General features: G+C 46.3%; 1 long non-coding RNA gene across 1 annotated transcript; it reads left to right on the top strand.

The window, feature by feature from the left end:
• The first annotated feature begins 24804 nt into the window (after window positions 1–24804).
• Window positions 24805–90762, top strand: LOC147117569 (uncharacterized). Its single transcript, XR_015078482.1, has 3 exons — window positions 24805–24886; window positions 82043–82193; window positions 89941–90762. It is a non-coding gene; the product is annotated as an uncharacterized LOC147117569 (long non-coding RNA).
• The last annotated feature ends 53417 nt before the right edge of the window (window positions 90763–144179 follow it).

Below are 144179 nucleotides of genomic sequence, written 5' to 3'. Positions count from 1 at the left end.
CAGCAGGATTGTGCATTACATGGTACAACAATCCTGTTATTATAAAACAGGACATTAGCAAAATTACCAGAGGAAATCCTATCAGGTATTGATTGTGCTGTACTGAAACGGCCCTTTCATTTCATAAAGTGTTCACAGCTCGACCTGTTTTCGTTTTGTATTGTATCATTTGTTTTACATTAATATGTATTTTAAATGATGATAGGAAACGTCGCATGGTTGAACTTCCTCCTTTCAAATTCAACCAGTTGTCTGTTTTGTGCTAATTTAACTGCGGTTTTATATGGGTTAATTGAAAGAAATAATTAATTGGAGCCGTAAATAATCACGGTTTGGAAACGTCCATGAATAGTGCGGGACAAAATAGGGAAGACTTCAGCAAGAAGAGAGGAGGGGACGCCTTTAAATGTTTATTTTATAAAACAAAGGCTCGTAAGTAAGCAACCTGCGACATGAGCCAAGTTTAAAACAACTTGCAGAATGTAGGCAGAGAAGAATTTCTGAGATTAGAGCGCGGATACGCCTTTCAAACGCATGTCATTTCATGCTATCCGTACCACTTTCCTTGTTTATGTAACTTCTGTTTTCGTTGTGCTCCTTTCCACCAAAATTCTTGCCAATTTCTGGGGCCAGGCATGTTTATCGAGGCGTGTATTTTTTAAAAGCCTGACATCAAATCTGGGGCTTTTCTTCTACCTTAAGAACATTCTGTCGACACCCTTTAAGATCAGATTCTTACCGCTGATCGAGGCGCTGTCAGGGCTGTTGTAAATGTGTACAGTGCAATGGGGAGAAATTGATCCCGGGCCAAAACCTACAGGCTCGGGGAAAGTCGAAAGCTGGCCTGAGGTACCTCTTCCATCTTTGACGTCTTAAAATCTTAATCACAAATCAGACACTGTCAAAAAAATCATCTTTTATGGAATGAGACCTTTTTTTTAATCTCTTCTGCTAAAATACTTGTCCTGTCACCGAGAATGTATCAGTGGTAATCGTGTGTCCCACAATGAGAACAACGAGGTCCGAAAGCAAACAATAAATTAATGAATTGTGGGTCTTAGAAAAATGAAGTGCCTTCACAAACCCCGCGCAAGTGTACAACTTGAAATGTAAGGTGCGCGTCGAAAAGTGAACGACCAAAACATCACATCAAAAGCGTGTGTCTTGGATGTATTGTTTATTTGATCAGTACAACATAGATCAAACTGCAGACTGCTCGCTTATTAACAAGTGCAGAGACAGGCAGCAATAGGCGATTTTATATACACTGCGCTCAATCCCAGAGTCTGCCATTACTTCGTGATCGGCAATTAATCTCATCCAGCAGCACCTCATTTTCATTCTTCAGTGAATATATTTCAGTCATTGCTTCCTGGTATCCAGCAATGCTGTAGACCAGTTTATAATGTGCTGAGATGTTCTTCCCCCACCCCACTTGTAGCCTTATTTATATATGCTCTGGGTTATTTATTTATTCAGCCTTTTTGTTTTAAGTATAATTAGTGCTCCAGTTAACCAGCGGGACATCTGCTACAGTTCTGCACGGAAAGAAACACGTGTCAGCGACCACAGAGCTCAAACGCTAATGTGAAATTGTCAATGCCACTTCGAGGACATCTTGTTCGATATTAAAAGTTCTCACAAGTGCTCCAAGATATCAACCATAAACTACAGCCGATTGCTATTTTGTTTTGGAATATTACACTGGCATCGTTTCAGGTTGGAACAGAAACCAAACTAGCGTGACGGGTCCCACCAAACTGCTGCCCTTCCAAATGCTGCAAGATTGCATCTTTTATGCTACGTGCACAGCAACAATTCTATTAGATTATATCGTTCCAACGTGCAGTATCAATTGTGGGTCGAGGTTTCATAGTTAATCGCCTCATGTTTCACATGGTAGAGATTAAATCAAATCGGATCTTTATAAGGACTGTGTGGGCTGCCACATGTTGTATACAGTATTTGGTACTGTTCCGTCCAAATGCCAACACTTTTTCGGGGGAAATAGAAGTATAGAGGTTAAAAAAGTTACTAAAGCAATCTTATTTTTCTCATTATTATTAGGGGTGGTACATTAACTTTCAAGAGACGTGGCGTACTAAACTAATTTCTCAAGTATTCAAAAGGAACTAAAACCGGTTCAGACAGAATCAACAAGTAAACAGACAGCGCTAACAAATAAATTTTCAGTTGTGCCCCTCTCCCCTCCCGCGAATGTATCTACTGTTATTTTAAACAGAATACTACAGGACACGCTATTCTTTATTCTTGCTGATAATTTTACACAGGACATTTTATTTCGACAGCCAACATAAAGTTCTTGACCCAAAGCTCCTTTAACTGACAGCACAGCTAAGAAATCTGTCACTTTCTCGCTACAAAGAGTTTTGAAGAGTTCAGATCCCAAACTAAGGACAGGGTTGGAGCGGCCCCTGGTGTCTGGCGCCCCCTGGTGGAAGTGACTGTGAATGCAAACGCCTCACTTTGCTAATCGACAATATTTATCTGAAAGTCATGCTTTATTATTTAACATTTATATTTGGTAAGCTTGTCTATTCAGGCGTTTGTTTAACGCATTTTGTTGCTGGAAGATACAATTTCTAAAATGCGTGCGTGCGAGTTGAGGGAAGCGATTATTGCATTTCCAATTGGAAATGTGTCAACATGAAACTTGTTCTGCCGAATTGAATGCTATGCTTTCTGTTTTTGTGAACCAGATCACTGTTGAAAAAGCAACTTACGCGACACGGGGTTTCGGCGTCTCTCGTATGATTCAGAAGTTACTGCGTATTTGGAGAATTGTAATTTAGCATTTTTAATCAAAAACTTTCATAAGGCCTAGTTAAAAACTCAAAGTTAAAATTGCAGATTTATTTTCTTAAAGTAACACGGCTTCGACTAAAATAGTGATTTGAAAGTTTTTAAATGTCATAAAATAGATAAATGTCACTGTAGGACTGCACCTCAACTTTTTTTAGAACTTTGAAAGATACTTCAGCGATCACTGAATCTTTGCAGTTGATGGATGGTTTGTTTATTTAATTCTTTTCATTCACAATTTCTGAACAGCTACTTGACAAAAGCTGGCATCGAAATACAATAGATTTCGCCAATATTTGCTGCCACTGGATAATTCAACTCAAATGAAGTACCATGTCATTAATAGGGTTCAAATCTGCATTTAAGGCACTTTCCAAATACAGTTGTGGACTGTGTCTTTTTTAATTATTATTGGAAGTTTGCTAAGCTCGGTGCTGTAGGTAAGGAGGGCACTTCCCCGCATTGTGTGTGTGTCAATCAGCAGTCACCGAGAGACCTGGTCTCCATCTCTCGGCAGCTACTGAACAAAACGCACTCAACCTAATGCTGCTGCAACACCAAGTGCAGTCTGGCAAAACTTCAAAGATCCTTCTGAGCGCATTTGCACTAAGACTTACATGTGGGGTCTGTGGCTTTTCTTTGCTGCTAATGACTGCAACATCTAAAGCAAAACAGGCGAAGAAATCTTTGTCTGCATTTTGTCACTCAGACACTCAAATGGGAAGCAAATAAAATGCAACACATACGTAAACGCTTAAAATCAACTATTAAATAGGAGCTTAATCCGAATATCACTCGATTCACAAATGTAAGTAGATTGTCACAGGACAAACTAGTTTCAAAACACAGAAATGTGTCAATAATGACTAGTGCAAATTACAATGCGCTGTTTGATGTGTTGGCAATAAATGTTATCAATGCAGCATATATAGCACCATTTCAATAAGATTTGTTTGTTATTTATTTAAAATCTTTACACAGCATACCTCATTTTAGACAATTCCCACTAGTTAAAAATCAAGTGCTCATATCAGTATGACCGTGATTAATGCAAAATGTAAATCCTGTATAGCAAAATATCATCGAAGTGTCACAATGTTATAGACACCACACATGAGGGAAGGGTAATAAAATGTACTGAATAGTTTGAAAATCAAAATGAATGGCAATAATCTGGGCTATACGGCCTACCAATCTGAACATGTGTTTGTAAATTTAGGACACTTTCTATCACATACAACAACTTACATTTAAATAGCGCTTTTAAAGTAGTAAAACGTCCCAATGCGCTTCACGGGAGCGTTATCAGACAACAATGGTCACAAACAACATTTTAAAAAAACACGGTTTAGAAAGCCAATACAAGAAAGAGAAACTGTCAGCTAGCTGCTAGTGTCTTCTGTCTAAAATTAACAGGTCAATGAAAGATACATTTTTTTTAATGGGCTAACAGGTATCTAAAAATCTCTGGCAGTTGAACCCAGCATTTATTTGGAGGGAAAGCCTGACCGATATAGTATTAAGGGAATAAAACAAAAGAAAAAGCAAAATAGATGAGTAATTTAATTCTGTTACAAACGTTTATTTCAATAAATATTCTAACAAGTGTAACCGCGTGGAGTCTTGTAGGATCAACTAGTTGCTGCTGCAGCAGTTAGAGTCACTTGAAAATGTACATTAAAATATCTGAGAGGCAAACAGAAAATGCTGGAAATACATAGCAAGTCGGTCAGCAACAGTAAACAGAAATGTCAGACTGCTGCTTCGGGTGTGTACCCTCCTTCAAAAAAATAACATTGGTATTTAGCGGGTCCCGTGCTAAACTGTTTTTCATATTAAGTAGAATAATAAAAGCAATTTTTTACAACAATTTATTTTACCAGACTCCAAGAATGTACTTTTTCTGCATTTCCTAGCACGCATTTTTTAATTCTCCAGGGATGTTTTATTTGTGGAGCAATCTATTTCACCAAAAAATATAAAAAGAGAACAATTTTTAAAACGCAGTAATACTCTGCAGCCTATATATTATGGGTTGCAAAAACAGTGTAGCAATTTTATTCTTTGTCAGTCTCACCTAAGTTTTATGAAGCTTATTATTTTCTATGTTGTAATGTTGGTCAGGGAGCACTATATTGTTCACTGCGATTCATGAGAGCAAGAAACGACTGTAAAACATATTCAAACGCAGGTCTTTCATTTTCTCATTTAACTGGTGCACAGTATTTCGCAAAGCAGCTTTTGGGTCTGACTTTAGAAAGGCAGTTTGATACACTTCAAGCTCGTTAGCTTTCATTTCAGTAAAACTTCAAAATTATCTGAATAATTATCTTTTCAGATTTAAATATACTTTGCAAATTAGTTATAGATTATTTTACACAGTAAGCGATGGCGGGTGTTGTGCGTCATCGACCAAGTTTCTAATTTTCCCTACGGTTGGACATTTTAACTGCGGCTTGCTCCTTCTCTCAAGCGCCACTCGTGGCTCGGCAAAACTCGATGTGACTTTCTGCGCAACCTGCTGTGGACGCTGTGGGGCGCTCGCGTTCATTTGGGTGACGGGAGAGGGGGTGGTGCTTCAAGCGGGGTAGCCGCGCCTTCGATTGCATGACGACACAAAGGCTACAACCAATCTGGCTCAAGGGGTGACGCAGCGATTCGCGATTGGTTAGCTGTCCTGAATAATGATTAATAAGTAGGCGGGTCTCAAATCCCACGTGATCTGGGGATTCCCGGCTCACTTCCGCCGAGAGAACGTCCAGTGACGTTTATAAAAATGCAACGTCAGGGGCGGGCGAGGCGGAGAAAATCCCTGATGATTAGAAATTGCAACAACCCCGCTGCTCCTTATACCGGGGAATCCGTTACAGACTCCAAAAGCAAAATACATTAACTATTTCATGCTAAATGTTGTAATGGAGAGTTATCTTAATTTTGTTACATTTATCTAGCTAACTGGTGGCAGATATTTAAACCTGTGAGTGTGTCTTATGGAATTGACCTATTTTAAAAATGCACAAAGGATGGATGCAACGTTCATTCATTGACACCACATCGCGCAGTGATGTATTGAAAGCAAAAATTGATTTACCTGATAAATGTATCTTTATATTCTCGTCATTACCATTTGATTTGTAAATATACTAATTTCATGTAAATCAAATACAAAGTTGCATTGGCTTGTGGGTGGAATATGTTCTGCTTTTATGGGATGGGAATAAGGCCAAAGCAGAACACTGCGTGTGGTGTTAATATAGAAAACACAAGTATATCAACCATGTTCACATGTTCACAGGGACAGTCCGACGATCCAGTTATCTTTACCCCACTTGTCAATGTTTGAGTCCCACATGATTTAAATAATGCAGTTTCTCAATCGTAAAACAAATCCTCATTCCCTCCCACCGTGCACATCCTTTAGATCACCGTAAGCGCCCTAGTTGATACACTGGTTTTAATGTTTCCTCTACTGAAACATCTCTAGCAACTGTCTAGAGATGCTCCGCATATTCACTAAATTAAAGTGCCGTTCTTGCCATTGTTTGCCAACTATTAAAGCGCAAATCCAGTGTATTGTAAACAAGACGGCCTGGTAAAGAGCTCTTGGACTGTCGGTTAGAGCCTCATCTAACCAAATCGGTCAGAAAACGCAACGCTATTGCCACCTGTACCCTTCAAAAATAGGAATGTCCTGGCAATCCTCGGGTGGATTCTAGCCAGCGATCCTCTGTGAAAGAAACTAGTCGATACAAATACTGCCTGTCGGGTCAGAAACCGGAAGCCGCGCGCGGTGCTTAAATAACTGGACTATTACGAATCTGATGGAGGGGTGGAGGTATCCGGCTGGTACATCACCTGTGATTACAACTCCAACCCTGAGCTCCCAGGAACGTTTCCCAATGTACCCGTCACTGACTGATGAGATCATAGAAAATTCACCATTCATTCCCATGTCTTCCTTAAACGTGCGGACCCCATTGGACTGTATTCTAACTGTACAACACTTGCAAATAATTCTTGCTGATATTCCTAAGAACCACCATTACTCTGTATTTTACTACGTATTTGTTTTATCCTTTTGTACCACTTGTCAGTGGACGGTTTATTTATATCTGAATTATTTTCTGTTTACACAAATGGGAACAGCGTGTTGTGGGTTTTTTTCAGTAGATTTTTAGAACATAACTGGAAAACTGAGAGGGGTAAGGTCAGGATGCTCAAAAAGCAAAGGTGTCCAAGATGACCAGTTCACCTCCGAACCCTATCTCCGTCTACACCACTTAACAGGACTAAAGCAGAGTGGCGAACAGCGGGGAAAGCCCGCCCTTTGCCACGGTATCAAACTGTAATTAATTTAGAATTGCCCCTCCCCCCAAAAAACAAATCAAAATCAAGGTGGTAATCTAGAACTTTCTCACTAGGATGACACCCCGATGAGCAATACCAATCACCTTGATAAGCAGACACTAGCATACACGTACCTTCCATTGGTGAGTGGGCGAGATGGGCTCCCCAGCGTGTTCCGCAGAATCCTTCGTTTCTCTGTCTCAGGTTGTCTTTTCACATAAAAGGACCAGAAGTCTTTTATAATTATCCCATTGAGGGACAGAATACTTTAGTAATCGAAGGGGACATTGTGGAAATACTACATTTAACACCATTCACTTTGTGATTAATTTAACGTATTTAAGAAATTGCTCAACAATTAAATATTCCTAATTACATATCTTGGTATTAAATTGTAAACCAAATAACCGGTGGCTATTCCAAGCATATAGCAAGCATTAAGTCATCGTTTAAGAAACGACTGCGGAGATGAATCGTGTGAAATGCCTCATGACATATGGGGATCGGCCCAGAGATACTGCTTAAGATTTATAATATTTGTTTGCATTCAATAATAGTGCTTTATAAAAATATTGAAATGAAAAATGTGCGTAGTCCGATCTTAAAATAACCGGTCAATGCAGGGACTGAGTAATGCAATGCTCCATTCGTGAAGCGCCATTGTCTGCTCTTTATCGGCGTTTTGACATTATCCGTTCATGTGTACGTTATATATGGGAACACAGGTCTCTTGCCAGCACAGGTAGAGTGCTTTAACGTGCACAGGCCTAAAGAGATACTTTGTGAGAAAGAAGTAATAAACCTTACGAGTAGGATGTGGATGGGAATGTGCCTTCAGACTGGGCGGGTTCAATTGCTTTCAGTTATGGCTATTTTTAGATGATCGGTTTGTATTTTTAATCAAATGTGGCATGCATTTTGAAAGCAGTGTAGAGAACTCTATTGCTCGCCCGAGGGCTGTGTGACCTGCAGTGAGCGAGCACACAGTCCTTTCCTAAACCACACAAATCACCGGATTTAAGACAGGTGCGAGCTGGAAAACTCACTGTTATTGTTAAAAAAGTGAGTGCAGCAAATGCAGCCAAATTGACGATCAAAAGGAAATGGAGTTGTGTTTGAATGCGGACCTTAAATTAGCTACATTAAAAAAAAATTGACATAACTTTCACCTTAAATGTCATTTTGCCACATGGACATTTGTTGTTACCGTTTAAGCATAACAATGCAGTTATGCATCGAATTTCCACCATCTCACAAGTTTTAGTAGATCTCAGTAAAATGTTCTTGTGTTAAAGAATCACGGCAGTTCAATTTATCAAACCTATCACTCAATTGTGCTTGTGGAGCGTTTAACTTCTCAATTGTTACTTCATTCGGACTTATGAAGTACTTTATTTATAGATAGATATAGAGACAGACTAAACCCCCATCGTTTCTTCTGAGGACCGTGGATAATCACTTCCTAACAATTATTTTACAGCGTGCTAACCTTTTTTTGATGTTGGTGCAGAGAAAGATTGACTCCGATTTGTTGCAAATGATCTCTCTGAAGGAAGTGCACCTTCACACTTTCGTTAATAAAAGCAACTAATATAAACCGATAGGTACTGAGCCTTCTCCTTTCAATTACACGTGAAGTTTGAAAACACCCTCGTGAAAGTTAAGACCACTACACTTATCGGCGTCATTTCCAGAGGTTAATCATGTAGTAGTCACTGAGCCGTGGAATGATATATTAATTTCGGACAAGGGTACGTCGATAGGAAAAGAAAGGGGCATACTTTTTTATTAAGTTTTATTATCTGGAACAATGCCAATGCTGATAAATCAACGAGAGACCCCATCGCCGAACCTGCTGTGTAAAAGGCATAACATTTACCTTGGGCGGCGGCATGAGTCAAGTCGCTCCAATCAAAGTAACTATACTTTACAACTATCAAACAAGCCTAAAGCACAAGACGCCCCTTCGACATAAATCAACCAAGTGCCTTACCATGTTTACACAATTAATCTCTGAAGAAGACGGCAGCACGAGGTGATATTTCACCCCCATCGTTTCTTCTGAGGACCGTAGATAATCACTTCCTAACAGTATCATTTTTTTTTTTTTAAACACGACACCAAAACTTGCAAGATGAGATTTCCAAAACTGCGAATAAGGTTATCAGGTATTTGATGTGAAGTCTAGAGGGCGAGCCAATGCGACAAGCTGCCGCTTCACTCCTATTTCCAACCTTTGAATTCCATTAGTTGTGATATGGTGTGGAGTGGTTCGATCGATCTCGTGTAATGTCACACACTTTTAAATCAATAGGATTATTTTTCGCTTTCATGTTCGAATTTCAGCCCCATTAATAAGTGTTATACAAAACTCCTTTAATGATCCGAGCATTTTATGGACATTGCAACTGTAAATGACACCACAGCCGAAGAAAGCGGAAATTCCCCGCGGTTGTGCATTATTCATTTGATTTTTTTCGTGTTTTTTTCCAAGGTAACATGTAAAACCAACAAAGACAATTAAACTTCAGCTTGTGGGTCGAGATCTTGATTCACCCTGTGTATGTGACCTCGTTCTGCTTCCCAAAATTGAATTTGTCCCATTTTAACATTATATTTACTTTTTAATCAATATTAATACAGAATGCACACTCGATTGGACACAATGTATTTATACAGAATGCAATTCAGAAGAAACATTCTAGTTCGACAATCACAATGAGATAAGAAGGACCCTAACCCGATAAAGGCTGTTTGTATTCCCTTTCAGTGTGGACGGGAGATCTCCAAACAGAAATAACAACGGCTGCCGACTTCGGTGTGTGTCAAAGCATATGGAATAAACTTGAATTTGTTCCACAAAATGTTAACATTTGGGACAATTGAAAATGTTTAAATTGTCTGCCTGAGACAGTGACACCTATACAGTTATTCCTGTATAACCGGACCTCTATGTCAGCTTATATTCAATATATTGTCTCTATACACGAACGTTGTTAATATTAATTGGAATGTACAGTATATAGTATGTGCAAACTGAATCTTGTATAATGATTAGACAAATACAGATTTCCAGGGGTCTCTATCGAATAGTATGAGGATCAGGGTGAGGAGAAAGTGCATTTTGACTGCAGGTTAAAATTAGCAAAAACGGTAGCTTTGCTTCAGAGTCAGGGCTATTGTTACCAGAACTGTATCCTTGTTTCAGAGTTACGGTTCAGAGTCTTTTCTCCGTGTAAATGACCTTTCCTGAATATATCGGATTCCGTTCAGTAGTTTGGCGCTTTTGCTTATTCAGTGTATTTGGTTCCACTGTGATATATGTTTGGGTGAAACATTGTATAAGATATGACGGTGCACCAGCATCATGAAGACTGTCCCATGTACATAGCCACAAATAGAAGTAAAGGAACTATTCATATTCAGTAAATGTAATTCTATTCTATTTCCACTAATAAATTAATTATCCTTTTAAAAATAAACAAAGCGACAATCAGAATTTGGAATGTGAACTAACAATGAATGCTGCAAGTAAAAATAAAAATGAGTGGCACTGTTTCTTGTATGTTTAGAGAATTCGGTGCAAACTCGTTTGTGCTACTTTCCTATTCAACAAGTAAGCGGCGAATATGTGCTTTACAATAAATGTTCATTTAGTTCTTGAAGTCGACATCAATTCACATCTGAATTTGTGAAATATCCTTACAGAGTATTTTTCCGAGGAAATATGTTTCTGCTAGAATCGAAATACCCTTGAAGCCAATTTGGCTGGTAAATTTACATTTAGTTCACAATCAGTTGAATCACATTCTAATGTACTTGTGAAATAAGTTACACAGTAAATGTTTGGCGGCCACAGATGTGTACGCAGAATAATTGAGAAATGATACATATCCTCCTTGTTATCGATATAGGGCATACGAACTGTTTCAATATCAGCATTAAACCTTTCGTGCATCATTTTAAACGAATAAGATCATTCGTTGCTGATTGCTGGGCTGTAATTTTTACGATAATATTTCTCACATAATGCCTATTGACCGTTCAAAAAGTTTATTTATCCAAAATTTCACAACTTTGTCATGGAAATTCTGCAATACACATTTTAAAACATACTGTATTTGACTAATCAATGATTCTGTTAAATAAGATAAATCTAAGTCGGAAATCGTTTCGGATGTGTTATTAATAAATATGCCCTAGCTGTCCTGCCTCAGTGTCCTTATTTACAAAATCGAGAATACTCCCATTTACTGAGTTGCGACAGGTAAATTATCTGTAATGATTAGAAGCATTTTAAGTGTACAAAACTGAGGCTCGGTAAAATGGTTAAAATAGATTTTCATATGTAATAGTGGCAAATCGAAATTAAAAATCTATTATTCTCTGTAACATTCCTGGAACTACTTTTTTTCTGTGACAACTTGGTTCATATTAAAACCATGTTTACTTGAAAATATTAGGAATAGTTTAAAATATTAAAGGGAATGAAATCGAAACCTGATGTCACTGCCAGTCTCAGGAGCCGGAAATATAAAATTGCAAAGGGGAGAATTCTCTTCCCCGAATAAATAGTTAGAAATCCAAAGAAGCAGTGAAGGTCCTGACCTCACTTTATTGTGGTGGTATTGGAGGGGCGTATCCAATGTATCAGTTTCCACTTCATCAAAAGCCCGGCGGCCGCTCCAGCTCATGAATATGTAAGTACCAGGGATGTCCGCGTTTTCATTGGTTACACTAACGCACCTCCCTCTGTCTTCTATTGGATGCGATTTGCCATACAGCTCCTAGCTAGTAGCAGCTGGACCGGGCTGGGTGGAGCAGAAGGCGGCGCTTGTACAGTGACGCGTCTTATTATAATAATCTCAATTCTGATTGTGACGCTTTTACAGCCTTAGCCAACCCGGGACCGCGGTCTGCGCCGAACGTGTGGGTTGTTCGGGCGACGTAAGCCATTGCGTCACCATCTCCTCCCCCCCCCGGAAGACATCAAATGAGCGAGCGCTGGCCAATCAGAAGGCGGTATGCAAATCACAGACCAATCAGAAGGCGGTATGCAAATCACAGGCGACACAAGGACTTGCAAAGCTGCTCCGCCTGCTCCCGCCCCTTCTGCTGCTCCTCCTCTTTCTCCGTCCCGCAGCTGCTCCAATATATTACACATGCAATTGATTTATGGTTATTTCTACTACTTCTTGCAATTTACCCGTGGAATACACACGCCGCACCGCCACGATAGGTTACACAGAAGTGTTCGTTGGGGATTGCATGGGCTTTTTAAATTTACATTATTCAAATTTCGTAAATAAAATTCATCGAATTACTTCTGCAATTGCTCAACTCAAATCATTCTGCAATAAATCAGAGATAATATTTTGTCCTACTATGCATTATTCCATATAGGGTTTGAAACGATACGGTGCCTAGTGCATAGATATATTTCTTAAGGCTAAAGGGATCAAGGGATATGGGGAAAAGGCAGGGACAGGGTACTGAATTTGGATGATCAGCCATGATCTCATTAAATGGAGGAGCAGGCTCGAGGGGCCGAATGTTTCTATGTTTCTATATCAATTATGCTGTACGAACAAGGTGAACTTAAATATTCCAATTGGCATTTAATAAGGAAATAGCAAGTAAATAAACTGAATAACATAACAAGTAATCGAGGGACTTTTACACTTCTGAACATTAGAGAACTCAAACCTGCGTGAACATGATGGGTGTAGAAGAAATGTCATTGGGGTTTCCTAATTTTCGCTGGTTAAATGTATGAAATATTGCAATTGTGAAAAATTCTGCATCAGCACAAATAACAGAGCTAACGTAAGAATTTACTTTACCACATGTGGTTTCAGGATTGGTGCGAGGATCATGCCCACTCTGTCCGATATGCATTTGAGCAGCCAATGCACCACCTTCTCCCCCCCCCCCCCCCCCGCAGTTTGTTCTGACAGGAACGCCGTTACAACACTTTGCCAGAATAAAGATATAAAAGAACAAATAGAAATTGGAATTGGTAAAATAATAGAAAAAAATCATCTGATAGGAAAGCCGGAGAAAAAGAAAAAAGACATGTTGAAGGAATGGCACAAAATTTATGAATTTAAGAGATGCTTAGAGTTCTTTTACGAGTCTTGGAATCGTACATTGGTCGCTAGGGGCCATAAATTCGTTTGGGCGGTTGCCAAAACAGGTGATTTTCTTTTTCAACCAGTCTGTGCAAGAAAAAAAAGTCAGGTACAAAAAGTGTAACTTGGTTAAATACTTTTAAAATTTGGAATTGACAATTCAGCACTGCCTTGTGATGTAATCCCCGGTTTTAATTCGAGGTTTCAATTGGGGGCTGAAGTGGACACCGTTTTGTCCGGCCCCTGCCCCCAGCTTAAGGCTTGTTGGATTTTGGGGGTGAAATTGGTCTACGCCAGTAGCATAAAAAGGATACGGAGTGAATCTGCAGCCCACTTTACACCGCGCCCAACTTTCTTTTCCGTTGTCTCCGGGACTGATTTAAAACGGGCTGCAGATTCACTTTGAGCCCGTTTTGTACTACTGGCGTAGACCAATTTCACCCCCTCCTCCCTCAACTTTCCCCAACCACGCCTCATTTGCTCCTGTCCTGGAAAATGACTCCTGCCCAAAGCCATCAGGAATGACATCAACGGCAGCGGGTATGAATGGAAATTCATGGGGGTGGGGGGTCAGGCCACCACCGGGGACCAACAGAAATAGTCCCCGACAAGAGAAGTGAAGAAGGTAAAACATTTGCGATCGGAGGGGAGGGGGAGGCCTGGAGCACGGGAGGTCTAATGTATCCTTGTGGGCCCAGGAGGAGCATTCCCTTGTGGGCCAAGAGGAGCAGGAATGCTCCTCCTGGCCCCACAAGGAACCTGTAAAAAGTTTTTTAAAAATAACCTTAGCCAGGCCTCCTGTGGCCAGGAGGCTGCCTGCTGTTTCGTTGGCAGCTCAGAGACAGTGTGGCCCTCAGTTAGCCTACAGTTAAAATTGTATGCCTGTCCCAATGATTAAATCACCATTTAAATTGTGCTCTGCTCCTTTGGGGAAGGCAGCCTTCTTGTGACTGATTTCAGCTAAGTTAAGGTGGCAGGGGCAGGAACATGGTGCAAATCTCCATGCCATCTTAGCCCCCTGCCTGCACCGTTGCCGCTGGGAGGGGGGGTGTTAAATACCCTCTATAGGGTCAAATTGCCACAGGGATTCTCCCAATCATCTGCCGTCTCTCCATGGTTTCCACGGATCTCTGCCAAAATGGTGGCAGACAATTTGGAGAACTTAAACCCCACCACACCTTGCGGAAATTCACCGCCATTGTAATTAAGACCATTTGGTGAATTTATGCCTGCATTTAAAACATTCAAATATTTAATACTTTAACCACACAAAAGAAACTCAATTGATAGTGAAAGGATTCTAAAATAATTCAGGTAACTGTAGTTAATAGTGTGCAAGTCAGTCTTGTGCTTAACGGTGCTCTGGGTTTGTTGCCTTCAACCTATTGCTTCCACGAAGGACTAATCCGAAAGTATTGCTTTCATACCAGTTGACAGCCATGCCTGGAAGCAACTGCTATTTATTCCAGAGACATTAATTATTTTCAAATCTATCTCCTTGCCATGATATTTCACACTAGAGAAATAATATATCGAATTAGGGATCTTTGGGAGTTGCTGCAATTTAATTAAGGCTGTCAAAATTTAATTGAAGGGTTCACAGGTAATAAACCACTAAGGTGATTTGTGGCTCTCATCTGAACCCTGAGATTAAATTACAGCTATTGCTTACTCTCCACTATTATTTTTATGATTTGCAGTCAGTTCCTGTTCACTTTCCCACCCCCTCCTCCCGAACACCCCGCCCCCCAGAAAATTGTCCCATTCTCTCCTGACTCTACCTCCCCATTAAGTAACTGTATTTGACATGTGGGCCTAGACAATGAGTGTTAGTTAGCAGGCTATTTGACTATTGAGTGGATTATCTTACCCATGTGTGGATTTTCTAGAAATGGTCACTGAATAACAATCAGGAACAGGAAACTTGGCTGATTTTCTCTTGTGAGCTTGGGAAACACTGAACACAATTGTATAACGCCAATACCATTCCAACCAAATGCAAATAACTCAGCAGAGAACAGAATGCTAGAACCTTCCTGCTCAGTCTTTCTGCCAAATAATTTATTCACTTACCAAGCATTGGCAGTAAAATATAAACATATCCATTGCAAAATGTTATGAATGATTTTAATTAGAATGGAATGGTTTTGTAGCTTTTAAAGTTTTAATGTTCTGTAAATTGGTACAAAGAAGAAATAATAAGCCATATAATGTTTTATAGAAGATGATGTGGTTAATTCAGTTCTAAACATCGCACAACACATAATCTAAATATGGTCACGTAACAAGAGTTAGCTAATATTTCTCAGTTAATAGGAAATAGATATGACAGAAGATAATTTAGGGTTTTCAATTTCTACAGCAGTATTCGCTTACCAGATATTCACCAGGTATTATGGTTTCAATACAATGAACATAAATCTTTAAAGTAAAAACTAAATAGAATTTGCATCTTGAAGACTAGGGGAGCGATTTTAAACCTACCCACCCAGCAGAAACTAGGCAGGAATGGTTAAAAATCGCCCAGGTTACTTACCTTCCCTGGAGAGGCCAGGAGCTGTTGCTTCCTGATTTAAACCTGCTTAACTGGGCAGGCGGCAAGGGCACCTGGCCAAAGCCAGTGGGGTCCTTTTCTGCATATGGACATCAGATCCCAATGACATCGGGCCCCGACTGCAATTCCAACTCTGCAGCCTGAGCGGGAAGCCATATTAAGTTTCCCCCCGCGGGATGTGGGCATCATTGACTAGGCCAGCATTTATTGCCCATCTCTAGTTGCCCTTGAGAAAGTAACGGTGAGCCACCTTCTTAAACCGCTGTAGTCCATGTGGTGAAGGTACTCCCACAGTGTTCTTAGGTAGGGAGTTCCAGGATTTTGACCTAGTAACGATGAAAGAATGGCAATACATGTCCAAGTCAGGATGGTGTGTGACTTGATGGGGAACTTGGAGGTGATGGTGTTCCCATGCACCTGCTGCCCTTGTCCTTCTAGGTGGTAGATGTCGCGGGTTTGGGAGGCGCTGTCAAAGAAGCCTTGGCAAGTTGCTGCAGTGCAGCTTGTAGATGGTACACACTGCAGCCATGGTGTGCCAGTGGTGGAGGGAGGGAATGTTTAAGGGGTGCCGATCAAATGGACTGCTTTGTCCTAGATGGTGTCAAGCTCCTTGCGTGTTGTTGGAGCTGCATCCATCCAGGCAAGTGGAGAGTACTCCATCACACTCCTGACTTGTGCCTTGTAGATGGTGGAAGAGTTTTGGGGAGTCAGGAGGTGAGTCACTCGCCGCAGAATGCCCAGTCTCTGACCTGCTGTTGTTGCCACGGTATTTATGTGGCTGTTCCAGTTAAGGTTCTGGTTAACAGTGAAGTGGACATGGCACTGCATGACATGGCTGTGAGGTATGTTTGATCTGTTTGGAAATTCAAGGCATCATCAGCAGGAGATGGCAGTGCCTCATGTCTAGCAGAAGGTGGCAGTCAGGCTCAACACTGTCTATAGTATCTTCAGAACATTGGAATGGAAAAGGGCAAGACAGCACACATTAAGGAATCTGACAAGGTCAGACCAGCCAACAGTGCCATGTACCAGGTAGATAACCCAGGTGTTCATGCCACAAGGTATTGCCCATTAACCTATTCCACTGCTTGCCCATATCAAGCCCTTTCACAAACTTACAGCTCTGTCATCTCATGCATACTACACTGTCAAGATGCAATGCATAATTGAAAGCCTCAGCATACTCACAACTTCCAAGGGCGTCACACATCAATTCATTGTAGCATAGCCTAGCTACATGATCACTTACTGACAGACAGCTTAGCATGCAGGTTATGCACAGGTCTACCACTGTGCTGTGTTCCTTCAACTTGGAGCATTTCAAGGCTACTTTTCTGCTTGCATCACAAAATGGCACAGAGCACAAGGGAGAGGATCCCAACTGGATAAATACTCACAAATCATAGGCCCTTGTTGATTTCTCCTTTCAAGGAGAAAACGATGAATGTATTTCCCTGGAAAACAAGATTCTGTCACTTGTTTGATGCATCGGTTCAGTCGACTGAGAAATTTTGCAACTGTCCCCAGTGGCTGCTTGGAAAAGTCCAATGGCATTGAAATTCAATGCTGTGGTCACCTTCATTGCCATAGGCAGAGCAGGTCCTGTGGTGCAGGATATCTCAGGTCAGGCACGAGCAGGTGATATAACATGGTGACTGCTCCCCTGCTGAACCACTGATAGTAATGGCAGGTTTCCTCTGACATACCCAGGTAATTGTGGCTAGGTCTGTAGACACAGCTCCTGGGGTAAAAGTAGATGGGTACAGAACAGCTCAGGTATAAGCTATTATGCCTTTAATGCCTCATCAAGACCTTCTGTTCCCCATCCAGTCTAGAAATACCATTGCAATCTTCAAAGGAATTTCTATGTTAAGCTATTCAGTTGCAGCAAGAAGTAGCTGACAGCAAGATTGTTGTCTGAAAAAGAGGAAGAAACAAAGTCTTACAATGCAAAAAGTCAGCCTTCAACGGCAACAGGAAGTATTGTAACATTAGAAGTGCAGAGGAAGGTATCCAATGAGCAAAAAAACAGAAGAAACAGTACTAAAAGTCCAACACTCCTTTAAGAAGCTACTCTCAAAGCTGGGAAAGAAGTAACCTTTCCAATGCCATGAAAATTTGTGTGGGAGAAGTTACCGTGCATTTGTGAGGAAGTAGAAGGTACAAAGCTCACACTGGAAGTGTGCCTTCAGAAAACATTTTTAAAAATTTGCCACAAAATCTGGAGTGCAGCTCTACATTGGAAGAGAAGCCTTGTGAAGTTTTACTGTGATATCTTCTTTTGTCAAATAGCTGGACAATACTATCTAGGCTCAGAGATGAGGGGGATTGGGGGGGGGTGAGGAATGGGGGGGGGTGAGGAATGGGGGGGTGAAGTCAAAGCAATACAGAGAATTTTGACTAACTTGAATCCCTATTTTACGCTTATTTTCCCTGTCAATTTTGTATATTATTGTTTGAACAGTGAGTTCTAGTGAAAAAATAGATTTTTTGCCAATTTTCTTCCCAACCCCTCCTGAAGTATTGACTCCTTGCTGGGATACAATTCCACAGGTGCCCAGCCAATTCAATAGTGATTGTCAATGAACTACTCAACTGTAGGAGGCATCACCACTGAGCCAATCCTCCCCTCACCCAAAAATCCATAAACTTGCACTTCAGCTCATCCAAAAATGCGGTGCCTGCTCACCCATCACCCGTGTACTCGCTGACCTACATTGGCTCCCAGTCCCCCAACGCCTCCAATTTAAAATTGTCACCCTTGTGTTTAAATCCCTTCATGGTTTTGCCCCAACCTACCTTTGTAACCTCCTTCAGCCATACAATACCCCCCCCCAAATTCTCAATCCAATTCTGGCATCTTGTGAATCCCCCCACTCCTTTTGCCCCACCATTAGCGGCCATGCCTTCAGCTGTCTAGTACCACGCTCTGGAATTCCTTCCCTATATCCCTCTGCCTCTCCACCTCCCTGACCTGCTTTAGGACCCTCCTTCATCATAATTTTTGTCACCCTCCCCCCTAATATCTCCTTCTTTGGCTTGGCATCCCCATTTTTGTCAGATTACACCTCTCGGACATTTTTCAATGTTAAAGGCACTACATAAATGCAAGTAGCACTCTTTAGGTTGAATGACCATTTGAACAAGGTATCAAAAGGCCCCTCCTTTTCTCAGAATTATACCTTAATTTGGTTCGCTGCCTTCAGGAAGAGGGATAAGAGGAAAACCTTGAGGGAAGGTAAGCAAGGACTTAATTGAACTATGTCAAAGTTAAAAGTTTATATATTTGATTGATTTTGGAATAAAAATGCACTCATTCTCCAAAACGACCCTCCGCAGCTGCAGTTAACGCTACTCTATAATTTGTTTTTTAAAAAGGTGTGCTTGAAATCCAACTCTACCTGTTTTTAATTTGCCCCCGAGCTGGATCTCCTGCTACGGTACAATAGCCTCTCTAATTACCTTGAGAAAATACGGCCCCGTTAACCCCAACAGCAGTATGCCGACAAGCTCGAATAACAGACTGCCCCAGGACTCAAACACATGACCATCTGTTTGGAGAGTCACCATTTTACCTACTGCGCTGCAAACCACGCCTTGTATGGAGCACTTATTGTCACTGAACAACTAGAAGGTAATCACAGTTAAAATCTGATGTCATATTTAATAATCTCCACATAAAACTTCCAACCATATGTAATATTTACACATTCGTCATGAGCAGATTTTTAGTTCGATCTTTGAAAAAAATGCAACAAAGATACTAAAAAGCTGTTTACATAAACTTTCCTCACTGATTTCCCATTTTCCTTCCAATGTAAGGAATTGCACTTGTGAAATAAAATAATCAATAAGTATTCAAGTAACAGTAATTAAACAAAAGAAAATCGAAAACTAGACCATGTTAGGGATTTGGATGGTTGTGTGGCCACAAAGCTATGCACACAGAACGAGCACTAGGGGTCTCTCTAACACCACGTTTCATGTGGTTCCAAAAAAGAAAACTGTTGTAACCCTTACACTGCTGGTGCTTTCTAACATCTCAATGACAGTCTAGTGATGTCCTTTGCAGAAACTTGGTGTTACAGTTATTGCTGTCCAAAATGTATCCTGAATATCTAATTCAGTAAAAGTAATCTACAAATCACTTTTTGATGCAGTAGGGTGTATTACTTATATTTGACAAAAAAGGTGCTATCAACCAAAAGCGCTCACAATCTGAGGCCTCTGAGAGGGAAATGCCTCTGCAAGGTTGAAACCTAAAGACAACTTTCTCTCACATACACACATTTTTAAATTTAAAATGAAAGCCACCTCTTTCACCTTGCATTAGAAGTTATCAATTTGTCCACAGGTCATAAGAGTGCTACTTGGGTATGGTAGTGTAGTGGTTATGTTACTAGACCAATAATCCAACAAGGCCAGAGAATGTGAGTACAAATTCCACCATGGCAGTTTGAGAATTTGAATTCAGTTTTCTAAAAAAATATGGAAATAAAAAGTTGTCAGATTGTCATTTAGAACCCCCATCTGGTGAAAAGATCGGCTAAAGGAATAGTAGGTAAGGACTGCAGGAGGTGATGGAAATGAGCAGTACATTCACCAATGTTCCATTAAAATTTCAATATGCCATGTGACTCAAGCTGAAGTAATGACATTTCATGTGACTGATACCAGGAAGTAACAAATCTTGCACTCATTTAACATAAAAGTTGCTCAGCACAGTTTACAGATCAAGCATGGGTCCTTCCTGGGCCACCTGGCCCAATTGAAGCACCATGCAGAGCATTTACCTGCTGAGCTATTGGGGAAGGTGACATCAGTTTGTTTTCAATATAATTAAACAAAATGGGCACAATGATAAAGGTGTTCTTGAAATTTTCTGGAATTTTTTTGCTATATTACATATTGACTAGTTATTCAGTTCTCATTTCCTTTTGGCTATTCCGTTGCACAAACTCAATTCAACTGTGCTCCTGCACATTTTTTCATAACTAAAACTGGCATCTAGCTCATTTTACAAATGATACAGAACCCCATTAAAAAAAAAATTGATTCCAGCCCTACTTTGTCCCCAGAGGAAGTCTCACCCGAGCTCCACCCACAAAGATCACAGAGAGATCTATATATTGCCTGCCCTGCACTCAAACACTAGTGAGTAAAGCCTGTATAATGGTTCTGGAGTATGCGTAACAACCGCAATCCAGATTTGGCAACATTTCTATTTTATCAAAACATAAGTGAGTTGAAATAAAACATTTCATTGGGTCTGCATTATTTGCTAAGCTCCATAGATTCTGACAAAAGCAACGTGTGGAGTAACACAGTTGTCATGTGACTTGAGTCCCAGCGTATCATTGGCAAAGTTGAAACTGCATTAGATCAATTCTTTTCAACACGTGAAACCCCAAGCCCACTCGAATATCTGTTGCTTCAACAATTCAGAAGCATTTACAAAATAAAGTTGCCATTGTCAGAACTTGCACAAACTGACTTCTGTTTTACTTACTGTACCGCTATAAATTTACTTTAAAATGCTCTGTGTATTAGTTCATGTGTAGGAGTCACACCTTGTTTTATGATTGTTTTATTAAAAATGTCCATTATATATTTTTGTCTCATACAACTTTCATATTTTTTCACCAGAATGGAAACCTTTCTTGATTATCTGCTCTCCCTCCTGAATATGTTTTTAAACTGAAAGGTGATCCTCATTTCTGATTGTATTTGTGTGTCTTTGGAGCATTGATCTCTCAGTACACGGCCAATCTTTTCACTTTGTGTATAATTACAGAAATATAACAATGTATCTAGAAGTGTGTTTCAAGCTAATGACACTTTTCTGGGTTCAACCTTCTCTCTCATGATTTATTGTGTTATCTGTGTCCCTCTATTTTACCGACTTGCAACTTATTTGTTAGGTATCTTATCATATATTCAGTGTCAGGCCACTTAGTAATTTATTTGATATGCTTCAATCACTTATTTTTGTATGTGTTTTTATTCATAAATTAAAAATATTATATGCTAGAATCTGAAGGAACCCCCACCCCGCCCCCGCCACCACCACCACCACAACCACCCCCACCCCCACCCACTCACAAAGTATAGAAACAGATTTCCCATATAATTGCCTGTGGACCAGAGGAGGAAATTGAACTGTGTGTCTGGGTCACCAGGTGTGGGTAAAAAGTTTCATGGTGGATAGGCAGGGGCTGGAAAAAAAGAGGCAGTGGGACACAGCATAAGTGAGTCTGTCAGTGAGGCCTGAGCTGGGAGAGCACCGGTTCCTCAGTGGAACGCTAGCAGGAGTGGATGAGGCATTCCAAATTGTCAGATTGGCAAGGCACGAGACAACACCAGACCAATGAGAGGAACATGGGGCCAGGTAAGGGAGGATTAACAGAGAGGACAACTATCATAGTGTAAAAAAAACTTGAAAATTGGTTGATCTGAATAGTCAATAATTGGATCAATATTAGGATTTGATTGGTCTGTGGTGTCATATGCACAAATGAGCAATAGCACAGCCATATTGGCATGTATTACAGAAAAGATTCTTAGATAGCTAGATAGCTAGATACTAACATCAAGTGATGTTGGCATCATTTGTTAAGAAGTGTTTATTAAAGACTACTAGATTTTTATCACTACCTAGAGTGGTCCCCAGTTTCAATCTTCATTAGGAAAAACAGTCTAGTCCAATTAAGTATATAGTTTTTTAAGAACCGTTTTTCAACCCCATTAATTTATATGGAAACTCATTCTGTTTAAGGATATGATAGTGATCATTTATGTCAGTGTATAGTTTTGCAGTCCATAAACACAATGCATACTTAAGCAGCAGGTTGCTTGATTGCCTCACTCTCAGCTTTGTAAATGTTAGTGTGTTAACTAATCAAATAAATAAGTCAATTAATGACCCACTATTTAGCACCTGTTAAATGTCTAATCAGTGGAAATGCCTCCCACAATACTATTTATATGGTCAAAATTACTTTAAAATTGTTTAACATAAAAGGAGATATTTACTAAATAAATTGTTTTGTGTATTTTCATGCAATCCTCTTAATAGTACACTTGGGATATGCATATCTAAATAGTGGAAAGTCACTTTAACACATGGTATTCATTACATAGATTTAAAAAAATTAAACTTAGTACAAAACCAAGATAGAAAAGTGGAAATAGTGAACAATTTACTGGAGAATCTGAAAACTGAAAGAGGTCTATGAAAATTATTATTAATGATAAGTGTAACTTTAGAGTGGTTATTGCTTTTGTTATAAAGTTGACATTGGGATATCTAATAAGAGAGATCTCGACCATTCTGTTTCTCAGAATGAAGATGGGAAAGTTAAACATGGATTTATAGATGATGCTGTAGGTTTATGAGTATGAAATGGAAAATATTTAAGTTAAAGGACTCAGAAAAATTTTGAATTTCAAAGCACCTCATCATGTTCTCAGAGCATCCCAAATTAATTACTTTTGAAGTGTAATCCTTGTTGTTTCGTAGGCAAATGTGGTAGCCAATTTGCACACAGCAAGATCCTACTAACAGCAAATAAGGTGAATGTCTGGTTCAACTGTTTCTGCTGGTACTGGTCAAGAGAGGAATGTTGGCAGAGACACCAGGAGAACTCCCTGCTCTTCTTTGAAAAATTGCCACGGGATCTTTTACATCCACCTGAACAGGCAGACATGTCAGTTTAACATCACATCCAAAAGACAGCAGGCAGGATTTTCATTGGGCCGTGGAGGCGGGATTGGAGGCGTGTGGGGGGTTAAAATCTCGAAATCGGGGGGGGCACAAACCCATCCCGCCCCCAACCCGCCTCCATGCCAGTTTCAAAGGAGGCGGATACCCGACCTGTGCTGGGAGCCGCCTCCCCGAGGCGGGAAGGGGATTAGTGCTAATTAACTGCCTGTTAACAGGCAGTTTTTAGCCTAATCCCTATTTTTATTCCTGAAGCGTTGCATTCCCGACGGCTCCAAACCACGCCAAGTTAGCGAGGCGGACCGTCAGACTGAAGGGCTTGGAGGGTTCGAGATGTCCGGTGTTCAGGTGAGTGATGGGTGCATGAGTACAGAGGTAAGTGTGTTTGGTGTGTGTAAAGTGTTTAAAGAAGTTTAATTACCTTTTCTTACCTTTACAGCCTTCTTTCCTTCAGGTCTCGGGAGTCCCTCATCGCGAGCTGTCAAAAGTTGCAGCATTCAGCTTTCTGTTCTGGAGAGATCTCTAAATCAGCCTGAGAGGAAGGAATTAACTTAGAGTACAGATTGTCAGTGTTTGACAGCTTCAAAGAGCTGTCAAACGCTGATATTTCATCTGTCAAAAGCTCTTGACAGATGAAATGTCAATCTGTGATGTCACCTGTTGTCGGGTGGCCCTTAATTGGCCTGCTGAGCCCGCTGGGCGGGCTCAACAAGGTCAATCAAGTGAAAATCGCGTGGGTTGGCCACAACTCGATGGAGGCGGGACTACAATCCCGAAAGTTGTAGTCCCGCCTCCTACACGCCTCCAGTGTTAAAATCCAGCCCAGCACCTCCTGGAATGTGATGCCCCCCTCAGTACTGCACAGAGGTGTCAGCATCGATTATGTTCTGAAATTCTGGAGTGGAGCTTAAATGCACAACCTTCACGATTTAGAGAGGAGAATGCTACCACTCAGACAAGCTAATATTTCAAGATCCATGGATGACAAATATTTAAAAACTAATTTTATTCCTGAAAAGAGGAGTATGTCAGAGAACACATTGGCCCAGAAATTAGTGTCCCAACGCGCGAGTAAGCACCGTGTACTCACGCGTGGGACCGATGGAATTGCCGGTTTTCTGCATGCACAGCGCATGCGCGGGAAGCCGGCATTTCCGATCCTCTGAACCAAGGGGTTCAGAGGTCGAACGCGTGCGCGCAGGAGTCTGCGCGTGTGCGTTGAACTTCCTTTTTTTTCCAGGTTTGCCCGTGCGTGAAGGCCTCCACTTTTTACACTTTAAAAAAGCAGACGTAAGGACTTAATTTTAAAAGGTAAGTGGCCTATTAATTAAAATTAGAAATTTTTTTCCACAGGTTTAATATTTTTAAAGACTTTACAGTAAGGTAAGTGTATTTTTAGCCCCGATTTTTTTATAAAATTATTTTTTTCAAAAATTTAAATTATTGTTTAAAATAGTTATTTAAAGTTATTTATAGTTCATTTAAATAGTGTGATGTTTTCTAAAATTTTATTTCAAGTTTAAGTACTGTTTTGGGCGCCCGGAGTTTTCATGAGTTTGACAGTTCTTACTGTCAAACTCATGAATGAACTTTTGCATCCTCCGATTGGTTGCCCAGTGCTCACGTGATCCCAGCCGGCTCATCGCACTAACTACGCTGCTGGATCGCGCAAGCACAGTGCGCCGGGAGCTGAACCGGGCCACAGACAGGAAATCCACGCAGGCCCAAGCTTCAACTGCCGGCACGCTAGGTAAGTGTAGGTCGGGGGCTTGCACCCGCGGGAAGCCCCCGACACGAATTTCTGGGCCATTAGAACACTGCATCATGAGTAGAATGAAATATCCATCCTACTGTTTGTTTTTTATTCGCTTATGGGATCTGGGCATCGCTGGCAAGGCCAGCATTTATTGCCCATCCCTAGTTCCTAGGTGGTGAGCCGCCTTCTTGAACCGCTGCAGTCAGTGTGGTGATGGTACTCCCACAGTGCTGTTAGGTAGGGAGTTCCAGGATTTTGGCCCAGTGACAATGAAGGATCGGCGATATACTTCTAAGTCAGGATGGTGTGTGACTTGGAGATGGTGGTGTTCCCATGTACCTGCTGTGCTTGTCCTTCTAGGTGGAAGAGGTTGCGGGTTTGGGAGGTGCTGCCGAAGAAGCCTTGGCGAGTTGCTGCACTGCATCTTGTAGATGGTACACATTGCAGCCACGGTACGCTGGTGGTGGAGGGAGTGAATGTTTAAGGTGGTGGATGGGGTGCCAATCAAGCGGGCTGCTTTGTCCTGGATGGTGTCGAGCTTCTTGAGTGTTATTGGAGCTGCACTCATCCAGGCAAGTGGAGAGTATTTCATCACACTCCTGACTTGTGCCTTGTAGGCGGTGGAAATGCTTTAGGGAGTCAGGAGGTGAGACATTCACCGCAGAATACCCAGCCTCTGACCTGCTCTTGCTGCCACAGTATTTATGTGGCTGGTCCAGTTAAGTTTCTGGTTAATGGTGACTCCCAGGATGTTGATAGTGGAGGATTCGGCGATGGTAATGCCATTGAATGTCATGGGAGGTGGTTAGACTTTTGTTTGTTGGAGATAGTCATTGCCTGGCACTTGTGTGGTGCGAATGTTACCTGCCACTTATCAGCCCAAGCCTGAACGTCATCCAGGTCTTGTTGCATGTGGGCATGGACTTTGTTTATATTCATTTATACCACAGGTAAACAATTAGGTAAAGTAAGTAAAAATGTATTCAAAGTATACCTCAATATTCCAGTATGTTATCCTTCAAAAGTTTCTTTTCTTTTATATTGAATCTAAAAATGTAGAATTGATCCTTCATCCACAATCTTTACCTGAATTAATAACTGCTGGTGAGACAGATCAAACCCATGGGTTTTACTCAGGCGTGTAATAATGTTCATCAGTGCCTAAATGTACCACCTGGGGAAATTTGGTGAACAAGTTCCTTCCAGTAGTATTAGATTAGTTCACTTCCCTTAAAAAATGTCAGCAACAGACACTTTGGAATTTGGCATTTTAAGGAGTTGGTTCTGTAATCATGTCCTAGCAGATTGCAAGTCACTCCTTTTAATGGTGTTGGACTGGTATTACATGAGGCAGGGAATGTATTTTTTTAAAAGATTACAGAGTGAAACTGTCCCAAAGCAGTACTTTAACTTGTATAAATTTGATACAAAGTGTTGGAAGCATTTCAGAAGGACTGGTTGTGGTCCCAGCTTTGATTGCCATTTGTACTCTGCTATACTGGGCATGTTTCAGTGGTACTAAAAGCCCAGTCAGTAGATGGCGCTCTTTCTGCTAGGAGAGCGTTCCATCTCAGATGGGGGAGGGGCAGCAGAGTATCTGATTTCCACAGATCGTGTCTCCGAGTTGCCCATTAGGAATGTATTAAAGGAATGTCCCATTGCCTGGACGTCACTTCCCTGGGCGGATCTGAAAGCTGTCTGAACGTGAACTGCATTAGAATGTAGTAAAGATTGCTTCCCTAAGGGAATTGGCTTTCTGCATCATGGGGTTTATAAAACAATCATAGAAGGAATTAATTTGGGGAGGTGGGTGAATTGGAGAAAAAAGTAATGGATTCAAGAAAAAACTGAGGAAGATGAAAAATAGTTTGATTCAAACTACTGATACATTGAGTTATGGAAGATTAACTTTACACCCCACAATACAAAGCATGTCTTAAATACCCCCCACCCAAAAAAAAACCAAAGACTTTGGGCTGGATTTTCATTCAGGAGTCGGGTTGGAGGCAGGACTACAACTTTCGGGGTTGTAGACCCGCCTCCATCGAGATGTGGCCAATCCACGCGATTTTAACTTGATTGACCTTGTTGAGCCCACCCAGCGGGCTCAGCAGGCCAATTAAGGGCCACCCGGCAACAGGTGACATCACAGGCTGAAATTTCATCTGTCAAGACGTTTTGACAGATGAAATATCAGTGTTTCACAGCTGTTTGAAGCTGTCAAACACTGACAGTCTTACTTCTAACATGAGTCCTTCTCCACAGACTCAGTTAGAAATCTCTCCTGCACAGAAAGCTGCAGGCTGTCACTTTTGACAGTTCGCAGCCATTCTGCTTTCTGTGCCAGTGAGATGAGGGACTCCCCGAACCTAAAGGAAGGAAGGCTGAAAAGGTAAGAAAAGGTAATTTACACTTCTTTAATCTCTTTAGACACACCAAACACACTTACCTTTGCACTCATGCACACATCACTCACCTGAACACCAACATCTCGACCCCTCCAAGCCCTTCAACCCGACGGCCCGACTCCTCCAACTTGGCGTGGTTTGGAGCCATCGGGAATCCCACAGTTCAAGCTTAAAAATAGGGATTAGGCTAAAAACTGTTAACAGGCAGTTAATTGGCCAGCGCATTTCACACCTAATCTAGAGCCGTCTTTTGTCTCCACTAGTCCTATCACCATCTCGTCTCATTTTGAATACCTCTTAATGTCTCTTCACTTCTCTTTTGTTCTCTCCCAGCCCCCATACTGGCCTTTTAATCTATTTCATTTCCTGTGCTTCTTCAGTCTTGACAAAGGGTTTTGACCCGAAACGTTGACTCTATTTCCTCTCCATGGATGTTGCCTGGCCTGCTGAGTTTTTCCAGCATTTTCTGTTGTTATTTCGGATTTCCAGCATCTGCAGTATTTTGCTATCGAGTTAATTGGAACTTTTTAAAAAATTCATTGATGGGATGTGGGCGTCGCTGGCTAGGCCTGCATTTAGTGCCCATCCCTAATTTCCCTTGAGAAGATGGTGGTGAGCCGCCTTCTTGAACCACTGCAGTCCATATGGTGTAGGTACACCCACAATGCTGTTAGGAAGGGAGTTCCAGGATTTTGGCCCAGCGACAGTGAAGGAACGGCGATACAGGTCCAAGTCAGGATGGTGTGTGGCTTGCAGGGGAACTAATCCCTTCCCGCCTCGGGTAGGCGGGTCCCAGTGCGGGGCGGGTACCCGCCTCCTTTGAAACTGGCACGGAGGCGGGTTGGGGGCGGGATGGGATCAGGACCCCTGATTTCGGGATTTTAACCCCCCCGCACGCCGCCAATCCCGACTTCACAGCACAATGAAAATCGAGCCCTTTATCTTTATAATCATGTAAATCATAGGGGGTGATTTTCATTCAGAAGTCGGGAAGGAGGCGGGACTACATCTTTCAGGGTTGTAGTTCCGCCTCCATCGAGATGCGGCCAATCCACGTGATTTTAACTTGATTGACCTTGTTGAGCCCGCCCAGCAGGCTCAGGAGGCCAATTAAGGGCCACCCGGCAACAGGTGACTTCACAGACTGAAATTTCAGCTGTGTTTCACAGCTGTTTGAAGCTGTCAAACACTGACAGTCTTACTTCTAACCTGAGTCCTTCTACACAGACTCAGTTAGGAATCTCACCGGCACCGAAAGCTGCAGGCTGTCACTTTTGACAGTTCGCAGCCATTCTGCTTTCTGTGCTGGTTAGATGATGGATGCCCGAAATCTAGAGGAAGGAAGGCTGAAAAGGTAAGTACAGGTAATTTAAACTTCTTTACACACTTTAGACACACCAAACACACTTACCTTTGCACTCATGCACCCATCACTCACCTGAACACCGACATCTCGACCCCTCCAAGTCCCGACTCCTCTAAATTGGCGTGGTTTGGAGCCATTGGGAATCCCACACTTCAAGCTTTAAAATAGGGTTTAGGCTAAAAACTGCCTGTTAACTACCTGTTAACAGGCAGTTAATTGGCACTAATCCCTTCCCGCCTCGGGTAGGCGGGTCCCAGTGCGGGGCGGGTACCCACCTCCTTTGAAACTTACATGGAGGCGGGTTTTGGGCGGGATGGTGTCGGGACCCCCGAATTCGGGACTTTAACCCCCCGCACGCCTCCAATCCCGACTGCACGGGTCAATGAAAATCGACCCCATAATGTCCGATTCTTACAATAAGCCATAAAAATGCATATTTCAAGGCAAATGTTAAACGCTTCTGGAAGAAATCAGGTTAACAATGGGTTAAAATTCACACTTTAAATGTAACCACATGCATTCATTACAAGTACAAAGGTTATACAAGATACGTTTACAACCAGTTTTTTTATTTAAAAAAACTATGCTCACCTCTGGCTGATACCACTGGTTAAACCTGAAATCTACCCTCAGACAATCCAAAATTCAAATTAACTCTGGATAATTCTTTCATACTTGACAAAAAAGATCTTAGCACAGTCTAGAATGTCCTCATATGACAGGCTTCACTTCACACAGTCCCAAGTTCTTGGCAAAGTCAATGGCCTAGAAATTGGGTATAGCCCCGCTTGAGGCGTTAGAACTGGCAATGTGCAAAGTTTATAGCCAGATGAAACTTATCGCCGCCTGGCGCGATATTGGGTTGCATCGCCCCCAAAGGGATTGAGGCGCTAAATCAGCCGTTGCACGGTGCTCTTAAGGCGCAAAAGGTCAGGCGCTACTCAATTTCACCGCGGACGGGCGCAGCGCAGGTGAACTCAATTACGGGAAAGCACGAGACCTCCAGGCGCCGGCCGGCTCTTAAAGGGGTGGGTCAGTCAGCCTGAGCTTCAACACCCAACGCCCTGTAGGCCTCAGATTCGGCGCTCGCCCTTGTCTGGCGGTACAAACTTGTTCATCACGGAGAAGGTTAGGCAGAGAGCAGAGCGCTTCAGCACTGAGGCTCTGGACCACTTGGTGGCTGCAGTTGAACACCGTCGAGAGGTCCTGTATCCGGATAATGGCAAGAGGCCGAATCAGAAGGCTTATCGATGATCTTGGAGGGAGGTTGCTGTGAGGGTGAACTCCAGCAGCATGGCGACCAGGACCCCTGTTCAGTGCAGGAAGAAATTCAACGACCTCACACGGATCGTTAGGGTAAGTGATGGTTTACCAAACTTGTGCTTCCCTCCATCTGAAGCTGACTTTGGGCACCCTGCTGCAATGATGCGCCAATGGCCATCTGTCAGTGTGCACCCATGGCCCTTTCTGGGCACACACATGGACAGATGTCTCAAGGCGTGATGTAAGGGCTCTTGCACCATGGGGGGCATGCGATGAGGTCTCAAGGCCTGATGTAAGGGCTCTTGCACCATGGGGGGCATGCGATGAGGTCTCAAGGCCTGATGTAAGGGCTCTTGCACCATGGGGGGCATGCGATGAGGTCTCAAGGCCTCATGTAAGGGCTCTTGCACCATGGGGGGCATGTGATGAGGTCTCAAGGCCTCATGTAAGGGCTCTTGCACCATGGGGGGCATGCGATGAGGTCTCAAGGCCTGATGTAAGGGCTCTTGCACCATGGGGGGCATGCGATGAGGTCTCAAGGCCTGATGTAAGGACTCTTGCACCATGGGGGGCATGCGATGAGGTCTCAAGGCATCGTGTAACAGAACCCCTTCTTTCCCCTGCAGGCCAAGCTGGCGATGATTTGAAAGGAGCAGCGTCGAACCGGTGGCGGACCTCCACAAGTGGTCACTCTCACGGATCTGGAGGAGAGAGTGCACCAGATACTTGGAGGACGTCTGTCTGGTCCTGTGACCACTGCATCTGCCGACCCCATTACCGACAGCGAGGGTAAGACTCTCAGCTTTTTCACCTGTTGCCTTCCACTTAGTCCCCCCACCAGCATGCATCCTCAGTGTGCAGCCATGTCAGAGCCTTGCCGCAATCTGGCATGCCTTTCAGCAAAGCTGTCCTTTTGCTAAAGCCACTCTTCCACCTCCCACTTTCAGATGAAGCAGCACCAACTCGGGCTCAACGCGCTGAAGCTGCCAGTGCCAGTGCCAGTGCCACCGGAGGCGAGGACCAGGAGGAATCCGGACCAGCCGCTGCAGAATCCAGGGAGCTGAGACATCTGCAGAGTGGGGATAGTAGTCCCCTGGAGGGGAGGGGGGGCGCTCTGAGGATGAACCAGTTGCCGGACCAAGCGGCATGCAGCAGCGCACGGGGGATAGGCCCAGTTCGGCCACCGTCTCCCCGCAGGGCAAGGCAGGTCGTCATGACTGCTGCACAGAGTGCAGATGAGGTCCGTCGCCTGGCTGAGATGAGCAAACAGGCCCGAGTCAGACACACGGAGCTGATGGCTGCAGTGGAGAAGATGCCTGAGTCAATAGATTCATTGGCTAGGAGTATGTTGGACTTCGGGGCAACAATGGAAAGGACTCTGCAGGGCTTTGGGGCCACAATGGAGTGGACTCTCCAGGTGTTCGGGGAAACTATGGACAGGTCTATCCAGGGCTTCGGGGCCACAATGGACAGGACTATCCAGGGCTTCGGCCCAACAATGAAGAGGACTGTCCACGGCTTTGAGTCGGCAATGGAAAGGACTGTTCAGGGCTTCGGACAATCCCTGGAAAGGTCTGTGCAGGGCTTGTCTGAGGCAGTGGAGCGGTCGGCACCTGCCTTGCCCGAAGCCATGGGAAGAACTGTCCAGGCCTTCTCCGAAGCACTGGCACCTGGCACACAGGTCCTCACTGTTGCCACGCAGTCACTTGCTGGGCTCCTCCACAGCCAGATTGACGCAACGCGATCTCTCACTGCAGCCACCCTCTCTGCATCAGATAGGATCACCCGGGCCCTTCCACTCCCGTACAAGGCCAGGAATCAGTGGAGCATGCGATTGTGGCGGAAGAGCCGAGCCGCTCCCCTCAGATAGCCAGTGTGTCGTCCGACCATGGTGCAGGTGTCCTCTCTCGGCAGGAGAGCATTGCACATGCCAGCGCTGGGACGCCTGCATTGCAGCTGCCACCACCTGCAGGCCACACTGCTCCCAGCCATGGTCACAGCAAGCATCCTGCGTCCGCACCCTCCAAGCCCAGAGGTCGGCCAGGCCATCCCTCAGGGGCTTCTGCACTTCCAGACAGTCAGGAGGCGTCCCCCAGCCTTGAGCCCGCCACTGGGGTCCAATTACGTAGGAGCAGCAGGGAGGGAAGGGGCCGGGCGCAGAAGAGAAGTCGTTCTCCCTGAAGGGGCCAGTTGTAGAGGGAGGTGCTGAGATGTTTGTCCAAATTCAAGGACACCCTCACCTGCTGTTATATTTGCTGAGGTTTGTTGAGTTTTGCGGCTTGGCCGAACAGGTAACAGTTATTTTGAAAGTTATGGTTTGTGCTCACATTACGTTGTTTAGCTGTAATGAAAGACTTTTGTGTCAATAAACAGAAGTTTCAATGTTGCATGGTGCATGTGACTACTTTCAGTGATGCTGGCATTCAGAGGCCTTCAAACATCCAAAGTGCGCATGAGTTAAGACTCTCATCATTCCGCCACAGGGGTGTCGACACGAGTCCAGAGGAGCCTCTGATGAATGGACCTTCCACTTTCAGCAGCCCTTCCATCTTCCTCCTCCTCCTTCTCCTCCTCCGCCTGCTCTTCCTCCTCCTCCTCCTCATACTCCTCCTCCCCCGCTTGCTTGTGCAGGGTCCGAGGGAAGGTAATGAATTGACGCGTTCGCCTATAAAGGGCATCTGTCACTTGCCGGATGCAACAGCGGACTGCAGCCTGAGCGACAGTCGCATTGTCCCCAATGGCTGACTGAAAGGATCCGTTGCCATAAAAATGGAGGCCATCAGTCAGTTTAGCCATCACGGACAGAGAGGTTCTGCAGCGTTCACGCGGCTGCAGATGCTGACCAAGCAGGTGGCACAGATCAGTAACAATGTCCCTCCAGATTCGGAGCCTTCGCAAACACTGCTCCTCCGACATGTCAAGGCTTGTCACCTGCTGCCTAAAGACCCTCGCAGCATCCCGTCGGATTGGGCGACTTCCATTGCCCCTCCTCATTCTGGCCAATCCCGGCCCTCTCTCCCGCCGTCTCTCTGCCCCTTCACAGTGTTGGGCGATGAGGCCGTCGTCCTCCAAACAAGCTCCCATTCCGATGCCAGTTGGTCAAAAGGCTTTTAGGTGTAGTGCTGCAAGTGCTTCGGACAAGGTTGAAGGTCCCAAGTACTGTAAAGCTAAATTCCCAGAACTCCGCTCCACATTAGCTCGCCAACTCTCTGTAGCAGCGATCGCAATGAGCAGGCCAAGTGGCAGAAGATTTTGCACTAGAGCTGTCCCCTTTAAATAGCGCCGCCCTACTCCGAGAAGGGCCTGTTAGCCCTCCCTCGAACTGTCACTAATAGCGCTGGGCGCTAAGGCTCCGGGCGCCACCCAATATGCGCTCAGGCACTCCTAAAAGGCATTGCACACTGAAATGACATCATGAGCTGCTTGCGCTCGCGGGCGCGCGCAAACACTTAGCGCAGGCGCTAAATGTATAGTCAATATCTGAGTTGGCGCTATCTTCATAGCGCTCGCCCCAACATAGGGCTTCGCCCCAATTCTAGGTCTCTTTAGGCACTCAGCGCCGGCGCTACCAACCCAATTTCTAGGCCAATGAGTATTTTAAATACAAAAAGCAGGTCAGTGCCTCTGTCAAGGCACCACCTTCAATGTTTAGTAGGTACAAAGCCAGACTGCAACAAGTTACTTGATGCAGCCACCTGTTGGCTCAGTTGATAAATATACCAGCGGGTCTGATAATGAGTCATACAGGCCAAGGAAATAACAAGATAATTATGGACGAGGAAGGCCATTCAGCCCATCTTAATTCATCCATCCAGAGAAGTCCTAACATTCCCCCATTGTAGCATCCAATTGTTTCTTAAATGATTCCAGGCATTTGTTTTGCCTCCAATAGTCTATCTGGAGATTTCTTTCACACGTTGATCACTCCTTATGTGAAGAAGAATTTGCTGGTATAAATTCTAAAATGACTTTTTACTAGCTTCAACTTGAATCCACCTCCCACCCCCTCATTCAACTCCTGTAGTTTAATTTAAAGTAATATTCTGGTTTCACTTTTTCTATAATAAGTATTCCAATGCTCTCCTGGTCAGCCTCCCACCTTGCACCCTCCATAAATTTGAGTTCATCCAAAACTCTGCTGCTACTATCCTAACTCACACCAAATCCCATTCACCCATCACCCCTGTGCTCACTGACCTACGTTCCCAGTCCGGCAACACACCGATTTAAACATTCTCATCCATGTTTTCAAATCACACCATGGTCTCGCCCTTCCCTACCTCTGTAACTTCCTCCAGCCCTACAACCCTCCGAGATCTCTGAGCTCCTCCAATTCTTGCCTTTTGCACATTCTCGATTTAATCATTCCACCATTGCCTTCAGCTGCCTCGGCCCTAAGCTCTGGAATTCCCTGTCTAAACCTCTCAGCCTCTCTATTTTTCTCTCCTCCTTTAAACCTACCTCTTTGACCAAGCTTTTGATCATCTGTCCTAATGGGCCAGAACTTGCTGTAGCAGGGCACCTAACAACATCTGCCATGAGGTAGACTTGCCCCGCACCCTTCTGGTCAAAAAGAATTTGCCAACAAAGTTGCTGAAAGTGCGAGCTGATAATGGTGCAGCGAGGGAAACAGGGCATCTGAGACCTGAGTGAACAGGGCAAGCAACTGTATATTTCCATAACCAATGAGATTGAAGGATTGAGAAATAAACAGCGCAAGGACTGAGCAGGAAGTGTAAATTAGAGTAGGTGAATTCAATTAAATCAGGTACAGTAAGAAAAATAAAGAGAGGGATAAAAAGATTCAATTAAGAGATGGAAAAGTTAAAAAAAAATGAAAATGTTTAAATTTAACATTTTTAAAATCGCCAACAATTAATACCTGAAGGAATGAGACGCCACACTTGTAATAGTTAATTTTCAGTGCCAGAGAGGTTGATGAGCAATAATTAACAATTATCACATTGTTAAAAGGGTACTTATGCTTGAAATGACACGTCATAACTTTCTGTGACAAGTTTAGTTTGTATCTACCACGCAACTTCACGCCATTTAATTCATTTCAATAGTGATGCAGACAGCAAGATGCCATTTTCGCAAAGCTAACGGCAACGCATCTCAGACAGCAACTTTTGGATATTGGCATCTAACCACACATCTGCCCTTGCCTGAAGTTGCTGTAGCATTTACGCATAAATAACCCCAAATGCCATTAGCCTCATCAATATTTTGACAGAATGGCGCATTATCTTCCTATGTGGCTTGGTGTCAAATGTCATTTGATAACGCTCCTGTGAAGCGCCTTTGAAGGTTTTATTATGTTAAAGGCGCTATATAAAAGCAAGTTGTTATATACATCTACAACATCATCCCTCAGATGCCTCTTCTCTAGGCTGAAACATCCAAATTTCCCCAGACTTTCCGAATAACTCAGGCTCCTGACATGAGGGATCTGCCTCGTTGTTCTTCTCAGCACTGCCTCCAGTGCTTGACTTTCCTCTTGCTTCTTGGTGACCAGAACTGGATGCAGTATTTAAGGTGCAGACTGACCAGATAAGTATAAAGTTTGATCGCTACCTCCTCTGATTTATAGTCTGTCTTTGCTACGTAATTAACATCCTGTTGCCTTTGTTGATTTCTGTTCAGTAATGGTTGGACATGTTGAGTTTTGAGTCTACAAAGATTCCTACGTCTCTTTCAGCTTTATCCTGCACTACTTCAACACTTCATGGAGTTCATGCTGTCTATTTTCCTTCCTACGTGTAGTTTTTTACAGTTGACTACATTCAATTTCATAGAAACATAGAAACATAGAAAAATAGGAACAGGAGTAGGCCATTCGGCCCTTCGAGCCTGCTCCGCCATTCAATATGATCCTCTATCTCAATACCATATTCCCGCTCTCTCCCCATACCCCTTGACACTTTTTGCTTCTAGAAATCTATCTATCTCCTTCTTAAATATATTCAGTGACTTGGCCTCCACAGCCTTCTGTGGTAGAGAATTCCACAGGTTCACCACCCTCTGAGTGAAGAAATTTCTCCTCATCTCAGTCCTAAATGTCTTACCCCGTATCCTGAGACTGTGACCCCTCGTTCTCAACCCCCCAGCCAGGGGAAATATCCTCCCTGCATCCAGTCTGTCTAGACCTGTCAGAATTGTATACGTTTCAATGAGATCCCCTCTCATTCTTCTAAACTCTAGTGAATACAGGCCTAGTCGACCCAATCTCTCCTCATATGACAGGCCTGCCATTCCAGGAATCAGTTTGGTGAACCTTCGCTGCACTCCCTCAATGGCAAGTATATCCTTTCTTAGGTAAGGAGACCAAAACTGCACACAGTACTCCAGGTGTGGTCTCATCAAGGCCCTGTATAACTGTAGTAAGGCATCCTTGCTCCTGTATTCAAATCCTCTTGCAATGAAGGCCAACATACCATTTGCCTTCCTAACTGCTTGCTGCATCTGCATGTTTGCTTTCAGTGACTGGTGTACAAGGACACCAAGGTCCCTCTGTACATCAACATTTCCCAATCTATCACCATTTAAATAATACACTGCCTTTCTGTTTTTCCTACTGAAGTGGATAACTTCACATTTATCCACGTTATACTGCATCTGCCATGTATTTGCCCACTCACTCAACTTGTCTAAATCGCCTTGAAGCCTCTTTGCATCCTCCTCACAACTCACAATCCCACCTAGTTTCATGTCGTCAGCAAACTTGGAAATATTACATTTGGTTCCCTCATCCAAATCATCATTGATATATATTGTGAATAGCTGGGGCCCAAGCACTGATCCCTGTGGTACCCCACTAGTCACTGCCTGCCACCCCGAAAAAGACCCATTTATTCCTACTCTCTGTTTCCTGTCTGTTAACCAATTTTCAATCCATGCCAGTATATTACCCCCAATCCCATGTGCTTTAATTTTGTGCGCTAACCTCTTATGTGGGACTTTATCAAAGGCCTTCTGAAAATCCAAATTCACCACATCTGTAAAGTCCGCGCCTCAATAATACACGGACTTCGGGAGAACAGTTTAACAGGTACTTTACTGAACAAGAGGCAGCTTGAAACTGAAACTACAGAAGCCTGCTAGGGCCTTTTATAAAGGGGTGGTCACTGCCGGTACTGCAGTCTAAGACCAGTTATTCCCTTAAAGGGATATACACAACAATTCCTCCCCTTTTAGATAAACAGTACATAACAGTCATTTAACAACTAAATAATAACTAATTACAATTACAATTTTCTCAGTAATATATACATCAACTGGAATAGTCATTTATAAGTTCAGTCTTTGAGGAGGCTTCCTGATCCGGACTGGATAGCGCCTTTCTCGAGTATCCTGTTCTGACGGTGGAGTCAATTCTGGCTCATTGTCATTGGTTGGTTCGTCAGCTTCCAATACCCCTGCTTCTGAGGTAGACGCAATCTGTACTTCGGGCTCATTACCAGGTGCACATGCTTGTGGTACAGGTTTGGCTTGTTCCTGTGACTCTAGAATCTGGTCAGCATGGCGTCTCACGATGCTCTCTCCAACATCCACTGTGTACATTAGTGGTCCCTGCTGTGTGTATATCGTGCCTGGCTGCCATTTTTCTGTTCGGTAGTCGCGGGCCAAGACTGGTTGCCCTATCTTGAAGCTCCTGGTTGGCTTCTCATTTATGTGCTGGAACTGCTTATCCTCAACATCTCGTCTTATGTTTGGTTTGAGCAAATCCAAGCGACATCTTAGTCTCCGGTTGAAAAACAGTACGGCTGGAGTTTGGTTGGTTACTGCATGTGTCGCATTCCGGTAAGCAAACAGGAAGTTATCCACCTTGTGTTGCAGTGGTATGTCGTCATTATACATTGCCTTTATGGCCTTTTTAAAGGTCTGAACAAACCTCTCAGCCAATCCATTTGTGGCTGGATGATATGGGGCAGATGTGTAATGTTTCACCCCATTATTCTTCAGGAACCTCCGGAAATCCTCAGACACAAACTGTGGGCCATTGTCGGAACAGATCTGTTCTGGCAACCCATTCCTGGCGAAGATGGTCCTTAGGACTGCAATAGTTTTCTCCGTGGTGGTGGAGGACATTTTAATGACCTCTGGCCATTTCGAATGGGCGTCCACAGCAATTAGAAACATTGAGCCCATAAATGGACCAGCGAAACCAATGTGTACCTGTTGCCATGGAGATGAGGGCCACTCCCATGGATGTAGTGGGGCCTGTGGTGGAGCGTTTTGGACCTTCTGGCATCCTGTGCATCTCTTGGTCATATCCTCGATTTCTTTATCGATTCCTGGCCACCACACAAACGCCCTGGCTAGGCTTTTCATTTTTACCCCTCCCAGATGACCCTCGTGGAACTCATTGAGTACTCTATCTCTCAACTTGGGTGGAATTACCACTTGGGATCCACACATCAAGGTTCCCCGGCACACTGACAGCTGTTCCCTCCTTGGCGAGAATGCTGGCAACAGTGAGTCGCCATATGCTGGCCATCCCTTCACCGTCAAATCATAGACCCGAGAGAGTGTCGGGTCATTTCGGGTTTCCTTCTCAATACTTGCATTTGTAACAGGCAAACATTCGACTATGGTCGCATGGAATATCTCCACCGGGTCCACTGCAGGTGCTTCTTCCGCTGTAGGCAACGGTAGGCGCGACAGCCCATCAGCGTTTCCATGTTGTTTCGTACCTTTGTACTCTATGTCATACTGATGTGCCCCTAGAAAAAGTGATCATCTTTGCAGCCGTTGCGCCGTCATCACCGGAACGCTCTTCTTTGGGTTAAAAATTGAGACCAGGGGTTGATGATTAGTCAGTAGGGTGAATTTCTGCCTGTGCAGATGGTGATTGAACTTCTTCACCCCCCACACCAGGCTGAGGGCCTCCCTGTCAATCTGGGCGTAATTACGCTCGGCTGAGGTTAGCGAGCGCGATGCAAAGGCTATTGGCCTCTCTGAACCGTCACGGAATTTGTGTGACAGCACCGCTCCAATGCCGTAAGGTGACGCATCACATGCCAACCGAATCGGTAGTGTTGGGTTGTAGTGGGCCAATACTTCTTTTGAAGTGATTTGGCATTTACATTCCTGAAAGGCACGCTTACACTCATCACTCCATTTCCATGTTACACCAGTTTGAAGGAGGGCGTTCAGTGGGTGCAGAATTGTAGATAAATTCGGCAAGAACTTACGGTAGTAGTTCACAAGCCCGAGGAACGACCTCAGTTGCGACACATTTTCTGGTGCTGGAGCCTTGACTACAGCCTCAATCTTGTCCGGCGACTTATGCAACCCTTCCTCATCAATCATGTGGCCACAATACGAGATTTGTCTCCTGAAGAACTCGCATTTGGGATGGTTGGCTCGTAGCCCATATTCCTGCAATCTCGTGAGCACCTGTTCCAGGTTGGCAAGGTGTTCATTGTCATTTTCGCCCGTAACCAGGATGTCGTCCAAATAACACTGGGTCCCCGGGATCCCTTGCAGGACTTGTTCCATTGCCCTCTGCCACACAGCCGGGGCCGATGCTACCCCAAATACCAGTCGATTGTACTGGTAAAGGCCTTTGTGAGTGTTTATCGTGAGGTATTTCCTAGATGCTTCTTCCACCTCCATTTGTAGATACGCTTGAGCCAGGTCAATCTTTGTAAAACGTTTCCCTCCAGATAGTGAGGCGAAAATATCTTCTATCTGTGGAAGCGGATACTGTACTGTGTGCAGGACTGGGTTCACAGTCACCTTGAAGTCCCCACAGATGCGAACCTTCCTTGGCTCCCCAGGCGTGCTGCTCAATGCTTTCTTCATTACAGGAACGATGGGTGTGGCCCACTCGCTCCAGTCCACCTTAGACAGCACCCCCGAATGCGCCAGACTCTCCAGTTCAGCTTCCACAGCTGGGCGTATCACGTATGGCACTGGTCTGGCCTTGAAAAATTTTGGGGTTGTGTTATCCTCAATCTTTATGGTTGCCCTTACTCCTTTTAGAGTCCCAAGTCCTTGTTGGAACACCTCTTCCGCATCAGATAGAATTTGTGACAGACGTCCAGGTGCGACGTCATCATCTTTTTTGTCAATCACAGTTAGTGCCAGAATGGAATGCCAATCCAATTGTAGTCTTCGGATCCATTCACGTCCCAATAATGGTGGTCCTCCATCTCGTAGTATATACATGTATAGTTTCTGTGTTTCCTTTCCGTTATATTCAACTGGCACCCTTATTTTTCCTCTGGGGTAGACCTTTTGCCCCGTGTATGTCTTCAATACAATGGACGTGTCCTTTAAGGGTATGTGTGAGAATAGCCGCTCATAGTCTCGTCGATTCATGACAGTTAGGGCTGATCCTGTGTCCAATTCCATCTTCACTGGGGACCCTGCTAGCATGAGGGTGACCCAAATGGTTCGGTGATCTTCTTTTGCGATCACGTTGTGTAACTTTAAATAACTTAGTCGCCTGCTCCCAGAGTCCTTATCACTCTCCTGATCTTCTGAACTACTATCTGTCAGTTTCTTTACTTTCCTGTATTGTTCCTTAGTAGTTCTTGTCGTGTTGGTCTTCTTTCCCGACCTGCAGACTCTTGCTATATGTCCCATTTTCCCGCATTGCCTGCATATTTTGTCTTTAAACCAGCAGTCCTTCTGCTCATGGGTTGTTCTGCCGCAGCGATAGCACTTTTCGGCTCCATATGCCATTTCGTTAGCGCTGTATTCTTGTGGTTTCTGTTGTATTTCTGCAGCTCCCCGTGCTGCTGCTTCGTAGGATACTGCCACGCTGAAAGCCTGTTCTAGCGTCAGGTCCTTTTTTGAAAGTAGTCGTTTCTGGGTTCCTTCACTCTGGAGCCCGCAGACAAACTTATCCCATAAGGTGTCTGCCAGTCCTGCTCCAAACTGGCAGTGCTTCGATAACTTGTGTAGTTCTGTAAGATAGTCAGCATTGCTCTCATCTTTGTGCTGGTTTCTTTTATGGAACTTGAATCTTTCTGCTATCAGCAGTGGTGTAGGGCTTAGATGTTCCTGTAAGATATGAACACTCTCCTCAAAACTTTTCTCCATTGGTTTAGCTGGAGTAATTAAATTCCGCAATAGGCCGTACGTACTCGCACCCATCAGATTTAATAATACTGACGCCCTCTTTCCATCAGCCACCTCATTTGCCTTGCAGTACACTTCAATTCTTTCCACATACGTGGTCCAGTCTTCTACCTCATTGTCGAAAGCAGTGATACTGCCACTTTTCGGCATCTTGGCCGATTTAAAATGGCGCCTCCCGTGCTTTTGCTTCTTCCCCAATGGAATAAAATGGCACCTCCCACGCTTTTGCTTCTTCCCCAACGGGATAAAATGGCGCCTCCCGTGCTTTTGCTTCTTCCCCTTACTGCCACGCTGCTCCTAGCATTCTACGGGGTAATGGCGGCGACCTGCAGCTTTGGCGCATCTCGCTTTCCTTCCCCCCCCCCCGTTTAGTTTCTCTCCGCTGTCCTGTTCTCGAGTACCGACCGCGCCCTGTGCGCTCCACCCTCTCTTGTTTTCTTTTCCCGGCGACGCTGTGCGGCCCGATTTGTAGAGCCGCTCAATCGAGCTTGAGCCCGCCACATTCCGGAAGGGTCAGCGCGCTACCTGCTACCAGCACGATTCGCTGGAACCACAGTCTCTCCCGCAATTCTCCAAACACCGATGGATTCTTTGGGCGGTTGCCCTCGGTCGATGCCCGTTGCTCAGACTACGACCTTCCAGGACCTTCCTTTCAGGCGAGATCCCCGTGAGATGATGCCACACTGCAGGTGAGTTCGAACTTACTCGTCGCCACTGTAAAGTCCGTGCCTCAATAATAGATTGACTTCGGGAGAACAGTTTAACAGGTACTTTACTGAACAAGAGGCAGCTTGAAACTGAAACTACAGAAGCCTGCTAGGGCCTTTTATACAGGGGTGGTCACTGCCGGTACTGCAGTCTAAGACCAGTTATTCCCTTAAAGGGACATGCACAACAACATCCACTGGTTCTCCCTTATTTATTCTATCAGTTACATCCTCAAAAAACTCCAGTAGTTTTGTCAAACACGATTTCCCTTTCATAAATCCATGTTAACTTTGTCTAATCCCGTTGATATATTCTAAGTGTCCTGTTATCACATCCTTTATAATAGACTCTAGCATTTTCCCGACTACTGATGTTAGGCTAACCGGTCTGTAGTTCCCTGTTTTCTCTCTTCCTCCTTTTTAAAATAGTGGGGTTACATTTGACACCCTCCAATCTGCAGGAACTGTTCCATAATCTATAGAATTTTGGAAGATGACAACCATTGCATCCACTATTTCCATGGCTACCTCTTTTAGTACTCTGGGGTGCGGATTATCAGGCCCTGGGGATTTATCAACTTTCAGTCCCACTAATTTCTCCAGCACTATTTTTTTTACTAATACTAATTTCCTTTAATTCCTCCTTCTCACTAGACCCTTGGTTCCCTAGCATTTCTGGGAAATTATTTGTGTCCTCTACCATGAAGACAGAATTTGTTTAATTGCACTGCCATTTTCTTGTTCCCCATTATAAATTCTCCCATTTCTGACTGTAAGGGACCTACATTTGTCTTCACTAATCTTTTTCTTTTTACATACTTGTAGAAGCTTTTACAGTCCGTTTTTATGTTCCTTGCAAGTATACTCTCATACTCTATTTTCCCCTCTTAATCAATCTCTTGGTCCTTTTTTGCAGAATTCTAAACTGCTCCCAATCCTCAGACTTGCTACTTTTTCTGGCAACTTTATTTGACTCCTCTTTGGATCCAATACTATCCTTAATTTCTTTTGTTAGCCAAGGTTGTGCCGCTTTTCCTTTTGCATTTTTGCGCCAGAAAGGAATATATAACTGTTGTAATTCATGCATTCAGTCTTTAAATGTTAACCATTGCCTATCCACCATCATGCCTTTTAATGAAGCTCCCCAATCTATCATAGTCAACCCCCTCCTCATACATTCGTAGTTTCCTTTGTTTAGATTTAGGACCCTAGTTTCGGATTGAACTTTCCATCTTAATGAAGAATTCTATCATGTTATGGCCACTCTTCCCTAAAGGACCCCGCACAACAAAATGATTAATTAACCCCTTCGCATTGCACAATACCCAATCTAGGATTGCCTGTTCCCTAGTTAGCTCCTCAATGTACTGATTAAAAATGCAATCTCGTACATAATTCAGGAATTCATCCTCCACAGTATTATTGCTAATTTGGTTTGGCCAGTCTATATGTAGATTAAAGTCACCCATGATTACTGTAGTACCTTTGTTACATGCATCTCTAATTTCCTGTTTGATGCCATCCCCTACATTACCACTACTGTTTGGAGGCCTATAGACAACTCCCACCAATGTTTTCGGCCCCTTGGTGCTTCTTAGCTCCACCCAGACTGATTCTATAACTTGATTTTCTGAACCAATATCCTTTCTCACTATTACTCTGATTTCATCCTTTACTAACAATGCCACCCCACCTCCTTTTCCTTTTGGCCGGTCCTTCCTTAATATTGAATATCCTTGGATATTCAGCTCCCAGCCTTGGTCACCCTGCAGCCATGTCTCCATAATTGCAATTATATCGCATCCGTTTTCATCTATTTGCGCTGGACCCTTGCCCCTTACTTAGTTTAAAGCCCAACTACCTCCCTAATTATTCGATTCGCTAGAACTCTGTCCCAGCATGGATCAGGTGTAGTCCATCCCAACGGAACAGCTCTCTCTTTTCCCCAGTACCGGTGCCAGTGCCCCACAAATCGAAACCCACTTCTCCCACACCAATCTTTGAGCCATGCATTCATCTCCCTGATCCTATTGACCCGATGCCAATTTGCTCGTGGCTCAGGTAATAATCCAGAGATTATGACCTTTGTGGTTCTGCTTTTTAATTTAGTCCCTAGCTGCTCAAACTCTCTCAGCAGAACCTCTTCCTTTGTCCTACCTATGTCATTGGTACCTACATGGACCACGACAACTGTATCCTCCCCCTCCCACTCCAAATTCTTCTCCAGCCCAGAGGAGATGTCCTTTACCCTGGAACCAGGTAGGCAAGATAACCTTCGGGACTCACGCTCCTGGCTGCAGAGAACAGTGTCTATCCACCTAACTATACTGTCGCCTATTACAACCACCTTCCTTTTTACTCCCCCCCACTTGAACGGCTTCCTGTATCATGGTGCCGTGGTCAGTTTGCTTGTCCTCCCCACAGTCCCCACACTCATCCACAAGGGTTGCAAGAACCTCGAATCTATTGGACAAGTGCAGGGACTGAGGCTCCTGCAATACTACCTCCTGGATCCCCGTACCTGCCTCACTCGCAGTAACACCCTCCTGTCCCTGACCACATGTCAATTCTAAAGTATTTAATCTAAGTGGTGTGGACAAGTGTGGGGACTGTGGAGGAGGAATTCCTGGAGTGTTTAAGGGATGGTTTCCTGGACCAATATGTCGAGGAACCAACCAGAGATCAGGCCATCTTAGACTACGTATTATGTAACGAGAAATGATTAATTAGCAATCTTGTTGTACAAGGCCCCTTGGGTCGGAGCGATCATAATATGATAGAATTCTTCATTAAGATGGAGAATGAAGTAGTCGACTCAGAGACTAGGGTCCTAAATTTAAATAAAGGAAACTACGATGGTATGAGGCGCGAGTTGGGTAGGATTGATTGGGGAATGTCACTCAAAGGGTTGACGGTGGATAGGCAATGGCAAACATTCAAAGACCGCATGGATGACCTACAGAATTTGTTCATCGCAGTTTGGCATAAAAATAAAACAAAAAAGGTGACTCAACCGTGGCTAACAAGGGAAATTAGGGATAGCATAAGATCCAAGGAGAGGACATATAAATTGGCCAGAAAAAGCAGTAAACCTGAGGATTGGGAGCAGTTTAGGATTCAACAAAGGAGGACAAAGGGATTAATTAAAAAAGGGAAAATAGAATATGAGAGTAAGCTTGCAGGGAACATAAAAACTGACTGTAAAAGCTTTTATAGATAGGTGAAGAGAAAAAGATTGGCGAAGTCAAGCGCAGGTCCCTTGCAGTCAGAATCAGGGGAATTTATAATGGGGAACAAAGAAATGGCAGACCAATTAAATACATATTTTGGTTCTGTCTTCACAAAGGAGGACACAAGTAACCTCCCAGAGATGTCGAGGAACATAGGGTCTGATGAAAGGGAGGAACTGAAAGAAATCAGTATTTGTAGGGAAATGGTGTTAGGGAAATTGATGGGATTGAAGGCTGATAAATCCCCAGGGCCTGATAATCTACATCCTAGGGTACTTAAGGAAGTGGCCCTAGAAATAGTTCATGCTTTGCTGATCATCTTCCAGCATTCGATGGAATCTGGAACAGTACCCATGGATTGGAGGGTAGCTAATGTTACCCCACTATTCAAAAAAGGTGGTAGAGAGAAAACAGGGAATGACATCGGTCGTGGGGAAAATGCTAGAGTCCATTATAAAAGATGTAATAGCAGAGCACTTGGAAAACAGTGACAGGATCGGACAAAGTCAACATGGATTTACAAAAGGTAAATCGTGCTTGACTAATCTACTGGAATTTTTTGAGGATGTAACTGGTAAAATAGATAAGGGAGAACCAGTGGATGTGGTGTATTTGGACTTTCAGAAGGCTTTTGATAAGGTCCCGCATAAGAGATTAGCGTGTAAAGTTAAGGCACATGGGATTGGGGGCAAGGTATTGACTTGGATAGAGAACTGGTTGGCAGACAGAAAGCAAAGAGTTGGAATAAACGGGTCTTTTTCCGAGTGGCAAGCAGTGACTAGTGGGGTACCACAGGGATTGGTCCTTGGGCCCCAGCTATTCACTATATATATTAATGATCTAGACAAGGGAACTAGATGTAATATCTCCAAATTTGCAGACGACACAAAGTTGGGTGGGCGTGTGTGCTGTGAGGAGGATGCCGAGAAACTCCAGGATGATTTGGACAGGTTGGGTGATTGGACATGGCAGATGCAATATAACGTGGATAAATGTGAGGTTATCCACTTTGGCGGCAAAAACAAGAAGGCAGATTATTATCTGAATGGCAGTAGATTGGGAGAAGGGGAAGTGCAACGAGACCTGGGTGTCCTTGTGCACCAGTCACTGAAGGTAAGCATGCAGGTGGTTAAGAAGGCAAATGGCATGTTGGCCTTCGTAGCGAGAGGGTTTGAGTACAGGAACAAGGATGTCTTGCTGCAGTTGTACAGGGCCTTGGTGAGACCACATCTTGAGTATTGTGTGCAGTTTTGGTCGCCTTATCTGAGGAAGGATGTTCTTGCCATGGAAGGAGTTCAGCGAAGATTCACCAGGCTGATACCTGGGATGGCAGGAATGACGTATGAGGAGAGATTGGGTCGATTGGGCTTGTACTTGCTGGAGTTTAGAAGAATGAGGGGATCTCTTGAAACTTATAAAATTCTGACAGTACTGGACAGACTAGATGCAGGAAGGATGTTCCCGATGGTCGGGGAGTCCAGAACCAGGGGTCACAGTCTAAGGATAAGGGGTAGGCCATTTAGGACAGAAATGAGGAGGAATTTCTTCACCCAGAGAGTGGTGAACCTGTGGAATTCTCTACCACAGAAGGCAGTAGAGGCCAATACATTAAATATATTCAAGAAGGAGTTGGATATATATCTTAAGGCTAAAGGGATCAAGGGGTATGGGGAGAAAGCAGGGACCGGGTACTGAATTTGGATGATCAGCCATGATCGCATTGAATGGAGGAGCAGGCTCGAGGGGCCAAATGGCCTATTCCTGCTCCTATCTTCTATGTTTTTATGTTTCTATGGCTGCCTCCTGGAGCAAAAGGTCCAGGTAACTTTCTCCCTCCTTGATGTCTCGCAATGTCTGCAGCTCGGACTCCAGCTCCTCAACTCAGAGCCGAAGTTCCTCGAGCTGCAGACACTTACCGCAGATGTAGTCGCCCTGGACAAAAATGTCCAAAAGCTCTCACATGTTGCAGCAGCAACACATCTCCTGATCTCCCATTATTTAATTTATTTAATTAATTAGTTTAGTGTTAATGAAATTATTTATCTCATTTAGTTTATTAAATTAATTAAATTAGGTTTCGTTTTTAAAATTTAGTTATATGCTATATGTTAACTTAAAACTTAGCCCACAGTCACTACCAATCACTTACTTGCCTTACCTGTGACATCACACTGTAGTTTTCTCTTGTAGTTGCAGGTCTGCTGCTGCTTTTATCCCCGCTCTCGGGCCTCGGTCCGCTCCCACTCAGGTCTGACGCCGCTCTACGGGAGAAGTTAGAGAAAGCAAGGCAAAGCAGTGCCTCCTTCCCCCACTTCAGCGAACTCCCACACTTACCAAACTCCCAAGTTGTTCACACTGCGCCAAGCTGCACTCGTGACAAACTACACTCCAACCTCCCTTGTTTATACTACTGAGATTTATGAGTCAGCTCTCTGGCAGTTCCAGAACCAGATTAGACCAGTTATTAAACTAACTAGCCCCACCCACTCTCCAGTACAGAGCTCGCTTAGTCCTGCCCAAGCCTGGAAGAAACTTAAAACTTAAAGCAGTAAATGTAAATTAAATGCTAATTGCAAGCACACAAGACTAGATTTTATGAAGCAGAGATTAACCCTTAAGATTCACTCCCACACTTACCAAACTCCCAAGTTGTTCACTCGGCACCAAGCTGCACACAATTTCAGTTGTCATTATTCTGCTCACTTGCATATTTTATCCATTCTGGAAGTTCTGAGCTGCCTCTTCCAAAACCACTGTGCCTTCTAGTTTGGTATAATCTGTGAACTTCTGAATCCAGGTCATTTATGTAAATTAGCAACCGTCATGCCTCCAGTACTGAGTCCTGAGGCAGCTCACTCAGTACCCCCTGACCCCACACCCATTCTGACATAACGGGCTCGATTTTGCCAGGCCCGAGGAGGCAGGAATGGAGGTGTGTGGGGTGTTAAAATTGCAAAAAGTGGTGGGCAGACCCGACCCCGCCTCCATCCTGCCTCCAAGCAATTTTCTCAAATGCGTGATTTCTGATCCCGTCTCCGTCCCGCCTCCAAGAGGCAGGATAGGGCCTTAAGGCCCTTAACAACCACTGAATTGCCTCTATAATCCCATTTTGAGAGGCCTTTTTGATTTTAACACTTTTCCCACATGATGCATGCCTCCTCTGAAACACGACGGTGAAACCCGGCGGTAGCACAATTGGATTGCTGACTATCAGCTGCAGCTCCACCATTAAATAGGAGATTTGATCAGTCATCATTTGCAGGTGGCAGGACTTTGTTGTCTCAGGTCTGGGGGAACTTTTAGCAGGCATAACCATAGCTGTGGAAGTTTGGAGCCTGACACCCATCTCCAGTGTGACCTCCTCAAAACCCCTCTCGCCACCTTGACTGAGCACTTCCTCAACTGAGGCATATACCAGAAGCATGGGAACCATTTATTTCCTTTCCTCCTGGACATCAGATTCAGACGAAGACCAGCCGCGGCAGCAGCAGAACCATGAACAGCAGCAGCACCAACAGCAGCAGCAACAACAGCAGCGCCAAGCTGCTGCTCACCCACCTAAAGCTGCACAGGCCAGAAGGCGCCAGCGCATGGAAGCCTGTCGGTGCAGGAGATACCCCCCAAACAGGGTCTACAGAGAGAGGATCAGCTACCTCAACATGACTGAGCAGCAGTGCCAAAGGCGGCTCCGACTTTCGCGAGAGGTAGTGGGTGACATCTGCGCAATGCTTACCAGTGGCCATCAAAGTCACCACCGCACTCAAACTTTTTGCCTCAGGCTCATTCCAGGGATCAGCAGCAGACATCAGCGGCATCTCCCAGGCGGCCGCACACATTTGCATCACGCAGGTAGCCAATGCCCTCTTTGCCATCGTGCACAATCACATCCATTTCTCCAAGGACCAAGCAAGTGTCATGGTGCGTGCGGTTGGATTAGCTAATCTGGCAGGATTTCCAAGGGTGCAGGGCATCGTTGACTGCGCACATGTGGCTCTTAAGGCAGCCCATCACAATCCATGTATTTTTGTCAACCGCAAGGGCTTCCACTCCCTCAACGTGCAGCTGGTGTGTGACCACAAGAAGGAAATTTTGCATGTTTGTGCCAAGTACCCTGGCAGTTGCCATGACTCCTTCATACTGCGCCAGTCTAGTGTGCCTCTGCTCTTCAGTCTGCCAGACCAACTTAACAGATGGCTACTTGGAGACAAGGACTATCCCCTGAAGACATAGCCAATGACGCCATTGAGGAGTCCATCCAACAAAGCTGAGCAGAGCTACAACTACAGCCACATTTCCACCAGATCCATAATAGAGCAAACCATCGGCTTGCTGAAGATGCACTTCGGATGCCTGGATAGATCAGGTGGAGCCCTGCAATACTCAGCAGCCAGGGTCTCCAGATCGTCGTGGTTTGCTATGCACTTCACAACATGGCACAGCGTTATGTCTTGAAGATTCCTGAGGACCAAGTGGCTCCTCACATATCCTCCTCAGATGAGGAGGAGGAGGAGGAGGAGGAGGAGAGTGAAAACGAACATCTTGCAGAGGCTCATCAACCAGCGGCAGCAGTACTCAAGAACATTGCTACCCGGGATGCAAGGAACGCACTCAAAGAAACATAGAAGATAGGAGCAGGAGTGGGTCATTCGGCCCTTCGAGCCTGCTCTGCCATTCAAGGAGATCATGGCTGATCATCCAAATTCAGTACCCTGTCCCTGCCTTCTCCCCATATCCCTTGATCCCTTTAGCCTTAAGAAATATATCCAACTCCTTCTTGAATATATTTAATGAACTGCCTTCCACCGCCCTCTGTGGCAGAGAATTCCACAGGTTCACCACTCTCTGGGTGAAGAAATTCCTCCTCATTTCAGTCCTAAATGGCTTACCCCTTATCCTTAGACTATGACCCCTGGTTCTGGATTCCCTGGCCAACAGAAACATCCTTCCTGCATCTAGTCTGTCCAGGCCTGACAGAATTTTATAGGTTTCGATGAGATCCCCTCTCAATCTTCTAAACTCCAGTGAGTATAAGCCCAATCGACACAATCTCTCCTCAAACGTCATTCCTGCCATCCCAGGTATCAGCCTGGTGAATCTTCGCTGCACTCCTTCCATGGCCAGAAGTCCTTCCTCAGATAAGGCGATCAAAACTGCACACAATACTCAAGGTGCGGTCTCACCAAGGCCCTGTACAACTGCAGCAAGGCATCCTTGTTCCTGTACTTGAACCCTCTTGCTACGAAGGCCAACATACCATTTGCCTTCTTAACCGCCTGCTGCACCTGCATGCTTACCTTCAGCGACTGCTGCACAAGAACACCCAGGTCTCTTTGCACTTCCCCTTCTCCCAATCTATTGCCATTCAAATGATAATCTGCCTTCCTGTTTTTGCCACCAAAGTGGATAACCTCACATTTATCCACATTATAGTGCATCTGCCATGTTTCTGCCCAATCACCCTACCTGTCCAAATCGTATTGGAGTTTCACGACATCCTCCTCACAGCATACCCTCCCACCCAGCTTTGTGTCATCTGCAAATTTGAAGATATTACATCCAATTCCCTCGTCCAGATCATTAAAATATATTGTGAACAGCTGGGGCCCTAGGAACGATCCTTGCGGTACCCCACTAGTCACTGCCTGCCACTCGGAAAATGACCCATTTATTCCAACTCTTTGCTTTCTGTCCGCCAACCAGTTCTCTATCCAAGTCAATACCTTGCCACCAATCCCATGTGCCTTAATTTTGCATGCTAATCTCTTATGCGGGACCTTACCGAAAGCCTTCTGAAAGTCCAAATACACCACATCCACTGGTTCTCCCTTATCTATTTTACCAGTTACATCCTCAAAAAATTCCAGTAGGTTAGTCAAGCATGATTTACCTTTTGTAAATCCATGTTGACTTTGTCCGATCCTGTCACTGCTTTCCAAGTGCTCTGCTATTACATCTTTTACAGTATAATGGACTCTAGCATTTTCCCCACTGCCGACGTCAGGCTTACCGGTCTATAATTCCCCGTTTTTTCTCTACCACCTTTTTTGAATTGTGGGGTAACATTAGCTACCCTCCAATCCATGGGTACTGTTCCAGAGTCTATCGAGTTCTGGAAGATGACCAGCAATGCATCTACTATTTCTAGGGCCACTTCCTTAAGTACCCTAGGATGTAGATTATCAGGCCCTGGGGATTTATCGGCCTTCAGTCCCATCAATTTTCCTAACACCATTTCCCTACAAATACTGATTTCTTTCAGTTCCTCCCTTTCATCAAACCCTATGTGCCCCGGCATCTCTGGGAGGTTATTTGTGTCCTCCTTTGTGAAGACAGAACCAAAATATGTATTTAGTTGGTCTGCCATTTCTTTGTTCCCCATTATAAATTCCCCTGATTCTGACTGCAAGGGACCTATGCTTGACTTCACCAATCTTTTTCTCTTCACATATCTATAAAAGCTTTTAGTCAGTTTTTATGTTCCTCGCAAGCTTACTCTCATATTCTATTTTCCCTTTCTTAATTAATCCCTTTGTCCTCTTTTGTTGAATCCTAAACTGCTCCCAATCCTCAGGATTATTGCTTTTTCTGGCCAATTTATATGTCCTCTCCTTGGATCTTATGCTATCCCTAATTTCCCTTGTTAGCCACGGTTGAGTCACCTTTTTTGTTTTATTTTTATGCCAAACTGGGCTGAATAAATTCTGTAGTTCATCCATTCGGTCTTTGAATGTTTGCCATTGCCTATCCACTGTCAACCCTTTGAGTGCCATTCCCGAATCAATCCTACCCAACTCGCTCCTCAGACCATCGTAGTTTCGTTTATTTAAATTGAGGACCCTAGTCTCTGAGTCAACTACTTCATTCTCCATCTTAATGAAGAATTCAATCATATTATGATCGCTCCGACCCAATGGGCCTCGTACAGCAAGATTGCTAATTAATCCTTTCTCATTACATAATACCCAGTCTAAGATGGCCTGATCTCTGGTTGGTTCCTCGACAGATTGGTCCAGGAAACCATCCCGTAAACACTCCAGGAATTCCTCCTCCACAGTATTGTTACTAATTTGGTTAGCCCAATCTATATGTAGATTAAAGTCACCCATGATAACTGCTGTGCCCTTATTGCACGCTTCTTTCATTTCCCTTTTAATGCCATCCCCAACCTCCGCCTTACTGTTTGGAGGTCTATATACCACTCCCACTAATGTTTTCTTCCCCTTAGTATTTCCCAATTCTACCCATACAGATTCCACATCATCAGAGCTAATATCCTTCATTACAATTGTGCTAATCCCTTCTTTAACCGGTAATGCTACCCCACCTCCCTTTCCTTTTTGCCTATCTTTCCTGAATATCGAATACCCCTGGATGTTGAGTTCCCAGCCTTGGCCATCCTTGAGCCACGTTTCCGTAATCCCAACCAAATCATATTTGTTTACCTCTATTTGCGCAGCCAATTCATCCACCTTATTACGAATGCTCCTCGCAATAAGACACAAAACCTTCAGGCTTGTTTTTTTAACGCTCTTAGACCTATTAGAATTATTATTTACTGTGGCCACGTTTGATTTAAACCGTTGATTTCTCCGACTGCCACTTTTGTTTTTCTCCTTCCCATCTTTTGCTTTTATCCATGTTTCCCTTTCCTCTGTCTCCCTGCTCAGGTTCCCAACCCCCTGCCATTTTAGTTTAAACCCTCCCCCAGAGCACTAGCAAACACTCCCCCTAGGACATCGGTTCCAGCCCTGCCCAGGTGCAAACCATCCAGTTTGAACTGGTCCCACCTCCCCCAGAACCGGTTCCAATGTCCCAGGAACTTGAATCCCTCCCCCTTGCACCATCCCTCTAGCCACGTATTCATCTGAAATATCCTTCTATTTCTACTCTGACTAGCACATGGCACTGGTAGCAATCCTGAGATTACTACCTTTGAGGTCCTATTTTTTAATTTACCTCCTAACTCCCTATATTCCGCTTTTAGGACCTCATCCCGCTTTTTACCTATATCGTTGGTGCCTATATGCACCATGGCAACTGGCTGTTCACCCTCCCCTTCTAAAATGTTCTGCAGCTGCTCGGAGACATCCTTGACCCTTGCACCAGGGAGGCAACACACCATCCTGGAGTCTCGTTTGCGACCACAGAAACGCCTATCTATTCCCCTCACAATAGAATCCCCTATTACTATAGCTCTACCCCTCTTTTTCCTCCCGTGCTGTGCAGCAGAGCCACCCCTGGTGCCAGGAAGTTGGCTGCTGCTGCTTTCCTCTGATAAGCCATCCCCCCCAACAGCACTTAAAGTGGTGTATCTGTTTGAGAGGGGGATGTCCACAGGGGATGCCTGCACTACCTGCCTGCGCCTAGTACTCCGCCTGTTGGTCACCCATTCCCTTTCTTCCTGTCCAACCTCTACCTGCGGTGTGTCCAACTCCATAAACGTGCTATTCACGATGTACTGATCATCGCGAACGCTCCAGTATGCATCCAATCGCAGCTCCAGTGCTGCAATGCGGTCTGTCAGTAGCTGCAGCTGGATGCACTTCCTGCACATGTAGTTGTCAGGGACACAGGAAGTGTCCCTGAGTTCCCACATATCGCAGGAGGAGCATACCACTTGGCTGAGCTGTCCTGCCATGATTTACCCTCTAATTAATTGAATTTAAATTAAATCAATCAATCCCACTAATTACACTACAGTTAAATGGTTTACCAACAGTCCCCGCTACACCAGAGAGACCTTAGTAACTATAAACCACGGAGTTAAAGTTTAAAAAAGAGAGAAATACTCACCAACCAATCACTTACCTGCTTCCTGGTGACGTCACACTTAGATTACTTTTGACCTCTCTCCCCCGCTGCTTAATTGGTATGCCTCACCTCGCTGCTCCTTTTAAATTTGCCGCGCTCGCTGTTCCACTCCCAGGTCCACTCTGGTTGGGCCTCGCCTCGCTGCTCCTTTTAAATTCGCCACGCTCGCTGTTCCACTCCCAGGTCCGCTCTGGTCGGGCCTCGCCTCGCTGCTCCTTTTAAATTCGCCGCGCTCGCTGCTCCACTCCCAGGTCCGCTCTGGTCAGGCCTCGCCTCGTTGCTCCTTTTAAATTCGCCGCGCTCGCTGTTCCACTCCCAGGTCCGCTCTTGGCCAGATTTGTTTAGCCTAGCCGATCAAGCACTTTTGCCTCGCAGCTTCTTACCAGAGCATCGACAATGACCAAGAACCAGTGGATTCCTAGCACTCTGACCACCATACTGACAATTGCAAGTAATCCTAAGCCCTCAATGTGGAAGTCCAATTAGCGAAATGACACACGCCACAACTGCAACAGTTGCCATCAGAATTTTTATTTACAAAAACTGATGGCTTTTCAACATTAAACATCACATTTCACCCAAGTGACTACCCTTGTGACTATTTGTGCAGTATCTTTCTCTTATGCGTGCTTCTACGTGGTAGTTCCCCCTTGGCATCAGTAGATGTGGAGGCCCCTTGCTCACTTTCTTGCTGCTCGTGTCTCGACACCTTTGGCGGGCATCCTCTGGGGGTGCGAACCTGTGAGGGCTCGGCAACAGTCTGCTGCTCCTGCAGCTGTGCAGGGGTTGAGACGCCGATCTCAGTTGGGTGGGGACTCTGGTGGGGCTCTGACCGAGGACTTGGCAGTGGCATGGAAGTGTGAGCGCTTGAAGAGGAGCCCCCACTTCCTTGATTTCTGCCACCAACATTCCTCTCATGGGTCAGGTCCACCTCAGCGCTTGCAAGTAGCTTGAGAGCACCTTGCTGCACATCAGGGGGGCCACGGGGACCCATATCTGCACTGGCAGTCCTACTCAGAAGGACTTCCATGAAGGTCTGGTTTCTCTGTTAAATAGCTGACAATCGCTCCTCCAGAGATGTCAGTCTATTCTGAACACTCACCATGTTTTCTACACTCTGGCGACTTAGCTCCTCCATGGCCATAGCCATCCTCTCGTCTATTGTAGCCATCCTTTCCATGGAGGTTGCCATCCTTTCCGTGGTGCTGCGTTCATGCGCCAATGACTCCACAAAGGCTCTGCTCATGTTCGCAATGGACTCCTCCATTCGCTTCACACTCGCAGCGACCCTGGAGACAAAACCTGCCAGAGACTCCAGCACCGCTCTTCTTCTGGATGGACCCAGAGGCAGAGGGTCGACATGCAGCTGAGCCGAGCTGGGAGAATCCTGCGCCCTCCGACTAGGACTCTCCACTGCTGTCCCTGTCTCCACAATCTGCTGATGCTCACTTGTGAGCTGTGATACACCAGGTGACAACACTACTCTATCTCACGATGGTCCCACCGAGGTGTGAGTGGCTGTGCTGGTGCTGGGTTGGCTGAATTCTGCTGATGCTGCGCCCTCAGAGGTTGCAGCTTCCTCTGAGGAGTCTGGAGGCTCAGGCGGGTGCTTGCGATGGTCCTGTGGGGGAGTAAAGGAAAGAGTCAGAGATGTGAGGCCAAGGTTACATGCACATTGCATATTTCAGATGATCATAAGTCCATCTGTTAGAGCTTCAGAATCATTATCAGTGACTCATGCAATGTCAATGAGAGAGATAAAAAACTATTCTGTCACCAGCTTTCTCTGATGCACCCGTCTGTCCGTCCCCCACTTACGCATCGTTCTCGAGTCCCACGATCTCCAGGACCGCCTCCTCCCAGGGGGCGAGGTGGGCTACTGAGGGTGGCCCTCCTCCTGTCCTCGCTTTTTCCCTCTTATTGTGAGCTCTCTTTTCCTGCAATGAGGGAGACAAGTGGAGTTTGAGTGAGAATGAAGGAGTGAGTGTAGAGAATCCATAGCATAGATGCTTAGAAGGAGACAAAGATGGAGTGAGGTGGCAAGACCAAGGGGCCTCCCTGTGTGTTGTAAGTTGTTTTCATAGCATCACAGTGATAGGGAGTGTGAGGGCTGCATAGTCGAATAGTTAGGTGAATGTGACCATAGAGAGAGAGGGAATGGGTAAGGGTGCAGGGATGTCAGTGTCAAGTAGGATGTGGAGGAAGAGGTTGCTAAAGCTGAGTGCTGGTGAGGAGAGGCAATGGGGATCAGATTGAGGGTGATGGGAAAGTCATACTCACTTTTCCAGTGCGCAGAAGGTCATGAAACCTCTTCCTGCACTGAAGCCAGGTTCTGCGGATCAGCGACAATGATTGACCTCCTGGGCCACCTGGATCCACACAGCCTTCGTCTGCTGGGGAGGCTTCTTCCTCCCCGAAGAAGGGAAGAGCACCTCTTTATTGGCTCTTGCTCCCTCCAACAAAGCTTGCAGGGCGACGCCATCAATTCTGGGAGCAGACTTAGGTCTCCCGCTGCTCATTTTGCCTCCAGGTCCCTCTCACTGCAAAGGCCAAAAGGTTGGCAGTCTGCAGAAGAAGCAAGGCTTCTTGCAGACCTTAAATGCAGCAGCAATGATGACATCATCAGAGGCGAGTTTCAGACTGAAAAAACTAAGTGGGCCAGGGGTTCCCACACGCTGGAATTCAATTGCCCAATTAGGTGAAAATCGCATCATTCTCCCACATTGATTTGGAATCGGGTAGCTAACACGAAAAGCAGATGACACGACCCCAGCCCGCCCCAATGACAAAATCAAGCCCAACTCCTACAATGAGAACTCATTGTTTTCTATCCTTCAGCCAGTTACTTATCCATTCCCAGGGTTTACCCTGAATCCCCACAGCTTTGAGTTTAATGAATAGCCTTTGTTTGATCCATGGTCTGTACTGAATTAGCTGATGTCAGCAGGAGTGGAGGTGGTACATTTGTCTCAAGATCCCCAGGCTAGAGAGGAAGAATATCAACCAAGGATTCCACTTTCCTGTACCCCTAGACACGAGGACATCAGGTGCGGATAAGATCTTGTTTGGCTCTGATGCCCTTTACAGTCAAATAGACTGCCTACACTCACTGTCCAAACTCACATATGAAGAATGGCCACTTGAAAGAAGTAATGAAGGTAGAAAAGGCCTGTAGGCTCCTAGATACTGTAGTCTAACACACGGCAGCAGTGTCAAGAAAAAGGGAGAAAAGGATTTTTAAAACTTGCATATAAATAATAACAGGAAATTGAGAACTGATTCAAGGAGTGGTTAATGCACGTGACACAGGCTAATTCAATCCTCACCTACACATAAAAGTGTAGTTAGCTACATCATGCAAACTCGGAACTACAAGTGGAGTAGTTTATTTAAAAAATAAAAAGCTGAAAACCAGAAGAAAAAGGGTTAGATATGTTGAAATGCTGAAAGTAGTTAAGCTGTTTTACGTTATAAAGGGCATCTAGCATGAGAACAGTTACGGCAACACCGTAAAGAAAGTAGTATTTCCACTATAGAATGTGGGCACAAATTACTTCACAAAGCCATCAGGCGTGGTATAAATATAGAATAGATGTGGAAAAGGCAGTAACGCATTGTGGGTTCAGAGAAGGTCACAAAGCACAAGTGTGAAATTTATGCAGTTTATCAATGTCACCCGAACCCCAAGTTACACTAGTGCCTTGAAACACTCTCTCGAGTGAGTTATCCTATAAATTCATTCCATTCCAGGAAAATCAGTTTCAGTGAAGTTGAACTGAGTGTAAAAGTTCCTAAATGGGATAGAATGATAGACAAAGTGTACCTTTGGCACATCATAAATGTACTGTGTGAGAAAAACTGCAGTATTAGGAATTTTTATTTGACAAAGTGATATAGACAGGGGTATGCTAGTATAGTGGTTATGTTACTGGACTAAGTATCCAGAGAACATGAGTTCAGATTCCATTATGGCAGATTGAGAATTTGAATTCAGTTTTTTTTAAATCTGGAAATAGAAATCTGTAAAAATGACCAATAAGTTGTTGGATTGTTGTAAAAACTCAACTGGTTTGTTAATGTTTCTAGGGAAGGAAACCTGCTGTCCTTACCCAATCTGGTATATATGTGACTCCAGTTCCACACCAACATGGTTGACTTTTAACTGCCCTCTGAAGTGGCCAAGCATGCCATTCAATTGTACCTAACAATAAAAAATGCCGGCCTTGCCAGTGACGCTCATAACCTGAGAATTATTTCTTTTAATAATCATAAATATATCATTTGCTAATGTCAAATCTAAGAATTTCATTGTGAACTTGAGGAAAAGCTTTAACAGAGCTCAGCATAATTATAATTCATCAGTTGACATCCTGTGGCATTGCTCACAAGATGTCCAAGACCTGGAATACGGTTTTTGGTGCCTGCATGGCTGAGCTGCTGCCTAAACATGACAGCAATTTGCCCATTGATATTGTACAGCAGGTTTACTGAAATAATGGGGGAATTTTAACTTGGAGGAATGTGTGGGTTTGGGTGCAGGTGGAGGTGGAGTTAAAGCCGGTGAAATTGACAGCATGTCAGAAAGCCAGCTCCAACCCACCGACTTCCAAGTTTCACTCCAGCACGTTAGGCTGCATGCACATAACCCTCTCGGAAGAGGTGGTTTGGCAATTAACTTATGTTAATCGCTCAATTAGAGTGATAGTGACACTGATTTTTAAGTTTAACGTGTGATCCACGGGTTTCCCGGACTTCCAGAAATTCGCCAGTGAAAGCAAGGTGAGAACAAAGCGACTCAGATTGAGGGGGTCAAACAGTTTCAGTGAAATATGGCACTGCTTACTCAGTACTCACACCTGCTGTACAATATCTTACCTGCAAGTAGGAAAGGTTGTTCAAAGTACTTTTGCTGTGAGTTGACTTCAACGCTTTGGTGGTTTCTTCTACACTTTGGAGGTTTGATCTATCAGATCAGGATGGATGCTGCTTATGCTGCCTTGGATTGGACCGCAGATGAGGACTAAGATGACCAGCAACAACACCAGCACCAGCAGCAGCCTGCTGGTCACAGATCTGTAGCTGCCCAGGACAGAGGGGAGCAGCAGCGGAGAGGGCAGCAGCGGAGAGGGCAGCACCCGCAGGAGGACCAAGGTGCGGAACGCAGATCCTTTTCTAAAGATTCCGAGAAGGTGGAAGATAATGAGGGCAATGCACCACCAGCTGCGCAGATTGCCGTCCGGGATGCTCTGATTATTGTGAGGTTCACTTAGGTTCCACCAGTGGAACCAACTCACAACCACATGCAACAGTCACTTTCCCGCCACCCTCTCCTCCCCCCAAAGCTACTAACATAAAGCAGTCCTGCAAACTACCAACCACCCCTTTCACATCCCCCCATTGGTCGCTGTCAATTCATTTCTTCCCATTTATCATCAAACAACTGAAAAGGCCACTTGCCAGCCAGCAACCAAGAATGGGCAAGATGGGAATGTGGTGCAAAAGAATAATATTTATGTGCATCAAGTAAAGAACAGAAACTTAACAACATAACAATGGCTAAAACACCTATATGCATATCCTTGTGCAACTACAAATCTTTAATCTTCCTTTTCCTAGCACTCCTATGTGGTACAACCCCTGTGGCTTCAGCAGAGGTAGAGGCTGGCTGCTCAGATCCCTGCTCTGACTGTTGAGATGCTCTTGGCCGAAGTCCTCTGGGTTTTGGAGCCCATGAGGGCCCCGCCAAAGACTGCTCCACCTGCACCTGTGCAGACGCAAACTCGGCCACGTCAGGCACTGGCTGGTGGGGGGGTGGTGGGGGAGAGGCAACAGGTGAGAAGTGGAAGCGCTTTGAGTGGAATCCCCACTTCCATGTCCCCTTTCACCATCATCCCTCTCATGGTCCACCCGCACTTCCCTGCTATCACTGTGCTGGAGAACATTTTACTGCAGATCAGTGGGGCAATGAATGGCCAAGGCTAGGGTATCATTCATCCTATTTAAGATGGCAACAGAGTGTGCGAGCAATTGGTGAAGGCCTGCATGCACTCGTTTGATTGCCGCGTTTGGTGTTCTATGCAGTTAGTCAGTCTATCCTTGCAAGAAGACATCCTTGCAGTGCAGTGCAACATCAACCCACTCATGCTTGAGACAGACTCCTCCGATCTTTCCGCAGTCGTGGACAGTGCGAGAATCGGCGGGAATCGTGGGCTGAGCAGCTGTATAAAGGCTCCCGAGACCCAGGTAAGGCCTCAGTGCGAGAATCGGCGGGAATCGCAGGCTGAGCGGCTGTATAAAGGCTCCAGAGACCAGGTAAGGCCTCAGTGTGAGAATCGGCGGGAATCGCCGGCTGAGCGGCTGTATAAAGGCTCCAGAGACCAGGTAAGGCCTCAGTGTGAGAATCGGTGGGAATCGCGGGCTGAGCGGCTGTATAAAGACTCCAGAGACCAGGTAAGGTTTACCAATCTCCAGTCTTGGAACTCGGAGGGAAGGAGAGAGGTAAAAAGTAATCCAAGTGTGACGTCACCAGAAAGCGGGTAAGTGATTGGTTGGTAAGTATTTCTCCCATTTTAAGCTTAAATCTCTTTGGTTTATAGTTTCTAAGGTGTGATATTCACCATCTAGAATCGGGGCAGAGGGTATTTGAGAATAATATTAATAAATTTAATTAATTACATAGAATGGGAGATCAGGTGATGTGTTGCTGCTGCAATATGTGGGAGCTGGTGGACACCATTGATGCTCACGGTGATCACATTTGCAATAAGTGTTGGCTGCTCGAGGAATTCCGGCTCCGTGTTGAAGAGCTGGAGTCCGAGCTTCAAACACTGAGACACATCAGGGAGGGGGAGAGTTACCTGGACTCTGTGTATCAAGAGGTATTCACGCCAATTAGATTAATTAATTCAGATGTAGTCCGTGGCCAGCGTCAGGATGGTGTGACTAGAAGTGAGGCAGGTACGGGGATCCAGGAGGTAGTGTTGGAGGAGCCGCAGCCCTTGCACTTGTCCAACAGGTTCGAGGCTCTTACTCCCTGTGAGGATGGGAACAGGGACTGCGGGGAGGATGAGCAACCTGGCCACAGCACCGTGGAGCGGGGGGCCATTCAAGTGGGGGGAGTTAAAAGAAATGTTGTAGTGGTAGGGGATAGTATCGTTAGGGGGATAGATAGAGTTCTTTGCAGCCGAGAGCGAGAGTCCCGAAGGCTGTGTTGCCTGCCCGGTGCCAGGGTTAAGGACATCTCCTCTGGACTGGAGAGAAACTTGGAGTGGGAGGGGGAGGATCCAGTTGTCGTGGTCCATGTTGGTGCCAACGACATAGATAGGACAAGGAAGGAGGTTCTGCTGAGGGAGTTTGAGTAGCTAGGGGCCAAATTAAAAAGCAGAACCACAAGGGTAATAATCCCTTATTACCTGAGCCACGAGCGAATTTGGCTAGGACAAATAAAATTAGAGAGTTAAATGCGTGGCTCAAAGACTGGTGTGGGAGAAATGGGTTTTGCTTCCTGGGACACTGGCACCAGTACTGGGGCAGGAGGGAGCTGTTCCGTTGGGACGGGCTTCACTTGGCCAGTGCTGGGACTAGAGTCCTGGCGGATCATATAACTAGGGCTGTAGAGAGGGCTTTAAACTAACTAGTGGGGGGGGAGGTTCCTAGAGAGCAAATAATAAAAATGACAACAGAGAAGGTCATAGACTTAGGTAGCAGTGGGGAAATTAAAAACCAGAGCGTGTCAGGAAGGGGCAGAAGATATGGAGTAAAAGGTAAAGTAATAAAAAGGGCAAAAGCAGGAACTAAGTGTCACAAAACATCTTTGAAAGTTCTCTATCTGAATGCACGTAGCATTCGTAACAAAATAGACGAGTTAATGGCACAAATAACTACATATGGGTATGATCTTGTGGCCATTACAGAAACATGGCTGCAGGGTGACAATGCCTGGGAATTAAACATACCAGGTTATTTAATGATCAGGAAGGACAGGCAGGAAGGAAGGGGAGGTGGGGTAGCTATGTTAATAAAGGAAGGAATCACTGTAATACAGAGAAATTATATTGGGTCAAAAGATCAGGATAATGAAACAGTTTGGGTGGAGGTAAGGAATAATAAGGGGAAAAAAACACTAGTGGGCGTAGTCTATAGGCCTCCGAACAGTGGCAACTCTGTTGGACGGAGTATCAATCAGGAAATAGTTCAGGCTTGTAATAAGGGAACATCTATAATTATGGGGGATTTAAACTATCATATTAATTGGACAAATCAAATTGGGCAGGGCTGCCTTGAGGATGAGTTCATTGAGTGTATTAGGGATGGGTTTCTTGAGCAGTATGTAACTGAACCGACCAGGGGGCAAGCAACCCTAGATCTGGTCCTGTGTAACGAGACAGGATTAATTAAAAATGTCCTAGTAAAGGATCCCCTTGGAATGAGTGACCATAACATGGTTGAATTCCATATTCAATTAGAGGGTGAGAAGGTTGGATCTCAAACAAGCGTGCTACGCTTGAATAAAGGAGACTATGAAGGTATGAGAGCGGAATTGAGTAGAGTGGATTGGGAAAATAGATTAAAGGGTAAGAACATAAGAACATAAGAAATAGGAGCAGGAGTAGGCCAATCGGCCCCTTGAGCCTGCTCCGCCATTCAATAAGATCATGGTTGATCTGATCCTAACCGCCAATCTACTATCACAGAACCATCTCCTAAATCTAACAGAATTAGACACACAAAATAGGAGCAGGATCAGGCTACACGGCCCCTGGGCCCGCTCCGCTACCCACAGGGCCATGACCGATCCGAACCTAGACTCATATCCAAATTCCTGCCCGCTCCCCGCAACCCTTTACTTCTAGGAAACTGTCTATTTCTGTTTAAAATTTATGTAATGATGTAGCTTCTACAGCTTTTTGGGGCAGCATATTCCATGGACCTACCACCCTCTGAGTGAAGTAGTTCCTCCTCATCTCAGTTTTGAAAGAGCAGCCCCTTATTCTAAGACTATGCCCCCTAGTTCTAGTTTCACCCATCATCGGGAACATCCTCCCCGCATCCACCCGATCCAACCCCTTCACAATCTTATATGTTTCAATAAGATCGCCTCTCATTCTTCTGAACTCCAAGGAGTAGAGTCCCAATCTACTCAACCTCTCCTCATATGTCCATCCCCTCATCCCCGGGATTAACCGAGTGAACCTTCTTTGTACTGACTCGAGAGCAAGTATGTCCTTTCTTAAGTATGGACACCAAAACTGTATGCAGTATTCCAGGTGCGGTCTCACCAATACCTTGTACAACTGAAGCAATACCTCCCTATTTTTATATTCTATCCCCCTAGCAATGAAAGCCAACATTCCATTGGCCTTCTTAATCACTTGCTGCACCTGCATACTAACCTTTTGAGTTTCGTGCACCAGGACCCCCAGATCCCTTTGTACTTCAGTACTTTCAAGTTTCTTGCCATTAAGATAATAACTTGCTCTACGATTTTTCCTGCCAAGGTGCATAACCTCACACTTTCCAGTATTGTATTCCATCTGCCAAATCTCTGCCCACTTACTTAGCCTGTCTATGTCCCCTTGCAGGTTTTTTATGTCCTCCTCACTCACTACTTTCCCTCCCATCTTAGTATCATCTGCAAATTTTGATATGTTACACTCGGTCCCCTCCTCCAAATCGTTAATATAGATTGTAAAGAGTTGGGGACCCAGCACTGACCCCTGTGGAACACCACTAGTTACTGATTGCCAGTCCGAGAATGAACCATTTATCCCAACTCTCTGCCTTCTGTTAGATAGCCAATCCTCTATCCATGCCAGAATATTACCCCCAATCCCGTGATTTTTTATCAAGCAATAATCTTCTGTGTGGCACCTTGTCAAATGCCTTTTGGAAGTCTAAATACACTACGTCCACTGGTTCCCCTTTATCCACCCTATATGTTACTTCCTCAAAGAACTCCAGCAAATTTGTCAAACATGACTTCCCCTTCATAAAACCATGCTGACTTTGTCCTATTAAATTATGATTATCCAAATGTCCTGTTACTGTCTCCTTAATAATGGACTCCAATATTTTACCTACCACAGATGTTAAGCTAACCAGTCTATAGTTTCCAGCCTTCTGTCTACTGCCCTTTTTAAATAAGGGCGTTACATTAGCAGTTTTCCAGTCTGCCGGGACCTTTGCTGAGTCCAGGGAAGTTTTGGAAAATTATTACCAATGCATCCACAATCCCTACCGCCACTTCCCTCAAGACCCTAGGATGTAAGCCATCAGGTCCAGGTGATTTATCCGCCTTGAGTCCCATTATTTTACCGAGTACCACTTCCTTAGTGATTTTGATTGTGTTTAGCTCCTCCCCCCCTATAGCCCCCTGTTTGTCTAGTGTTGGGATATACTTAGTGTCTTCTACTGTAAAGACTGATACAAAATATTCATTCAGTGTTTTTGCCATCTCCATATTTGCCACCATTAATTTCCCGGTCTCATCCTCTAAGGGACCAACATTTACTTTAGCCACCCTTTTTCTTTTTATATAACTATAAAAACTCTTACTATCTGTTCTTATATTTTTTGCTAATTTACTTTCATAATCTATCTTCCCTTTCTTAATCAATCTTTTTGTTATTTTTTGCTGTCTTTTAAAGTTTTCCCAATCATCTATCCTCCCACTAGACTTGGCTAACTTATATGCCCTTGTTTTTAGTCGAATACTATCCTTAATTTCTTTACTTAGCCACGGATGGCTGTCTTTTCTTTTGCACCCTTTTCTTCTCAGTGGAATATATTTTTTTTGCAAGTTGTAAAATAACTCCTTAAATGTACACCACTGATCATGTATCGTCATGGGGCAGCACGGTGGCATAGTGGTTAGCACTATTGCCTCACAGTGCCAGGGACCCGGGTTCAAATCCGGCCTCGGGTGACTGTCTGTGTGGAGTTTGCACATTCTCCCCGTGTTTGCGTGGGTTTCCTCCGGGTGCTCCGGTTTCCTCCCACAGTCCAAAGATGTGCGGGTTAGGTTGATTGGCCATGATAAAAATTGACCCTTAGTGTTAGGGGGGATTAAATACGTGGGGTTATGGGATTATGGGGATAGGGCTTGGGTGGGATGGCTGTCGGTGTAGGGACCGGGTGCTAGGGTTTGGATGATCAGCCATGATCTCATTGAATGGCAGAGCAGGCTCGAAGGGCCGAATGGCCTACTCCTGCTCCTATCTTCTATGTTTCTATGTCTTACCCTTTAATCTATTTTCCCAATCCACTCTACTCAATTCCGCTCTCATACCTTCATAGTCTCCTTTATTCAAGCTTAGCACGCTTGTTTGAGATCCAACCTTCTCACCCTCTAATTGAATATGGAATTCAACCATGTTATGGTCACTCATTCCAAGGGGATCCTTTACTCGGACATTTTTAATTAATCCTGTCTCGTTACACAGGACCAGATCTAGGGTTGCTTGCCCCCTGGTCGGTTCAGTTACATACTGCTCAAGAAACCCATCCCTAATACACTCAATGAACTCATCCTCAAGGCAGCCCTGCCCAATTTGATTTGTCCAATTAATATGATAGTTTAAATCCCCCATAATTATAGATGTTCCCTTATTACAAGCCTGAACTATTTCTTGATTGATACTCCGTCCAACAGAGTTGCCACTGTTCGGAGGCCTATAGACTACGCCCACTAGTGTTTTTTTCCCCTTATTATTCCTTACCTCCACCCAAACTGTTTCATTATCCTGATCTTTTGACCCAATATCATTTCTCTGTATTACAGTGATTCCTTCCTTTATTAACATAGCCACCCCACCTCCCCTTCCTTCCTGCCTGTCCTTCCTGATCGTTAAATAACCTGGTATGTTTAATTCCCAGGCATTGTCACCCTGCAGCCATGTTTCTGTAATGGCCACAAGATCATACCCATATGTAGTTATTTGTGCCATTAACTCGTCTATTTTGTTACGAATGCTACGTGCATTCAGATAGAGAACTTTCAAAGATGTTTTGTGACACTTAATTCCTGCTTTTGCCCTTTTTATTACTTTACCTTTTACTCCATACCTTCTGCCCCTTCCTGACACGCTCTGGTTTTTAATTTCCCCACTGCTACCTAAGTCTATGACCTTCTCTGTTGTCATTTTTATTATTTGCTCTCTAGGAACCTCCCCCCCACTAGTTAGTTTAAAGCCCTCTCTACAGCCCTAGTTATATGATCCGCCAGGACTCTAGTCCCAGCACTGGTCAAGTGAAGCCCGTCCCAACGGAACAGCTCCCTCCTGCCCCAGTACTGCTGCCAGTGTCCCAGGAAGCAAATCCCATTTCTCCCACACCAGTCTTTGAGCCACGCATTTAACTCTCTAATTTTATTTGTCCTAGCCAAATTCGCTCGTGGCTCAGGTAATAATCCAGAGATTATTACCCTTGAGGTTCTGTTTTTTAATTTGACCCCTAGCTGCTCATACTCCTTTAACAGAACCGGCTTCCTAGTCCTATCTACGTCATTTGTACCAACATGGACCACGACAACTGGATCCACCCCCTCCCACTGCAAGTTTCTTTCCAGCCCAGAGGAGATATCCTTAACCCTGGCACCGGGTAGGCAACACAGCCTTCGGGACTCTCGCTCTCGGCTGCAGAGAACTCTATCTATCCCCCTAATAATACTATCCCCTACCACTACAACATTTCTATTTACACCCCCCTCTTGAATGGCCCCCCGTTCCACGGTGCTGTGGCCAGGTTGCTCATCCTCCCTGCAGTCCCTGCTCCCGTCCCCACAGGGAGTAAAAACCTCGAACCTGTTGGTCAAGAGCAAGGGCTACAGCTCCTCCAGCTCTACCTCCTGGATCCCCGTACCTGCCTCACTCGCAGTCACACCGTCCTGTCCCTGACCATGGGCTACATCTGAATTACTTAACTTCATAGGTGTGACCACCTCCTGATACACAGAGTCCAGGTACTTCTCCCCCTCCCTGATGTGTCGCAGTGTCTGAAGCTCAGACTCCAGCTCATCAACATGGAGCTGGAGTTCCTGTAGCAGCAGACACTTGTCACAGACATAATCACCGTGAGCCTCAATGGGGTTCACTGGCTCCCACATCTCGCAACAGTAACACATCACCTGCTCCATTCTATGTAATTAATTAAATTTTTTACTGTTAGTTATGGACACCCTCTGCCCGATTTTAGATGCTAGTATCCCCTTTAATTAATTGGATTTAAATTAAATCAATCCCTCTAGTTACACCAGTTAAATGGTTTACCAACAGTCACTCTGCACCAGAAAGGCCTTGGTACACCACAGCAACCTTAAAAACTATAAACCACAGATTAAAGTTTTAAAACGAGAGAAATACTCCAACCAATCACCTACCTGTTTTGTGGTGACGTCACACCTTGAATACTTTTTACCTCTCTCCTTGCCTGAGATTGGAGATTGGTGAGGCCTACCCGAGCCTCTGGGGCCTCTTGTAGTCGCTCTGCTGCGCTGCTCCACCTCCACCTGCTGCCGATACTGCACTGAGGCCTACCTGAGCCTCTGGGGCCTTTTGTAGTCACTCTGCCGCACTGCTCCGCCTCCACCCGCTGCCGATGCCGCACTGAGACCTACCCGAGCCTCTGGGGCCTTTTGTAGTCACTCTGCCGCACTGCTCCGCCTCCACCCGCTGCCGATGCCGCACTGAGGCCTACCTGAGCCCCTGGGGCCTCTTGTAGTCGCTCTGCCGCACTGCTCCGCCTCCACCCGCTGCCGATGCCGCACTGAGGCCTACCTGAGACTCTGGGGCCTCTTGTAGTCGCTCTGCCATGCTGCTCTGCCTCCACCCGCTGCCGATGCCGCACTGAGGCCTACCTGAGCCTCTGGGGCCTCTTGTAGTCGCTCTGCCGCGCTGCTCCGCCTCCCCCCACTGCCGATGCCGATGTAAGACGATACATTATCAGTGGTGTACATTTAAGGAGTTATTTTACAACTTCCAAAAAATATATATTCCACTGAGAAGAAAAGGGTGTAAAAGAAAAGACAGCCATCTGTGGCTAAGTAAAGAAATTAAGGATAGTATTCAACTAAAAACAAGGGCATATAAGGTAGCCAAATCTAGTGGGAGGATAGAGGATTGGGAAAACTTTAAAAGACAGCAAAAAATAACAAAAAGATTGATTAAGAAAGGGAAGATAGATTATGAAAGTAAATTAGCAAAAAATATAAAAACAGATAGTAAGAGTTTTTATAGTTATATAGAAAGAAAAAGGGTGGCTAAAGTAAATGTTGGTCCCTTAGAAGATGAGACTGGGAAATTAATGGTGGGAAATATGGAGATGGCAAAAACACTGAATGAATATTTTACATCAGTCTTTACAGTAGAAGACACTAAGAATATCCCAACACTGGACAAACAGGGGGCTAAAGGGGGGGAAGAGCTAAACACGATCAAAATCACTAAGGAAGTGGTACTCGGTAAAATAATGGGACTCAAGGCGGATAAATCACCTGGACCTGATGGCTTACATCCTAGGGTCTTGAGGGAAGTGGCGGTAGGGATTGTGGATGCATTGGTAATAATTTTCCAAAACTCCCTGGACTCGGCAAAGGTCCCAGCAGACTGGAAAACTGCTAATGTAACACCCTTATTTAAAAAGGGCAGTAGACAGAAGGCTGGAAACTATAGACCGGTTAGCCTAACATCTGTGGTAGGTAAAATTTTGGAGTCCATTATTAAGGAGACAGTAACAGGACATTTGGATAACCATAATTTAATAGGACAAAGTCAGCATGGTTTTATGAAGGGGAAGTCATGTTTGACAAATTTGCTGGAGTTCTTTGAGGAAGTAACGTATAGGGTGGATAAAGGAGAACCAGTGGACGTAGTGTATTTAGACTTCCAAAAGGCATTTGACAAGGTGCCACACAAAAGATTATTGCTTAAGATAAAAAATCATGGGATTGGGGGTAATATTCTGGCATGGATAGAGGATTGGCTATCTAACAGAAGGCAGAGAGTTGGGATAAATGGTTCATTCTCAGACTGTCAATCAATAACTAGTGGTGTTCCGCAGGGGTCAGTGCTGGGTCCCCAACTCTTTACAATCTATATTAACGATTTGGAGGAGGGGACCGAGTGTAACATATCAAAGTTTGCAGATGATACTAAGATGGGAGGGAAAGTAGTGAGTGAGGAGGACATAAAAAACCTGCAAGGGGACATAGACAGGCTAAGTAAGTGGGCAGAGATTTGGCAGATGGAATTCAATACTGGAAAGCCTGAAGGCTTTGTATCTTAATGCTAGAAGCATTAGGAACAAGGTGGATGAATTAGTTGTGGAAATAGAGGTAAACAAGTATGATTTGATTGGGATTACAGAAACGTGGCTGCAGGGTGGGCAAGGCTGGGAACTTAACATCCAGGGATATACAATATTTAGGAAGGATCGGCAAAAAGGTAGGGGAGGTGGGGTAGCATTGCTGGTAAAGGAGGGGATTAATGCAATGGAAAGGAAGGATATTAACTCGGATGAAACGGAATCTGTATGGGTAGAAATGAGAAATAGCAAGGGGAGGAAAACGTTAGTGGGTGTGATATATAGGCCTCCAAATAGTAATATGGAGGTGAGGGAAGGCATAAAAAGGGAAATTAGAGAAGCGTGCGATAAGAGCACAGCTGTCATCATGGGTGACTTTAATTTACATATTGATTGGACTACCCAAATTAGTAAAAATTCTGAGGAGGAGGAATTCCTGGAATGTTTTCGGGACGGTTATCTGGACCAATATGTCGAGGAGCCGACTCGAGATCAGGCCATTTTAGACTGGGTATTGTGCAATGAGAAGGGACTTATCAGCAATCTTCTTGTACGAGGCCCCTTGGGTCAGAGCGATCATAATATGATCGAGCTCTCAGTCGAGATGGAGAGTGAGGAAATTGAATCAGAGACTAAGGTCCAGAACTTAAATAAAGGGAATTACGAGGGTATGAGACGGGAATTGGGTAAGATTGATTGGGTGGTGTTTCTGGGGGGATTGACAGTGGAGAGACAATGGCAAGCATTCAAAGATAGAATGGAAGAATTCCAGAACATGTTTATACCGGTTTGGCATAAAAATAAACCTAAAAAGGTGACTCAACCGTGGATAACGAGGGAAATTAGGGACAGCATAAAATCAAAAAAAAGGGCATATCAACTGGCAAAAAAAAGCACCAGACCGGAAGATTGGGGGCAGTACAAGATACAGCAAAAGAGGACAAAGGGATTAATCAGGAAGGGGAAAATAGAATACGAAAGTAAACTTGCAGCAAACATAAAGACAGACTGCAAAAGCTTTTATCGGTATATCAGGAGGAAAAGACTGGTAAAATCCCAAGTCGGTCCCTTGCAGTCCGATTCGGGAGAATATATAATGGAGAATAAGGAAATGGCAGACCAATTAAACTCATACTTTGGTTCTGTATTCACAAAGGAGGACACAAATAACCTCCCAGGAATATCGGCAAACATAGGGACTAATGAGAGGGAGGAGCTGACAGAAATTAGTATCTCTAGGGATATGGTGTTGGGTAAGTTGAGGGGACTGAAGGCCGACAAATCCCCGGGGCCTGATAAACTACATCCTAGGGTACTTAAGGAGGTGGCCCTGGAGATAGCAGATGCTCTAAGGATCATCTTCCGGAACTCCATTGACTCGGGAACAGTACCCGTGGATTGGAGGGTAGCTAATGTTACCCCAATATTTAAAAAGGGGGGTAGAGAGAAAGCAGGGAATTATAGACCAGTAAGCCTTACATCGGTTGTGGGCAAAATGCTAGAGTCCATTATTAAGGATAAAATAGCGGAGCACTTGACAAATGGGGAAAGGATCGGACAGAGTCAACATGGATTTACAAAGGGTAAATCGTGTTTGACTAATCTGCTGGAATTTTTTGAGGAAGTAACTGGTAAAATAGATGGGGGAGAGCCAGTGGATGTGGTGTACCTTGACTTCCAGAAAGCCTTCGATAAGGTTCCACACAAAAGATTATCATGCAAAATTAAGGCTCATGGGATTGGGGGCAAAGTATTAACGTGGATAGAGAACTGGCTGGCGGATAGAAAACAGAGAGTTGGAATAAACGGCTCGTTTTCGGAGTGGCAGGCAGTGACCAGCGGGGTGCCGCAAGGATCTGTCCTGGGACCCCAGCTGTTCACAATATATATAAATGATCTGGATCAGGGAATTGGATGCAATATTTCCAAATTCGCTGACGACACTAAACTAGGAGGAGGGGTGGGCTCTGATGAGGATGTCAGGAGGCTACAGTGCGATTTGGACAGGTTGGGGGAATGGGCGGATACGTGGCAGATGCACTATAATGTGGATAAATGCGAGGTTATCCACTTTGGGGGTAAAAACAGGAGGGTAGATTATTATCTAAATGGCAATAGATTGGGAGATGGGGAAGTGCAGAGGGACCTGGGTGTTCTTGTGCACCAGTCACTGAAGGAGAGCATGCAGGTGCAACAGGCGATCAAGAAGGCAAATGGTATGTTGGCCTTCATATCAAGGGGGTTCGAGTATAGGAATAGGGATACCTTACTACAGCTGTACAAGGTGCTGGTGAGACCGCATCTGGAGTATTGTGTACAGTTTTGGTCGCCCCATCTGCGGAAGGATGTTCTTGCCATGGAAAGAGTGCAACGGCGATTCACCAGGCTGATACCTGGAATGGCGGGAATGACCTACGAAGAGAGATTAAATAGTTTGGGCTTGTACTCACTGGAGTTTAGAAGATTGAGAGGGGATCTCATCGAAACATATAAAATTATGGCAGGCCTGGACAGGCTGAATTCAGAGAGAATGTTTCCAATGGCCGGGGAGCACAGAACCAGGGGCCACAGTCTAAAAATAGCGGGCAAATCATTTAAAACAGAGATGAGGAAGAATTTCTTCACTCAAAGAGTGGTGAGCCTGTGGAATTCCCTGCCACAGAGGGCTGTGAAGGCTAATTCAATAAATATTTTCAAGAGAGAATTGGATATATTTCTGAAGGCTAAGGGGATTAAGGGTTACGGAGAAAAGGCGGGGACGGGGTACTGAACTGGTAAGATCAGCTATGATCTCAGACGAAGATCAGCCATGATCTCATTGAATGGCGGAGCAGGCTCGAAGGGCCGAATGGCCTACTCCTGTTCCTATCTCTATGTTTCTATGTTTCTATGAAAGTATGAGGTTATGCACTTTGGCAGGAAAAATCGTAGAGCAAGTTATTATCTTAATGGCAAGAAACTGGAAAGTACTGAAGTACAAAGGGATCTGGGGGTCCTGGTGCACGAAACTCAAAAGGTTAGTATGCAGGTGCAGCAACTGATTAGGAAGGCCAATGGAATGTTGGCTTTCATTGCTAGGGGGATAGAATACAAAAATAGGGAGGTATTGCTTCAGTTGTACAAGGTATTGGTGAGACCGCACCTGGAATACTGCGTACAGTTTTGGTGTCCATACTTAAGAAAGGACATACTTGCTTTCGAGTCAGTACAAAGAAGGTTCACTCGGTTAATCCCAGGGATGAGGGGATGGACATATGAGGAGAGGTTGAGTAGATTGGGACTCTACTCCTTGGAGTTCAGAAGAATGAGAGGCGATCTTATTGAAACATATAAGATTGTGAAGAGGTTGGATCGGGTGGATGCGGGGAAGATTTTCCCGATGATGGGTGAAACTAGAACTAGGGGGCATAGTCTTAGAATAAGGGGCTGCTCTTTCAAAACTGAGATGAGGAGGAACTACTTCACTCAGAGGGTGGTAGGTCCATGGAATATGCTGCCCCAAAAAGCTGTAGAAGCTACATCATTACATAAATTTAAAACAGAAATAGACAGTTTCCTAGAAGTAAAGGGAATTAAGGGTTACGGGGAGCGGGCAAGAATTTGGACATGAGTCTAGGTTCGGATCGGTCATGGCCCTGTGGGTAGCGGAGCGGGCCCAGGGGCCATGTAGCCTGATCCTGCTCCTATTTTGTGTGTCTAATTCTGTTAGATTCAGGAGATGGTTCTGTGATCGTGGATTGGCGGTTAGGATCAGATCAGCCATGATCTTATTGAATGGCGGAGCAGGCTCAAGGGGCCGATTGGCCTACTCCTGCTCCTATTTCTTATGTTCTTATGTGTGCGTGGAAGGCCTGTTAGTACATCTGCTGCTGTTCAATGATTATCCTCTTCATCGACAGCCCCTGGAATACAGCATCTGTGTCCAGCTGAGCAAAGCTTGGAGAGGGCTGTGCCCTCCAATGGGGACGCTCCACTACTGTCCCCGCCACCACCATCTGCTCTTGCTCACTTGTGAACTGCGAGTCACCAGCTGAAAACCCAACTATCTCTCTTACTGGTCCCACCGAAGTGCGAATATGTGAGTTGGTGCAAGGAATGCATGAGTGTTGTGGCGGTGTACCCTCAGAAGAACTCAGCTCTTCTGAGGAATCATCATCCTCCAACTCCACCAACTTCTGCTGCATGCATGAAGGCCCTGTGGGAGATAAAAGATATGAACGAGTACTGGCAAGGTAAGAATATTGCAAGTTTTTAACATGAAAATTATCATATTTCAATCGCTGTTGGAATCAAGTCAACATGAGTGAGTGTTGTATGACATGTGGGTGTCTGATATTTAATTCTGTCACCGGGTACCTGGGAGCTCCCCATCTCCCCATTTCCGATGACCAGGCACACCGAGACTCCACTGATTTCCAGTGCCTCCTCCTTTGTGCTTGTAAGTTGGGAAATGCATGGAGGACATCGCTGCAGGAGTTCCTCAGGGCAGTGTCCTAGGCCCAACTATCTTCAGCTGCTTCATCAATGACCTTCCCTCCATCATAGGGTCAGAAGTGGGGATGTTCGCTCAAGATTGCACAGTGTTCAGTTCCATTTGCAACTCCTCAGATAATGAAGCAATCCATGACCGCATGCAGCAAGACCTGGACAACATTCAGGCTTCGGCTGATAAGTGGCAAGTAACATTCGCACCACACAAGTGCCAGGCAATGACTGTCTTTATCAAGAAAGAGTCTAACCACCTCTCCATGACATTCAACGGGATTACCATCGCCAAATCCCCCACCATCAACATCCTGAGGGTTACCATTGACAAGAAACTTAACTGGACCAGCCACATAAATACTGTGGCTACAAGAGCAGGTCTGAGGCTGGGTATTCTGTGGCGAGTGTCTCATCCCTTGACTCCCGAAAGCCTTTCCACCATCTACAAGGCACAAGTAAGGAGTGTGATGGAATACTCTCCACTTGCCTGGATGAGTGCAACTCCAACAACACTCAAGAAGCTCAACACCATCCAGGGCAAAGCAGCCTGCTTGATTGGCAGCCCATCCACCACCTTAAACGTTCACTCCCGCCACCACTGGCGCACCATGGCTGCAGTGTGTACCATCTACAAGGTGCACTGCAGCAACTCGCCAAGGCTTCTTCAACATCCCCGAGCATCTCCCGACAAACTACAAATATATCACAGCTACACAATAGCAAAATACTGCAGATGCTGTAAATCTGAAATAAAAACAGAAAATGCTGGAAATACTCAGCAGGTCAGGCAGCATCTGTGGAGAGAGAAACACAGTTAACGTTTCAGGTTAACCTTTCATCAGAACTGGAAAAATTTAGAGATGTAATGGATTTTAAGCAAGTGCAGGGGCAGGGAAAGCGGGGAGGGGAGGAAAGAACAAAAGGGAAGGTCTGTGATAGGGTGGAAGGCAGGAGAGATTAAATGACAAAAGTTATGATAGTACAAAGCAAAAGGAGATGTTAATGGGACAAGTAAAGGAACAAAAGATGAGTCTGGAAGATGTGTAAATGGGAATGGCAGAATCACCAACAACTACCATGTGAAAAATAGGGGCAGATGTTATGGTCTGAAATTGTTGAACTCGATGTTGAGTCTAGAAGGCTGTAATCGAAACATGAGGTGCTATTTCTCGAGCTTACGTTGAGCTTCGTTGGAACAGTGTAAGAGGCCGAGGACAGAGGGGTCAGATGGAGTGGACTGGAGAATGAAATGACAGGCAACTGGAAGCTCGGGGTCACCCTTACGGACTGAACGGAGATGTTCCGCAAAGCGGTCACCCCACCTGCATTTGGTCTCCCCAATGTAGAGGATTTCGCATCGTATACAGTGAATACAGTATAGTAAATTGCAAGATGTACAAGTAAATCGCTGTTTCACCTGGAAGGAGTGTTTGGGCCCCAGACAGTGGGAAGGGAGGAGGTAAAAGGGCAGGTGTTGCATCTCCTGTGCTTGCACGGGAATGTGCCGTGGGAAGGGGAAGGGGTGTTGGAGCTGATAGTGGAGTGGACCAGGATGTCACGGAGGGAGCGGTCCCTTCGAAATGCTGAAAGGGGAGTGGAAAATGTGTTTGGTGGTGGGATCACGCTGGAGTGGCCGAAATAGCGGAGGATGATCGGTTGAATGTGAAGACTGGTGGGATGAAAGGGAAACCCTATCATGGTTCTGGGAGGGAGGGGAAGGGGTGAGAGCAGAAGTGTAGGAAATGGAACGGTCACGGGCAAGGGCCATGTCAACCACGGTAGAGGGGAAACCTCAGTTGAGGAAAAAGGAAGACATATCAGAAGCACTAGTATGGGAGGTGGCATCGTCAGAACAGATGCGATGGAGATGGAGAAACAGGGAGAATGGAATAATAGTCCTTACAGGAAGCGGGGTGGGAGGAAGTGTAGTCCAGGTAGCTATGGGAGTCAGTTGGCTTATAGTGGATGTTTGCCGATAGCCTATCCCCAGAGATGGAGACAGAGAAGTCGAGGAAAGGAAGGTAAGAGTCGGAGATGGATCATGTGAAGGTGACCTCCACCTCCCACCAGGATGGCCTGAAGCCGCTCCGCTTCTTCGTTGAGCAGAGGCCCAATCAGTCCCCATCCATCACCACCCTCCTCCGCCTGGCTGAACTTGTTCTCACATTGAACAACTTCTCCTTTGACTCCACTCACTTCCTCCAAATTAAAGGTTTTGCTAAGGGAACCCGCATGGGTCCGAGCTATGCCTGCCTTTTCGTGGGATATGTGGAATATTCTTTGTTCCAGTCCTACTCAGGTCCCCGCCCTCACCTCTTTTCCCGGTACATTGATGACTGTATCGGTGCCGTTTCCTGCTCTCGCCCTGAACTAGACAATTTCATTCACTTTGCTTCCAATTTTCATCCTTCCCTCACCTTCACATGGTCCATCTCCGACTCTTCCCTTCCCTTCTTCGATTTCTCTGTCTCCATTTCTGGGGACAGGCTATCGACAAACATCCACCATAAGCCCACTGACACTCAGCTACCTGGACTACACTTCCTTCCATCCCGCTTTCTGTAAGGACTCTTATTCCATTCTTCCAGTTTCTCCGTCTCCATCGCATCTGTTCCGATGATGCCACCTTCCATACTAATGCTTCCGATATGTCTTCCTTTTTCCTCAACCGAGAATTCCCCACTACTGTGGTTGACATGGCCCTCAACCGTGTCAGTTCCATTTCCCACACTTCTGCTCTCACCCCTTCCCCTCCCTCCCAGAACCACAATAGGGTTCCCCTTGTCCTCACCTTTCATCCCACCAGCCTCCACATTAAACGGATCATCCTCCGCCTTCTCCAGCATGATCCCACCACCAAACATATCTTTCACTCCCCTTTCAGCATTCCGAAGGGACCGTTCCCTCCACGACACCCTGGTCCACCCCTCAATAACCCCCAACACCCTCTCCCCTTCCCATGGCACTTTCCCGTGCAAGCACAGGAGATGCAACACCTGCCCTTTTACCACCTCCCTTCCCACTGTCCAGGGCCCCAAACACTCCTTCCAAGTGAAACAGCGATTTACTTGTACTTCTTGCAATTTAGTATACTGTATTCACTGCTCATGATGCGGTCTCCTCTACACTGGGGAGACCAAACGCAGATTGGGTGACCGCTTTGCGGAACACCTCCGTTCAGTCTGTAAGGGTGACCGTGAGTTTCCGGTCACCTGTCACTTTAATTCTCCGCTCCACTCCCACTCTGACCTCGCCGTCCTCGGCCTCTTACACTGTTCCAATGAAGCTCAACGTAAGCTCGAGGAACAGCACCTCATCTTTCGATTAGGCACTTTACAGCCTTCTGGACTCAACATAGAGTTCAACAATTTCAGACTATAACCTCTGCCCCTATCTTTTTACATGGCAGTTGTTGATGATTCTGCCATTCCCATTTACACCTCTTCCAGACTAATCTTTTGTTTCTTTACTTGTACCATTACCATCTCCTTTTGTTTTGCACTATCATACCTTTTGTCATTTAATCTCTCCTACCTTCCACCCTATCACAGACCTTCCCTTTTGTTCTTTCCTCCCCTCCCCACTTTCCCTGCCCCTGCACTTGCTGTTCCATCTCTAACTTTTTCCAGTTCTAGTGAAAGGTCATCGACCTGAAACGCCAACTGTTTCTCTCTCCACAGATGCTGCCTGACATGCTGAGTATTTCCAGCATTTTCTGTTTGTATTTGATATTTGCTAATCATGCCCAGAAATTCGGGTCTCCGCGGGTGAGTACGCACGGGGTACTCACCCGTAAGCCCAATGGAAGTGCCGGTTTCCTGCATGCACTGCACATGCGTGGGAAACCGGCACTTCCGTTCCCCTGAAAGCAGGGGTTAAGAGGTCGTACGCGTGCGCGGGAGAGGATGCGCGTGCATCGAACTTGCGTTTTTTTTTACAGGTTTTCCCGGGATGGTAAGTCTCCAGAATTTACACATTTAAAAAGCAGGCGTAAGGCCTGCTTTTTACAAGGTAAGTGGTGAATTAATTAAAATTAAAACATTTTTTCCACAGGTTTATTATTTTTTAATACTTTAAAGCAAGGTATGTTTATTTTTAGCTCTGTTAGAAAATAAAATTATTTTTTCAAAAATTTAAATTATTGTTTAAAATAGTTATTTCATGTAATTTATAGTTTCTTTAAAAAATGTGATTTAAAAAAAAAAATATTTGAAGATTTAGTGATGTTTTGGGGCCTGTAGTTTTTATAAGTTTTGACAGCTCTTCCTGTCAAACTTATGAATGGAGCATTCCCTGCTACCATTGGCTCCCCATGGCCCATGTGATCCCAGGGGATGCATCGAACTAACTGCGCCCCTGGGATACGCAAGCACTACGCGCCGGCAGTTGGGGGAGGCCCCGGATCGGAATTCCACGGGGGCCCTCAGCTCAACGGCCGGCGCGCAAGGTAAGTGCAGGTCGGAGGCTTGCACCCGCGGGTAGCCCCCGACCCGAATTTCTGGGCCATTATGTTCTTTTGTTTCTTTAATGCTTCTTTCTATTCTCAGACTGAGATGATCTTTTACATCATGTAACAATCTCCAGCTTTGCTTCTGTTAATTTCCTCTCTGTGATTGGAGTATCATTTTAGTTCGGTTTTTTCTCTACCCCGCTCCTTTTTTTCTGAATCGATTGAAATGTTTGCTTCTCTTTTATTTTCAGTCCTGAAGAAGGACCCTGCCCAAAATGTCATCCTGTCTGTTCCCTCCGCAGATGCCGACAGGCCTACTATATGCTTCCAGCATTTTCTGTTTCTGTTTCAGATTTCTGTCTTTTGAACAGTTTTGAATTTCACTATTATTATAATCACTACTAACTGATTTACTTTGTCTTCTTTTACTCATTCCAGCCATGGCAATGTCCTGCACTATGAACCTTGCCCTTTTATCTAGTTTTCTTAGTAATTTAAAAAAAAGTAAAGTTTAAATCTATTTGAAAAACGCTACTTTGAAATTGCAAGATATTACCATCAGACGTGGCGCCTCGCTGGCGGTGAGCCCAAGTCAGACAATCAAGGCTATAATTTTATAGCCTTAACTCCAGCCCATGGTCATGTCTAGCAAGGCTCCACACCGTTTGTGGAATTGCACAATTTTGGCCTTACTGTAAGACGTGGGTTCACATGGTGAGCTGTTGGTGTGGATGTCCCATCAGCAGAGTTGCCAAAAAGGCAAAAGATTTTCCCACAGAAAGGAGCCCCTTGTTGGAGCGGAAGGACATCCTTCATCAAGAGCAGTGCCAGAGCCGCCTACACAAACATTCTTCTTCTGACCTATAGCTGCCCAAGAGAATGTGTAGATGCCAATGTCTGCTTGGTAGTAATCAATTTGCAGAACCCTGCAACAATCCCTCCTACCATTGCAAGCACCAGCACAGATGTATCTACTCCAGGAGCTTCAGCTAGTGAGCTGTAGGAAGGAGCACTTGGTGAATAATTGAGCATGAGTGAAGATGAACACATGGAGGTGAAATTGGAAAATCCAGAAACTTCTGGCTAGCTCAATGCCTCCTTCAGTTTCTAAACCCAAGGATTTTGATCTCAGAGGGCCTGCCTAGAAACACAATTTGATAGCTCAGTATCTATACTTCATGAAATCATTTAAGAGTGTGCAAGCAGCATGCTATTTCAGGGTCACGTATGTAGAGCCCAGAACTGTTATTTTTTCAGTGCTGCATGACCACTTGACTGAGCTGTAAACCACCATAGGCTGTGGCTATTCCAGGGTCCTCTGCAGTAGACACCCTATTTGACTACATTCAGCCATCATTTTCCACATTGAATGCGTTGACTGGAAATCTGGGCTCCAATTTATAGCCAGTGCTCGTTTTATATGAGTAATTGAGCTTATTTCAGGTACTTTTGACATTATGAGGCCATCAGCTAATTTAAATATTTTTTCAGGCCTTAATGAGTAAGCTCTCAGTGCTGCATGCATTTCCCAGTCACATGATGGACCACTTAAGAAAAACAAAGAAAAGGCTTAAGGTCCAAATGTCCAATAATCTGGGTCACTTGAACCCTGATGTACATCTGCACTAAAGCTTTTGCCTAGAAAACGGAAAATTTCACAGCCGGTATTGAACAGGAAGCTTTCAGGCCTGGAGGTGGAACTGATGAGACAAAAATAGACTTTTCCTAAGGAGCAGTCCCTTCTCTTTACTACTTGTAGTATTACTGGTCAAAGCCTTTGTTACACAGAGTTGGCTGTTTATATAATTATATAATCATTTTGATGGAGACAAGGAACAAGACAAATAATCAAACAGTTTGAAAAGACCTGCACAAGTCAAATGGTCGACTCGCATTGACTTAATTTATCAATACTGTGTGTAAATTAATGTGCATATTCATTGGCATGCTGCTTTCAAACTTGCCTGTGGCTACATTTCCTGAAGTTGACATTGTGTTGTATCCTATGATGCTCACTCCATCCTTGGAATTGTAGGAGGTGGCCTGCAGTCAGTTATGCCTCTGACTGTTTTATGAGTGGTTCGAATCACTCCCACGCCCCTGGGTTCTAGACACCGGACTTAGGTACAAGGCGGCGATACAGAAAAGACTCGAGTAGACAGGTGGTTGGATGTAAACAAAAACCAAGATTTTATTGAAGAGGAAAAATTGATACAATCGTATGGAAAATTACTAGTGTACACTTCTACAGGCAAAAAATACAAAAGAATAACTATATACTTATACAGGGAATGGGGAACACATGGCACATCGAGGAAAAACAACTATCTTAACAATCCCCTTATCCTTATCCCACCCCCTATACCTAACTAGGTTCAGCTATGAGGGGTCAGAACTTCATGCTCACCAATCAAAAGGGATCTGCTGGACTCAAAACAGCGGTTGGGTTCAAGGTTCGCTCTTGGTGCTCTCTGGAACCTGCCGTCGTCACGTGGTCTCCGGGCGCTGCAAGGGCGTTGTCCAGGTTCGAGTACCCCAAAGTTAAAGTCTCTGTTTGGGTACTTTACCTTGCAGGGATGATTCTTCGTCGCCAGCCGACAGTTTGAGTTGGTGTGCAGATATTCGCAGGTCGGCCAAGGCTGAAGGCCCGATAATTCGAAGCCTACCCTCAGCCCGTCTCCTCAGTTCGTCTCCTCAGTTGGTCTTCCTCAGGTGGTCTTCCCTCCTCCCCTCGTCGCGTCCCGCCTCGCCTGGCCTGAATTGTCCGTGTCCGCCCGATACAGTGCCGGGGCGATTCCAGATGGAGTGGGGAAAGGCACAGGCAAAGGCCAGGGGGTAAGCGCGGGACGGGGAAAGAGCGACAGCCACGAGGGCGAGGGGCCGAAGAGCGGAGAGTGAAGAGAAAAGAGCGATTGCTACCCGGGGGCCTTCAGTTATACTTTTTTCGAAAACCCTTATCTGCGCACCAAATCAGGTTAGTTCTTTGTCTTAATCTTGGCGGGCTATTTTAAGTAATGGTAGCAATCCATACTAACTGTTTTTAGATGGCCGGTAATCGCATCTACCGGCCCGATAATCGACTTGTATTGTCATGAATGTTCCTTGATGGGCCTGTCCAGCCTCGATGGTTCTCTTGATCTGTTTGCGATTATATATGTAGACTGCTTGATGGCATTAACTATAGGCCTAAACTGAATTTAGATTGTCTCCAATTCGGTCTAATGCATAATTCAGAGCCCTGTCTGGTTTCAAAATACAAAGTCTCTCTTCACAGAAAACTGCAGCTTGGGTTTCGATCCACAAGCTGTCTGCGTTGCAGAGTCCATTTTAAAATCTCACAGGCTTTCTGCCACGAGGCACGGACACCATCTTGGGTACCCTTTTTGATTTAAAATGTCCACGCAGGGTCCCGTTTATTAATAACAACCTTCGGGGAAATGTAGAAATTTTGCAAATCTTACAGAATTAAGTTGCAGTGGATCCTGCTCAAACAAATAACCTATTTGATAACAAAACGTATCTTCTAGGTTTCCCATTGCTTCTGTTAATCTTGCCACTTCATTACATTTTTTCCCATTGCTGAGATCTTTGTTTGTGCAGAAAAACAGGCGCGTCACAGCTGATTCAGAGAGGCCGGGGAAAGTGCTGAGTTGGGGAGACTAAAGAGGGCACCAATTCTCACAACACAGGTGACTGACATTCCAGTAGGACATCAGGCAAGTCACACCCAACAGGAACCATTGTATAAATGGTAAATATATGCTCCAAGATTGAACTGTTGTTTTTTTTAATTAATTCATTAAAATAGTTTTTTTTAAATAAGTTGGAAATTATACAGAATCATAAGAAAAGGATTTGCAGATGACACAAAACTTGGAAGTATAGTGAACTGTGAGGAGGATAACGATAGACTTCAAGAGGACATAGACAGGCTGGTGGAATGGGCAGACACGTGGCACATGAAATTGAATGCAGAAAAGTGTGAAGTGATACATTTTGGTAGGAAGAACGAGGAGAGGCAATATAAACTAAAGGGTACAATTCTGAAGGGGGTGCATGAACAGAGAGACCTGGGGGTATATGTGTACAAATCATTGAAGGTGGCAGGGCAGGTTGAGAAAGCGGTTAAAAAAGCATACAGGATCCTGGGCTTTATAAATAGAGGCATAGGGCTGGATTTTGATACTGGAGGCGTGTAGGAGGCGGGACTACAACTTTTGGGGTTGTAGTCCCGCCTCCATCGAGTTGTGGCCAACCCACGCGATTTTGACTTGATTGACCTTGTTGAGCCCACCCAGTGGGCTCAGCAGGTCAATTAAGGGCCACCCGGCAACAGGTGACATCACAGATTGACATTTCATCTGTCAAGAGCTTTTGACAGATGAAATATCAGCGTTTGACAGCTCTTTGAAGCTGTCAAACACTGACAATCTGTACACTAAGTATATTCCTTCCTCTCAGGCTGATTTAGAGATCTCTCCAGAAAGCTGAATGCTGCAACTTTTGACAGCTCGCGGCCATTCTGCTTTCTGTGCCGGTGAGATGAGGGACTCCCGAGTCCTAAAGGAAGGAAGGCTATAAAGGTAAGTAAAGGTAAGTAACACTTATTTAAACACTTTACACACACCAAACACACTTACCTCTGCATTCATGCACACATCACTCACCTGAACACTGGACATCTCGAACCTTCCAAGCCCTTCAGCCCGACGGTCCGCCTCGCTAACTTGGCGTGGTTTGGAGCCATCGGGAATCCCACACTTCAGGGATAAAAATAGGGATTAGGCTAAAAACTGCCTGTTAACTACCTGTTAACTGGCAGTTAATTGGCACTAATCCCCTTCCCACCTCAGGAGGCGGGTCCCAGCACAGGTCGGGTATCCGCCTCCTTTGAAACTGGCATGGAGGCGGGTTGGGCGCGGGATGGGTTCGTGCCCCCTGATTTCGCGGTTTTAACCCCCCACACGCCTCCAATCCAGCCTCAACGGCCCAATGAAAATCAAGCCCATAGAGTACAAAAGCAAGGAAGCTATGATGAAACTTTATAAAACACTGGTTCGGCCCCAACTGGAGTATTGTGTCCAATTCTGGGCACCGCACTTTAGGAAGGATGTGAAGGCTATAGTGTATGTGCTTTAAGTCAGAACTACTTTTTACAGCTCCTGTATACTGTAGTACCGGCAGTGACCACACCGGTATATAAGCTGTGTGCATGCCTCTGTACCCCAGTCTAGAGATTACCCTCCTCCAGTAAAGACCTGTTATATGTTTATGTACAGCATCCGTGTAATTATTTATCCACTGAACTACAGATCTAACAGTGGTGACGAGTGTTGATGCGAATCTACCTGCAACATAAATTTTAAAAAATAAATAAATAAATAATAGTCGAGTCCAGGAACACGGGCGTCGACCGCGAGCAACCGCCCAGCAGTCAGGCAGAGATCCAACTTCGCTGGGGAGGCTGTGGAGAGCCGGGCTTGGTTCCCCAGCCACAACGAGCAGTAAGAGACCGACGACAGGTCCAGAGCAGACCCTTCCCGAGCAGCGGCAGCTGGAGCCGACCGACGGCAGAGAGAGAGAGCCGGGCAGCGTTGATGGGGTAAGAAAGAGGGTGAAGAGAGCAGGGCGCAGCCGGGGGTTGGTCACTGAGCGGCGTCGAGGAAAAATACTGCAAACCAGAGAGCGAGAGGGTAAGAAACAGCCGGGTTCTAGACTGAGCGGCGTCGACAAATATCAAGAGAAGAACGCGCAGAGCACAGCCAGGGATCACGGGCTGATCAGGGTCCGCGGGGCAAAGCAAGGGGAGATGCCATTGAGCCGCGGAGAAGCAGGGAGAGCGCGGGAGGTGCCATTGAGCCGCGGAGAAGAAGGAAGAGCGCGGGAGATGCCATTTTGCGAAGCCGCAGCGGAGAAGACGGGCGAGCGCGGGAAGGAAGGAAAGCGCGGGAGATGCCATTTTGTGCCAGCGGAGAAGAAGGGGAAGCGCGGGAGGCGCCATTGGTGATAGTTAACGCACAACCAAGGATGCCGAAGAGTGGCAGTATCTCTGCGTTCGACAATGAAGTCAAAGATTGGGCAACATATGTGGAACGTATTGAGGTGTACTGCAGGGTGAATGAAGTGCCAGATGCTAATAAAGCACTGGTTCTGTTAAATTCCATGGGTGCAAAAACTTATGGGTTACTGCGAAATCTAATAACCCCAGAGAAGCCGGTAAACAAGAATTTTGAAAGCATAGTAGAAATCCTACAGGACCACTTAAACCCCACACCGCTGCTGATAGCAGAACGATTTAAGTTCCATAAAAGGAACCAACACAAAGACGAAAGCAATGCTGAGTACCTAACGGAACTGCGCAAGCTATCGAAATACTGCCAGTTTGGAACGGGACTAGCAGACACGTTAAGGGACAAGTTTGTGTGTAGGCTACAAAGTGAAGGAACCCAGAAACGGCTTCTATCAGAAAAGGACCTTACGCTGGACAAAGCTTTCAGTATGGCAGTATCACATGAAGCAGCTGCAAGGGGCGCTGCAGAGATACAACGGAGACCGCAAGAATATGGCACCAACGAAATAACCTATGGAACAGGGAAGTGCTATCGCTGTGGCAGAACAACACATGACCAGAAAGATTGTTGGTTCAAGGACCAAGTGTGCAGACAGTGTGGGAAAGCAGGACACATAGCAAGAGTCTGCAGGTCTGGGAAGAAAACCAACAGTAAGAAATCTCCACAGGAGAAGTACAAAAAGGTACACCAGGTGATGGACAGTGGTTCAGACGAACAGAAAAGTGACACAGACTCCAGAAGCAAGGAGCTGGGTTGTCTGAAACTACATAATGTAACCGAAATGGAGGATCACCAGACTATCTGGGTTACACTCAAGATAGATGGAGTCCAAGTGGAAATGGAATTGGACACAGGGTCAGCTCTAACAGTCATAAATCAAAGAGACTACAAGCGGCTATTTTCACACATACCCTTGAAAGCTACAGAGATTGTCTTGAAGACGTATACCGGGCAAAAAGTCTACCCCAAAGGAAAAATAAGAGTGAAAGTGGCATATAAATGTCAGGAAATACCTAAAATGGATATATATGTATTGCCAAATGGAGGACCACCACTGCTAGGACGTGAATGGATCCGGAAGATACATTTAGATTGGCATTCCATACAGGCACTGAAGGTGGAGGCCAAAAAGGATGACGACGTCACACCTGGACGACTGTCAAAAATGCTAACTGACGCAAAAGAAGTGTTCCAGGAGGGACTAGGAACACTAAAAGGAATAACAGCAACAATTAAAATAGAGGATAATGCAAGCCCAAAGTTTATGTGATCAGACCAGCGGTTGAAGCAGAGCTGGAAGGGTTGGAACGTTCAGGAGTACTGTCCAAAGTGGACTGGAGCGAGTGGGCTACACCCATCGTTCCTGTAATGAAGAGGTCATTGAGTAATATGCCTGGGGAGCCAAAGAAGGTCCGCATCTGTGGGGATTTTAAGGTGACAGTGAACCCAGTCCTTCACACGGTGCAATCATAATCATAATCATAATCAACTTTATTGTCATTGTTAGTGCACAAGTGCAGTACAACGAAATGTAGGCTTGCGGCTCCCGAGAGTGTACATTTAGATTAAGACATTTAAACATTCAACATTCATTTGGCTTGTAATACATTAACATAAACATAACCATAATAAAGTGCATTGGCAGATGTGCAGGCTTTAGAGTTTATTTGTGGAGTTCAGTAGGATGACAGCCCTGGGAAAGAAGCTGTTCCTAAATCTGGTCGTTCGGGTGCGAATGCATCTGTAGCGTCTCCCAGATGGCAAGAGGGTGAACAGACTGTGGCTGGGGTGGGTAGGATCTTTGATGATGGTCCGTGACCTCCGTAAACAGCGTTTCTGGTATATGTGCTCTATGGTCGGTAGCCGGGTGCCGGTACTGCGTTGGGCAGTTTTGACTACCCGCTGCAGGGCTTTCCGGTCATAGTAGCTACAGCTGCCATACCATACTGTGATACAGTTCGTCAGGATGCTCTCTATTTTGCAGCGGTAAAAGTTAGAGAGGATCAGGGGTGACAGGTTACATCCCTTCAGCCTCCTTAGGAAATATAGGCGCTGCTGGGCCTTCTTCACCAGAGAAGAGGTATTGAGGGACCAGGAGAGGTCTTCCGTGATGTGGACTCCGAGGAACTTAAAGCTGTGCACCCTTTCCACCACAGCCCCATGGATGTGGATGGGGGTGTGACTTCCGCCTTTAGACTTCCTGAAGTCCACAATGATTTCTTTAATCCGCTTCCACGAATTGAGGATATTTTCACCTCACTATCTGGTGGTAAATGCTTCACCAAAATTGATCTAGCCCAGGCGTACTTGCAAATGGAGGTAGAAGAAGCTTCGAAACATTACCTTACGATCAACACCCATAAAGGTCTCTATCAATACAACCGGCTGGTGTTTGGAGTAGCCTCGGCTCCGGCTATCTGGCAAAGGGCGATGGATCAGGTCCTGCAAGGGATTCCAGGGACCCAGTGTTATTTGGACGACATCTTGGTCACGGGCGAAAATGACGGTGATCACCTCGCTAACTTGGAGAAGGTGCTCGCCAGATTAAAGGAACATGGGCTACGAGCTAATCGCCAAAAGTGCAAGATTTTCCAGAAACAGATCTCGTATTGCGGCCACGTCATCGATGAAGAGGGGTTACATAAGTCCCCTGACAAGATAGAGGCAGTAGTCAAGGCTCCAGCACCGGAAAATGTGTCACAACTGAGGTCGTTCCTCGGGCTGGTAAACTATTACCACAAGTTCTTACCAAATTTGTCTACGGTATTACACCCGCTGAACACCCTACTGCAAACAGGGGTACCATGGAAGTGGGATGACGAACGTAGACGAGCTTTCCAGAAGTGTAAAGAATTGATCACATCAAAAGAGGTGTTGGCCCATTTCAACCCAGCACTACCAATTCGTTTGGCATGTGATGCATCACCCTATGGCATTGGAGCAGTGCTGTCGCACAAATTCCCAGACGGGTTGGAGAGGCCAGTAGCCTTTGCGTCTCGGTCACTAACCTCAGCCGAGCTCAACTACGCCCAGATTGACAGGGAGGCCCTCAGCCTAGTATGGGGAGTAAAAAAATTCAACCACTATCTGCATGGACAGAAGTTCACCTTGCTGACTGACCACCAACCACTTGTTTCCATCTTTAATCCTAAGAAGGGCATGCCAGTAATGACTGCACAGCGGTTACAAAGATGGTCCCTGTTTCTAGGGGCGAATCAATATGAAATAGAATATAAAGGCACGATACAGCATGGGAACGCTGATGGGCTATCGCGCCTGCCACTGCCTACTGTGGAGGAAGCACCAGCAGTGGACCCTATCGAGATATTTTATTCGTCGATAATTGAACGATTGCCAGTAACAAACGCGGGTATAGAGAAGGAGACCCGCAATGATCCGACGCTGTCACAGGTATATGAATTGACGGTGAGGGGATGGCCAACACATGGCGATTCACTGTTGCCAGCATTCTCATCCAGAAGAGAACAGCTGTCAGTATGCCAGGGGACAGTGATGTGTGGATCCAGAGTGGTGATTCCACCCAAGTTAAGGGAGAGATTGCTAAATGAGCTACATGAAGGTCATCTGGGGGGAGTGAAAATGAAAAGCCTAGCTAGGGCTTATGTGTGGTGGCCGGGAATTGATCAACAAATCGAAGACCTAACTAAGAGCTGCTTAGGATGCCAGAAGGTCCAAAATGCACCACCACATGCCCCTCTACACCCATGGGAGTGGCCCTCCTCTCCATGGCAACGGGTGCACATTGATTTCGCTGGTCCATTCATGGACTCAATGTTCTTAATAGCAGTGGATGCTCATTCAAAGTGGCCTGAGGTGATAAAGATGTCTTCAACCACTACAGAGAAAACGATTGCAGTCCTACGGACCATATTTGCCAGAAACGGTTTGCCAGAGCAGATCTGCTCTGATAATGGACCACAGTTTGTGTCCAACGAGTTCCAAAAATTCATGAAATGGAATGGCGTAAGGCATTACTCATCCGCCCCGTATCATCCAGCCACCAATGGATTGGCTGAGAGGTTCGTACAAACCTTTAAGAAGGTGATAAAGGTCATGTGTGACAAGGAAATTCCACTACAGCATAAGATGGACAATTTCTTATTAGCCTACCGAAACGCGACACATGCAGTTACCAACCAGACCCCGGCCATGATGTTCTTTAACCGAAGGTTGAGATCTCGTTTGGACTTGCTCAGACCAAATGTGCGAAGAAATGTTGAGGACAAACAGTTCCAGCACATCAACGAGAAGCCGACAAGGTGCTTCAATGTAGGGCAACCAGTCTTGGCCCAGGACTATCGAACAGAGAAGTGGCAACCCGGAATGATATGTACAAGGCAGGGGCCATTAATGTACACAGTGGATGTCGGGGAGAACATTGTGAGACGCCACGTCGATCAGATCTTAGCATCACAGGAGTGCGTCAACCCCATGTCTCGAGTACCTGGGGATGAACCCGACATACCGGTAGCATCTACTTCAGACCCAGTAGCAGTGGAACCCGATGAACTACCCGATGAAAGGGGGTCAGAATCGCCTCTGCACCAAGAACAAGAACCTCCGGAAAGGCGCTATCCCGAAAGGGTCAGGAAGCCGCCCCAAAGACTGAATCTATAAATGGACTTTTGTTTTTGAATGTACATGTAAAAATTTAATTGTTATTTGAATATTAAGGGGGTATTATTAATCTAAAAAGGGAGGAATTGTAGTGTATGTGCTTTAAGTCAGAACTACTTTTTACAGCTCCTGTATACTGTAGTACCGGCAGTGACCACACCGGTATATAAGCTGTGCGCATGCCTCTGTACCCCAGTCTAGAGATTACCCTCCTCCAGTAAAGACCTGTTATTTGTTTATGTACAGCATCCGTGTAATTATTTATCCACTGAACCACGGATCTAACAAAGGCCTTGGAGAGGGTGCAAATAAGATTTACAAGAATGGTTCCAGGGATGAGGGACTTCAGTTACGTGGATAGACTGGAGAAGCTGGGGTTGTTCTCCTTAGAGCAGAGAAGGTTGAGGAGATTTGATAGAGGTGTATCAAATCATGAGGGGCCTGGACAGAGTAGATAGAGAGAAACTGTTCCCAATGGCAGTGGGGTCGAGAACCAGAGGTCACAGATTTAAGGTGATTGGCAGAAAAACCAAAGGCGAAATGAGGAAAAACATGCTCTAGGGCTCAAAATAAATAGAATATTTTCAACATTTGTCTAAAATCTTTTATAAACTACAATGCAGACACAAAACACCTGCAACTTCTATTTAAATTTATTTCAATGTTGCAGGGCATAAAGAAAATAGTACCAATGGCTCACAATCTCACAAAATAATTCAGCCTATTCAAGTATAAATGTAAATCGATACACACAAAGGTACATCAAATATTTGTTTCTATCATTTTCAGAGAACTGTCACGTCTCATTGATGAACAGGATGATTATATTGGAGGTCATTGTCAATGCAAGACAGAATCTTTTAAGGCAGGATAAATTCTTAGAGATTGTAGCTGAGCTCATTAAGAAAATTTGAAACCATCAAAAAGACAACAGTTCAAAGTGAGAAGAGACCAATCGGAAGAAACCAGATGGATATGCAAAGAAACAATCAGAAGTCAATAAGAAACGACAGAAGAACTGAAGAAAGGATGTGAGGAGCTGGAATCCAGCATGAAAGGAAAAGATGACAGTCTTCCAGATTGTGATAGAACTCAGGAGAACTTACACAAATGTGGCATACTAAAGGATAAGTGGGTTACTGTCTTGATTAATAGTGAACTCATTAAGAACAGACAAAAAAATTACACAAGGATTCTCCCTATCCTCCACAACAGGAAAATCCCATAGATCACACAAAAAAGATTGATCCTCCGCCACCAAACAAGTTGGAGCTGTAGTTAAGAGGCTAAAAGAGCGCAAAGTCCCAGGTATTGATCATTCCAGGCGAGCTGATAAAGAGGAGGAAACAACATTGTCTAAGGGTTCACAAAGATCCACAGGAGCAGATAGGAGGCATGAGGAACAGTTAGACAAATGTATGTAGCAGTATCCAAGGAGACATACAAGTCAGAAAAAGAAAGGTATGTTTTTAATTTTAATTTTAATCTAATGAATCTAGTTATCACAAATCCAATCAAGAAAGCAGTCAAACATTTTTAACAATGAATGGATAAGGTATGAAAACATTTTTTTTGAGGTTTTTAAATTAAAAGATTGTACACTGTTTTAAATACTGGTGTAGTTGTAATGCATTTCCTTAAAATAATATTTGCAGGAGGATACATTGATGATATAGTTGTGTACCTTTGTACAGCAGTTTCATGCACTTTGTAATCAGGATGACCACAGCTGGGGAACAGAACAGCTAGACACAATTACGCACAGGCTCTCCCATGTTTTTCTGAGGTTGGATTGGGTCACTTTTCTTGTGCAGCTGGAGGCAGTTACTGGTGTGCTCCTGTTTTTCATCTGGCATCAGCACTTCCCTCGGTGTAAAAAGGTGTGTTTTTGAGTTAATTTGCCGGGGTGGGGGGGGGGGGGCGGTTGACATTTCTGTGGGCCTCCGGAAAGGGGTCCACACTGCTGGAAACAGAACATTTATTAACCTGAGCTGGCACCATGTGCATAGCTGAAAAGGAGAGCAAACTACAGGAACTGATGGACAGACTGGCCGCTGTAAGCAGCTGTTACGCACCCAAGGTGAACACCAAGTAAACAAACATAATGGTAATTAACAAGAGATTAACAGACGTGGACATACATATAAACAAAGAGAACTTAAATAGTCAGCAGATTTCACTATTTGAGATTCAAGTTCACAGAGCACAAAGAAAGTTCATAACAGATAAAACTTAGACTGCTCCAGCAAAATTTGGACAGAAAGAGGCATATTTTGTGGAATGAGGGGGAGATTGCTCTAAACTATGATATGGCCAGTAGCTTTTGATGGATGGGAAGTATGGACAGTCCAAAAGAGGGACACTCCAATGTTGCAAGCCTTTTTGATGCACAGATACAGAAAGAGTGCCAGTGTCCCATGGGCCATAGAGAATATTAAATATATTGGGCACATAGCCAGTGGGGAAGGAGATCACTTCGGCAAGGTGATCATGATGGGAGAAACCAAATGCCAAAGACCAAGAAGATGATGAGATGATACATGTAACTAGACAGGAATGCCAATCAAACTGGCAATAGCAATAACACATGACAGACAACATTGGTGCAGGATCATGGGTGATTTTCTATCCTCAGACATGATGGCGACACTCAAAAGAAGGAAATTCCTGGAATAGCCCACTCTACAAACTTGGTAGCTATAACTTTAAACAGCACAACAAACCTTTGCAGATTTTTTTTACCTTCCCTCTTTTAGTTTGAAATTCCAGGTTGCTGAGTCTTACTGACCAGCAAAGTCCTAGCTTCAATCCTTGACTTGTGCGGAGTTGGCTAATCTGATTCAGGACAGCATTGGAAGTACTATAGTTGACCTGACAGCCCCTAAACTAGGGAGGAGAAAAAAACTTAGCTGGGACCCTCCTCCTGACCCCCAAGCAGTGGCTCCTACTTGCAAGCACAGGCTAAAAGCTTGACTGTAATTTTCCACTGCTTTGAGAATAGAGGTAAAGGGGGAAACAGAAGGGAAAAACTGGAGAAGAAAAAGTTATTCAATTGGCGCCCTGATCTCACTGCATCACTGAACATATTGCTGTCTGTATGTTTGCTTTCAAACCTGATAAAGAATTGTTCAGGCAATGCATAAGTTGAGAAGATGAGTGGAGATCATGGCTGAGTCAACCCATGACATTATTAATGGACCCATCCATGAAAGCAGGGGAAAGCATATATCGGTCAATAAAACTAAAGATATATATTCAGGATTATTAACCTTTTGAATATTATTACTCTTATAAAGAATCCATTATCTTTCAGAATCTAAAGTTTGCCATTTGTAACTTAGATTGGTGATTCATTTTAAAGGTCAGCACACATTTTGTAGAACAGATAATGAGACAAAATGATACTGACAACACAAATTTCTCTATGCGCCATACTGACTGTAAATCAAGCAGCGAAACAGAGTTACTCAGCTGTGAAATACTTGCTGCGTGAATACACAGAGTGAAAGCAACTTAGGGGAAATTTATCTCACAGGGGAAGTGGTAAGAGGAATAGGCAACACATACAAACCAAATTCCCATTGAAGGAAAGTGTGGATGCAATGTTCTTAATAGTTTTTAAATTACATGGCAAAACAGCGCAGCTGGCAGCAACTCTAACAACAGATGTCTCATGAGATAAAAGGAAAAATGCAAATGCTTGAAATATGAAATAAAATAGGGTGTGCTAGAAAGGCACAGCATGTCGATCAGCATCTGAAACAGATAGGTGCAGGAGTAGGAGTATGACATACAGCCCATCGAGTCTGCTCCGCCATTCAATAATCTTAAAATAACCTTTTTTTAAATATCCTAACAAAATTGCCATTAGCCAATGAGACTTAAGCTTGGAAATTACTGTTCATGATATTATCATATGAATGCTTAATATGCTTGTATCAAATTCCTGCTTCCTCTATTTTAAGTAGCATTAATTCATTCATAATAGATTAGAACTCTTGCTTACAGCGTACACTTCCTGGAAGTGTTTCACTTACGTCCTGTGATGCTTTCCCCATCAGTACATAGGATATACAGCACAGAAACAGGCCGTTCGGCCCAAGCCGGCGTTTATGCTCCACACCAGTTAGTTGATAACACCCCTATTGTTGTAAAACAATTTATCCTCTGTGGGAGATCTGCTAGTTTATTTTAAAATTGATAGCATTACTCGCAGTAATTGCCAGTCTTTGGCACTTTCATGAAAAAAAGAGATAAATCATTCCTTTTTATTAGAATAAAACTTCTTTAAAAATGTTAGCAGTTTTAAAATAACCCTTTTGGTTTCCTTCTTTGTTTATCTTCTGTGCATGATATATAGGCCTAGAAATTGGGTTTTGGCGCAGCGACGGCTTTAGCGCCGGAAGTTAGTGCCGGAGCTAAGTCGCGCTGGGCGGGCCAAAAATTCACTAGTTCTGCGCCCAAATGGCTGCCGGCGCTGCTGAAAGCTGTTTGCGCCTGAAAACTGGCGCTACGCGCTGAATTGCGGCGCTATTCCGGTGCTGCAGCGCCCGCTGCGGTGCGGCAGGTTCGGGAAGTGCAGGCCTCCTCCTTCCCTTAAGGAGGAGCTGCCTGCACCCGGCCGCAGCCCGCGAAAATCATTGTAAAAATGAGCCCGGCACCTCGGACAAGTGCCGGGCTTGCATCTGTCCCGGGGGGGGGGGGAGAAGTCCGGGGAGGGAGCTGCGGCCAGGCGGCCGGCGGGAAAGCGGCCGGCCGCCGCGGGGCCTTTAATGCGCCGGCGCAAAGTCCAGTAAGGCACCTCTGCCAGAACGTTGCTTGCGGCTGCCACGGGCGAGGCGGCCGCAAGTCAATTTCGGAGTTCGGGCGGGTTACCATGGCAACCGGGACGCTGCGCACACCGATGACGTCATCGGTGCCGGCGCAGCGCTAACGGCCTAACGCCGATTTAGGGACCCACTCAATTTCCAAACTGGCCATAACTCCGGCGCTAGGCCCTCTAGCGCCTCAAAAGCAGCGCTAAGCCTACCGAATTTCTAGGCCCTGGTTCTGTAGGGTGCCGGAGAGATGAAAACACTGATTACACCTCTCACCATTGGTTTAATTCAAGTGAAGTGGGGACAGTACTTATACCACACATGTGGAATATTCTTTTCATTTTTTATTCGTTAAAAAAAATCCATTTATCCACAGCGTCGGCGGGAATCCTGAGCGGCAGAGCGGGGCTATAAAAGTCCCAGAGACCAGGTAAGGCCTCACAGCGTCGGCGGGAATCCTGAGCGGCAGAGCGGGGCTATAAAAGTCCCAGAGACCAGGTAAGGCCTCACAGCGTCGGCGGGAATCCTGAGCGGCAGAGCGGGGCTATAAAAGTCCCAGAGACCAGGTAAGGCCTCACAGCGTCGGCGGGAATCCTGAGTGGCAGAGCGGGGCTATAAAAGTCCCAGAGACCAGGTAAGGCCTCACAGCGTCGGCGGGAATCCTGAGCGGCAGAGCGGGGCTATAAAAGTCCCAGAGACCAGGTAAGGCCTCACAGCGTCGGCGGGAATCCTGAGCGGCAGAGCGGGGCTATAAAAGTCCCAGAGACCAGGTAAGACCTCACAGCGTCGGCGGGAATCCTGAGCGGCAGAGCGGGGCTATAAAAGTCCCAGAGACCAGGTAAGGCCTCACAGCGTCGGCGGGAATCCTGAGCGGCAGAGCGGGGCTATAAAAGTCCCAGAGACCAGGTAAGGCCTCACAGCGTCGGCGGGAATCCTGAGCGGCAGAGCGGGGCTATGAAAGTCCCAGAGACCAGGTAAGGCCTCACAGTGTCGGCGGGAATCCTGAGCGGCAGAGCGGGGCTATAAAAGTCCCAGAGACCAGGTAAGGCCTCACAGCGTCAGCGGGAATCTCGAGCGGCAGAGCGGGGCTATAAAAGTCCCAGAGACCAGGTAAGGTCTACCAGTCTCCAGTCTGGGAACTCGGAGGGAAGGAGAGAGGTAAAAAGTAATCCAAGTGTGACGTCACCAGAAAGCAAGTAAGTGATTGGTTGGTGAGTATTTCTCCCTTTTGAAGCTTAAATCTCTTTGGTTTATAGTTTCTAAGGTGTGATATTCACCATCTAGAATCGGGGCAGAGGGTATTTAAGAATAATATTAATAAATTTAATTAATTACATAGAATGGGAGATCAGGTGATGTGTTGCTGCTGCAATATGTGGGAGCTGGTGGACACCATTGATGCTCACGGTGATCACATTTGCAGTAAGTGTTGGCTGCTCGAGGAATTCCGGCTCCGTGTTGAAGAGCTGGAGTCCGAGCTTCAAACACTGAGACACATCAGGGAGGGGGAGAGTTACCTGGACTCTGTGTATCATGAGGTATTCACACCAATTAGATTAATTAATTCAGATGTAGTCCGTGGCCAGGGTCAGGATGGTGTGACTAGAAGTGAGGCAGGTACGGGGATCCAGGAGGTAGTGTTGGAGGAGCCGCAGCCCTTGCACTTGTCCAACAGGTTCGAGGCTCTTACTCCCTGTGAGGTTGGGAACAGGGACTGCGGGGAGGATGAGCAACCTGGCCACAGCACCGTGGAGCAGGGGGCCATTCACGTGGGGGGAGTTAAAAGAAATGTTGTAGTGGTAGGGGATAGTATCGTTAGGGGGATAGATAGAGTTCTTTGCAGCCGAGAGCGAGAGTCCCGAAGGCTGTGTTGCCTGCCCGGTGCCAGGGTTAAGGACATCTCCTCTGGACTGGAGAGAAACTTGGAGTGGGAGGGGGAGGATCCAGTTGTCGTGGTCCATGTTGGTACCAACGACATAGATAGGACAAGGAAGGAGGTTCTGCTGAGGAAGTTTGAGCAGCTAGGGGCCAAATTAAAAAGCAGAACCACAAGGGTAATAATCAAGGATGTCACTGAGCGGCTGCAGGGCATTCTGGAGGGGGAGGGTGAACAGCCAATGGTCGTGGTCCACATTGGTACCAACGACATAGGTAAAAAGAGGGATGAGGTCCTGCATCAAGAATTTAGGGAGCTAGGTAACAGATTAAAGAGCAGGACCTCAAAGGTTGTAATCTCTGGATTACTCCCAGTGCCACGTGCTAGTAAGTATAGGAATGGGAGGATAGAGCAGATGAATGCGTGGCTAAAGAGTTGGTGTAGTGGGGAGGGTTTTACTTTCCTGGATCACTGGGCCTGCTTCTGGGAAAGGTGGGACTTGTACAAGTCGGACGGGTTGCACCTGAACCAGAGCGGGACAAATATCCTTGCGGGGAGGTTTGCTAGCACTGTTGGGGGGGGTTTAAACTAACTTGGCAGGGGGATGGGATACAGAGGGGAGCTGAAATAGGGGGGGATGTGCTGCCAATTATAGAGAAAAAAAAAAGTCAGCTTGGTAGACAGGGCAAATATATAAGGGCAAGGCTGGATGGCATCTATTTTAATGCAAGGAGTCTTGCAAATAAGGTGGATGAACTGAAGGTGTTGATAAACACATGGGAGTATGATATTGTTGCTATCACGGAGACATGGTTGAGGGAAGGGCAAGACTGGCAGCTCAATATTCCGGGGTACAGAATCTTCAGGCGAGACAGAGGGGGAGGTATAAGAGGAGGGGGTGTCGCAATATTAATTAAGGAGTCAATTACTGCAGTAAGGAGGGATGATATATTAGCAGGGTCCTCTAATGAGGCCATATGGGTGGAGCTTAAAAACAAAAAGGGGGCAAGCACTTTGCTGGGAGTGTACTATAGGCCTCCAAACAGTCAGGGGGAGATAGAGGAACAGATATGTAGGCAAATCTCAGAGAAATGTGCAAATAATAGGGTAATAATAATGGGGGATTTCAACTTCCCCAATATTAACTGGGATAGTCAGAGTGTGAAAGGCTCAGAGGGTGTAGAATTCTTAAAGTGCATCCAGGAGAGCTTTTTGAGCCAGCATGTAGAAAGTCCTACAAGAGAGGGGGTGGTACTGGACCTAATTCTAGGGAATGTGGCCGGCCAAGTGGAAAAAGTGCTAGTAGGTGAGCACTTTGGTGATAGTGACCATAATATGGTAAGATTTAAGGTGGCCATGGAAAAGGACAGGGATGGGCCGGAAATAAAGGTTCTAAATTGGGGGAAGGCGGATTTTAATAGGATAAGGCAGGATCTGGCCAAAATGGACTGGGATCAGCTACTTGTAGGAAAATCCGCATCGGAGCAATGGGAGGCTTTCAGAAGGGAGATTGAGATCATACAATGGCAACATGTTCCCGTAAAGGTCAAGGGTGGTTCCAAAAACCACAGGGAACCGAGGATGTCAGGGGATATACGAGAATGGACTAGGAAAAAAAGGAGGGCTTTTGGTAGATACAAAAGGCTAAAGACAGAGGAAGCCCTAGAGGAGTACAAAAAGTGCAGGGGGATACTTAAAAAAGAAATTAGGAGATCAAGGAGGGGCCATGAAATAACACTGGCAAGCAAAATAAAGGAAAATCCGAAGATGTTTTATAAGTATATTAAGGGTAAGAGGATAACTAGGGAAAAAATAGGGCCCATTAGGGACAAAAGTGGCAATCTGTGTGTGGAGCCGGAAGATGTAGGAGGGGTTCTAAATGAATTTTTTGCATCTGTTTTCACTATGGAGAAGGACGATGTAGACATAGAAATAGGGCGGGGGGACTGTGATATGCTCGAACATATTAACATCGAGAGGGAGGAGGTATTGGCGGTTTTAGCTGGCCTAAAAATGGATAAATCCCCAGGCCCGGATGAAATGTATCCCAGGCTGCTGTGTGAGGCAAAGGAGGAGATTGCGGGGGCTCTAACACATATATTCAGGACCTCTCTGGCCACAGGGGATGTGCCAGAGGACTGGAGAACCGCTAATGTAGTACCATTATTCAAGAAGGGTAGTAGGGAAAAACCGGGGAACTACAGGCCAGTGAGCCTAACATCAGTGGTAGGAAAATTATTGGAAAAAATCCTGAGGGACAAAATTTGTCTCCACTTGGAGAGGCAAGGATTAATCAGGGATAGTCAACATGGCTTTGTCAAGGGAAGATCATGTCTGACTAATTTGATTGAATTTTTTGAGGGGGTGACTAGGTGTGTGGATGAGGGTAACGCAGTGGATGTGGTATACATGGATTTCAGTAAGGCCTTCGATAAAGTCCCGCACAGGAGACTGGTCAAGAAGGTAAGAGCCCATGGAATCCAGGGTGCCTTGGCACATTGGATACAAAACTGGCTTAGTGGCAGAAGGCAGAGGGTGATGGTCGAAGGTTGTTTTTGTGACTGGAAGCCTGTGGCCAGTGGGGTACCACAGGGATCGGTGCTGGGTCCCTTGCTGTTTGTGGTCTACATTAATGACTTGGATATGAATGTAAAGGGTATGATCAGTAAGTTCGCGGATGATACAAAAATTGGTAGGGTGGTAAATAGCGAGGAGGGTAGCCTCAGTCTGCAGGACGATATAGATGGGTTGGTCAGATGGGCGGAACAGTGGCAAATGGAATTTAACCCGGAAAAGTGCGAGGTGATGCACTTTGGGGGGACTAACAAGGCAAAGGAATACACAATGAATGGAAAGACCCTAGGCAAGACGGAGGGTCAGAGGGATCTGGGTGTGCAAGTACACAGATCCCTGAAGGCGGCGGAACAGGTGGATAAGGTGGTAAAAAAGGCATATGGGATACTTGCCTTCATTAGCCGAGGCATTGAATATAAGAGCAAGGAGGTTATGATGGAGCTGTATAAAACACTGGTTAGGCCACAGCTGGAATATTGTGTGCAGTTCTGGTCGCCACACTACAGGAAGGATGTGATCGCGTTGGAGAGGGTGCAGAGGAGGTTCACCAGGATGTTACCAGGGCTGGCTGGAGCGCTTCAGCTATGAAGAGAGACTGGGCAGGTTGGGTTTGTTTTCCTTGGAGCTGAGGAGGCTGAGGGGGGACATGATTGAGGTGTACAAAATTATGAGGGGCATAGATAGGATGGATGCTGAGGAGCTTTTTCCCTTAGTAGAGGGGTCAATAACTAGGGGGCATAGATTCAAGGTAAAGGGCAGGAGGTTTAGAGGGGATTTGAGAAAGAACTTTTTCACCCAGAGGGTGGTTGGAGTCTGGAACTCACTGCCTGAAAGGGTTGTGGAGGCAGAAACCCTCACAACATTTAAGAAGCATTTGGATGTGCACTTGAAATGCCATAGCATACAAGGCTACGGGCCAAATGCTGGAATATGGGATTAGGTTAGACAGGGCTTGATGGCCGGCGTGGACACGATGGGCCGAAGGGCCTCTATCCGTGCTGTATTACTCTATGACTCTATGACTCTATTACCTGAGCCACGAGCGAATTTGGCTAGGACAAATAAAATTAGAGAGTTAAATGCGTGGCTCAAAGACTGGTGTGGGAGAAATGGGTTTTGCTTCCTGGGACACTGGCACCAGTACTGGGGCAGGAGGGAGCTGTTCCGTTGGGACGGGCTTCACTTGGCCAGTGCTGGGACTAGAGTCCTGGCGGATCATATAACTAGGGCTGTAGAGAGGGCTTTAAACTAACTAGTGGGGGGGAGGTTCCTAGAGAGCAAATAATAAAAATGACAACAGAGAAGGTCATAGACTTAGGTAGCAGTGGGGAAATTGAAAACCAGAGCGTGTCAGGAAGGGGCAGAAGGTATGGAGTAAAAGGTAAAGTAATAAAAAGGGCAAAAGCAGGAACTAAGTGTCACAAAACATCTTTGAAAGTTCTCTATCTGAATGCACGTAGCATTCGTAACAAAATAGACGAGTTAATGGCACAAATAACTACATATGGGTATGATCTTGTGGCCATTACAGAAACATGGCTGCAGGGTGACAATGCCTGGGAATTAAACATACCAGGTTATTTAACGATCAGGAAGGACAGGCAGGAAGGAAGGGGAGATGGGGTGGCTATGTTAATAAAGGAAGGAATCACTGTAATACAGAGAAATGATATTGGGTCAAAAGATCAGGATAATTAAACAGTTTGGGTGGAGGTAAGGAATAATAAGGGGAAAAAAACACTAGTGGGCGTAGTCTATAGGCCTCCGAACAGTGGCAACTCTGTTGGACGGAGTATCAATCAGGAAATAGTTCAGGCTTGTAATAAGGGAACATCTATAATTATGGGGGATTTAAACTATCATATTAATTGGACAAATCAAATTGGGCAGGGCTGCCTTGAGGATGAGTTCATTGAGTGTATTAGGGATGGGTTTCTTGAGCAGTATGTAACTGAACCGACCAGGGGGCAAGCAACCCTAGATCTGGTCCTGTGTAACGAGACAGGATTAATTAAAAATGTCCTAGTAAAGGATCCCCTTGGAATGAGTGACCATAACATGGTTGAATTCCATATTCAATTAGAGGGTGAGAAGGTTGGATCTCAAACAAGCGTGCTACGCTTGAATAAAGGAGACTATGAAGGTATGAGAGCGGAATTGAGTAGAGTGGATTGGGAAAATAGATTAAAGGGTAAGACGATTGTACTGGCCACGCTAGACGTGCTCCTATCTAGCTATCCAGCAAGTTAAACACTCATTCAAAATAATTCTTCCTGAAGCCGTTTGATGACCTTTCCAGCTTACAAACTGTTAACACAATAACTGCCACCAGAGGGTGCTATTGCATGTAAAAATGTCCATCGGTCCAGAACAACGATACATGATCAGTGGTGTACATTTAAGGAGTTATTTTACAACTTCCAAAAAATATATATTCCACTGAGAAGAAAAGGATGTAAAAGAAAAGACAGCCATCCGTGGCTAAGTAAAGAAATTAAGGATAGTATTCGACTAAAAACAAGGGCATATAAGGTAGCCAAATCTAGTGGGAGGATAGAGGATTGGGAAAACTTTAAAAGACAGCAAAAAATAACAAAAAGATTGATTAAGAAAGGGGAGATAGATTATGAAAGTAAATTAGCAAAAAATATAAAAACAGATAGTAAGAGTTTTTATAGTTATATAAAAAGAAAAAGGGTGGCTAAAGTAAATGTTGGTCCCTTAGAGGATGAGACCGGGAAATTAATGGTGGGAAATATGGAGATGGCAAAAACACTGAATGAATATTTTGTATCAGTCTTTACAGTAGAAGACACTAAGAATATCCCAACACTGGACAAACAGGGGGCTAAAGGGGGGGAGGAGCTAAACACGATCAAAATCACTAAGGAAGTGGTACTCGGTAAAATAATGGGACTCAAGGCGGATAAATCACCTGGACCTGATGGCTTACATCCTAGGGTCTTGAGGGAAGTGGCGGTAGGGATTGTGGATGCATTGGTAATAATTTTCCAAAACTCCCTGGACTCGGCAAAGGTCCCGGCAGACTGGAAAACTGCTAATGTAACACCCTTATTTAAAAAGGGCAGTAGACAGAAGGCTGGAAACTATAGACCGGTTAGCCTAACATCTGTGGTAGGTAAAATTTTGGAGTCCATTATTAAGGAGACAGTAACAGGACATTTGGATAATCATAATTTAATAGGACAAAGTCAGCATGGTTTTATGAAGGGGAAGTCATGTTTGACAAATTTGCTGGAGTTCTTTGAGGAAGTAACATATAGGGTGGATAAAGGGGAACCAGTGGACGTAGTGTATTTAGACTTCCAAAAGGCATTTGACAAGGTGCCACACAGAAGATTATTGCTTAAGATAAAAAATCACGGGATTGGGGGTAATATTCTGGCATGGATAGAGGATTGGCTATCTAACAGAAGGCAGAGAGTTGGGATAAATGGTTCATTCTCAGACTGGCAATCAGTAACTAGTGGTGTTCCGCAGGGGTCAGTGCTGGGTCCCCAACTCTTTACAATCTATATTAACGATTTGGAGGAGGGGACCGAGTGTAACATATCAAAGTTTGCAGATGATACTAAGATGGGAGGGAAAGTAGTGAGTGAGGAGGACATAAAAAACCTGCAAGGGGACATAGACAGGCTAAGTAAGTGGGCAGAGATTTGGCAGATGGAATACAATACTGGAAAGTGTGAGGTTATGCACTTTGGCAGGAAAAATCGTAGAGCAAGTTATTATCTTAATGGCAAGAAACTGGAAAGTACTGAAGTACAAAGGGATCTGGGGGTCCTGGTGCACGAAACTCAAAAGGTTAGTATGCAGGTGCAGCAAGTGATTAAGAAGGCCAATGGAATGTTGGCTTTCATTGCTAGGGGGATAGAGTATAAAAATAGGGAGGTATTGCTTCAGTTGTACAAGGTATTGGTGAGACCGCACCTGGAATACTGCGTACAGTTTTGGTGTCCATACTTAAGAAAGGACATACTTGCTCTCGAGTCAGTACAAAGAAGGTTCACTCGGTTAATCCCGGGGATGAGGGGATGGACATATGAGGAGAGGTTGAGTAGATTGGGACTCTACTCATTGGAGTTCAGAAGAATGAGAGGCGATCTTATTGAAACATATAATATTGTGAAGGGGTTGGATCGGGTGGATGCGGGGAAGATGTTCCCGATGATGGGTGAAACTAGAACTAGGGGGCATAGTCTTAGAATAAGGGGCTGCTCTTTCAAAACTGAGATGAGGAGGAACTACGTCACTCAGAGGGTGGTAGGTCCATGGAATATGCTGCCCCAAAAAGCTGTAGAAGCTACATCATTACATAAATTTATAACAGAAATAGACAGTTTCCTAGAAGTAAAGGGAACTAAGGGTTATGGGGAGCGGGCAGGAATTTGGACATGAGTCTAGGTTCGGATCGGTCACGGCCCTGTGGGTAGCGGAGCGGGCCCAGGGGCCGTGTAGCCTGATCCTGCTCCTATTTCGTGTGTCTAATTCTGTTAGATTCAGGAGATGGTTCTGTGATAGTGGATTGGCGGTTAGGATCGGATCAGCCATGATCTTATTGAATGGCGGAGCAGGCTCGAGGGGCCGATTGGCCTACTCCTGCTCCTATTTCTTATGTTCTTATGTGTATTACATAGGAAACATTATAATTGCTGTAATATAAATAATCCCTTTAAATCAACTGCCATTAATATACCACAGCATGACCTCAGGCCTCATAACTAAAGACTACAAAAGGATAAATGGATTAAGTAGGCCAAGATCACTCAGTATTTACTTTGTGCAAACAAAACCTGCTACACAGTTACTTATTTTATAAAACACATTGTATGGTTTCCAGGATTCAAATTTTAAACTAAAGGGGCTAAATTCGGTTGATTTGCACCTCCAGAGGGCGCTAACGGGGCGCAAATCAACTAGCACCTGGGCGCAGCACCGCTAACGCCTCTCGCGAAATTCAGTGGGAGGTTAGCGGCGGCACCATGCACAGCGCCCCGCTCGCACCCCATCTGTAATATTGGGTGGGGCCCCCGACTTACCGCCGGACGCTATGTCTGCCGGGATCAGGGGGGCCTAGCTGCAGCTGGGGCGGCGCTAGTTAAAGGGGAGGTGGCGGGTGGCCATTTTTGTTGCTGGCCGCCTGCCCCCATTGCTGTTCCGGCCCCCGTGAAGCCCCCCGCGGGGTGCCGGCTGCTCTCCATGAGCCCGGCACTCCTCTTTGCCAGCACTCCCGATCCCTGGTGGCCCAGCTGGGCGCCGGGACGCGTTGTGTCAGGCCCCTCCCCTTTAATAAGGGGAGGAAGGCCTGCAGTACCGCGGCACGTAGCTCTGTGATATTGGCTCGCAGCGCCCCAAGAGGGACGCGGGGTGCTTACAGTAGCGCCGCTCCTCCCTCTCGGGGCGCTACCTGGGGAAATCGGCCGCGGGAGCGCTAACTATTTCGGGGCGCTAAAATTAGGGGGCGCTACCCAATTTTTACCCCATTAAGTTGGTATTTAATCCATTTTATGCACAATTCTAGCTTTCAAAGTAGACAACAGCAGAGAGTAACTGGGTTAAGAAGCCATGCACAGAACTATACTCAACATTAGGCTTCAGAATCATCTCAGAAGTCGAGAAATGGTCAAGGAAGTTCAAAAACAATAGAGCAGTCATAGCAGGGGATTACAACTACCCTAATATTAACTGGAATAGAATTAGTGTAAAAGGTACAGAGGGCGCAGAATTCTTAAAATACGTTCAGGAGAATGTTTTAGCCAGTACGTAGCAAGCCTATCAAGAGAGGGAGCTTAGTTTTAGGGAATGAAGCTGGACAGGTGGAAGGGGTATCAGTGGGAGAACATTTTGGTGGTAGTGATCATAATACAGTTAGATTTAGTGTAGAGTCATAGAGTCATAGAGTTATACAGCACGGATAGAGGCCCTTCGGCCCATCGTGTCCGCGCCGGCCATCACGCCCTGTCTAATCTAATCCCATATTCCAGCATTTGGTCCATAGCCTTGTATGCTATGGCATTTCAAGTGCTCATCCAAATGCGTCTTGAATGTTGTGAGGGTTCCAGCCTCCACAACCCTTCCAGGCAGTGAGTTCCAGACTCCAACCACCCTCTGGGTGAAAAAGTTCTTTCTCAAATCCCCTCTAAACCCCCCGCCCTTTACCTTGAATTTGTGCCCCCTAGTTATTGACCCTTCTACTAAGGGAAAAAGCTCCTTAGTATCCATCCTATCTATGCCCCTCATAATTTTGTACACCTCAATCATGTCCCCCCTCAGCCTCCTCTGCTCCAAGGAAAACAAACCCAATCTGCCCAGTCTCTCTTCATAGCTGAAGCGTTCCAGCCCTGGTACCATCCTGGTGAATCTCCTCTGCACCCTCTCCAAAGCTATCACATCCTTCCTGTAGTGTGGCGACCAGAACTGCACACAGTATTCCAGCTGTGGCCTAACCAGTGTTTTATACAGCTCCATCATAACCTCCTTGGTCTTATATTCTATGCCTCGGCTAATGAAGGCAAGTATCCCATATGCCTTTTTTACCACCTTATCCACCTGTTCCGCCGCCTTCAGGGATCTGTGTACTTGCACACCCAGATCCCTCTGACCCTCCGTCTTGCCTAGGGTCTTACCATTCATTGTGTATTCCCTTGCCTTGTTAGTCCCCCCAAAGTGCATCACCTCGCACTTTTCCGGGTTAAATTCCATTTGCCACTGTTCCGCCCATCTGACCAACCCATCTATATCGTCCTGCAGACTGAGACTACCCTCCTCGCTATTTACCACCCTACCAATTTTTGTATCATCCGCGAACTTACTGATCATACCTTTTACATTCATATCCAAGTCATTAATATAGACCACAAACAGCAAGGGACCCAGCACCGATCCCTGTGGTACCCCACTGGCCACAGGCTTCCAGTCACAAAAACAACCTTCGACCATCACCCTCTGCCTTCTGCCACTAAGCCAGTTTTGTATCCAACGTGCCAAGGCACCCTGGATTCCATGGGCTCTTACCTTCTTGACCAGTCTCCTGTGCGGGACTTTATCGAAGGCCTTACTGAAATCCATGTATACCACATCCACTGCGTTACCCTCATCCACACACCTAGTCACCCCCTCAAAAAATTCAATCAAATTAGTCAGACATGATCTTCCCTTGACAAAGCCATGTTGACTATCCCTGATTAATCCTTGCCTCTCCAAGTGGAGACTGATTTTGTCCCTCAGAATTTTTTCCAATAATTTTCCCACCACTGATGTTAGGCTCACTGGCCTGTAGTTCCCCGATTTTTCCCTACTCCCCTTCTTGAATAATGGAACTACATTAGCGGTTCTCCAGTCCTCTGGCACATCCCCTGTGGCCAGAGAGGTTCTGAATATGTGTGTTAGAGCCCCCGCAATCTCTTCCTTTGCCTCACACAGCAGCCTGGGATACATTTCGTCCGGGCCTGGGGATTTATCCATTTTTAGGCCTGCTAAAACCGCCAATACCTCCTCCCTCTCGATGTTAATGTGTTCGAGCATATCACAGTCCCCCCGCCCTATTTCTATGTCTACATCGTCCCTCTCCATAGTGAAAACAGATGCAAAAAATTCATTTAGAACCCCTCCTACATCTTCCGGCTCCACACACAGATTGCCACTTTTGTCCCTAATGGGCCCTATTTTTTCCCTAGTTATCCCCTTACCCTTAATATACTTATAAAACCTCTTAGGATTTTCCTTTATTTTGCTCGCCAGTGTTATTTCATGGCCCCTCCTTGATCTCCTAATTTCTTTTTTAAGTATCCCCCTGCACTTTTTGTACTCCTCTAGGGCTTCCTCCGTCTTTAGCCTTTTGTATCTGCCAAAAGCCCTCCTTTTTTTTCTAATCCATTCTCGTATATCCCCTGACATCCTCGGTTCCCTGTGGTTTTTGGAACCACCCTTGACCTTTACGGGAACATGTTGCCATTGTATGATCTCAATCTCCCTTCTGAAAGCCTCCCATTGCTCCGATGCGGATTTTCCTACCAGTAGCTGATCCCAGTCCATTTTGGCCAGATCCTGCCTTATCCTATTAAAATCGGCCTTCCCCCAATTTAGAACCATTATTTCCGGCCCATCCCTGTCCTTTTCCATGACCACCTTAAATCTCACCATATTATGGTCACTGTCACCAAAGTGCTCACCTACTAGCACTTCTTCCACTTGGCCGGCCACATTCCCTAGAATTAGGTCCAGTACCGCCCCCTCTCTTGTAGGACCTTCTACATGCTGGCTCAAAAAGCTCTCCTGGATGCACTTTACGAATTCTACACCCTCTGTGCCTTTCACACTCTGACTATCCCAGTTAATATTGGGGAAGTTGAAATCCCCCATTATTATTATCCTATTATTTGCACATTTCTCTGAGATTTGCCTACATATCTGTTCCTCTATCTCCCCCTGACTGTTTGGAGGCCTATAGTACACTCCCAGCAAAGTGCTTGCCCCCTTCTTGTTTTTAAGCTCCACCCATATGGCCTCATTAGAGGAACCTGCTAATATGTCATCCCTCCTTACTGCAGTAATTGACTCCTTAATTAATATTGCTACACCCCCCTCCTCTTATACCCCCCCCTCTGTCTCACCTGAAGATTTTGTACCCCGGTATATTGAGCTGCCAGTCTTGCCCCTCCCTCAACCATGTCTCCGTGATGGCAACAATATCATACTCCCATGTGTTTATCAACACCTTCAGTTCATCCACCTTATTTGCAAGACTCCTTGCATTAAAATAGATGCCATCCAGCCTTGCCCTTGCATATTTGCCCTGTCTACCAAGCTGACTTGTTTTTTTCTCTATAATTGGCAGCACATCACCCCCTCTTTCAGCTCCCCTCTGTATCCCATCCCCCTGCCAAATTAGTTTAAACCCCCCCCAACAGTGCTAGCAAACCTCCCCGCAAGGATATTTGTCCCGCTCTGGTTCAGGTGCAACCCGTCCGACTTGTACAAGTCCCACCTTCCCCAGAAGCAGGCCCAGTGATCCAGGAAAGTAAAACCCTCCCCGCTACACCAACTCATTAGCCACGCATTCATCTGCTCTATCCTCCTATTCCTATACTCACTAGCACGTGGCACTGGGAGTAATCCAGAGATTACAACCTTTGAGGTCCTGCTCTTTAATCTGTTACCTAGCTCCCTAAATTCTTGATGCAGGACCTCATCCCCCTTCCTACCTATGTCGTTGGTCCCAATGTGGACCACGACCTCTGCCTGCTCACCCTCCCCCTTAAGAATGCCCTGTAGCCGCTCAGTGACATCCATGACCCTGGCCCCAGGGAGGCAACAAACCATCCTGGAGTCACGTTTGCGGCCACAGAAACGCCTATCTGTTCCCCTGTAGTTCTGGAAAAGGACAAAGATAAACCAGGAGTAAAAGTTCTCAATTGGGGAAAGGCCAATTTTACTAAGCTGAGCTGTGATCAACATTCCCTATAAGCTGGGTAGCCCGGGACTGGCTTTTTCAATGTTAAGTTTTGCGCATGCGCAAAACTGTGAATGGGCCGCGCAGCCCCTTAAAGTGGCCGTGCACCAAAAAAATATGAAAGGGAACATTGGATGTGATTTAGCAAAAGTGGACTGGAAAAAGCTACTTGAAGGTAAATCAGTGTCAGAGCAGTGGGGGGCATTCAAGGAGGAGATAGTGAAGGTTCAGAGCAAATATATTCCCACATAGAAAAATGCCCAAATCTGGAGCCTCCTGGATGACAGAGCCTCCTGGATGACAAGGAGCATACAGGGTAGGATAAGGCAAAAAAGGAAAGCTTTTGTCAGATACCGAAAGCTAAATACTGCAGAAAGCCTAGAGGAGTATAGAAAGTGCAGGGATGAAATTAAAAAGGAAATTAGGAAAGCAAAGAGAGGGTATGAAAAAATATTGGCAAGTAAAATCAAGGAAAAACCAAAGATGTTTTATAAATACATAAAGAGCAAGAAGATAATGAAGGAAAGAATAGGGCCTATTAAAGACCAAAAAGGTACCCTGTGTGTGGAGGCGGAAGACGTGGGTATGGTTCTTAATGAATACTTTGCATCTGTCTTCACAAAAGAAAGGGACGATGCAGACATTGTAGTCAAGGAGGAGGAGTATAAAATATTAGATGCGATAAACAAAATGAGAGAGGAAATATTAAGGGATTTAGCATCTTTGAAAGTAGGTAAATCACCAGGCCCAGATGAAATGCATCCCAGGCTGTTAAGAGAAGCAAGTGAGGAAATAGTGGAGGCTCTGACCATCATTTTCCAATCCTCTCTGGCTACAGGTATGGTGCCGGAGGACTTGAGGACTGCTAACGTTGTACCGTTGTTTAAAAAGGGAGAAAGGCATAGGCTGAGTAATTACAGGCCAGTCAGCCTAACCTCGGTGGTGGGCAAATTATTTTTTTTTTAATTCTGAGGGACAGTATTAATCATCATTTAGAAAGACATGGATTAATCAAGGACAGGTAAAAAGGAGGAGGTAACAAGGAGGGTCGATGAGGGTAGCGCGTTTGATGTAGTCGGCATGGATTTTAGCAGGGCTTTTGACAGGGTCCCACATGGCAGACTGGTCAGAAAAATAAAAGCCCATGGGATCCAAGGGAAAGTGGCAAGTTGGATCCAAAATTGGCTCAGTGGCAGGAAGCAAATGGTAATGGTCGACGGGGATTTTTGTGACTGGAAGGCTGTTTCCAGTGGGGTTCTGCAGGACTCTATATTAGGTCCCTTGCTTTTTGTGATATATATCAATTATTTAGACTTCAATGTAGGGGGCTTGATTAAGAAGTTGGCCGTGTGGTTGATAGTGAGGAAGAAAGCTGTAGACTGCAGGAAGATATCAATGGACTGGTCAGGTGGGCAGAAAAGTGGCAAATGGAATTCAGTCCAAAGAAGTGTGAGGTAATGCATTTGGGGAGGGCCAACAAGGGAAGGGAATACACAATAAATGGTAGGATACTGAGAAGCATAGAGGAACAGAGGGACCTTGGAGTGCATGTCCACAGATCCCTGAAGGTAACAGGACAGGTAGATAAGGTGGTTAAGAAGGCATACGGGATACTTGCCTTTATTAGCCGAGGCATAGAATATAAGAGCAGAGCGGTTATGCTTGAACTGTATAAAACACTAGTTAGGCCACAGTTAGAGTACTGCATGCAGTTCTGGTCACCACATTACAGGAAAGATGTGATTGCACTAGAGAGGGTACAGAGGAGATTTACGAGGATGTTGCCAGGACTGGAGAAATTTAGCTATGAGGAAAGATTGGATAGGCTGGAATAACAACAGAAAATGCTGCAAAAACTCAGCAGGCCAGGCAACATCCGTGGAGAGAAAATAGAGTCAACGTTTCAGGTGAAAACCCTTTGTCAAGACTAAAGAAGCACAGGAAATGAAATAGATTAAGAGGCCAGGCTAGGAGAGAACAAAAGAAAAGAGACATTAAGAGGTATTCAAAATGAGACGAGACGTTGATAGGACTAGTGGAGACAAAAGACGGCTCTAGATTAGGTGTGAAATCCGCTGGCAGAATGGGAGACAGCTGCCATGTGGGAGAGAGGGAAAAAAAAGAAAATTGGGGGTGGGGGGGGAAAGGCCAAAACAAAGGCGTGGATAAAAAATAAAAGTAAAAATGTAATAGGGGTCAAGGTTATGATCTGAAATTGTTGAACTCGATATTGAGTCCAGAAGCCTGTAAAGTGCCTAATCGGAAGATGAGGTGCTGTTCCTCGAGTTTACGGTGAGCTTCCGTGGAACAATGCAAGAGGCCGAGGATGGTGAGGTCCGAGTGGGAATGGGGCAGTGAATTAAAATGACAGGCGACCGGAAGCTCAGGGTCACCCTTACGGACTGAACGGTGGTGTTCCGCAAAGCGGTCACCCAATCTGCGTTTGGTCTCCCCAATGTAGAGGAGACCACATCGTGAGCAGCGAATACAGTATACTAGATTGCAAGAAGTACAAGTAAATCGCTGTTTCACCTGGAAGGAGTGTTTGAGTCCTGGACAGTGGGAAGGGGGGGGGTATAAGGGCAGGTGTTACATCTCCTGCGCTTGCACGGGAAGGTGCCAGGCGAAGGAGAAGGGGTGCTGGGGGTGATAGAGGAGTGGACTAGGATGTCTCAAGGGAGCGGTCCCTACAGAATGCTGAAAGGGGAGGGGAGGGGAAGATGCGTTTGGTGGTGGGATCACTTTGGAGGTGGCGGAAATGGCGGAGGATGATCCGTTGAATGTGGAGGCTGGTGGGGTGAAAGGTGAGGACAAGGGGAACCCTATCGTGGTTCCGGGAGGGAGGGATAGGCTGGTGTTGTTTTCTTTGGAACAGAGGAGGCTGAGGAGAGATTTAATTGAGGTGTATAAAATTATGAGGGGTCTAGATAGAGTGGATAGGAAGGACCTATTTCCCTTAGCAGAGAGGTCAATAACCAGGGAGCATAGATTTAAAGTAATTAGTGGAAGGATTAGAGGGGAGTTGAGGAGAACTTATTTCACCCAGAGGGTGGTGGGGGTCTGGAACTCACTGCCTGAAAGGGTGGTAGAGGCAGAAACCCTCACCGCATTTAAAAAGTACTTGGATATGTACTTGAAATGCAGTAACCTACAAGGCTACAGACCAAGAGCTGGAAAGTGGGATTAGGCTGGATAGCTCTCTTTCAACCGGCATAGACATGATGGGCCAAATGGCCTCCTTCTGTGATGTAAATTTCTGTGATTCTATGGGCCCGATTTTCGGCTTGTGTGGGAAATGGTCGGATTTCCCCGAATGTGGGGTTTCTGACACACATAAAAAGGTGTCAGCCAGCCCCACGCAATTTTCCCTCAATTGGTCAATTAATTCCCAGCATGTGGGAAGACTTGCTAATTGTCTAAATCGAGTCAGGAATCCCCACAGTATGTTGTCATCATTCGTGGTGCTTTCAAGGTCCATGGCAAGCACTGCATCCTCTGAAGGCTTCCAAATGAACCATACAGGATGGCATAAGGAGCCTGCAGCAGCTGTGGCCAGTGCCAGACCCCGAGCTGCCTTCAAATTCGACGAGGCTTCACTGCAGGCATTATTGGATGGGGTTAGGGCCCACAGGGAGGTCTTCTCCCCAAGGTCAGGGAGGAAGAGGCCTCCCACTGAGACCAATGCTGCATGGATGCAGGTGTCAGCAGATGCCAACTCGCTGGGAGTCACCAGAGGAACCTTGGCATTATATCTCTAACTCCTTCCTTTACTCCCCCACAGTACCATCCAGAGCCCCCGTCCTCACTGTGGAGGAGGAAGAGGCTGTGCAGCCAGACTCCTCAGAGGAAGCTCCAACCTCTGAGGGTGCAGCGTCAGCAGAAGTAAGCGCACCCAGCACCAGCGCAGACATTCACACCTCGGGGGGACCTTTGGGACATAGAGTAGTGTTGTCACCTGGTGTTTCACAGCTGACAAGTGAGCCTCAGCAGATTCTGGAGACAGGGACAGCAGTGGAGAGTCCTCGTCGGAGGGCGCAGGGCTCTGCCAGCTCAGCTCAGCTGCACTGCATCTCGACCCTCTGCCTCTGGGTCCATCCGCAAGAGAAGAGGTGATGGATCTCCATGCACAGATGCAGGAGTCTCTGGCAGGTTTTGTCTCCAGGGTCGCTGCGAGTGTGGAGCGAATGGAGGAGTCCATAGCGACCATGAGCAGAGCCTTTGTGGAGTCATTGGTGCATGAACGCAGCACCATGGAAAGGTTGGCAACCTCCATGGAGGAGATAACTCGCCAGCATACGGAAAACATGGTGAGTGCTCATAAGAGAATGACATCTCTTGAGGAGCGTTGGCCATCTGTTGAACAGAGAAACCAGATCTTCATGGAAGTCCTTCTGAGTAGGACTGCCAGTGCAGAAACGGGTCCCACTGGCCCCCTAAAGCGCAGCAAGGTGCTCTCAAGCCACTTCCAAGCGCTGGCCCCTTCTGGCTTGTGCAGCTTCAGGTGAGTGAGCAGCAGCCTGGTGCTCCTGGTAATCACCCTGCTGTTCTTGGTTCTGCTGCTGCCACCTCTGCTGTTGGAGATCTTCTAATGCCAGGAAGGGAAGGTGCCAAAGGCCTCCATGCTTCTAGCAGATGCCTCGGTTGAGGAGGTCCTGAGTTAGGGTGGTGAGAGGGGCTTCCCAGGAGCTCACACTGAAGAAGTGTGTGAGGCTCCAACTTTCTGCAGCGGCTCCTAAGGCTTCAAATAGTTCCCCCAAGCCTTGATCAACAAGGTCCTGCAGCCTGCAAATGCTGCCTCTTTAAATATCTTCAGCCCTCAGCGACCTGCTGCTGCAAGCAAGCAAGCCAGCTGTTTTCACGCCAGCTCTCATCGGCGGGGTTCCCCGCAGTCGGGTTTCAGGTGGGGAAAGCCCCAAAGTCGCAACGGCACGGGAAAATCCACTTCAACAAGCAGATAATTGCTTGTTAGTGCTCCGACGACCAGTCCCGCCAGCGGCGGGCGGGACTGAAGCGGGGCGCGTGAAAACGGCAGTCCGAAAGTCGGACGGGGCGGGGAATCAGGCGGGGGGGGTCCCGACCCGCTTTTTCTGCGATTTTCGGACCACGGCCGCATGAAAAGCCGCCCGACGGCTGCCCGAAAATCGGGGCCTATGAGTCTAAGAGAAAAGTAGGCAGGTTTTGATAAAAAGGTTTAGTAAGCTTCTGTGCAGAGAGTACAGCTCGGAATTTTCTTATGGCCTTTGGAAGAGTTCTGGTATAGAAAGGCTGGAAGAGGACACGTGGGGGTGTGAATTTTAGTGAGACCCAGAGTCCACTGGGGGGAATTTTAACACCTCCCCCCCCCCCGCAAACAGGCAGGAGAGGTTCGGCAGGGGGTGGAGTTAAATTGTTAATAATGTGAAACACAACCCTAATCTGTCGTGAACGTGCCTACTCCGGCTTAACCGTGGCGGGTTTGCGGACCTCCAAGTAACATGCTCTGGAGAGGCAGGTCCATACTTACAATATTTAAATGAGGCTCCGTTCCTCAGATTTTGGGAGCCATTTGAATTTAATGGCTGCGGGCCAGGTTTCCCAGGGCTTGGGAAACCCAGCAGCTGAAAGGAGGCGCGAGCTGCCAGATCTGGCTATTAAGTACTTTTCCAGCACTGCTTGTAGGCCAGGAGGAGCAGGAGTGCATCCCCTCCGCCCCTCAAACAAACATTCTACTACGATCTCTCCCACCCCACAATCGGCCAAACCCCCTCATGATCTTTAGACCTCCCCCGCGATCTCTTCCCCCCCAGATCTCGTCCCCGATCTCTCCCCTCCCGATCTCTCTCCCATGATTTCTTCCCCCCATATTATATATTACAGATGTCTAACTCGAGTTAGGGAAAGAAAATCTGCCCTAATATTCTCACTGTAACCTAATCAGTGATTTATATATTGACTTTTACTGCTTTAGGGTGCTCTCCCTTTAAATCTGCTGCTGCCTACTACAGTACTTCCTTTTAATTTTCTGCTCCTCTTTTGAGTTAACTTATATCGGTAAAAGTTATTATAGAATTTATAGCACAGAAACAGGCCATTAGGCCCAACTGATCTATGTCAGTGTTTATGCTCCTCACGAGTCTCCTCCCACCCTACTACATCTAATTCTATCAGCATATCTTTCTATTCCTTTCTCCCTCATGTACGTATCTAGCTTCCCCTTAAATGCATCTAAGCTATTCACCTCAACTACTCCATGTGGCAGCAAGTTCCACATTCTAACCATTCTCTGGGTAAAGAAGTTTCTCCTAAATTCCCTATTGGATTTATTTGTGACTTATCTTATATTTATGACCCCTAGTTTTGGATTCCCCCACAAGTGGAAACAAACATCTTTACATTTACCCTATAAAGTCCCTTCATAATTTTAAAGACCTCTATTTGGTCACCCCTCAGCCTTCTCTTTTTTAGAGAAAAGAGCCCCAGCCTATTCAGTATTTCCTGATGGTTATAACCTCTTAGTTCTGGCATCAATCTTGTCAATCTTTTTTCCACCTTATCCAGTGCCTCTATATCCTTTTTGTAATATGCAGACCAGAACTGTGCAGAGTACCCCAAGTGTGGTCTAACCAAGGCTCTATATAAGTTATGATCCAATCAGTTTCTAAGATACAAAGTGGAACTCAATTAAAAATGCGAGCTTCTATTTAGAGTGAAAGGAATTTGATTTAAAAATAAAAGTTAATATAACAGAGTATAACTGCGGACAACTGTAAGGAAGACGGATGAAATTGACTCTGATGGTGACTGGACACAGAAAGACTTGGAGAAATTTTACTGGGGCTCCAGGAAACATGGGTGGATAATGGGTACTCCAGCAATCCTGTTGCAGAAAATTATGGTTAATTCTGCACTTGAGCTTCTATGCACAAAGGACAAGAGAAGCGGTTTCCTCTGTGCAGACTTGATTTAGATTGCTGAGGTGCAGCTGCAGTGGCTTTTGTTCCTGATATAAATACTGAGATTTCACTAGTCTAGTCTGGCTGTTTCAATTAAATCATGTAGCGGGCTGACAGTCTGACCACATCTCTTTAATATTACAGACCGTAAACTCTGACTTGGAGAAGGCCATTCTCATCAAGTTCACAAAGCTTTGTACTCCACTCAGCCTAGGAGATGATATTGGCTGCCTGCAATCACTGGGTGGATAAAGACTCTGTAGTGCACTGCTGGTGTGACAATTAGAGCCGACCTTTCTTGGGAATTCCCACTGTATCATTATCTTTTCCACCTGTTTCTTCCACTGTAATCAGATGTGATTACCATACCAAAGAGTTGTTCCTCTAAATAAAACATTCAGTTTTGCTGCCAACTGCACTTTTGGTCAGAATCAGGAAACAAAGTGCCCACTCCCAGAGAATTACTAGCTTCCAAATCCTGTATCAGGTTACTGATACTAGAGTATATTTTACATACTATATTTTGTAGTAATATAAAATACCATTGTAATATAAAGATGGCATTAGAATTGAAATCTGGTCCTCTGCAGAAATTAATTGATGAATTAATTATGTGGCTTAATTCTAAAGTAGTTCACATTATTGTTAACTGTAAAATGGGCACAATTCTTACTGATGACAACAATTGCTATACATTCTATATGGCTGTTGAGGCTCAGGATTAGTACGTGATGGCTACCTGTGATGAGCAAGGATTTTACTTAAACCAAAGAGAGGTTGGGGAGAGGAGGCAGATATTTGATGGGCTGAAACTTCCAAATAACAGCACTCCATTCCTCTGTAAAGGTGTGCTAAATAAGTCTGTCTCTCAGCTTTCCACCAGCAGTTCATAGGATGGTTACTGTAGTGTATGTACCTTTAAGAGAGAACTACTTTTACAGCTCCTGTATACTGTAGTACCGGCAGTGACCACACCTGTATATAAGCCTTGAGCATGCCTCTGTACTGCCAGTCTTGAGACTACCCTACTCCAGTAAACACCTGTTGATTATTAAGTTACAGCCTCCGTGTAGTTATTGGAAAACATCCTACTTTAAGAATCATGGATCTAACAGTGGCGATGAGGTCGATTCGAATCTGCCTGCAACTCTGCATTTCCCTTCAAGGATTCGCTCCGGGAGGACGGTGGAAGAAAGTCGAGGCCAGAAGCATGGGCGTCGACCACGAGCAACCACCCAGTCATCCAGCAGAGAGTAAACATCGCAGGAGAGGTTGTTGAGAGCCGGGCTTGGTTCCCCAGCCACGACGACCCAGCAACAGACTGGCAACAGGTACAGCGCACACCCTTCCCGGACAGCGGCGGCTGGAGCCGACCGACGGCATAGAAAAGCCGAGCAGCGTCGACGGGGTAAGAGAAAGGGTGAAGCACACAGGGCGTGGCCGGGGGTTGAAAACTGAGCGGCGTCGAGGAAAAACAAACAGAGAGAGAGAGAGGGTAAAGCAGCAGCCAGGTTCAGGAACGAGCGACGGCAATGGGAAAGGCGCACAGGAGAACGCGCAGAGCACAGCCAGGGCTCAAGGGCTGAACCGCGTCCGTGGGGAGAAGAAGGGAGAGCCCGGGAGACGCCATTGAGCCACGGAGAAGAATGGAGAGCGCGGGAGACGCCATTTTTAGAAGCCACAGCGGAGAAGAAGGGTGAGCGCGGGAAGGAAGGAAAGTGCGGGAGACGCCATTTTCTGCCAGCGGAGAAGAAGGGAGAGCGCGGGAGACGCCATTTTAGACAGTTAAATCACACCCAGGGATGTCGAAGAGTGGCAGTATCACTGCGTTCGACAATGAAGTCAAAGATTGGGCGACATATGTGGAACGCATTGAGGTGTACTGCAGGGTGAATGAAGTGCCAGATGCTAGGAAAGCACTGGTTTTGTTAAATTCCATGGATGCAAAAACTTATGGCTTACTGCGAAACCTGATAACCCCAGAGAAGCCCATGGATAAGAATTTCGAAAGCATAGTAGAAATCCTACAGGACCACTTAAGCCCCACACCGCTGCTGATAGCAGAAAGATTTAAGATCCACAAAAGGAACCAGCATAAAGACGAAAGTAATGCTGAGCACTTAACGGAACTGCGCAAGCTATCGAAACACTGCCAGTTTGGAGTGGGACTATCAGATACGTTAAGGGACAAGTTTGTGTGTGTGCTTCAAAGTGAAGGAACCCAGAAACGGCTTCTATCAGAAAAGGATCTTACGCTGTCTTATGTTCATTAATAAATAGACACTCTTATTATGAACACAGCTAGCTTTTGCTAGACACTTTTATTGAGCACATGTGGACTAGGTACAGTATCTGTAGAGGCATCCATCTTGACTGCTGCCTTGTGGGTAGCCTAGTGTCTCATGGGTAATGTAGTCTTAATATACATACAGCTGGGTAGTGTAGTCTTATATACATACAGCTCTACACAGCTCTACGGCTCCACCCAGTGTCCACTATAGAATGACATGTTATTGATCATTACATCCCCCTTTCTTTGAGGTTTAACAAAATCAATATCAATCAACTTTCAAGAAAACAATAAAGATAATATCAGTAACACTTTTGTTAGTGCTCTATAAACATAAACATTTTCAAAACTGTCAACACATTTTCAAAGCTTTACATTGTACTCAAAGATTAAGTCTATCAGGCTTTTTTACTTCACGTGTGGATCTTCTCAACACGGGTAAGTCTGATGTGTCTTCATGAGATTGTTCTGGCGGTGAATGACAAGATGCAGTTGCGGCATTGTCATCAATCTGGTCTTGAATAGTCTCTTGTGTTTTTAGGAGGGAACGGCGGTTCCTCCTGAGAATCTGTCCTTCCTCAGTTCTAACAGTGTATGACCTTGGTCCTACTTCCTCAAGAACTGTAGCTTTCTTGTTCCATGCATCTGGATCCTCAATCCTGACAACATCATCCCTTGTCAATGGTTTTAGAGTTTTGGATGACTTGTCATCGTATGATTTCTGTTTCAGCTTTAACAGTTGAAGTCTCTGGCCTAGAAATTGGGTTTTGGCGCAGCGACGGCTTTAGCGCCGGAAGTTAGTGCCGGAGCTAAGTCGCGCTGGGCGGGCCAAAAATTCAATAGTTCTGCGCCCAAACGGCTGCCGGCGCTGCTGAGAGCTGTTTGCGCCTGAAAACTGGCGCTACGCGCTGAATATCGGCGCTATTCCGGTGCTGCGGCGCCCGCTGCGGTGCGGCAGGTTCGGGAAGTGCAGGCCTCCTCCTTCCCTTAAGGAGGAGCTGCCTGCACCCGGCCGCGGCCCGCGAAAATCTTTTTAAAAATGAGCCCGGCACCTCGGACAAGTGCCGGGCTTGCTTCTGTTCCGGGGGGGGGGGGGGAAGTCCGGGGAGGGAGCTGCGGCCAGGCGGCCGGCGGGAAAGCGGCCGGCCGCCGCGGGGCCTTTAATGCGCCGGCGCAAAGTCATGTAAGACTCTGTTGCCAGAGTCTTAGTTGCGGCTGCCACGGGCGAGGCGGCCGCAACTGAATTTCGGCGCTGGGGCCCGTCGGCATGGCAACCAGGACGCTGCGCACACCGATGACGTCATCGGTGCCGGCGCAGCGCTACCGGTCTACCGCGGCGGAAGGGCCCCAGGCAATTTCGGCGCCGGCGCCAATTGCAGCGCTAGGCCCTCTAGCGCCGCAAAATCGGCGCTAAGGGCACTGAATTTCTAGGCCTCTGTCTCAGTTCCTCACTTTGCTGTTCTTTTGCACAGCAGGGTAGCGTGGTGTTTCTGACATGTCTCACATTTGCCTATCATGTTCTCAATGTCCTTATTTATGCCAGGCCAATAAACAGTGTCTCTTGCCCTCCTTTTGCATTTTTCAATACCGAGGTGTCCCTCATGAATCCTTTTGAGCATATCTTGACGTAGAGCCTGTGGAATGACTGTTCTGTTCTGTTTTAGTAATAGTCCACTTGCGACACTCAATTCTGACCTTATGTGAAAATATTTTGGACAGGAACCTTTTGGCCAACCATGATGAATGTTCTCTATTACTGTTTGTAATACTGTGGCCTAGAAATTCAGTTCGGACGCTCTTGCGGCGCTAAAGTCAGGCGCTCGGCAAATTTAGCAGCCGCCGGAAAGTGCAGGCGACCTCGCCGAAATTCAGTAGATTTGGCCAACTTTTTGGCCGAGCGCTGCAATAGGCGTTGGAACCCTGTGTTCAGGCGCTAATCCGGCGATGCGGCCTGATAACGCCGATTCCGGGCGCAGCGCAGGTGCGATCATGTGCTGAGTGTCAGCAGACACCCTGACGCTGGCCAGCTCTTAAAGGGGGAAGGGTCAACTTTGACTGCAGCCACGCCCTGCATGCTGTAGCCCTGCAACTAGGCCTCAGCACTGGTTGTATCCCAAATCAACGCCTGGAGGTAATGGAGAGGGCCCGTGAAAGAGCCCAGCGGTTCTCTGACCATGCGCTGGGTGTGCTCCTTCATGGGGTACGCAAGAGAAGACGGGTCGTGTGCCCGGCTAGTGGCAGGAAGGCTCCCAGGAGCAAGTTCAGGGAGGCCTGGACCAAAATTGCCCGGAGGGTCTCCTCCAACTCCGATGTTCCCAGGAGTGTGGACCAGTGCCGCAAGCAATACAATGATCTATGTCGGCTGGTCAAGGTGAGTCCCCTTTCCAGTGTCCCCCTCATCCTTGCATGTGCACCTCCCATTAGGGCCAAAGGGACATCAAAGGTCTAATGCCCAGCCCTCCTCCCGCTGCAATGGCACTTGCATGTTAATCAATAGCTCTTTCTGCACTTATCACACTGTCCAAGCTATTCCACCATGGGAGGCCTCACACACAGCAACAGGGCACCACACTGTCCAAGCTATTCCACCATGGGAGGCCTCACACACATCAACAGGGCATCACACTGTCCAAGCTATTCCACCATGGGAGGCCTCACACACAGCAACGGGGCACCACACTGTCCAAGCTATTCCACCATGGGAGGACTCACACACACCAACGGGGCACCACACTGTACTTAGACGCCCTCCTTTCTCTTGCAGGCCAAGCTGGCGAGGAACGCCAGGAGCCTGCGTGTCACTGGTGGAGGCCCTCGCGATTACCAGGAGCTAACGGCTCTGGAAGAGAGGGTGGCCCGACTCCTGCGTCACCCGGTGACTGGGCCTGTGGCGCTCGGCGACACAGACCCTATACTGGAACCCACTGGTAAGGACAGGACCGGGTGCACCTCTCTCCTTGCCCTCGCGCATCAGATCTACATCCTTCCCCACTGGCCGAAAAATGCGCATAATGCACCAGTGCGGCCTCCCTCGCTGTCGGCCTGTCCTCACTCTAAAGCTACACTTGTGCCTTCCTGCTTTCAGCTGGTGAGGAGGAGGTGCTCCCTGAAGCCCACACAGCCAGGCCCTCGGAGGAGGAGGACGTCGAGGAGCAGCAGGAAGGCGCCACCTCGGGGGAACCCTCCTCCGCTCCAGGAGATGGCAATGAAGGGGAGACGTCTGGCGTGCCGGAAAGCCAGGGGGAGGCAGGGGAGGGGAGCCCCGAACCTGGTCCCAGTGGCATGGACGCACGCGGCAAGGCTCCGGCGGCACGCCAGCCTTCTGCCCAGAGGGGGGAGGCGGTGGAGGGGAGGGCAGAACCTGCTCCCAGTGGCGTGGCCGCACGCGGCAAGGCTCCGGCGGCACGCCAGCCTTCTGCCCAGAGGGGGGAGGCACCCTCCAGTCCGGACTCGGACGTCGCCCAGGAGGTGCGCCTCCTGGACGAGATGTCGGCGGCGTCGGAGCGGCGGCACGTCGAATTCATGGAGGTGGTGGCACAGATGACTCACGCCATCGAAAGCCTCGCACAAAGTGTGGTGGCTTTCGGCCAATCCCAGGCCAGGGGGCTGGAGCAAATCGCAGCAGCGCACGCCAGGGTGGTGGACCTCCTTGTGGCAGCGCATGAGAGGGGGGTGCAACAACTCGAGGCAGCGCAGCACGCCAGTCGCCAGCTGAGAGGTGCTGGGCAGACAATGGCACTGCAGATGCGGGCACATGCCGGCGCAGTTGGGGCACTGACTTCTGCCACCCTCGCACTGGCGCGGAGGCGTCGCCAGGCCAGCCGCCGCCCTGCTGCCGCACACCGGTCTGGCGACCAACAGTTTGGCGCGCTTGCTCCCCGGCCAGGCCGCCCGAGTGCACGTGTGTCTGGCGAGCAGCGCGCGCCTGGCATCACCCACCTTGTCCCCATTGGTGCAGGCAAGCCTGCCACTCCCCCAGCCAGGGTGCAAGGAGCTGCTGCAGGCAGTGAAGAGGGCCACCCACAGCTGCAGCAGCCACCAGCCGGCCCCTCCCGGGCCCGCCCTCATGTAGGCCGACCCCCAAGGGCATCTGGCGAGACGCCTTGTCACCCTGAAGATCCTTCCCCCAGCCTCGCCACAGCCTCACGGCCCAGCTTGAGGCGCAGCAGCAGGACGGGCCGGGGCAAAAGACGGCTGTCGACGGACTCGCCCTCTCGCCACACCGAATAGAGTGTGGTGAGCAAGGGTTTGGGTGATGCGGGGGCTTCTGTTCTGGGGGGCATTATGTTGTTTGGTTTTATGGGGGTGTTTGTGTTGTGGGGGGGGCTTGTTTTTGTTAGGCCAGTGAGGAAGGCCATTTGGATGTTGATGTTTTGTTAGTCCTCCCCAAGTTTTGGGAGTGACAGAAGTTTGTGACTGTTTTTTGGGGGTCTTCTCTGTTTTGCTCTTCCATGTGGGAAGGGCCCTGAGTTTTTGAAATAAAGATGTTTATTTATTCACCATGTGCAGGTGTCATGTTTCAAGTGGTTGTTGGGTTAACCGGCTGAGGGCTTGCGGAGCGGCTGCCTTCAGCTGCGTTCAGTGGCCCAGGCCATTCCCTGACAGGGGGCCTAGAAGTGTCGAGCAATAAGCCCCCGGCGGACGGCCCTTGGACCTTGTCGCTCCCTCCTGGCCTGGTGCTCCTCCTCCTCAGGGTCCTCCTGCTCGTCCTCCTGAGGTGGTGGGGCAATGTCAGGTGGCAGTGCCTGAGTCCTGCGGATAGCCAGGTTGTGGAGCATGCAGCACACCACGACGAACTGGGAGACTCTATCCGGCGAATACTGAAGAGACCCGCCCGAACGATCCAGGCAACGGAACCGTTGCTTGAGGACGCCTATCGTTTGCTCTATTAGGTTCCTTGTGGCTTGATGGCTTTCGTTGTATGCCAGCTCCACTGGGGTCCTGGGCGCGCGGAGCGGGGTCATGAGCCATGTGCACAAAGGGTAGCCCTTGTCCCCGATAAGCCATCCCCTTGGTGGAGGCTGTGCCTGGAACATGTCAGCCACAGTAGTCTGGCGCAGGATAAAGGCATCGTGGCTGCTTCCTGGGAAGCGGGCATTGACAGCTAGGATGCGCTGCCTGTGGTCACACACCAGCTGCACATTTAGGGAATGGTAGCCCTTCCGGTTGCGGTATTGCTCGGCATTGTGGATAGGTGCCCGCATAGCCACATGCGTGCAGTCAATGGCGCCCTGCACCATGGGGAAGGCCGCGATCCTGGCAAATCCGACTGCACGCTGCTCCTGCTTGTGTTGGGTCATGGGGAAGGAGATGAATTGGTGCCTCCTCGCGAAAAGTGCTTCGGTGACCTGTCGGATGCAGCGATGCGCGGTGAACTGGGAGATGTTCGCAATGTCCCCAGCAGCGGCTTGGAAGGAGCCGCTTGCATAAACGCTGAGAGCCACCGTGACCTTCACTTCCACCGAGAGAGACGTCCTGGACATGAGCTGTGGCTGCAAATCTGCGTGAAGCAGCTGGCAGATCTCTCCAACCACCTCCCTTCTGAAGCGCAGCCTCTTAACACAATGCGCCGCAGTCATGGTGAGATATGAGACCTGCTCCCGGTATTGCCTGACTGGGTAAGGCCTACGTTGGCGACGCCTAATGGCCCCTCTGCATCTAGGCATGCCTGGCCCTCTCTCAAAGCGTCTGCGAGCCCTTCGCACAAAATGTAGCAACTGAGGGTTGGCCCCCCATGCAGCCCCCATTACAAAGTTCCAAACAGCAAAATCACAAGGATGCAAATGTCAAAGCACTGGCTAGAAGCCAAAAATACCTCTCCTATGGTGTCCGAAATCAGTAATCTCTGTGCCTTGCTCTCTGTGCAGAAATCCAAAGCAGTAAAGTCATTGCAGCGAAATGGCTGGCTTTTATGGGTGAGTGGATGTGCCCTTTAATTAGCGCTCCCCGAATCCCACAGGGCCTCTGTTGAGTTCCATTTCACAGTTCTTAGCAGCGCCACGCCCACATCGGCCGGGCGCCACTGAATTTCCGGTTTGGGGCGCACAAACGGCGTTGCACGACGAAATGACGTCATAAGATGCGCGCGCAGCTGAGCGGGCGCTAACACTTTGCGCTGGCGCTAAATCCCACCTGAATTTCGGCATAGGCGCAGATCCGGCGGTGCCCGGGCGCAAAGTGGCTAGCGCCGGAAATCTGGCGCTAACGGCTGGCGCAAACAGCTGAATTTCTAGGCCTGTATCTTTTACTGTTTCTTCTGCTATTTGCTTTGATTTTGTGTCTGACACGGGCAGCGCAGCAGTGACCATACTCACATGAACATCCACGTCTTCTTCAGTAGAGCTCACATGACTCATTGTGGGTGCTCGGGATAGTGCAACTGCTAACACTATGTATTTGCCTGGTGTGTAGATCAGTTCAAAGTCATATCTTTGCAGCTTCATCATGAGTCGTTGAATCCTTGGAGACATGTCATTCAGGTTTTTTTTTATGATGGCAACCAGAGGGCTGTGGTCTGTCTCAACTGTAAAGGTGGGAAGTCCATATATGTAGCCATGAAACTTTTCTAGTCCAACTACCAAGCCTAGACATTCCTTTTCAATCTGGGCATATCGACACTCAGTATCAGTCATAGACCTGGAGGCATAGGCAACAGGCTTCCAATCTTCACCCTCTGCTTGTAGCAAGACCGCACCTAGGCCATCTTTTGATGCATCCGTTGACACTTTGATTCTTTTTGTTGGGTCAAAGAAGGTGAGTACAGGTGTGGTTGTCAGCACTGTTTTGAGGTTTATCCACTCTTGTTCATGTCTTTCTGTCCATGCGAACTCATTTGTTATATGTAGCAGGTCTCGCAGACAGGCTGTCTTGGCTGACAAGTTAGGAATGAAATTTCCAATGAAGTTTATCATCCCCATGATGCATAGCACTCCTTTTTTGTCAGTGGGTCGGGGCATTTTGAGTATGGCGTTTACTTTTTCCATATCTGGCTCTATTCCTTTACCAGATAGATTATCTCCTAGGAAAGTGACTTCCTGGACGCCAAACTGACACTTGGCTTTGTTGAGCTTCAGTCCATTCCGGCGTATGCTCTGTAGCACTTTAGTCAGTCTCTCATTGTGTTCTTTCAGTGTGGAGCCCCAGATGATGATGTCATCAACATAGACCCGAACTCCTTCCAGACCTTCAATTATGTGTTCCATCGCTCTATGAATGATTTCAGATGCAGATATTATCCCGAAAGGCATTCTGAGGAAACAATACCTGCCAAATGGTGTGTTGAAGGTACAGTATTTGGTGCTCTCTTCATCCAGTTTTAGTTGCCAAAATCCTTGTGAGGCATTGAGCTTTGTAAAGTATCTGGCACCTGACATTTCACTGGTGATTTCTTCTCGCTTGGGAATCTGGTAGTGTTCACGTTTTATGTTTGCATTTAAGTCCTTTGGATCCATGCATATTCTTAGATCATTGTTCTTTTTCTTTACACATACCATGGAGTTAACCCAGTCTGTTGGCTCTTCGACTTTCCTGATGACTCCTAGTGTGGTCATTCTGTCCAGTTCATTCTTGAGCCGGTCACGCAGGGGTGCTGGAACTCTTCGTGGAGCATGTACCACTGGCTGAGCATCCTCCTTTAGCTGGATCTTGTAAGTGAATGGTAGAACTCCAAATCCTTTGAACACATCCTGGAAATTATTCACTACAGAATCCACCAAGTCATCTGGTCTGCTTATGGCACAGTTTATACGGTAGACTCTCTTGACCAGTTCTAAGTCCTCACAAGCTTTGTCACCCAGTAGTGAATCAAGTCTTTCAGCCACAACAGAAAACATGAGATGATGCACTTTGTCTTTGACTGTCACTTTAAGTCTGCATACACCTAAGCTATCTATTTTCTGTCCATTATAGTCCTTCAGTAGTACTGACTTTTCTGTATTTTGGGCTTTTCTTTCATATTGTTAATGTCACTCATACTGATTAAGTTTGCTTTTGCCCCAGTGTCTAGTTTCAAGGTAACTAATGCTCCATTTACCTGCAGTGGGATCATCCATTTGTCCTCTTTTACTGCATTAACTTTATGTTCAGCATTGTCCATTTCTGAGGGCTGCACATTTTCTGTATCCTTTTTGATATTGTCACATGACACCATTCCTACAAAAAATATCTCACTTAAATCAGTGTCCTCAATTACATTAACTCGTTGCCCTTTCTTAGTTATTACTTTTGAAAAGCATTGTTTGGCAAAGTGATTCTTTCCATTACACTTTGTGCACATTTTTCCAAACGCTGGGCATTGTCTTAACTGTTTTTTTTAACCACAGCGTTTACAATTAAAAATGTCATCCTCCGATTGCTTTTCATTTCTGTTCTGCCCACGTTTCTTCCCCTTGTAGGACACAGCACCGACAGCAGCATTATCACTCATTACAATCGCATCATTATTGATTTCACTGAAAGTCTTCACGTGCTTTCGAGCTAGCTCGCTGGCTTGGCATATTTTCACTGCATTTTCCAAATTTAGTTCGGTTTCTCTCAACAGACGTTCCCTGACTTTTTTATCATGAATACCAAACACAATCTGGTCACGAATCATGGATGATTTCAGCTCAGAGAAATTACATGTCTGTGCTTTCAGTTTCAGATCAGTTATAAAGCTATCAAAAGTCTCATTTTGCTGCTGTGTCCTTGAACAGAACATGTATCTTTCATAGGTCTCATTCTTTTTGGGAGAGCAATGTGCATCAAATTTTTTTAGCACATCTTCTAATTTTTCTCTGTTCTCCTCTGGATTAAATACAAATGTATTAAATACCTCTATCGCCTGTGGGCCTGCAATCGTAAGCAGCAACGCTATCTTCCTTGCGTCTGGCTTCATACTGAATCCGATGGCTGCAATGTAGAGTTTGAATTGTTGTTTAAGAGTCTGCCAATTGTAGTCGATATTTCCTGTGAGTTTCAAACGCTCTGGTGGCTTCAAATTCTCCATGTCGCTTTTCACAATTTTCAGCAGATCTTCACCATCCTGGTACCATCTTATGTTCATTAATAAATAGACATTCTTATTATGAACACAGCTAGCTTTTGCTAGACACTTTTATTGAGCACATGTGGACTAGGAACAGTATCTGTAGAGGCATCCATCTTGACTGCTGCCTTGTGGGTAGCCTAGTGCCTCATGGGTAATGTAGTCTTAATATACATACAGCTGGGTAGTGTAGTCTTATATACATACAGCTCTACACAGCTCTACGGCTCCACCTAGTGTCCACTATAGAATGACATGTTATTGATCATTACACGCTAGACAAGGCTTTCAGCATGGCAGTATCGCATGAAGCAGCCGCACGGGGCGCTGCAGAGGTACAACAGAGACCGCAAGAATATGGCACCAATGAAATTTCATATGGAGCAGGGAAGTGTTATCGCTGCGGCAGAACAACACATGACCAGAAGGATTGTTGGTTCAAGGACCAAGTGTGCAGACAGTGTGGAAAAGCAGGACACATAGCAAGAGTCTGCACGTCAGGGAAGAAAACCAACAGCAAGAAATCTCCACAGGAGAAGTACAAAAAGGTACATAAAGTGATGGACAGTAGTTCAGACGAACAGAAAAGTGATACAGACTCCGGAAGCAAGGAGCTGGGTTATCTGAAACTACATAAGGTAACCAAAATGGAGGATCACCAGACTATCTGGGTCACACTCAAGATAGACGGAGTCCAAGTGAAAATGGAATTGGACACTGGATCAGCCCTAACAGTCATAAACCAAAGGGACTACAAGCGGCTATTTTCACATATACCCTTGAAAGCTACAGAGATTGTCTTGAAGACGTACATGGGGCAAAAAGTCTACCCCAAAGGAAAAATAAGGGTGAAAGTGATATACAAAGGCCAGGAAATACCTAAAATGGACCTATATGTATTGCCAGATGGAGGACCACCACTACTAGGACGGGAATGGATCCGGAAGATACAATTAGATTGGCATTCTGTGGTAAACCACTGTTTGTATTCCTGTTTGTCCTGTTTGTATTCCACTGTGTACATGCCTGGACATGCCTCGGCTGACTCCTCCCACAGGTCCTAGTATAAAGGTGACTGCTCCCCAGCCCTTCGTATCCTGGACCGGTCGACCACTCGAGGCAGACCTCCATTCTGTTGTTAATAAAAGCCTTTAGTTACTCTTCTAACTCTCAGTCTTTTATGAGTAATTGATAGCGCATCAATTTTATTAACAACATTTTTATAATGGAGAAGATCCTCACACCAGCATGCCTGGACTTAGATCATCGGGAGGCGGACTCATCCACCAAGTTTACTCACTGGCTTAAGTGTTTCGAAAAATTCCTGACCGCCTCCGAAGCAATCAAATCGGACGAGGACAAACTGGATGTCCTGACCTCCAAAGTGAACCACCGAGTGTACTCGGTCATCCAAGACGCGACCTCGTACGCGGATGCTATCAAGCTCCTCAAGGACCAGTACACGCGCCCAGTGAAAGAAGTGTACGCCAGGCACCTCCTGGGGAGTCGTAAACAACAACCTGGGGAATCGACCGTGGAATACCTTCAGGCACTGTCTGTGCTTGGCCGGGCCTGTGGTTGTAAGGATGTAAAGGCCGCCGTGTACACAGAGGAACTTATCCGGGACGCTTTTGTAGCGGGCCACAGATCCAATTACACCCGACAGCGACTGTTGGAGCAGAGTAACCTCGACCTCAACAAGGCCTCTGAACTCGCACTATCGTTGGATGCAGCCTACCAGGGCATGGATGCCTACTCCTCTGCACCGTGGACGCCGCGGGGAATGACAGCCTGGGACACGGTAGGACCGCCTCATAGCGCCGTGCCACCCCAGCCACACCCCAACAACGGCCCAACTACCGCAGCAGTGTCCCAAGGCCAGGCAGCAGTGCCCCAAGGCCAGAAATGCTACTTCTGTGGCCAGGCAAAACACCCCAGAGCGCGCTGCCCGGCGAAAAACGCGATCTGCTCGGGCTGCGGGAAGAAGGGACACTACGCTAGCGTCTGCAGGGCCAAAGCCACCCCGAACCCCAGCAGCGCCGCGTGTGGGCCATGCGGGCCGCCATTTTGGACCTCCCCGGCCGTGTGCGAATCACCGGTACAGCAGCCATTTTGGACGCCTCCAGCCACATGGGGATCATGGACGCCGCCATCTTGGACGACAGCCGGGACGCAGCAGGCCCCCGACACCGCCTCATCTGATACCCGCAGCGACACACCGACCCCTACGCTGGCATCCGTTACACTGGACCAAGCGAGACCGCACCAACTGGCCAGTTCCACAATGGACATTAAGGTAAATGGTCACGATACAATCTGCCTTTTTGACTCTGGGAGCACGGAGAGCTTCATCCACCCTGACACGGTGCGGCGTTGCTCTCTCCCAGTCCTGCCTGCGCAACAGCGGATTTCTATGGCCTCCGAGTCCCAGTCGGCGGACATCGGCGGCTACTGCGTGGTGACACTCGTAGTAGACGGGACCGTGTACGATCATTTTAAACTTCTGGTCCTGCCTGACCTCTGCGCTGCCGTCCTGCTGGGGTTAGATTTTCAGTGCCACCTTAAAAGTGTTACGATGGCGTACGGTGGACCCCTACCCCCACTCACAGTCCGCAGCCAGCAGCTTCCAAATTGCCCGCCGCGCACCAGGTGCAACCTCTCCACACTCAGAGTCACCCCCCCACCACTGTTTGCTAACCTCACCCCCGACTGTAAGCCCATCGCCACAAAGAGCAGGCGATACAGTGCCGGGGACAGGGTTTTCATTAAAACCGAAGTGGAGCGGCTCCTGAAAGAAGGGATTATTGAGGGCAGCACCAGCCCCTGGCGAGCCCAGGTTGTGGTCGTTAAGACCAGCGAGAAGCAGCGCCTGGTCATCGACTACAGCCAGACAATAAATCGCTACACCCTGCTGGACGCCTACCCACTCCCCCGTATAGCTGATATGGTCAACCAGATCGCGCAGTACCGCGTCTTCTCGACCATTGACCTGAAATCAGCGTACCACCAGCTCCCCATCTGCCCTGAGGACCGCCAGTACACTGCCTTTGAGGCAAACGGCCGCCTCTATCACTTCCTTAGGGTTCCCTTTGGCGTCACCAACGGGGTCTCCATCTTCCAAAGGGAGATGGACCGGATGGTAGATCAAAATGCGTTGCAGGCCACTTTCCCATATCTGGACAATGTGACCATCTGCGGCCGTGACTTGCAGGACCATGACGCAAACCTCGAAAAATTCCTCCGCACCGCCCAACTCCTAAACCTGACATATAACAAGGAGAAGTGCATATTCCGCACAAACCGCCTCGCCATCCTTGGCTGTGTTGTGGAACACGGAGTCATCGGCCCCGACCCCGACCGGATGCGTCCCCTTATGGAACTTCCACTGCCCCACTGCCTCAAGGCCCTGAAGAGGTGCCTAGGGTTTTTCTCCTATTACGCCCAGTGGGTCCCCTACTATGCGGACAAGGCCCGTCCGCTGATCAAGTCCACCTCTTTTCCCTTGACGGCAGAGGCCCGCTTAGCCTTCCACCGTATCAAGGAGGACATTGCCAAAGCCACCATGCACACAGTGGACGAATCCATCCCCTTCCAGGTGGAAAGCGACGCGTCCGACTTTGCCCTGGCCGCTACCCTCAATCAGGCGGGGAGACCCGTGGCCTTCTTTTCACGAACCCTCCAAGGCCCGGAGACCAGACACTCCGCTGTTGAGAAGGAGGCCCAGGCGATTGTGGAGGCTGTGCGTCATTGGAGGCACTACCTGGCCGGAAAACGATTTACCCTGCTCACTGACCAGCGTTCAGTTGCTTTTATGTTTAACAACAAGCAGAGGGGCAAAATCAAAAATGACAAGATCTTGAGGTGGAGAATCGAACTTTCCACCTACAACTACGAGATCTTGTACCGGCCCGGGAAGCTAAATGAACCCCCGGATGCGCTATCGCGTGGCACCTGCGCCAGCGCGCAGATCGATAGACTACGGGTCCTCCACAATGACCTCTGCCACCCGGGGGTCACCAGGTTCTTCCACCTCATCAAGGCCCGCAACCTGCCTTACTCTATTGAGGAGGTCAGGACCATGACCAGGAACTGCCAAGTCTGCGCTGAGTGCAAACCACACTTTTATAGACCAGACAGGGCCCACCTGATAAAAGCCACTCGCCCCTTCGAGCGCCTGAGCGTCGATTTTAAAGGGCCTCTCCCCTCCTCCGACCGCAATGTGTACTTCCTCAATATTATTGATGAGTACTCCCGTTTCCCGTTCGCCTTCCCCTGCCCGGACATGACCAGTGCCACGGTCATTAAATGTCTGAACAACCTCTTCACCCTGTTCGGCTTCCCCAGCTATATCCATAGCGACCGGGGCTCATCGTTTATGAGCGACGAACTCCGTCAGTACCTGCTAACTAGGGGTATTGCCACAAGCAGGACCACCAGTTACAACCCCCGGGGGAACGGACAGGTGGAAAGAGAAAATGCGACAGTTTGGAAGGCCGTCCTGCTAGCCTTAAAGTCTAGGGGCCTTCCAACCTCCCGCTGGCAGGATGTGCTCCCCGATGCGCTCCACTCTATTCGGTCACTGCTCTGCACTGCCACTAACGCCACCCCTCATGAGAAAATGTTTGTCTTCCCAAGGAAGTCCACATCAGGGACATCGCTACCGCCATGGCTGACGTCCCCAGGGCCGGTCCTACTGAGAAGACACGTGAGGACCCATAAAACGGACCCCCTGGTCGAGAGGGTCGACCTCCTCCACGCCAACCCCCAGTATGCTTACATCGCATACCCGGACGGGCGGGAGGACACAGTCTCCATAAGAGACCTTGCACCCTCGGGGACCACAGTAACCCACTACCCACTACCACCCCCCCCCACGATCCGATATCCAGCCCCAGCAGACGGCAGGCCTGGGCCCCGCGACCCGCTCGACATCTACGAGGACGACACGCCTGTGCCACAGCCTACGCTGGACTCGACGCCGGAAGCTTCACTACCCCTGCCGTCGCCACGCCGATCACAGCGGCAGACAAGACCTCCGGAGAGACTCCAATACACTAACTTTTAATACACTTCACCCCGCCGGACTCAATTTTAAACAAGGGGTGAATGTGGTAAACCACTGTTTGTATTCCTGTTTGTCCTGTTTGTATTCCACTGTGTACATGCCTGGACATGCCTCGGCTGACTCCTCCCACAGGTCCTAGTATAAAGGTGACTGCTCCCCAGCCCTTCGTATCCTGGACCGGTCGACCACTCGAGGCAGACCTCCATTCTGTTGTTAATAAAAGCCTTTAGTTACTCTTCTAACTCTCAGTCTTTTATGAGTAATTGATAGCGCATCACATTCTACACAGGCACTGAAGGTTGAGGCCAAAAAGGATGACAACGTCACACCTGGACCACTGTCAAAAATGCTAACTGACACACAAGAAGTGTTCCAGGAGGGACTCAGAACACTAAAAGGCATAACAGCAATGATTAAAATAGAGGAAAATGCAAGCCCAAAGTTTTTTAAGGCCAGACCGGTGCCTTATGCGATCCGACCAGCCATCGAAGCAGAGCTGGAAGGGTTGGAACGTTCAGGAGTACTGTCCAAAGTAGACTGGAGCGAGTGGGCTACACCCATCGTTCCTGTAATAAAGAGGTCGTTGAGTAATACGCCTGGGGAACCAAAGAAGGTCCGCATCTGTGGGGATTTTAAGGTGACAGTGAACCCAGTCCTTCACACGGTACAATATCCACTTCCACGGATTGAGGATATCTTCGCCTTGCTATCTGGAGGTAAACACTTCACCAAAATTGATCTGGCCCAGGCGTACTTGCAAATGGAGGTAGAAGAAGCCTCGAAACAATACCTCATGATCAACACTCATAAAGGTCTCTATCAATACAACCGGCTGGTGTTCGGGGTAGCATCGGCTCCGGCTATTTGGCAAAGGGCAATGGATCAAGTCCTGCAAGGGATTCCAGGGACCCAGTGTTATTTGGACGACATCCTGGTCACGGGCGAAAATGACAGTGATCACCTCGCCAACCTGGAGAAGGTGCTCACTAGATAAAAGGAATATGGGCTACGAGCTAATCGCCACAAGCATGAGTTTTTCCAGAAGCAGATCTCGTATTGTGGCCAAGTTATTGATGAAGAGGGGTTACATAAGTCCCCTGAAAAGATTGAGGCAGTAGTCAAGGCTCCAGCACCGGAAAATGTGTCACAACTGAGGTCGTTCCTCGGGCTGGTAAACTACTACCATAAGTTCTTACCAAATTTGTCTACAGTAGTACACCCACTGAATACCCTACTGCAAACGGGGGTACTATGGAAGTGGAATGACGAATGTAAACGAGCTTTCCAGAAGTGCAAAGAATTGATCACATCAAAAGAGGTGTTGGCCCATTTCAACCCAGCACTACCAATCCGGTTGGCATGTGATGCATCACCCTATGGTATTGGAGCGGTACTGTCACACAAATTCCCAGACGGGTTGGAGAGGCCAGTAGCCTTTGTGTCTCGGTCACTAACCTCAGCCGAGCGCAACTACGCCCAGATTGACAGGGAGGCCCTCAGCCTAGTGTGGGGAGTGAAAAAGTTCAACCATTATCTGCACGGGCAGAAGTTCACCTTGCTGACTGACCACCAACCACTTGTCTCCATCTTTAATCCAAAGAAGGGCGTTCCGGTGATGACTGCGCAACGGTTACAAAGATGGTCCCTTTTTCTAGGGGCGAACCAATATGAAATAGAATATAAAGGCACGAAACAGCATGGAAACGCTGATGGGCTATCACGCTTGCCACTGCCTACTGTGGAGGAAGCACCAGCAGTGGACCCTATCGAGATATTTTATTCGTCAATAATTGAACGATTGCCCGTAACTAACGCGGATATAGAGAAGGAGACCCGCAATGATCCGACACTGTCTCGGGTATATGATTTGACTGTGAGGGGATGGCCAACACATGGCGACTCACTGTTGCCAGCATTCTCATCCAGAAGAGAACAGCTGTCAGTATGCCAGGGGACAGTGATGTGTGGGTCCCGAGTGGTAATTCCACCCAAGTTAAGGGAGAGAGTGCTAAATGAGCTTCACGAACGTCATCTGGGAGGGGTGAAAATGAAAAGCCTTGCTAGGGCTTATGTGTGGTGGCCGGGGATTGATCAACAAATCGAGGACCTAACTAAGAGCTGCTCAGGATGCCAGAAGGTCCAAAATGCACCACCACATGCCCCTCTACACCCATGGGAGTGACCCTCCTCTCCATGGCAACGGGTGCATATTGATTTTGCTGGTCCATTCATGGACTCAATGTTCTTAATAGCAGTGGATGCGCACTCGAAATGGCCTGAGGTGATAAAAATGTCCTCAACCACTACAGAGAAAACGATTGCAGTCCTACGGACCATATTTGCCAGGAATGGCTTGCCAGAGCAGATTTGCTCTGATAACGGACCACAGTTTGTGTCCGAAGAGTTTCGAAGATTTATGAGAAGGAATGGGGTAAGGCATTATACATCCGCCCCGTATCATCCAGCCACAAATGGATTGGCTGAGAGGTTCGTACAAACCTTTAAAAAAGCAGTAAAGGCCATGTGCGATGACGACATTCCACTGCAGCATAAGGTGGACAATTTCCTATTAGCCTACAGAAATGCGACACATGCAGTTACCAACCAGACCCCGGCCATGATGTTCTTTAACCGAAGGTTGAGATCTCGTCTGGATTTGCTCAGACCAAATGTGCGAAGAAATGTTGAGGATAAACAATTCCAGCACATCAATGAGAAGCCGACAAGGAGCTTCAGTGTAGGACAACCAGTCTTGGCTCGTGACTACCGAACAGAGAAATGGCAACCCGGAGCGATATGCACACGGCAGGGGCCATTAATGTACACAGTGGATGTCGGGGAGAACATTGTGAGACGCCACGTCGACCAGATCTTAGCGTCACAGGAACGAGTCAACCCCATGTCTCGCGTACCTGGGGATGAACGCGACATACCGGTAGCATCTACCTCAGAAACAGTAGCAGTGGAAACCGATGAAAGGGGGCCAGAATCGCCTCCGCACCAAGAACAAGAACCTCAGGAAAGGCGCTATCCAGAAAAGATCAGGACGCCGCCCCAAAGACTGAATCTATAAATGGACTATTTCTGTTTAATGTGCATGTTAAAGTGTTAGTTGTTATTTGCATATTATGGGTACTGCTAATCTAAAAGGGGAGGATACAAAAGGCTAAAGACGGAGGAAGCCCTAGAGGAGTACAAAAAGTGCAGGGGGATACTTAAAAAAGAAATTAGGAGATCAAGGAGGGGCCATGAAATAACACTGGCGAGCAAAATAAAGGAAAATCCGAAGATGTTTTATAAGTATATTAAGGGTAAAAGGATAACGAGGGAAAAAATAGGGCCCATTAGGGACAAAAGTGGCAATCTGTGTGTGGAGCCGGAAGATGTAGGAGGGGTTCTAAATGAATTTTTTGCATCTGTTTTCACTATGGAGAAGGACGATGTAGACATAGAAATAGGGCGGGGGGACTGTGATATGCTCGAACATATTAACATCAAGAGGGAGGAGGTATTGGCGGTTTTAGCTGGCCTAAAAATGGATAAATCCATGGATAAATCCCCAGGCCCGGATGAAATGTACCCCAGGCTGCTGTGTGAGGCAAAGGAGGAGATTGCGGGGGCTCTAACACATATATTCAGGACCTCTCTGGCCACAGGGGATGTGCCAGAGGACTGGAGAACCGCTAATGTAGTACTATTATTCAAGAAGGGTAGTAGGGAAAAACCGGGGAACTACAGGCCAGTGAGCCTAACATCAGTGGTAGGAAAATTACTGGAAAAAATCCTGAGGGACAAAATTTGTCTCCACTTGGAGAGGCAAGGATTAATCAGGGATAGTCAACATGGCTTTGTCAAGGGAAGATCATGTCTGACTAATTTGATTGAATTTTTTGAGGGGGTGACTAGGTGTGTGGATGAGGGTAACGCAGTGGATGTGGTATACATGGATTTCAGTAAGGCCTTCGATAAAGTCCCACACAGGAGACTGGTCAAGAAGGTAAGAGCCCATGGAATCCAGGGTGCCTTGGCACATTGGATACAAAACTGGCTTAGTGGCAGAAGGCAGAGGGTGATGGTCGAAGGTTGTTTTTGTGACTGGAAACCTGTGGCCAGTGGGGTACCACAGGGATCGGTGCTGGGTCCCTTGCTGTTTGTGGTCTACATTAATGACTTGGATATGAATGTAAAGGGTATGATCAGTAAATTCGCGGATGATACTAAAATTGGTAGGGTGGTAAATAGCGAGGAGGGTAGCCTCAGTCTGCAGAACGATATAGATGGGTTGGTCAGATGGGCGGAACAGTGGCAAATGGAATTTAACCCGGAAAAGTGCGAGGTGATGCACTTTGGGGGGTCTAACAAGGCAAGGGAATACACAATGAAGGGAAAGACCCTAGGCAAGACGGAGGGTCAGAGGGATCTGGGTGTGCAGGTACACAGATCCCTGAAGGCGGCGGAACAGGTGGATAAGGTGGTAAAAAAGGCATATGGGATACTTGCCTTCATTAGCCGAGGCATAGAATATAAGAGCAAGGAGGTTATGATGGAGCTGTATAAAACACTGGTTAGGCCACAGCTGGAATACTGTGTGCAGTTCTGGTCGCCACACTACAGGAAAGATGTGATCGCGTTAGAGAGGGTGCAGAGGAGGTTCACCAGGATGTTACCAGGGCTGGAGCGCTTCAGCTATGAAGAGAGACTGGGCAGATTGGGTTTGTTTTCCTTGGAGCAGAGGAGGCTGAGGGGGGACATGATTGAGGTGTACAAAATTGTGAGGGGCATAGATAGGATGGATGCTGAGGAGCTTTTCCCCTTAGTAGAGGGGTCAATAACTAGGGGGCATAGATTCAAGGTAAAGGGCGGGAGGTTTAGAGGGGATTTGAGAAAGAACTTTTTCACCCAGAGGGTGGTTGGAGTCTGGAACTCACTGCCTGAAAGGGTTGTGGAGGCAGAAACCCTCACAACATTTAAGAAGCATTTGGATGAGCATTTGAAATGCCATAGCATACAAGGCTACGGGCCAAATGCTGGAATATGGGATTAGATTAGACAGGGCTTGATGGCCGGCATGGACACGATGGGCCGAAGGGCCTCTATCCGTGCTGTATTACTCTATGACTCTATGACTCTATGACTCTATGAATTGTAGTGTATGTACCTTTAAGAGAGAACTACTTTTACAGCTCCTGTATACTGTAGTACCGGCAGTGACCACACCTGTATATAAGCCTTGAGCATGCCTCTGTACTGCCAGTCTTGAGACTACTCTACTGCAGTAAACACCTGTTGATTGTTAAGTTACAGTCTCCGTGTCGTTATTGGAAAACATCCTACTCTCAGAATCACGGATCTAACAGTTACAGCACAGCAGGAGGCCATTCAGCCCATCGAGCCCATGCCGGCTCTCTGCAAGGGCACTTCAGCTAGGCCCACTCCCCTACCCTTTCCCTGTAGCCCTGCAATTTTTTATCCTTCAGGTACTTATCCAATTCTCTTTTGAAAGCCACAGTTGAGTCTGCCTCCACCACCCTTTCAGGCATTACATTCCAGATTCTAATGATATGTACACAAATCGTTGAAGGTGGCAGGACAGGTTGAGAAAGTGGTTAAAAAAGCATACAGGATCCTGAGCTTCATAAATAGAGACTTAGGCCGCGATTTTATCAGCACTGAAAGGGCGGGTTTGGAGGCGGGTCAAGGGTTAAAATAGTTTTGAATGATGGTGGGTTCTGATCCCGCCGTCAACTCACCTTCAAACAATTTTCCCAAGTGTCTGGACCTGATTTGCACATGGACCCAACACCTAGTGGCGGGAAAAGGATTAAAGCCATTTACCTGCCTGTTAATAGGTACTTGATAGTAGTTGACAGGCTCTTTTTCAATTTTGCCGCTTCTGCCTTGGGTTTCCTGACATCCAGACACCACGCCAGGTAAGTGTGGCATGTTGTGAGTCTACTGTAAAGTTTCTGCATTGTGGTGTGAAGGATCCAATGGTGCACTGGTGAGTTTCAGAGGTAAGAAAATGTTGGGAAAATCATTTTTAATGCTTTTACACTTTTCTGTAGGTAACAAGTTTTGAAATCGATGTCTAGTCCCACCTCATTGGGACAACCTCTCTCACCAGTGACAGATTGCTTCTGTCACCTCACCTGCAGCTGCCATCTGTTCTAGCCTATGGAGGGAGTCATTGGAGAGCCTGGGTGCAAGAGCTCACCTTTGTACAGTGATTGTCAGTGTTTACAGCACCTCTGTCAAACACTGAGAAATGAGCTGTCAAAAAAAAATTTGTGCGTTACTCCGTTAAGAAAACCAGCAGATGACGCATCATCAAATTACGTCATCTGACCGGCTTCCACTTAATTGGCCGGCAAGCCCGCAGGGCTGGCTTAACAAGGTCAATCAACGTAACATCACGTCTGTGGGCCGGATGCAGTTGGGGATGGGACTGGAAGCCGGAAATCAACTGACCCGCTCCCAACCCGCATCCAGTGACAAAATCGTGGCCAAAGAGTACAAAAGCAAAAAAGTTATGAAAAACCTTTATAAAACACTGGTTCGGCCTCAACTGGAGTATTGTGTCAAATCTGGGCACCACACTTTAGGAAGGATGTATAGGCCTTAGAGAGGGTGCAGAAAAGATTTATAAGAATCGTTCCAGGGATGAGGGATTTCAGTTACGTGGATAGATTGGAGAAGCTGGGGTTGTTCTCCTTGGAGCAGAGAAGGTTGAAAGGAGATTTGATAGAGGTGTTCCAAATCATGAGGGATCTGGACAGAGTAGATAGAGAGAAACTGTTCCCATTGACAGAAGGGTTGAGAACCAGAGGACACAGATTTAAGGTGATTGGCAGAAGAACCAAAGGCGACATGAGACTTTCAAAAGGGAATTCGATAAGTACCTGAAGGAAAAGAATTTGCAGGGCTACAGGGAAAGGGCAGAGGCGTGGGACAAGCTGGGGTGCTCTTACGGAGAGCCAGCATGGGCTCGGCGGGTCAAATGGCCTCCTTCTGTGCTGTAACCATTTATGATTCTAACCACATTTTTTCTCATGCCGCCTTTGGTTCTTTTGCCAATGGCAAATCGTGTTTAACTAACTTGGTTGAGTTTTTTGAGTCCTCTGGCACCACTCCTGTATCTATGGAGGATTGAAAGATTATGGCCAGTACCTCCACGATTTCCACCTTTACTTCCCTCAGCATCCTAGGATGCATCCCATCAGGTCCTGGTGACTTAACTACTTTAAGTAAAGCCAGCCTTCCTAGTACCTCCTCTTTATCAAATTTTATCCCATCCAGTATCTCCACTACCTCCTCTTTCACTATGACTTTGGCAGCATCTTCTTCCTTGGTGAAGACAGATGAAAAGTACTTATTTAGTACCTCAGCCATGCCCTCTGCCTCCATGCGTAGGTCTCATTTTTGGTCCTCAATTGGCCCCACCCCTCCTCTTACTACCCGTTTACTATTTATATGCCTATAGAAGACTTTTGAATTCCCTTTTATGTTAGCTGCCAATCTATTCTCATACTCTCTCTTTGCCCCTCTTATTTTCTTTTTCACTTCCCCTCTGAACTTTCTATATTCAGCCTGATTCTCACTTGTATTCTCAACCTGACATCTGTCATATGCCCCCTTTTTCTGCTTCATCTTGCACTCTATCTCTTTCATCATCCAGGGAGCTCTAACTTTGGTTGCCCTACCTTTCCACCTCATGGGAATGTATCTCGACTGTATCTGAACCATCTCCTCTTTAAAGGCAGCCCATTGTTCGATTACAGTTTTGCCTGCCAATCTTTGATTCCAATTTATCCGGGGCCCGATCCATTCTCAACCCACTGAAATTGGCCTTCCGGCAATTAAGTATTTTTACTTTAGATTACTGCCTGTCCTTTTCCATAGCTAATCTAAACCTTATGATATTGTGATCTCTGACATTCCTACTAACACTTGCTCCACTTGTCCCACCTCATTCCCAAGAACAAGATCCAGCAATGCCTCCTTCCTTGTTGGGCTGGAAAAGTAATGATCAAGAAAGTTCTCTTGAACACACTTCAGAACTTCTTCCCCCTCTCTGCCCTTTACACAACAGGAAACTTTTTTTTATCCGGCACCGACGGGACCGACGTGATGCCGGTTCATCAAAAATTCTGGATAACCGAAAGCTATAGTAAAAGATAGGAGAGCTGAGAGCTCCGTATAAAGCAACAAACCCTGTTGCTTAGCAACAGGTTCAGAACAATGGCCACAAGTTCCAAGCATCTCTGTAGCTTAGCAACAGCTGCAGCCACACCCTTGCACAGCAACAGATCGAGGAAGGCAAGTAGAATATGAAGTAAAACTTACCTGAACCTACTCCTGAAGTTTGCCGGTTAACCGAGATTTCCGGTTATTTAGGTGCCGGTAAATCGAAAGTTTCCTGTATTACTATCCCAGTCTATATTAGGATAGTTGAAGTCCCCCATTATCACTACTCTATAGATCTTGCACCTCTGTAATTTCCCTGCAATTTTGCTCCTCTATATCCTTCCCACTTGCTGGCGGCCTATAGAATACACCTAGTAGTGTAATGGTACCTCTATTATTTCTTAACTCTAACCAAATCGATTCTGTCCTTGACCCCTCCAGGACATCCTCTCTCTCCAGCACTGTAATATTCTCCACCTCCTTTCTTTCCTGAACACCTTATATCCAGGAATACATAATACCCAATCCTGCCCTTTTTTGAGCCAGGTCTCCGTTATTGACATGACATCATATTCCCATGTGACTATTTACGCCTGCAGCTCACCAACCTTATTGGCTATGCTTCACGCATTCACACACATGCACTGTAAACCTATCTTAGACCTTCTTGTATTCCTTCTTAGTCTGATCCCACCTAATACTGTACTATTTCTTACTCCAGTGCTATCGGTCTCTCCCAATCCTTTGTGCACTTTGTTTCACCTTTCTAATGCTACATCCTGGTGCCCAGCCCTCTGCCAAATTAGTTTAAACCCTCCCCAACAGCACCAGCAAACCCCCCCACCCCCACAACAAGGATATTGGTCCTGGCTCTGTTGAGGTGCAGGTTCCACCTCCCCCAGAACCAGTCCTAATGTCCCAGGAATCTAAAGCCCTCGCTCCTGCGCCAGCTCTCCAGCCATGCATTCATCTGCTTGATCCTCCTATTTCTATACTCACTAGCGCGTGGCACTGGGATTAATCCAGAGTTTACTACCTTTGAAGCCCTGCTTTTTAATCTCTTTCCCAGTTTCCTAAAATATCTCTGCAGGACCTCATCCCTCTTTCTATCTATGCCGTTGATACTGATATGGACCACAACTTCTGGCTGTTCACCCTTCCCACAGCACCTGCTTGCTGTTCTTCATGGACCAGGTTTCAGCCTCAGGAGTGATATCATCAGGCTCTCTGACATCCACTGTTAGTGTTTTCCTGATTGCAAAGTTGTGAAGCACACAACATATCACAACAATTTGCGAGATAGTGCTGTGTGCATATCCACACACCAGAACCTTCCTTTGAGCATTGTAACACTGTCATGGTAAACTTGACTGAATCTCCATTTGACCGAATCTAAAAGTGACCAAACTTTACCATCATACTTCGCGAGGACAAAGACTGGTTGTTGTAAGAACTTTGCAAAATAAACTGTTTGACTTGTAAGCTGTAAAAGCTGCCAATTGTCTTTCAACAGATATGGAAAACAAGCTTATTGAAATTCTGTGGGAACAGACTATTGACCATGAAATCAGTGCAATAACAGAAACATATTCAGGCTATGGAATGTACCTAGCCTTGAAGGCCCACAGTTGCCTAATGGACCAGTGATAAGAGGGTCTGCGAAACAACTGCCAACCATTATGCCGTATAGTTAGGGACACGTACGCAGTGGGAGCGTCGACAAATTTTGGGGTATAAAAGGTACTGTTTCAAAACATTCGGCACTGCAGTGGCGGCTATAGTCGATGGTGACCTGGTCAGTTGCCAGTTAAAGTTAGTCATACGTCTAGTTCATCGTTGAATTGACCTCTCATCTGGTGAATAGTATGGTATGTGGTTTTGCTTATAATCACCTGAGCTTAAAGTAAATGATGATTTTAGATGCTTGTTTATGATAAGTATATGAATTGAGAACTGTTTGTATTCTGGAAATTACTTGTAACCTCTTGTTGATTTTTAAGTAAAAGGAGTTTCACAGATTCATTGGGTTTGTGTTGTCTGTTCCACGGGTCTGAACTCTATAAACTGTCAATCAGAATGTCTTACAGCATCCCAATGGCTTACTCAATTTTTATCTTCGTCTTCATGTTTTTTTTTTAATTCATTGATGGGATGTGGGCGTCGCTGGCTAGGCCTGCATTTAGTGCCCATCCCTAATTGCCCTTGAGAAGATGGTGGTGAGCTGCCTTCTTGAACCGCTGCAGTCCATATGGTGTAGGTACACCCACAATGCTGTTAGGAAGGGAGTTCCAGGATTTTGGCCCAGCGACAGTGAAGGAACGGCGATACAGGTCCAAGTCAGGATGGTGTGTGGCTTGGAGGGGAACTTGTAGGTGGTGATGTTCCCATGCGTCTGCTGCCCTTGTCCTTCTAAGTGGTAGAGGTCGTGGGTTTGGAAGGTGCTGTTGAAGGAGCTTTGGCGAGCTGCTGCAGTGCATCTTGTAGATGGTACACACTGCAGCCACAGTGCGCCGGTGGTGGAGGGAGTGAATGTTGAAGGTGGTGGATGGAGTGCCAATCAAGCGGGCTGCTTTATCCTGAATGGTGTCGAGCTTCTTGAGTGTTGTTGGAGCTGCACTCATCTAGGCAAGTGGAGAGTATTCCATCACACTCCTGACTTGTGCCTTGTAGATGGTGGAAAGGCTTTGGGGAGTCAGGAGGTGAGACACTCGCCACAGAATTCCCAGCCTCTGGCCTGCTCTTGTAGCCACAGTATTTATATGGCTGGTCCAGTTCAGTTTCTGATCAATGGTAACCCCCAGGATGTTGATAGTGGGGGATTCAGCGATGGTAATGCCATTGAATGTCAAGGGGAGATGGTGCTTCATTGTAGTGTTTCTCTGCAGCACTGGTGGTCCTACAAAAGGCATCATGAGCAATAGGAATAGCAAGAATCCCTAGTCACTCAGCAGCCATCCTGACCCTTACTGCTGCTGTTGAAATAGAGTGGAGATGCTGCAGTAATGAAGAATAAAGCACCATGACAGCTCCCAGCATGTTGTGAACTCACACTATCCCTGTCAATGCAAATAAGCTGTATATTTAAGGAATGGAATGCAGTTCATATAAATCTGGGGTTTTAAATTTGGAGTACACAGTGCCACATGGGTGCAACCCATAGCCCCCACAACATTGGGCAGTCTGGCACTTTTGAAAAGTTTGATGGACCTCTCAGTTAGCTGTTTAAGAGCTGCCCTGGCAAAGACTTGCTTTCTGTCTCCTCCACCCTCACCTCCGACAACAAGTATGAGGAGCTCATGGACTTCTTTGTCTCTAAGATTGAGACCATCCGTTCAGCTGCCTCTGCCACGTCTCTTCCTTCCCCTAGTCCACCGGGCCAAACTTCCTCTAAGGTTCCCCCCTGCCCTAGCCCTGAATTCGCATCTTTCTCCAGTTTCTCTCCGATCTCCCCTCGTGACCTCTCTGTGCTCATCTTGTCCATGAGACCCACTTCCTGCTCCCTCGACCCTATTCCCAAACTGCTGACCACCCAACTTCCTTTTCTGGCTCCCATGTTAGCTGACATTGTTAATGGTTCTCTCTCCTCAGATACTGTCCTCCTCTCCCTCAAATTTGCCGTCATCACCCCTTTCCTCAAAAAAACCAATCCTTGACCTCACCATTCTTGCATATTACTGCTCCATCTCCAACCTACCTTTCCTCTCCAAAGACCTTGAACATGTGGTCGCCTCCCAAAACCGTGCCCATCTTTCCCGCAATTACACGTTTGAATCCCTCCAATCAGGTTTCCGCCCTTGCCACAGTACCGAAACGGCTCTCATCAAAGTCACAAATGACATCCTTTGTGACTGTGACAAAGCTAAATTATCCCTCCTCATCCTTCATGACTTGTCTGCAGCCTTTGACAAGGTTGACCAGTCGATCCTTCTCCACCGTCGTCCAGCTGGGTGGAACTGCACTCGCCTGGTTCCATTCTTATCTATCTAATCGTAGCCAGAGAATCACCTGCAATGGCTTCTCTTCCCACTCCCGCATCATTACCTCTGGTGTCCACCAAGGATCTATCCTTGGCCCCCTCCTATTTCTCATCTACATGTTGCCCCTTGGTGACATCATTGAAAACACAGCGCCAGTTTCCACATGTACGCTGATGATACCCAGCTCTACCTCACTACCACTTCTATCAACCCCTCCATGGTCTCGAAATTGTCAGACTACTTGTCCGACATCCAATTCTGGATGAGCAGAAATTTTCTCCAATTAAATATTGGGAAGACCAAAGCCATTGTTTTCGGTCCCCGCCACAAACTCCGTTCCCTAGCCACCGACTCCATCCCTCTTCCTAGCATCTGCCTGCAGCTGAACCACACTGTTCGCAACCGTGGCGTCATTTTTGACCCTGAAATGAGCTTCCGACCACATATCCGCAGCATAACTAAAAACGCCTATTTCCACCTCTGTAACATCGCCTGTCTCCGCCCCTGCCTCAGCTCATCCGCTGCTGAAACCCTCATCCATGCCTTTGTTACCTCTAGACTTGACTATTCCAACACATTCCTGGCTGGCCTCCCACATTCTACCCCACGTTAACTTGAGGTCATCCAAAACTCGACTGCCCATGTCGAGTCCCATTTACCCAATACCCCCTGTGCTTGCTGACCTACATTGGCTCCCGGTTAAGCAATGCCTCGATTTCAAAATTCTCATCTTCGTTTTCAAATCTCTCCATGTCTTCGCCCCTCCCTATCTCTGCAATCTCCTTCAGCCCCACAACACCCCCTTCCCCCCAGATA

The sequence above is a fragment of the Somniosus microcephalus genome, chromosome 5, assembly GCF_052327205.1.
Source record: "Somniosus microcephalus isolate GS21.2 chromosome 5, FLI_Smic_1.0, whole genome shotgun sequence".
NCBI classification, from domain to species: Eukaryota; Metazoa; Chordata; class Chondrichthyes; order Squaliformes; family Somniosidae; genus Somniosus; species Somniosus microcephalus.
The sequence above is the reverse complement of the archived record's forward strand: the minus strand, read 5'-3'. Positions and strand labels throughout refer to the sequence as shown.